The 104,180-nt window shown below is 34.0% G+C and overlaps 1 protein-coding gene and 1 long non-coding RNA gene across 6 annotated transcripts; one reads left to right on the top strand and one right to left on the bottom strand.

The window, feature by feature from the left end:
• Positions 1–14,942: 14,942 nt before the first annotated feature.
• LOC147841176 (uncharacterized) lies at positions 14,943–99,707 on the top strand. Of its 3 annotated transcripts, XR_015506345.1 has the most exons (4): positions 14,943–15,006; positions 27,315–27,528; positions 55,997–56,149; positions 99,522–99,707. It is a non-coding gene; the product is annotated as an uncharacterized LOC147841176 (long non-coding RNA). The 3 variants fall into 3 exon arrangements; XR_015506344.1 differs by lacking the exons at positions 55,997–56,149; positions 99,522–99,707 and adding an exon at positions 51,767–51,847; XR_015506346.1 differs by lacking the exons at positions 55,997–56,149; positions 99,522–99,707 and adding an exon at positions 35,411–37,682.
• cdc42ep3 (CDC42 effector protein (Rho GTPase binding) 3) lies at positions 57,655–77,079 on the bottom strand. Of its 3 annotated transcripts, NM_001004568.2 has the most exon segments (3): positions 57,676–59,236; positions 65,156–65,234; positions 76,997–77,076. In NM_001004568.2, a coding segment is annotated over 1 exon segment (903 nt). In that variant the 5' UTR covers positions 59,038–59,236; positions 65,156–65,234; positions 76,997–77,076; the 3' UTR covers positions 57,676–58,134.
• Positions 99,708–104,180: the final 4,473 nt, after the last annotated feature.

The raw sequence follows: 104,180 nt of genomic DNA, 5'->3' as shown, positions 1-104,180 counted from the left end.
CAGGGTTAGTTCACTAGCTCATCATTTACTGACTACTTGAGAAATGGGTTAATTTTAGGAATGGATGAAAATATATTTGAATCAGGTATTGCTGCAGACTTTTATTAAAGTATGATGACATATTTCAAATATAAAAGGAATATTAAGTTAGGGACGCGGCTTTATTTTTAGCCCCTGTTTTCATATTTTACTCCTAGCAAACTAAGGGACCTACCATGCACCCGGTGCAATAAGGCACAAAAAATTGTTTGGCATAATTTGTTGGCATTTTCAGCCCTAATTTTCTTGTTTTGCAACACGATATTTTAATAGCAAATCCATTTGTGCCACTTTGTGTACGCATGGGTGTGCCGGTCTATAAAGGAGGTGTGTTAAGGCACATTGTTGGCGCGTTGCTATTCTGAGAAACTAAAATAGACTGCACTGTTGACAAACTAAAAGCTGGTCTAAAGTCCAGCGCAGAGTGCATTAGTTACACCTAATACACACAGGATGTACAACAATACACAAACATCTTTACATATAAAAAAAATAAAGCATTAAAATGTTACAAAAAGTGTTATTTATTACTTAGATATAAAAAACACTGCCTCCATGCCTTCTTTATGTCCGGGAGGCTTTTTTCAGATTATTCATTACAATTTGCATATTTATTATTATGTTATTAGCAGTATTTTTTTATCATATGCATATTTATATTGGTTTTAATAAAAACAAGTTTACATTTGTTCACCAGTTGGTTTTTGGAGATGTATGCATCACTTTATGGGGCATAAGAATAGGACATGTGTTTAGATATAACTCTCTTTTGAACACACTTCCGTAATATTTTTCATTTATTCCTTTGCTGGAAATTAGAACTAAATTTAGAAATTGTTTTGAAACAAATCTTTGTGCTTAAAAAACTAAATTAAATATGTAGGCTAATAGATGTTTCAGTGGAGTGCGTACAACACCGTTTCCTCATCCACAAAAGTAGTAAAGCAAGAGAGTAAAAAGTAAAGAGGCCGAATGGAGGAAGCTCATTATTTATCCTTGAGCAGATGGTCTGTTTAACTTCCTGTTTAGCGCTCAATAGTAGTGATGTGACGTTGTGCGCCGAGGCTTCGAAGCATGTATCAAAAAAACGATACATCTTGCAGTGAAGCAGTGTACCGGAGCTTGATTTGTTTTGCCATCATCACGTGATCAGTGACGTCCGAAGCTTCATTTTCGCCTTTACCCACGTGACTGCTTCGAATTTTGATTCAAAGGTTTAAACACCCTCATAGTGAAGTGTATAGCGAGAGAATTGGCGTCTATTACATACATTTGTTTCAAAGCACTGCACCAGTCCCACACACCAGTAATTAAACTAAACTACAATAGTATTTTTTAGTAAAAAGGTTTTGAAAAATACTAAAGTGTATTAGCGTATTTTTTTATGACTATCTTTAAAGAAAATCAACGCATATCGTAGTATTGTGTTTAACAGAGACCATCTGGTGAATGCGATGCTGAAACATCGTTCACATAGCGTCCTCCTATAGCACTCGCCTCCCAATCAGGAATCGCTGGATCGATCCCTGCTTGGAACGGGATTAATTGTATTATGATAAACTTTTGAATACCTTGGATTTTACTACAATCATCAGTTGTGTAATGTAATATATCTTGTGTAAAAACTACAGTAATTGAGTAATTTGTTTATATTGCTGTTGTTGTATTACTACATGAATAAGTTGGTCAGTTGTGAACATTTGACATTATGGCAACACAGTGCTTTCCCACACTTTCACCAGAAGAGGTCCTCATCGAGCTCTGATTTAGAAAGCTTCGAGTAACGAACCTTTTTCCGATACAATTGAGTCGAGCGCTTCACTGGTTCAGAAAGCTTAATTTCACCATCACTACTCAATAGCGTTCAGTTTTTCCATTCAGTTTTTCCAATTACTGTACAAAGTCCACCATGTAAATAGCAATTGCACCATGGTGTGATGCAGCTGACTGTTAAAGGGAATGGGAGATGAGACTCTAATTGGTTAAATGCATATTATGCTCAATACACACCCATAACTCATTAATAGAACAAGCACAACCTTGTTAGACCATACACCAGGGCGCAAACAGTATTTTTCTGTCCTTAAAATAGCAAAAGTGGATTTGTACATGGCCCTGCTTTTGCACCATGCGCTTTAGACTTTGCGCCTAGATCGTTAAAATTGAGCCCTTACTGTTTCAGAGGCGTGGCTAAGCATCTTTTGCTCAATGCATCACACTAACATTATTATAGAAGGACTGTCATTACAGATCATAAGAAAATTATTTAAATTTGATTGTAATAAAAATATCAAACACTTTTTACTTTATTCGATGATTTATTCACTTTAAAACTAACAATGTGTGCTAGAAAAAAAAATAGCTGTACGTTTTATACTTTCAATAAAATGCAAATGTTAATCCAAAAGTCTGACGCTTCAAACCGTTTGCAAAGAGATAAAAATAAATAAACTAAATGTTTCTGAACAAATACGGTTGCATTATAAAACAAATCCATGCTTACATGATGGGTGAAAACTAATGAGATTTTTATTTTTGCATGTCACATGGCATGTTTGAGTTTCCACAAGAACCAATCAGGATTGATCTTGTGTGTAAAGCGAGTGTGACTGATTATCAGTTTTGATTTGCTGACGTTTATATGTAAATAAAATTCAATAACTCATTTTCTTTTTGGCTTAGTCTCTTTATTAATCAGGGGTCGCCACAGTGAAATGAACCGCCAACTTATCCAGCATATGCTTTACACCAGGGGTGACCAACCCTGTCCCTGGAGCTTCCTGCAGATTTCAGTTGCAACCCATATTAAACACACCTGCCTGTAATTATCAAGTGCTGTTCAGGTCCTAATTAATTGATTCAGGTGTGTTTGATCAGGGTTTAAGCTGAACTCTTTAGGAAGGTCGATCTCCAGAAACAGGGTTGAGCACCCCTGCTTTACACAATGGATGCCCTTCCAGCTGCAACCCATCGTTGGGAAACATTCATACACTCTTATTCACACACATACACTACAGACAATTTAGCTTACCCAATTCACCAACACCACATGTCTTTGGACTTGTGGGGGAAACACAGTCATATCGGTTTGGAGAATTAAAAATTAAAGTTTGATATAAACTTTTCTTTATCGTGAGAAAGAAAAGTCTGAATTATGACATAAAAGTTGCCATCACCTTTTTTGTTTCATGGTGGAAATAGACTTCAATAGTAATAAGCTTTTGTATCAATAGGATATTTCAATAAATGTGCACATTTATTTCCACCTTTAAGGCTTAAAACAGCTTGTTTATTGTCTTTACAAGGACAGCTTTCTAACTTTAAAATATGCATATTAGTACCATAGAGTTAAATGCACTCTTACATTTGATGATACCATGTAAAGTAAAATAATTACATGGGTTAAGGCAAGGTTTAAGTGCAGGTCAATGTCAGTAACTATAGTCATTACCTTGTTAATGTAATTATTAGCAAGTGCATACAGAACTGAGGTATAAGCTAAAGTGCTATTATTTTTTCTCTGACGCTGCATTCTCAAGCAGGCTTGATTTTAATTTTCACCCCAGTTAAAGTGCTTCAGCATAAACAAAATCTGTTGTCCCCCTGAAGGTACAGATTTTTCACATTTGTTTTTTGCGTGTGTACTGAGGCAAAGATTAAATTTAAATGCTCAAGCTGAGGATGGGAACATAATATGTGAGTTTTTGTGAAACACTGATACAGTATGTGCCCTAATAAAACTATCAAAGCCATCCTGTGTTCCTTATTGCAATAATGCAACAAAATAGCTACGGTTTGTATAGTGTTATTATATTGGTTTGTGAGTACTGATATTGGTGACACTTTATGTTGATGATCCGTTTGTTGAATTTAAGTTACAGTGCATCTAAATGACAACTAATTCTCATTAGATCAGAAATAGACAGTAAGGTTGGGGTTAGGGTTAGTGTTAGTGTAAGTTGACATGTACTTGCAAAGTTTCTTATAGTCAGTTAAATGTCTGTTGATAGAGCAGTATTAATAGATATTAAACAGACAGTCTACTAATACTAAACTGGACCATCAAAATAAAGTGTAACCTTGATATTTTTATGCTAGTAATATTGAGATTGAGAGCATATTAATACAAGTATTCTGAGAGCTTCCGATCCCATGAGTTTCATTTGTCCATCGAGTAAACACCCATCAGTGCCTCCTGAAATCTGCATAAACATCGTTGCAACATTTTTGCAATAAATTTAGCAATTTGTATATAGTTTAGGGCATTCAGCATCAACACTAAAATACTATATACACATACACTGTTAACAATTTTTGCAAAATACACAGTATTGAACTGTGATATGAATGGTATTTTACTGTAGGACAGTTATGCAGTATGTTACTGTATTTTAAAGTTGCAATGTGAAAATGACTATATTTTACAATAAAGATGTTCTAAATACATATACAGCAAGATAAATCGTGCTGTACATGTAAATACAGTATTTTTGTTGCAAGTGATTTACAGTAAGTTACCAGTGAACTGAACTGTAACATGAACTGAATTTTACTGTAGGAGAGTTTTGCGGTATGCTATTGTATTCTAAAGTTGCATTGTGAAAATTACTGTATATTTTACAGTAAAGGTGCTCTAAATACATATACAGCAAGATAAATGATGCTGTAAATGTAAATACAGTATTTTTATTGCAAGTGATTTACAGTAAGTTACCAGTAAACTGAACTGTAATATAAACTGAATTTTACTTTAGGACAGTTATTCGGTATGTTACCGTATTTTAAAGTTGCATTGTGAAAATTACTGTATATTTTACAGTAAAGGTGCTCTAAATACATATACAGCAAGATAAATGATGCTGTAAATGTAAATACAGTATTTTTATTGCAAGTGATTTACAGTAAGTTACCAGTAAACTGAACTGTAATATAAACTGAATTTTATTTTAGGACAGTTATTCGGTATGTTACCGTATTTTAAAGTTGCATTGTGAAAATTACAGTATATTTTACAGTAAAGATGCTCTAAATACATATACAGCAAGATAAATGGTGCTGTACGTGTTAATACAGTATTTTTGTTGCAAGTGATTTACAGTAAGTTACCAGTGAACTGAACTGTAATATAAACTGTATTTTAAACTGTTATGCGATATGCTACTGTATTCTGAAGATGTATTGTGTAAATGGCTGTATATTTTACAGTGAATATATACAGTACTGTAAATACATATAGCAAGACGTATGATGCTGTAAATGTAAACTACAGTATTCTTCCTGTAATTGATTTACAGTAAGTTACTGGCAAACTGCTACCAGTAAGTTACTGTAGATTTTATAGGAAATTGTTAACAGTGTATAGACCCCTAAAAAGTACACTGAGTAAAGTATTATGGCATGGCCTTTTTTATTTGGTAATGTAGTGAATTTCAATAGAAAAAAACAATAGTATTACATTAAATTATATCCACCTTATTCTCCGCAGACGAGCGGGCGCTACCATTTGAATCTTTTTGGCACGAGGCTTCCGGTCTCATTCACTTCCATTTATTTTTAGACATTAAAAACTGCTCGTTTCGCTGATTGATGTTGCAAACTGATATTTCCTTGTTAAATTATTCTACTTGGTCTGTATAGTCATGCAAACATTTGTTTGTAGAGCAAGTAGTTTGACCGTTTTTTGCTGTTTATTATTCCTTGTCATTTCTCCCATATGCGACTGAAACGGAAGTTCTAAGACAATCGCGAAAACAGGCGCACTTCCGCATTTTAGAATAAGGTCAATACAACACGCCCTGTAAGCTCATAATAGTGTGTAATGAAGTGTTTTTGCCTGTTTGTGAATGTGATACGCTGACATGTGCACACACAAACACTTCAAACATAACGCAACTCTATTTTTAGTATAAAAGTACATTTAAAAAGTGTATGACTGCGCATGTGTGTTTCAGTAGCCATTCTGTGTGTCTGAACACACCTTTCATAATCATATTGAAATGAAACCTCTGACCCTTCACAACTAGCTGTCATATAAGCTTCCATGACAAATCGATTTATACATGGCTTCCAAACGTGTGACAGAGATTTGCGGTTCAGGTCAGAGAATCCACTTCATGACATGCCGCTTAATAAAAAGTATTGCTTTTAATGCCCTTTGGATGCTTCAATTTCTCACGGTTTGCCAGCAGAGTGCATGAACAGCATAATAACATTGCGCCTTGCTAATTTCAAAGGTGTAGTGTTTTTATTTGGATGAAATTAAAGTGTGTAAAATTCAGCATTCGCTGCAAGGATCCAAACATGCCTGTGGAGTTTACAGGTACATTTAAAACCTCCCCACTGGTATACAGAAGCCAACAGTTAATGTGGAAGTCGGCAGGCAGAATACTGAACACAGACTTACTGTATAGTGAAGCATAAGTCATTGATAAACAAACTGAGCATTCAGGAGAAACATCTGCTTTATCATGCAGAAACATTAAGTTCCTAAAGCCAGTTTTCTCTCCAGACAGCAGCGCAGCAGAGGATTTAGCACTCACAGGAATTAAAGACGGATTTCTGAAAAAGCGCTCAAAACTGCTTAGCAGATTTGCGCCAAGACTCTTATTGTCTTTTTCTCTCCGTGTGAAGTCTGTTTGAGTCCTTCAGGGAAATCTTACTTTTTCTATATATGAGCTGGAAATATTTATAGATCTTCTAAGAAGTATTAAAGTTTACGTTTGATTTTAATTTAGAGATCTTATACAAAATATATACAGTTGAAGTCATTTTATTATTAGTCGTTTTATCATATTGATTATTAGCCCTCCTGAGTTATAGCCCCCTTGTATATTTCCCCCAGTTTCTGTTTAACCTAAACATTTTTTCGGCACATTTCTAAACATATTAGTTTTAATAACTAATTTCCAATAACTGATGATATTGACCTTAAAATGTTTAAAAAAATATAAACACTGCTTTTGTTCTAGCTGAACAAAAAAACAAAAAATAATTTTTCCAGAAGAAAAAATATTACAGGAAATACTGTGAAAATTAGTTTTGCTCCGTTAAACATCAATTTGGGAAATATTTGAAAATGTTAAACAAATTCACAGGAGGATAATTTGTGACTTCAACTTTTATCAGATTTGCAGTTAAAATTTTTAATAGTACAATTAAAATGTAAGGTAATTGTGACGTATATTGATTATTAAAAGTGATTCATTATTGAAAATTCTATGTATTTTTGTTTTATCTATAAACACTGTCAGACAAATAGATAAATAGATTTATGTTTCAGTTTGTCTAATAAATGAATTATTAAACATGTTTGCATGAATAATAAATTAAGAGGGAGGAGAAAAAAAAAAGAGAATTAATAAAATTAAACTGGGAAATGATGCTTCAACGCTCTCAAGGTGGTTCCTGGTCATTCTTAAAAAGAGGGTTCCTCCAGGAACCGATGTGCCAATGTGAAAAAACCCTAAAGGTGCCTCCGGAAACCTTTCATTTTTACAGTGTAGTAATCAGCTTAAAGTGACATTTAAAGGCATTGAATAATGATAGTTTGTTCTGTAGAAATCTAGAACAATATTGCTTAAGGGGGCTAATAATATTGACACCAGAATGTTTTTTTTTAATTGCTTTTATTCTAGCCAAAACGAAACAAATAAGACTTTCTCCAGAAGATGAAATATTTTAGATATTACTGTGAACAATTCCTTGCTCTGTTAAACATCATTTGGGAAATATTTAAAAAAGAAAGAAATAATTTTTTTTTCAAATAAACTTTTTTTTTCATACTTCAACTGTATGAAAGCATGAAATCTTAATCTGTCAATTGTTTCTCCTAAAAGGCAGTAAAAGTAGATTGAGTCGAAGGAGATTATATCTTCAGCTCTCCAGCTTTTCTTCTAAGCTAACGCTTCCTTAGAAGTTTCTCCTCTGTAGTTTTATAAGAGTTCGATATCCTTATCTGTGCCTAGATTAGCAAAGATCCCCAAATCTGCATTTAAAAGTCCAAGATTTTTGTATGAACTCACTGAACTTTTAACATTTCCCATCACCTTCTTTCACAACCTTTGCTCTTATGTCAACTGTCGCATTGTATGTGCTTAAGGGAAGAGATTCCAAACTGAGTTGGATCATGAATAAAACATATATGAAAACTTCATTAAGTCTCCTGAGCTATGAAAAAGCAACCTTTAAGCAATAAAATCCTACTCGCCGTAATGGAGAGAAAGTGGTGACTCAGCACGATGAGGATTTTCACAAGGACAAGCGCTTAAAGGAACAGTTCACCCCAAAATAAACATTCTGCCAGCTTTTATTCACTTAAACAGGGTCACAGTGCAGTGTCTTTACACTTTAAACACATTGCTTTATGAGCTACTAACAAGGCATAATTTTACATTGTATTTGTTACAAAAGTGTTAAAGGTTCAAGAAACCCTTGAGTACTTTTTTGAGATTCTAACAGATGTGTGTGTGTTGAGCATAGGTTAAGACAACGTTAGCACCTGTCAGCTTTAATTGTGGGTAAAATTGCATCATTTTGAGCTTTTGTCAGCTAATTTCAACTTCCTGGTTTAAAATGATTTATGGGCCGGGATCAAAGTCCTTGACGTATCGCATAACTGCAAGTGGAGTGATGACGCGCTGATTCTCATTTTTAAATTTCTCTTAAAATTGAGAACTAATTATACTGCAAACAATTTCATTCATACTGTCTTTTTAAATGGCATGTCGCTTTTCATTTGTCATGTTTACTGTAGTGCTTGATCACAAAGAGAACAAAACCTGTCTAACATTTGTTCGTTCTTAAAACAGATACAGACGCACACACACACACACACACACACACACACACGCACGCACGCACAAACACATACACACAATAAATTTAAATATATATATATATACAGTTGAAGTCAGAATTATTAGCCCCCCTTTGAATTTATCTTTCTTTTTTTAATGTTTCCCAAATTATGTTTAACAGAGCAAGCACATTTTCACAATATGTCTGAAAATGTTTTTTCTTCTGGAGTTTTGTGGTTACACAAAATTGTAGTCAAAGAACCTGTTGAATGTTCATTAGCATCAGTGTTTGAGCATTGAACAGTTTGCTTCAAATTGTTATTCATTCATTCATTCATTCATTCATTCATTCATTTATTTTCCTTCGGCTTCTTTATTCATCAGGGGTTGCCACAGCGGAATGAACCGCCAACTTATCCAGCATATGCTTTACACAGCGGATAGCCTTCCAGCTGCAACCCAGTACTGGGAAACATTCATTCAAACATGAAACACTCATCATTAACACTCTTTCACAGTGCTAACCACTGATCCACCATGCCGCCCTTTAGATTGTTAATTAAAACAAAAATTAAAAAATGGCACAAACAAAGGTTGTCGGCCCCTAGGCGAAAAATCTGGTTTTGCATCTTTTTTGTGCAGTCCGCTGTAAGCACTCCTGCCATTTAAAAACACAAAGAAATCTCAGAACAGGGTCAGATGAGAGAAAAACAAAAAAACAAAAAACAGATGAAATAGACAGTGACAGATGCTGCAATCCAGGGCTTACTTAAAGTTATTTGGATACATGGGATTATAGGGTGATCACCTGCCTGTCTGAATGCTGTTCATCTCAAATACTGCAAATAGCAAAAAAAAGTCCTTGTTTAAATGTCGCATGCATGTCAAACAAGGAGTGTTTGCATAGGGATCAGAAAGATCCTTGTTTACTTCTGCAGCAGAATTCTGCATGTAGAGCAGGAGGAAATGTGTTATTTACAGACACAGCCCGATCTGGAATGAAATAAACATGAGTGACATTTGATTGCTGTGTTGCCTCTGAGGGGAAATATATTTTTGCTCTGGTAAATGATTTGTTTTCATAGGTACTAGGGGTACTGTTTCTGTGTTGATGAAGAAAGGATTGTTCTGTATAAGCTGTTTTCTATTTCTGATTTGCAATTATATTTTGTTTGTTTTAAACTTTTGTTTGTTTTGTACTCACTTTGTGAGTACATAATATGCACTTTTAGACAAAAGTGTGAAAACTGGTAGCCCTAAATGTATCATCAGAAGCAGGCCCGGATTAACTAATCAGGAGAACCGGGAGAACTCCCAGTAGGCCGGTCCGTTTTTTGGCCGCGAAGGCCAGTGTCCCTAGCTGCTTGCACTCTCAGCAGTCGCAGTAGCCTCACTCTTTTTATTCATTATTTTGCCCCAGCTCCGCTCTTTTTATTTATTTTCTTGCAGCCCCGTGAGCAAAATGCAGCCTGCAGGTTAATGATGATCATTCGAACCTGTAGTGGCTATTTTCTCTAAGGAGGCTCTCTCAGTGGTCAAGAAACAAAGTCTTTCCCGGGATGTCTTTTACAAATTTTATTCTTTATAAAGAAGATCACAGTCATACAGCAACAACAGTTTCTGCAGAGTGAGATACTGAAGTCAAGTGTGTTCTACCTTTTTATCTGGTTTGTACTGCTTACGAGGTCAACTCCCAATAAGGCCTCATCTACAATTACGTCAGGCGTCTTCTGCTGTTCGTGCGATATGCTCATAACAACCACACATCCTTCTTAGGATAATGAAAAAGCTTACACCTAAAGAAATATAGTTATCTATAAAAATGTACACATAGGTTTTATGATGAACATATGGAGAACACAGATACACACACATGTAATAATGAGTCTTAGACAAGTTTCTAACATATAAAGCTCATCTAAAAATGAATTTCCATTACAACCCCAAACAGTGGCACCTTATTAATTATAAGAATTTGAATAATAAATATTAATGAATATTACACCTGCTTAATGAAAATCAGATGATTCACTACATTAATAAATCTGACATAACTTGATCAGAAATCTAAAAAAGGTGAGAAAAAGGTTAAGCCATCAATAGAAAGTAATACTGTGGTTAAAAGTCTTGCAGATAACAGTGCAATACTTATTTTTTATTCGCACCAGTGTAACAGTGCCATTGTGATCCAGTGGTCAGCATGTTGCATTACGATGCTGCAGACCCGAGTTTGAACCTCACCTGAGTAATTATGTTTTTTCATTTTTAGTGTTAAGACATACAATACTGTTTGGGTTACTTATGTAGGTGTAAATATTTTATTTTTATTTTTTGTGTGACCACCACACAGAATATATATTCAGATATTGCAGGAAAGGACATTGTGATGTTTTAAAGAATAGTGTTGGATATTTAGCTACTCTTTAATGTTCTCATATTTATATATATAAAAAAACAGTTCTAAAGAAATTATTTCCTTGAAAAGACGTGATAGTGTCATTAGAAACTGAATTGGAAATAACCTTATTTAACATAGTCAGTCGTGAACTTAGGGTGGGCCGGTCTAAGGCTTGAAACTCCAAGGCTGAAAGCGTCCCACTCCGGGCCTGATCAGAAGTCATGAGTATAAATATTGAGTAGTACATGTCCAGTGAATTATTCAATAGCCCCTTTCACACAGTGATACCGGTAAATATCCGGAAAATTTACGGAACGACTTTACCGGTATATTCAAAAAAGCGCTGTTCACACAGGCGAGGACGTTACGGAAATTTTCCGGAAAAGAGCATTCACACATCCATTCCAAAATACCGGTAAATTCTGACATCATTCACCACAAATGAGCTTTAAACGGCTGCGCTTGTATTTGTAAACATTTGACTAAATTACAAACTCTTTTGATAATCAATATTGTAAACAACTTTCACTGGATCATATTCGCATGTCGAGATGTTCATAATATGTGCGTGTGCTGACGCTCACAGGCTGTTTCATGGGCACACGCAAAGCTTGAAGGTAAACAAACAACGGCTTATCATAAGCATCTTATCGATGATTATTTGCACAGTTGGCATTAAGAAGAACATATAGACGTTATCTGACTAACTTCTAGCAGCTAAATGTGTCTGGAAAAATATTCAAAGGCTTTTATTCTCACAAACCGCGCGGACGTAAATGCGTCTGACTGTTGTGATTGGCTAAAGCAGAAGTCTTACGTCAGCACGTTCTAGACGTGCACGAGCTTATTCCGGAAATCTTCCTTCTGCGTTCACACAGCGCAGCATTCCGGCAAATTGCCGGTAATGTTACAACTTCTCTTTCCGGAAAATAGCCAGAACGAATTTACCGGTATTTTCAAAAAGGACCTGTTCACACATACAACCTTTCCGGAAAATTGCCGGTAATTTTCCGGAAAGGTCTGTATGTGTGAAAGGGGCTATTGACTCACATTTGATACCTGAACGAATTCTTGTTTTTGACCTGTTGTTAGCTGAGGAAATGATTCCTTGACTACGTTTGCATGGACATCAGAAATAGAATTATCGGCCTTAATCTGATTAAGACAATAACATGATTAAGGTGTTTACATGAGTTACTCTTTGAATGTTCCTTTCATGATCCCGTTTTACATGTTAAAGCACATAATTTAATTAACGTCAGTGTGTCATGCGCTACATTTCCACTGGAGTTTCATGTAATTTCGGGTGTTTCATTCATAATTTGTCGACTTTAACTGCAGTTTGGCACTTTCACTTTCATTCAAGAACATTTCATGATGCCACCGTGACAAATGAGATATTGGATGCGAGTATGAACTGCTGGAAGAGTGTTGTTTTTTTAACAAGTGTTTTTATTAGTTTTACATTTTTCAATAATTTCCAAACAACACAACAATAATAAAAAATACAAGGAATAAGCATAAAAATACAAAGAGAATAATGGTAATAATAATTAAAATTAGGGTGATGCAGTGGGGCAGTGGGTAGTGCTGTCACCTCACAGCAAGAAGGTCGCTGGTTTGAGCCTTGGATGGGTCAGTTGGTGTTTTTGTGTGGAGTTTGCATGTTCTCCCTGCGTTCGCGTTGGTTTCCTCCGGGTGCTCCGTTTTCCCCCACAAGTCCAAAGACATGTGGTATACGTGAATTGGGTAAGCTAAATTGTCTGTAGTGTGAATGTGTGTATGGATGTTTCCCAGAGATAGGTTGCAGCTGGAAGGGCATCCGCTGCGTGAAACATGATGGATAAGTTGGCAGTTAATTCCCATCTGCCAACCCCGGATTAATAAAGGGACTAAGCCGAAAAGAAAATGAATGAATAATTAAAATTAAGAAAAACAGATAATTATTTTTTGAAAATTACGTTATTATTAAAAAAAAAAACAATTGGGGCATATAAACGGTTTCAATAAAAATAAAAAGAGGCAGTCAATAGGGTTATTGAGCATACTAAGCATTACACTGCTACTTAGAATCTGCATTATATTCGCCCAAGTGATTTAGAAATGGTTGCCATATATTGTAAAACTAAGCAAGATTATTAATAACTCCATAATGCACTCTTCCCATGTGAATATTTGAGTGAGATAAGTTAACCATGTCTTAAATTGAGGAATAGAATCTGATTTCCACAGGTCGAGTATTGTTTTAATGGAATTTGATACCGCACGTCGTATGGGGAAAAATACATTTTGCGATGCAAGTTTCTGTGGTCCTTTACTGACTCGATATGTGCGGAGAATAACAGCCATGTGCTTATTGACTATCCTGTGGCAAAATGTGTTGAAAATCCTACACAACAGTAATAGTTTGATTGTCGTTTCATCACGTCTGTCCTGCACTTCAATAATGCGACTAAAACACTCCACATGTCATAATTTTTGTTTTCTGTTTAGTTTGATTATGACCTTAATCGCAGTAAGTTAATCAGAAATCGCTGTTTACATGGAAGACTCTTAATCAGAGTATTGTCTTAATCATATTTAAATCGGATTATCAGTGTCCATGTAAACATTCTTAATGACTTATTCATATCATATCATCAAAGAGGTTGAAGGAAAGTTAGTGCAACTTCTGCATTTACAAATTGACTTTTTATAATAACCGCAAAAACACATACGATGATGCTTTTGCACTTCGAAGAATGGTTTAACTGTGAATATTCAGTAAAACACGAAGCATAAAACAATGCATTGTATCCATAAAAAACTAATAATAACAATAATATTAGGGTGATTTAATGATAACAATAACAATAATATTAGGGTGATAAATAATATTAGCAAAGTGGCTCAGTGGTTAGCACTGTCGCCTCACAGCAAGAAGGTTGCTGGTTTGATTCCCGGCTGGTCAGTTGGCATTTCTGTGTGTAGTTTGCATGTTCTCCTGGTGTTGGTGTGGGTTTCCTCCGGATTCTCTGGTTTCCCCCACAGTCCAAAGACACGCAGTATAGGTGAATTGGGTAAACAAAATTGGCTGTAGTGTATGAGTATGTTTAACTGTGAATATGTATGGGTATTTTCCAGTACTGTGTTGGGGCTGGAAGGGCATCGGCTGTGTAAAACATATGCTATGTGGTTCATTTTACTGTGGTGACCCCTGGAAAATAAGGGACTAAGCTGAAATAATATTGCTAATAATAAAATAAAATGGCTAATACTATTGACCTTTAGATTCTTTTTGAACATGAGAAGCTGCTTTCCCCCCGGCCAAACTAAAAGAAATAAGAATTTCCAGAGAAGAATAAAATATAATGGGAAATACTGTGAAAACTGACTTGCTCTTTTAAACATCACTTATATGTTGACATATTAGGCCTGTTATATTGACCTATTCTACATTTCTGCACATAAATGCTCTGTACAGTAATGCTCAGTTGATTTTTCAAAGACACATTAGTAGTGAGGTAGTTTATAAAATAAAACAAAACAGAAGTTGTCACAACCTGTCTTCTTTGTGTGTTTGTTTTCGTCATGTGACCTCCACCATGTGTTCCTTTGTTTCCGTTCCTGCCATGTCATTATGTTCATCAGTGTCACCTGTGTTCATCCACTGTATGTAATCAGTCTCATCATCTCCTGTGTATTTATAGTCCCTGTGTTTAGTTAATCGTGGTCTGGTGTTCTCTCTCTTTGTGAAGTTTGTCTTCACCCCATGGTCTTCCTGTGTCAGTCCATGTGAGTGTATTGATAATAAATATATGTGTTTTGATAACCCTGAGATCCTGTGCCTTTTGAGGCGTCACATAAGTGTGCAGTTTATCGAAACACAATTAATTGCACTTTTGAAGTGGTCTGGTCTAACCTTTTTTTTTACTTGCAGAAAATAATCACAGAAAAATATTGATGTAGGCATTTTTAAAATATTGACCTGACAAAAACTGGCTAAAATCATTGCACCACAATAATAAACCACTTATGTGGTTTGCATAAAGGACAGTATTACTAATATAAACAATTACATTTTTTTTCTTTTTTAAGTACTGTTAAGGAAAGATATTGAGCCTACAAGGTTGCTGTAAGCATAAACCTTTTTCATTTTTGTGTACAATGCTATTTCGCTGTAAACCCCAGAAATGTCAGAAAAGCAATCGTGAATATTTTAAAGTGAGAATGTAGCAGCATAAAGAGGTTGAAAGAAGTGTGCAACTTTCGCATTTCCAAATTGACTTTTTATAATAACCCAAAAAGCACGTATAATAACGATTTCAAGACCGCTTTTTAAATCAAGATGCATGAAAAAGTGCCAGTGGAATACAGTGCGTTCTGATTTTCTTTTTTTCAAAAGGGATTTCACCCTGAAATGGACATTTTGTCATTTACTCACCCTTGTTTTAGTTCCTTATGTTAAAAACGAAAAAAGGTATTTTGAAGAAAGCTGGAAACCTGTAACCATTGACTTCCATAGTGTTTATTTTTCTACTTTGAAAGTCAATGGTACAGCTTTCAGCTTTCTTCAAAATAACCCCAGCAGGCACAGGATATTAACATGTTGTCAGTTTACATGTTGTACTTTACATTGTGCGGACATTGCATTTTGTTTGGAAATGACCAAAAATCCAAATTATGTTATCCTCATGATGTTACAGCTTGACGTTGTGTGGATGTTACCACTATGATGTCTATCAGGCATTGGACTTTGGTTGCCATTCCTGATGAATAAATGTCAGTTTTTGACATCAATAAGATGTTGGTTTAAGATGTTGGCTCGACGTTTGGATTTTGGTCACTTTCCAACAACCTAAAATCAACCAAATATCAACATAATTTGACGTTGTTATTGGGCATCAAAATATTGTTGTCCTTAGATGCTGACTAGACATTGAATTTTGGTCACCTGACATTACAACCTAAATTTAACCTAATATTAATATCTTATGATGTTATGTGCATGCTGGGACTCCTTTTGTTTTCGACAGAAGAAACTCAAAGGTTTGAAACAAGTAAAGGTCTACCCCTTTTAAAACTCGGCTTAAAATATCATAGTCTGACTGACAACAATTGACGTAAAACTCACCTGCGGCCTTCGGCTAATGAATTAAATAAAACCTTTTCAGAAAAGGCTCAGAAAAGTGACATGACAGAATGAATTTATATGTGCCCTACAGTGAGCGTGCGTGCAAACGTCTATCAGGGTCGAGCAGGCATTGAAAATTTCAAGATGCATATTTAATTGTGCTGTTTTACCTCTGCATTTTTAAAATTCTGTTTGGCACAGGTCCTACATACAGCCACGACATCTACCTTGAATAACCCTCGGTATTTACTGAGTCACTTAGAAAGACAAAACAAGAAACTTCATTATTATTATTTTTTTTTATGATTTTTTTCTTATTTTGCTTTAGTTAGGGAATAAGTTAAGTTAAAACAAGACAAAAAAAAAAGTGTCTCAAGGGATCTTGTTCTTTGAATGCTTTGTTTTTCCTGTCCTCAGTTCTCTGTAAACCAATCAGACTTGAATTGTATGGATCATTAAGTCAAGGGTAATTGAAACTGAATCGTTTATTAAACATTTATACCGAATCACATGCACAGGGCATTAGCATGCTCGTTTTAGGTCATTAATTCCTGTGCAACCTCATGAAATTAAAGATTCATTCACCCTAACTTTTCACGCAAAGTTTTCTGACTGGTTTAAAGGGATAGTTCACTCAAAAATGAGCAACTCGGTCACCATTCACTCATCTTCCTTTTGCCACAACCTTGTTTCCACTCTTTTTCTTTTGTTGAACATACAGTAAAAGAAGACACTTTGAAAAATGTTGTAGAAAAAGGGAACTGTTGACGTCCATATTTGATTTTCCTACTATGGAAGTCAATGGTTACAGGTTTCTAACATTCTTCAAATTAAGTTAAATTCAAAAGATATTTTGAAGAACTTTAGCAAACGAATTAAAAAGTGTTCGGTATCACTTGAGTGTGATTGAAATAGTTAGTACATTTTTCTATCCCTTTAAGAAAGTTCAGTTGTCGGTAAATTTTACAGATCATTACAAAGACACAGTAAACGACAACCTGAATTACTACAATACAATTAATGCCCCCATTGTTTGGCCAATTTCACTCGCGCCCTATATTACAGATGTCCATGTAAGTGTAGTCAGTATGTCGTCAAAGTTAGTAAAAGATCCAGAAGGGCATCTTGCTGATTTGATCCAAAAGGGCACCTTTTGTTTTTTTTTAATTGACTTTCATTCACTTTCATTAATTTAAAAAAGCACCCGCTTCATTTTATTTGCTTATATTTTACTGGAGCACATTAATTCTACAGGTGCCTGATAGTTAGATGTGGAGCTAACATTGATCTGATTCTCCTGTGAACACAAAGTCGTCATCATAACATCATATTCTTCATTGCATTTGCATGTCAGTGCTGTTAATGTGCCAGAAAGTTGTAAAAAAATCAATCTGGTGCATCTGACGGTAGTGTTTTTAATATAATGGAATTACACCAGTGGTCGCAATCCAATAGACCCCCACTTTGAGAACCACTGCTATTCAGTCGGTGATTAGATAAACAATTGTGGCCATATTGAATGTGTGTGTGTGTGTGTGTGTAAATGTTAAGAGTGTAGTCAGTACTGGGTTTGCGGCTGGAAGGGCATTTGCTAGGTAAAAGATATGTTGGAGTAGTTGGTGGTTCATTCCACTGTGGTGACGGACGAAGCTGTAAGAAAATGAATGAATAAATGCTCGATTTTGACTGTGGGATCTCTGTATGAAATCAGAATTTAGCTGTCTCACACACTCAAATTACGTTTTTTGCATTTAAAATGAGCTGAAATAACACAATTCTTCAGTTTTTGGGGGGACAACTTAATTGTTTTATGTTCAATCTACTTAAATTTGTAAAAATCTAATTCGATATCTTAATTCTTTCATGTTGTCCCAACACAAATTGATTGTCTCACCCTGCATCTTTTACATACAGACTCAAAAATTGACTGAGTGTGTTCTAAAAATGACTGTTTGTTCAAACAACTTATTAAAGTTGGAACAAAACAATTCTTGAGGTTTTGTTTTTTGCAACAACTTAATTGTTTTATGTTCAGTCCACTTAATTTTGTAAAAATGATTTAAGTTAAATGAATCAATTTGTGTTGGCACAACATGAAACAACTGTGTCGAACTTAATTAGCATTTTTCACAGTTCATCACAAATCTGCTTTCAGTTGTGAGTTATATTTTGTTGATTGCCAGTTAACAGTATAAAAGTCTCATAATTGAGTATTATTTAGATAATTGAGGCAAAAAAAACAAACTGCGACAACTAAATTGTGCAGGTGTAGATCTGTACACAAAGCTCAGATTCTCTTCCGCTTCATTTCTACACCTAGAGGATTTTTGTGTCCTACATTTGTGATGGTAATCTTGTGACGGGATGCTCACGGGCTCTGAATGCTCACAGATGATCCTGATGAAAATCTAAGCTCAATTAGAAAAAAAACAAAAGCACAGAAAATCTAAGCTGCTTCACAGTTGTGCTGATATTCAAAGATATGCTCTGAATAATGAACGAATGAAAAGATTAAGGGCTGTAGAGCTGGCTGACATGCATGTGCGAGTCCTGTAGGAAAACATCTCGAATGTATTTTTGGCTTTGTGTAGAACATGGAGGAATAACATTTGTGTCAGCTATGCCATATTTCCCAGCGTATACACGAGTTTTTTCTCAGTTGCTATGGGGACGTGCATTTCTATTATGCCATAAAGGTATATAAAGCCTGACAGGTTTTTGTGGAGTTTCTGTATTTCATCTCGAGCAAGTCTGAACATGGCATTCACCACATCTCCAACCTGGTTCTTTTGAAACAAGAGCTTTGTTGCTTATAGGAAATGTGATTTTATTGACATTTAATTTTATTGGTAAAATGTTGTAAAAATATTTACCGTTAATATTTAATATTTTTATTACAGCATTTTTACTGTGAATCCATAAATTGAATTTGCTTATTCTCTATAACACTTCACTTTTCTGTCGTTTTTTTGCTATTACTATATTTCTTCTAGTTAAATAAAATAATGTTACATCCTTATGTTGATGAGAGTTTTTTGTATTACTTTAGAGTCATGTGTGTTATCTGGATGGAGTTTAATGGTTGTGTGAATGATACTGAGCACCTTGTTATAGCAACCAGGGCTGACTTTATTATTATTATTATTATTATTATTTTAACCATAAATTTGTTTGTTTGTTTTTTTCTTTACAGTGTGTCCATTTTTTTTACACTGTTGTAAATGAAACCGCTGCTCCCTCAACCAGAGGGAGTTATCGCCAGAGTTTTAGGGCCCTACCATACACCCTATCAGACACGACGCAATTGTTGTTTGCTATTCAGCTCGACGCAAGAATCGTTTTGACGTTTTGCTCCACTCTGTTTAAATAGCAAATGCCCATAGGCGTTCTCATCTAATAAAGTTTATTTAGGCTTTTTCAGTTTTATTCATGACAATTTGCTTTTGTATAATGTTATTAATAGCAGTAATATTATTTATGATATGCATATTTATATTTGTTTTATTAATATGAACAAATAATATAAACAAGCTTAGATTTGTACACCTGTCAGGTTTTAGACCATATGGGGCACAGCATGTGTATATAACTCAGTTTTTTGAACACACTTTGTTATTTCCATTTATTTATGGCTGTGAATTGCATTATGGCATGTTGATCTCTGTTCTATCCACATTTGATATTGAAAATCCAACTCTACAGTTTAACAAAGTGACTTTCATTGACATTTTACAGTAGTTTAAAATTAAATAATGTGTAATAAATAGGCATGGGACAATAAACAGTTTCAAGGTTTACCGTGGTTTGGTTCTGGAAAAGTGTTTTTAATGTGTTGTAAAGAAATCTGTTTCTGAAATTAATGAAGATAACAGAAGTCAACGATTTATTATAATTATTTGGATGAATATGTTGACTGTTCCAAAATATTATGAATGTTTCCTAAAATAACATATATGGTGATCAGTGGGGGAAAAAGTTTTTTTTTTTTTTGAAAAGAACTCGTTTTAGAGCAGTAATCAAAATACAGTGATATCGTGAAACCGTGATATTTTTATCCAGACTCATAAACTTTTACCGGCCCATGCCTAGTAAGAAATAATATATAGAGAAATAAGTCTGTAAAATAACAGAAAATGCACTGGCAGTTAGGGTAACTAGGGTTTTGTACCATGATTTAAAACACCAACCCAGACAATATATTACTTTAAATTATTAAAAATTATTTTGCCATCCTCACTTGTGTCCTGCACCTACTATAAAAAAAAAATCCAAATTGTCTGGTGTCTTTTTTTTTTTTTTTTTTTTTTTTTAACTGTAATGTGATATAATGTGTAGCGTGAATAAAAAAATAAAAAATAAATAAATAAAAATAAAAAAAGACGTACACATCTGCCATTGTCATGGAAATGGAGTGTGTTATATTTGAGTAATTATTTGTTGTGGTCACTATATTTAGAATATGTTCCTTTTCAGGCTTCAGTAATGGTTCAGCAACTTTTATCTGCTGAGAAAATAAGAAATGAACAAATTCAAAGGGGATTTGTTTTTCTCCAGGGGGATGTTTGAGAAAACTATGCTTTAGAGGTAAAATATGCACATTCAAATCTAGGCCAAAACTCTAGAAAAAGAAACGTGTTTTGTATTCACTTTCTCTTTCTCAAATGAAATGAGTATTTTGGTTTGTTTTGACACACTTTCACTGAGAGTTTCTTTCAGCCATTATATTCTCCATCTTTTGTCTGATTCCCCAGGCTTTGTGTTAGATGTGCCGCGTTTCACCCACGAGTTGCTTTTCAAAAGCAGATTGCAATTTTTTTATGTATTTTATTTTTTGTTGTATTACTACTACTGGCAGCATGGTGGCTCAGTCGTTAGCACTGTCGCCTCACAGCAAGAAGGTTGCTGGTTCGTTGCAGCTGAAAGTGCATGCGCTGCGTAAAAAATATGCTTGATAAGTTTGCGGTTCATTCAGCTGTGGCGACCCCAAATTAATAAAGGGACAAAGCCCAAAAGAAATTGAGCGTATAATATAATGTAATATACTTTAATATAATAATATAATTTAATATACTGTAATATAATAATATGTTATACTGTAATATGCTGTAATATAATAATATAATGTAATAAACTGTAATATAATAATATATTAGACTAATACGCTGTAATATAATAATATAATGTAATATACTGTACTATAATAATATATTAGACTGTAATATAATAATATATTAGACTAATACGCTGTAATATAATAATATAATGTAATATACTGTACTATAATAATATATTAGACTGTAATATAATAATATATTAGACTAATACGCTGTAATATAATAATATAATGTAATATACTGTACTATAATAATATATTAGACTGTAATATAATAATATATTAGACTAATACGCTGTAATATAATAATATAATGTAATATACTGTACTATAATAATATATTAGACAGTAATATAATAATATATTAGACTAATACGCTGTAATATAATAATATAATGTAATATACTGTACTATAATAATATATTAGACTGTAATATACTGTAATATAATAATATACTGTACTATAATAATATATTAGACTAATACGCTGTAATATAATGTAATATAATAATATATTAGACTAATACGCTGTAATATAATAATATAATGTAATATACTGTACTATAATAATATATTAGACTGTAATATACTGTAATATAATAATATAATGTAATATACTGTAATATAATAATATATTAGACTGTAATATACTGTTATATCATACTGTAATATACTGTAATATAATATATTAGACTAATACGCTGTAATATAATAATATAATGTAATATACTGTACTATAATAATATATTAGACTGTAATATACTGTAATATAATAATATAATGTAATATACTGTAATATAATAATATATTAGACTGTAATATACTGTAATATATTATACTGTAATATACTCTAATATAATATAATATACTGTAATACAATAACATAATATACTGTAATATAATAATATAATATAATATACTATAATATATTGTATTGTAATATACTGTAATACAATAATATTATATACTGTAATGTAAGAATATAATATACTGCAATGTAATATATTATAATATAATATACTGTAATGTTACATACTGTAATATAATATAATATTCTGTAATATAATATAATATACTGTAATAAAATATAATATCATAAACAGCAGATGTCAGAGAACAGCACAAAAAATAAAAAAATAATGTTTTATAAACACAAAAATATGAAAAATTGTTTGTCGTAACAAAATCATGCAAAAGTAAGTTTTGGGAAGCAAAAATCACCTTTTTGCATGCTCATTTACTATATAAATATAAATGTAATGGCTCAAACATGACTGAAAATAGGAATTTGCCATGATAACCTGAGTTCAGGATGTATTTGTCAAAACCTTGTTCGTATAAGCTCTCGTCATAATGCTTCCATTTCTTTGCTTCTTTCTTTCATTGCATTTCTTTTTATGCATGCACTGATCAATACGGTGGTTGAAAATTGAATAAAAGAAGTCTGCAGGTGGAGAAAGGTTTCAATTATTTAAATCTTGACATTTAGCTTATTGGGTCAATATTTTGCCTCTTTCATTTGACTTGTGCTGGTGACTCATCAGCAGGAGCTATAAATAGATGCTTAAATCTCACGGCCGTTTGTTTTGGATTCATGAATGAAATCTGCTGCTGCTGTTTTTGTTGTTGTTGTTATTAAGGCTCAACATTTTTAACTTCCCATTTCATTTCCTTTGCTTTCATAGATTATTCGTTCTGATCAAGGCTTTATGGATCTAGATGGGGGAAAATATTCTAATATTTTTGTTCTCTTTATTCTGTGAGCTTAGAAACAGGCATTTCCTATTTTTATTTGGTAAAAAATGTGTATTGTGTATTTCTTGGATTTGCATTCCTGCTCATTGACTATACTTATGTGCTCTTTATTCTCAGCACTTTGATGTTTCGAGTTATAGGAAACAGAAAAGACTTCATCTAATTCTCAAAAGCACTGTGCACAGAAAAATCAAAGAAAGGAACTGCATAATTTACCAAAAAAATAAATTATTGAAAAAATGCAACAAACCCATTCAGCGCAGCTCTGTTTGAAATGCCACAAGAAGAGGTGTTTGAAATATGCAGAAAGGCTATTTGAGATACTTTTTCATAATATTGCAGAGCATTTAATATATGCATAGAATACCTTAAAGTAATTTTCAGACTGTGCAATATAAAGCACTAGTTGCAAAATACCAATATGCTAAACCTTACCCTTTGTTTTCAGTGTGATAGATGCATTGTCATTGCAATCTCTTCTGTTAAAAAAAAAAAAAATTTAATCTGATAACAAAATCTCAAGCCATTTTTATATAGTGTTACGCGTTTAAGATGTTTTAGTGGGATGCTGTAACATTTAGCTGAGACAGGTGGAATGTGTGCAACAGATCAAGGATGTGGCATGAATCAATTCTCCATATAAGCTTTTTACTAAATAGTTGAAACATTTATGTAACAGTTTGTAACATTATTTTTAACAAAAACAATAAGTGCAGGCTAAATCAAAGAAATCAACAAAATCCTTAACTTGGCGACAAAAAGAATAAAAGAAAAAAAAAAACGCGATCTTCAGTCTACACGACACCCGAATTAAACTACGAAACTCAAAATACACAGGTGGCAAAAAACTCAAACTAATCTAACAAAACATCAATCTAAACTAAAACAAACTGGATAAGAAGGCCAAAGCTTAGTTTAGAATCACACAACAACCATCACATTATGTTACTTAAAGTCAACGAAGTTCAACAAGCAAACAACACGAAATACCACAGTAAACTGAGAAAATAAATCCATAAACAGATGAAGCAGCACAAACTAATTGTGTGGAGCACAAATGGTACACCGTGGCAGAGCGCACACCACACACTGGTCGATCGAGGCTGTAAATATTTGCAGCTCGTCCGGGGATTGGTGGAACCGACACAGTCATAATGATGATGGACAGAATGGTAAACCAATAAGAAACCTAGGGGCTGAGCAAAGAGGAGGGTAAAAAAAAAAGACAGAAAGAAAACATCAAACATAACAATAGGCTTATGTTTTTTTTTTCTTTTTTTTTTTTAACAATGTTGAGGTCACATGACAGATTTATTATTTTTTTTTACTGAAGCTTTGCACTACTTGATGGATTCTGCTTTCTGTCCTTTGCCCCAAAGAATATACAGTAGGACAACTTTAGCTTAATTATGATACACAAAACAGAACTTTATGGTTTGGGGAGGTATATTTTTGGCTTGAGGCTTTGATTTGTTTTAAATATAACTGACCAAGTGGCTTTATGTGAATATATTATTAAATGAGTTATTAACTCGCACTATTAGTATAAGTGGTTTAAATATAAAATAGTTTAAAGTTATGGGACAATTAAGAGAAACTTTTGTTTTGAAACTAAAACAGGCTCTCCGTGCGGCATCGAAAGTGATTCGTTCAAAATAGTTTTATTCACAAAAACAAAAAAAGTGACTTATTAATAGTTCTAATGTGTGATTAATTGAATATTCCATTCAATTGATTTATATAAAACTGGCTATTTGTTTAAAATCAAGCGTGTGACTTAGTTTGTATGAATAATTCTGATTCGTTTGAACCGACAGATTCATTCTGAGACGAATCAATATACTGGTCGCATTCATCATGAACTGTCATTTATTTCGTACTATTTCTGAAATGGACCCGCATCTGCGGAAAATATATGATGTCCCAACAAAGATGGTGTAAACATTGAAATGACATGGTCAACGATTCATTAACAACGCAGATTCTGTTCCGCATTTTGTTTTTTTTTCTGTGGAAAAACAAATAACACTGACTATATTGTGTCTAAACGTTATTTACTTATTGTGTATTGTATTACATCAGGGGTGTCCAAACTCAGTCCTGGAGGGCCGGTGTCCTGGACAGTTTAGCTCCAACCCTAATCAAACATACCTGAACCAGCTAGTCAAGCTTTTACTAGATATACTGGAAACTTTCTGGCAGGTGTGTGTTGAAGCAAGTTGGAGCTGAACTCTCCAGGTCACCGGCCCTCCAGTACAGAGTTTGGACACCCCTGTATTACATGAACCATTTTGCAATCATCATGTGAACATTAGGCTAATGTTTAACATTTTTTGTCGTTAAACCTTGATAGTCACAAATTAACCATAGTTTTGCTACAAGTCAGCCACATAATCATGTTATTTGTATTGAAACTATGTACAATTGTTAATCAATCTGCCAAAAAACTTGGTTACTACACCTTTTGCAATAAAATCATGTTTTGTTTTTGTATCATGAATGGTTGACAGAAAATACAATATTACACACGAATGAGTAACGTTATTTAGTTTTTGTCATATTTTCTATTTCAGTGTATTTGTATTTATTTAGAAGCATTTTTGCTTTTTTACTTTGCAGTTTCTTCCCACATAAAATAATATAGTAAATCATAGTAAAATACTTTTGCTTTTGAACCGTACAATAGTAAATGTATTATTTATAGTATTTACAACACATTGTAAAAGAATACTAAATCATTGTGTAGTATTAACTATAGTGATAGTAAATCCTGTAGTACACTTTATTTTTTTAGTACATTAATCTGTGGTGTTTGTTTTGTAGTACTAGTATTTGTATCAGTATTAAATTACTATAGTTGTATTACCATATTAACTATTGAAACAGATTCATTCAATCACTATATATATATATATCTATATATATATATATATATATATATATATATATATATATATATATATATATATATATATATATATATATATATATATATATATATATATATATATATATATATATATCTATATGTATATATATATATATATATATATATCTATATGTATATATATATATATGTATATATATATATATATATATATATATATATATATATATATATATATATATATATATATATATATATATTAAACCTTAATTGGATAGAATAGTGCAGAGAATTGACAGGAAATAGTTTAAGCAGAGAGAGGGGAAGGGTCGGCAAAGGACCACGAGCCGGGAATCGAACTCTGGTCACCGTGAGCTCCATGGTGCTATATGTCGGCACACTTAATCACTAGGCTATTGGCACCGGCAATATAATATTTTTTTCATCTGGTTATATACTCATACAATGACTTGATAATAACATATACATCTGATTAAAAGCTCAATATGTATTTTGTGTTCATATCCAGTTAAAATCATCACAGTGTAGCTTCTGAACTACTTTTAATGTCTCTTTTAGGGCTGCACGATATTGGAAAAACCTAACATTTTTATACTTTTTAATAACATTAACATTATAGATTTTTTTCTACAGTATTTCGATATCACAATTTCACCATATGACCTAAATATCTCTATTTGGAAAAATTTTTGATGGTTTTCAGAGTCTAACAGTATTCAGGTACAGTAATGGAATAATAAAAATAAAAACAATTCAATAAAATGATTGGTTTTAAAGTTACAAATGATACAATTCCCATTACTTGGTTGTGACTGTAAGGGCATCCGATGCGTAAAACATGCCAGAGTAGTTAGGCAGGCGGTTTATTACGATGTGGCAATCAGGGATTAATCTTGAGCCTGAATGCCTGAATCATGAAACAGTCACAGGCCTCAAAAAACACATGAAAATGATAGATTAAAATACAACGTCAACATTGCATATCCTGCAATGTGACTATTGTGTATTATCCCTTTGCAATATCGATGCTGAAACTGTATATATTGTGCAGCCCTACTCCCTTGGTACACAGTTTTGGTTTGAAGGGTAAAAAAACGCCCCAGGAGAGCGAACAGAGCTTCTCCATTAATAGCTCTTTCCTTGCTCATTATTAAATGACTGCTCTCTCTCTCTCTCTCTCTCTCTTTCTCCAGAGGTGCCCTTTCTGTCTCTCATCCCGCTGACACCACAGGCCAAATTAAAGAGAAAGAAACCAAGGCCAGCACCCCAGAGTCCCCGCTGCCTTTTATCTTCCAAAGAGAGTGAGGGAGTCATCAGCAGTTTAATCTGTGCCCGAGTCCAAACCAATCAGCATGTGTGTTGTTGTGTCTCAGAGGACAGGCTGCCATGGACGGCTTCTGATTTGAGGTCAGTTTTTGAAGCGAAGTTCGTAAATCAGAACATATAAATGAATTTAACTTTTGCTCAAAGCTCTCATTGAGAATTGAGAGAAATAACTGCAAACAGAACATGGTTTTGTTAAAAGCAACATGTATGAATTCATTACCAGTAGTATTGTAACTGTTAGCACCAAAAATGTATTTAAAACAGTATTATAGGAAAAAGCCCATAGAGACTTTGTATTTACATTCATATTTTTAAATATAACTAATAATTTCAATAAGATGCTTTATAATATTGTATTTGTGCGTATATACATTAGATTAGTCAGTACTGAAGCCAAATATGGAGTTATTCTAACAAAATAACTCATGATAAAAGTCCAAAATTAGTACTCCTATATCTATATTCTAGAGAGAAATATTAAATAAAAAAAATAAAACAGAAAAATTCAAGAGAAACAAGAACTGTATAAAATTGTGTTGAAATTTTGCAGCTTGTAATATTTTGGTTGAATTTAAATGTATTATATTTTTATTTCTAAAGTTCAAATACACCAAAACATATGACCTATATTCACTGAGTAATGGATGAAAATATTCATTTTCAAAATGGGGTTTACTCAATTATGTTTGAGCACTGTATTTGTGACCCAAACTGTCTGAAAATCCAGCTCAATTCTCCTTGCCTTAAATCTTTAAGAAGTCATTTTTTGTACATAAAATCATTCTACACAGTGTAAAGAATATTCTGTGAAAATTAACCATGATATCTTTAATATCGACAGAGTCGAGGGGCAAACTGTCTCGTTTTTAATCCTGTTTATTGTGGTCAACTGTGGTAGGATCTTTTAACTAGGCGGAATTATTTAAATAGTCAATTACTTTCTTGTTTTAGGCATTGAAACCAAATCTATTATAATCTATGTGACATCTTTTATGCCCTCTTTTACATTCTATTGCTGTTTTATGCCCATACTGCTTGTTTGTATTTTCTCTGTAAAGCACTTTGTGCGACCTTGTGCTATTTAAATAAACTGAACTTAAACTTGATATATTCGTGATTCACAGACCTGAAACGTAGATTCCCTGTTATTGACAAAGTCATTCTACACAATGGAAAGAATGTTTTATGAAAACATAACCTTGATATCTTTTAATAGTAACTGAGTTTCTTAATTTCAGACTCAGAAAACGCTTATATTAAAAATATTATCCTGACTATGTGCCATACCTGTATATCAAATTAAAGCTATGATTCTCCTATTTTCAGTGATAAACATCACGTTTATGGGAAAGCTTTTAAAGTTTTGTAAAACAGGTCTAATTGTTAGGATGTGAAGTTCCAAAAACCATAACAAACTATTGAGGATGGTACAGCAGCTTTATTTGTGAAATCAAATATCAGTAAAAAAAACAGTAATAAATATAATAAAATATTACATTAAATATATATATAAAATATAAAAATAAAGTCTTTCTGGATTATGAGGTAATTATGCCATGATTCCTGATAGTATGCTGTAACATTTGTTATTTATTAATTTATTAGTTTATAATTTATTTATTAATAATTGTAGACTGCAGTAAATACATAGAGTATACTTATAATAGTTACACTTTAATATTGTTTAAAAACACAATAGTATTTTTTTTTTACCACATTAGTATTTTTCATGTGTTAGCATTACTGGACATTGGCTGTATCCTGACAACCTTGTTAACTACACATTTAACAAAAAATAAATAAAAGATGAACAACAGCTTCCTCAACAGCTTCATAATTTGTCAAGTTTACCTGATTAGATTGATCTTATCTTATTTCTATTCATTCTAACAGCTTCGGAAGCTGCCAAGAGTTAAATATGCAGTATTTTAATGACACATTACTGTAATTAGACACAAATATCTCTGGATCTGAACCGTTTAGGGGTTTACAAATGAGGACTTCAAAACACTTTTTAGGAACCAGAATCATTCATTCATTCATTCATTTTGCCTTTGGCTTAGCCCCTTATTTGTCAGGGGTCACCACAGTGGAATGAGCTGCCAACTTATCCAGCACATGTTTTATGCAGCAGATGCCCTTCCAGCTGCAACCTAGTACTCATACACACTCATACACTACGGCCATTTTAGTTAAATTTTTTTTTTTACCTATAGCACATGTCTTTGGACTGTGGGGGGAAAACAAAGCACCCGGAGAAAACCCACGCCAACAATGGGAGAACATGCAAACTTCACACAGTAATGCCACCTGACCCAGCCGGGACTCGAACCAGCAACTTTCTTGAGGTGACAGTGCTAAACACTGAGCCACCTGGAACCAGAATCTTAAATGATATTACATTAGAAAAATGGGTTGTTGCAAAACATAGACAAAACCAAACCCACTTTTTATGGGTTACAAAGTGTCAATCAAATTTCATTTTAAAAATCAACCCTACTTTTACTAACATTGAACTAACATTGGGTTACAACAGCCCAGCATTTTGTATATCCTTAATGTTTCATGAGTTGCATAATTGATTTAGATTTAGATTTATTAAGAAACCAAGAATAGTTCTTGTAATTTAATTTGTTATTTAACAACCCTTTATTAAATAGAGTTTTGATCATAGTGCATAGAACATGTTTTCCAGTCTCTACCACCACTAAGACTATATATCATACATAAAGTTGTATTTCTTTTCACCTTAAAAAAGCACTAAAATTACCTTTTTAAGGGTTTTTGAAATTTGACCTCTGGTTAGATGCGTATAAAAGTCTCTCTTGCTCTAGCTGTGACTTTTCACCTTGAGTTTATTTGAAAGTGGCGATTCAGACGTTGTCATGGATGCATGAAGTTGGAAGAAGGATCTTTTAAGGTTGCAATACATATTTTTTTTAAAGCCTGTTTTCTTCATTTTTTGTACTTGCATTGAAGTGACTTCAGAAATAAAGATGACTTGACTTGAATTACCCATATAAGGCTTGAAATATGAAATAACAGTGAAATTGAATTGATGATTTAAACAAAATACAGTGCTCATATAAACAAAATATGAGCAAAGAATGCTGTGAAAAATATTCTCTTGATAGCAGAATCTAAGCATGAACAAAAACACAATCTCAATTGAGAACAAACAACACAGTTTTTTATCAAAAACAAATAAATACTTTATTAAATATTAGTGGAGAGGACAATATCTGCAATAGAAAAAAAAAAGAAGTATTTTGTGCACCAGACTTTTAAAGCATTATAGTATTATGTTATGAGCCTGGGTGAGTATATAGTATTTAACTCTACAATAAATGTGAAAATTATTTTTTTTTTCTGAATGTTTGCAGTATGTTGACAACTGACATTGTTAAAAGCACTGTGTAGACATAAAGATGACTTGAATTGAACGTTATAAAGCCGGACATAAAATTATAGTGACATTTTATTGATGCTTTAAACGAAATACTGCGCACTAATATTTGCACTCTTATTAAATATGAGCAAAGAAGCATGTAAACAGTCTTTATTGTGTAACATTTTGCTCAAACAGAAAACCCCACACTGCTCTCATTGAGAACAAATAATTGCAAACCTGAGTTTTATTTGATCAAAAACAAATAAATACTTCATTTAATATTAGTAGAGTGGACGATATGTGTTAAACAAAAAAGGGAAAACCTTGAGTATATTTTATGCAGGTTTTTAAAGCCAGTAAATTAAAATAAAATATATTTTATGAGCTTTGTGAGTGTACATATAATAAAAAAAACTGCTCATTTTAATTTAGTGAGTTAAGCTGAGTAAAACTGCTGCAGATTATAAAATGTATGACTAAAACATGACATTTTTATGCTTGTAAATCAGAGAGATCTGGATAACAGTGTAACAGATTACTTGTATAAAATTACATAAATAAGGGTGTCAAGGTGGCACAGTGGGTAGCGCAATTGCCTCACAGCAAGAAGGTCGCTGGTTCGAGCCTCAGCTGGGTCAGTTGGCATTTCTGTGTGGAGTTTGCATGTTCTCCCCGTGTTGGCATGGGTTATCTCCAGGTGCTCCGGTTTCCGCCACAGCCCAAAGACATGCGGTATAGATGAATTGGGTCATCTAAATCGTCCTAAAATTGTGTATGTGTGTGAATGGGAGTGTATGGGTGTTTCCCAGCTGGAAAGGAATTCGCTGTGTAAAACTACTGGATAAGTTGGCGGTTCATTCCACTGTGGCATCCCCAGATTAATAAAATGACTAAGTCAAAAAGAAAATGAATGAATGAAATTACATAAATATCATTATATTCACAGAAATTAAATTAAAGAGCTTGTCTTATGGGTTTTTTAAATGTGTGTAGCGTAAGACCTTAGATAGCACTTAAATACACCAAACTTCACTGCTGTAATCATATATTCTGAAGTTTGTTTTTTTAAAGGAACATGGTTGTATATAATATGCCTGATTATATACAGTACAATATTTTTTAATTGTGAAGTGAAAAGAATATCTACTAAATAATTTTTGACACAAAAAAAGAAACAATATTCTAATTATTGTGCTGAAAGTTTATAAAATTAGTGCATGCTTTAATTAAATGATGCTTAATGTAAACACGACATTTTAGAAAACTTGCAAAACATACATTTTTGCATTTTTGCAATCAATTTACTGGGAGAAAATGTTGGGTATATAGGCCCGTAGCTGGGGGGTGGGGGGGAGACCCACTCCTCACTGACAAAGGTCTAGAATTTTTCCCATACATGAGCTTTTATGTCTCAATTTGATTGCTATGTCATCTTAAATTATAAACATAACCAATCAAATAAGGCTTTAAGACAAAGCGGAATCTTGTGTCCCTTCTGGTGACTACAGCAAATCAGTTTTGACCCATGCAAACAATTATTTTTCATGGGTCCAACATTCCAGATGTGCAAGACGTGAAGTTTTTTCACTACTGACTTACTGTACTATTTTTAAATACAGGAAACATTTTACAAGTATTTTTTATTCTAAAGCTTGGGCCTTATATTCTTGAACCAAAAATTAACCAATAAAATGGTGTGATGCACTAAAAAAGGCCCATATTAAAATTAATTTTAATCCTAACTTGGCTAATGTTGTTATCCAATTTTTAAATGTACTTTTTTTTTTTTTTTTTTTTTTACAAGAGAAGCTATTGTAAAGCTCTACATTATTATTATATTTTAATTATTTTAGTTTTAATTTTAATTTTAATTATTTTAGTTGAATGTGCTGGCCAGTTTGTTATTTGCCTAGTAAATGACAATTGGATAGTTTTAATTAAAAAAATGACAAATTACAATTTTTTTCTAATGATGTAATATGATGTAATAAATTAAGTATTTATTCTTATTTCTTTATGGTAAATCTTTAAGAAATATTTTAGCAAATAAAAAGGTATGGTTGTGTTGACCACCCGACAAGCTAATCCAGCTAAAAATAGTGCTTAAAATTGTCACTGAAATGTAGAAAATGAGGCAAATAGTTGCAAAAATGTTTTTTTTTTAGAAAAAAGAAACACCCCTTTCAGCAGGCTGGCTACGGGCCTGAATTATACCCTGCTCACCCGTAGTGTCCTTCTTCAACAGTCTCTACTAATCCACACTGCAGTATCTGTATTGATCTTGCTTTATTTGTATTCAGTGTTCAGATCAGACATAATTACAGAGATATGCTTAATAGGACATAAACCAGGACAAACTGACCCACTTGTTCGCCCAGAGACAGTTCAAAGAGAGGTAAACATTTTTCATCATCACTTAAAAGAACCCTTGGTAGTGTGTTTCAGCATGTCTTTTTAATTGTAAATTGCATTTGATCTACTGTATGTTAGATTTCAGCTCATTAAAGTGATACTTGAGGTTTGATGTTGTAGGAACAGACCTACTATCCATTAGAAATTTTGGAGAAACCTTGCAGTATAAAACTGAATGGTGTGGTTCATTGACGTATTTATACCACAAGGTGGCGCTGTAGTCAAAACTATTAATCAGCCACATCATTCCTGTCCACTGACTGGAATTACGTAGCTTGATTGATATTATGTGTACGTGGAGCAATGTGTCCTGTTTTATTATGTTATAATGTATTAAATTTACATAAAAATAGGAGAGGCAGCACTGTCGCTCAGTGGTTAGCAGCACTGTTGCCTCACAGCAGGAATGTTTCTGATTCGAGTCCCAGCTATCCCAGTTGGCATTTCTGTGTGGAGTTTGCATGTTCTCCATGTGTTGGCGTGAGCTTCCTCTGGGTGCTCTGGTTTCCTCCACAATCCAAAGACATGCGCTATAGGTGAATTGAATAAACTAAATTGGCCGAAGTGTGTGAGCATGTGTGAATATGAGAGTGCATGAGTGTTTTCCAGTACTGGGTTGCGGCTGGAAGGACATCCGTTGCTTAAAACATATGCAGGAATAGTTGTTGGTTCATCCCAATGAATAAATATGTATGAACAAATAACTTTTAGTACCAAGTACACTTTTAATAAGCAAACAAACAAACAAAACAAACAAAGAAACATGTAAATAGATAGAAATAAAAATTATATTTTACAGCATAGAAAAATTGATTTCTGTGTAATAATGTAAATGATGTAAGTCATAATGTAATTTTTTTTACAAAAATTACTAATACAATTTATCAAAAATGAGCAGTATTTAAATAAAAAAATGCATTATTGTGTTGTGTATAAATTGTTTCCAAAAAAAAAATTAAAAACAATTCTTAAATAATGTGTGAATCATTTAAAATATAAACCTAAACAAAAATTACTATTGTAAAAACAATTGCAAACTTTTTTGAAAATTGAAATTTATTTTTAGTCAATTTCCAGTAGCATATTTTGAATGTATGACACACATTAAAAAATGAACAAAGATACAATCTTTTGTTTTTAATAACTAGAAAGGAGAAAAAATGGATACAAAGAAAAAATAAAGTAACAAACTGAATAATATGTGAATCGGAAAAACTGAAATTGTGGTTTTCGTCTTGCAAAATATACTCCAGAAATTGTTTATGTTAAATAACAAAACAAACAAACAAATAAACAAACAAACAAAATATGCTGTGTATTTGTCACAATCACCAGCGATCCAGGCTTGGTAAACATTTGCCATATGAACCACAAATCCTGTCATGCACCTCACTCACACCTGTTTCGCTTTACTTTTGATTGCAAACACATACACACACACACACATCTGGGAGCTACTCAAGGACTGATTAGTACATAGACTGCTCACTTTGTCACACAGAAGGCTTGTGTTGATAGCCTGTCTAATTGGTTGATAGCCTGTAACATCACGAAGCATTAGGTCTAGTTTTTCTGTGTTTGATTATTGCCTTGTTTTCTCATTATTGATTCGCCTGTTTTTGCCTGTTACCTGAATTTGCCTTTTGGATTACCTGTACTATGTAACCATTTGCTCCTTTGTTTGGCCATTGCCTGCCCAACAAATCTTATAATAAACTGTCCGTGGATTCACACCTCCATTGTCCAGCATCCTACAGTTACACTATTGAAGGCCAAATTTTTTGTAAAAACAGGTCTGCTTTCTCTTAAATCACCTTAATACAGTATGTAGAACATCTAAGTAAATAATTTGTAGACTGTTTTCTTTTGAAGTCAAATGTCAGATGCGGAAGTTATTCGAGAAGTTTAAAAAATATTTATTAGAGCACAGAAAGTACATCCGTCATGTTCCTTTTCTCAATTAAAGAGCTTTGAAAAGCTCAAACTGGCTTTATGAAGGATTTGTTATATTGTGTTCTTTCTTGCAGCAGGTTAAACTCCTTTAATAGGCTTTATGTAATTAGCAAAAACGTCTTAAACGTGATCATTCTGGAGCTTAAAAGGATCATTTAGCATGCAAGGTGTAATCTCTTTTTTGTTTCTTTTATTTGTTTATTACAGTATGTGTTAGACTTCTTCAGGGACTCGCACGAAAGAATGCAACAGAAAAGCAGACCCAACAATAACTTTCATGGTGAAATATACATGTTTTTATTTAGTTTTGTATTTAGTTTATTTATTATGCAAAGCTTGAAATATATACTTGTTTTGTATATTAGAATGCATTTTTTTTTAATTTTGTTATTAGAACCTAATTATCATACAGCAGACACTCATTAAAATGTCATTTATCAGAACAGTTTATAGAAATATTTTATATTTAAAGTAAAAATCATTTGATGGTAAAGACTCCATTTAGGCAAGCCACAAAATATTTATTAATTGTTATTTTAAATGTACTTTTAACTTTTAATTTCAAATGTAATAAAATTCTTTGCCACTATTCTTTAAAGCTTCTAGATTTCATCATTGAGAACATAATAAAATTAGTATATCTTACCTGCTTTCTTGAATAACAAAATAACACACGTTTTTAACATTAGTCACTTTTCTTGAATTTAATATGGTTTTAGTATGCTCTTTAGGCTCCTAAAATCACTATTGTTTATTTTATTTTACTCATACACCAAAATTCCATGTCTTATCTTTGACCCATGTAAGTTTTGTTAACACTAAGACTAACTCTAACACTTTTGGTAACACTAATAGCGGCCAAAAAGGATGTAGAGCCGTGGTTCTCAAACTTTTTTCACCAAGTACCACCTCAATAAAAATTGTCTCTCCAAGTACCACCAAAACGAGCAGTGTTGAAATAGCGTAGTTGGCCAAACTAAGCAGCTACAGAACTGCACAGTTCGAGGCAGAGACATATTCATATTTATACAATTTTTGATAAATTTTAAAATTGCATGTACTCATGACATATTTGTAAAACTTTTTTAAAATCTAAACAATAACTTGTATGTAGATTGGTAGGGAACCCGTTTTTCTCAGAGGATGTCAAGCTGACAAAACATTCATGCACTCTGATACAAGTTTTATTTATGGAGAATTTAAAAAGCACTGCAGTGTTTGGGTGTTTGTCTGAGATAATCAGTCCAACGAAATTATATTGCATACAAATTATGAAGCTGATCAGTCAGTTCTTGTCACGTGAGTCGCTGTGCGGCATTCTGAAAAGCTAAGATGTTTTCACTGGGTACGCCTGGAATACGCAAGCGCGTCGTGCTGCAGTTCTTACTCATTTTGCTAGCCTGTGGGTTAAATTTTGATGCTCAAGTGACCGAGATGTAATATAGAATATGGTCATTTTTCAAAATAAAAGATTTCAGATCATAAATAAAATGGAAATAATGATTTTTTTGTGTGGTTTGGTACCAACTGATCTGTAGACCGGTGCCGGTCTGTGGTCAGAGGGTTGGGGACCACTGCTCATTTACTCTGCAAGCACCACACACCTCTTTCTCTAGTTCATTTGGATTGATTGATGCACTAAAGTAAACATTCTAAGCACATCGCTTAGATTGCAGGCTTTAAAGAACAGCCAATGCTAATCACATCGGTGTTATCGTATGCATCAAATGATTAAAATTGTATTCATTTTACCTTTCACTCCTCCGCATGTACTACTAGATGTAAGCCAGTGTACCACTAGTGGTACACGTACCACAGTTTGAGAACCACTGATGTAGAGCAAAGTAAAATGCATACACGCACCTCACTCTTTATTCAAACACACTAATGCTATGCAGATTTCATAATGTAATGTTTTTATGCAAGTGCAGTAGTTGTGTTTAATGAGTGCAAAACTTTGATGTGCTCTGCCTATATAGTTTCATGTCAAAACTGAAAAAAACGTTTATTCAGAAATACAAGAAAGAAAAAATAAACACATCACAGTGGCAGAGTACGTGTTAGTGTTGTTATTGCTAAAGCTTTATTAGCAAAATTTGGATTTTCTTCCCATCACAATCATGTATCATACACAAACAACAAATTCTACATACACACCAATGCCAAGCCACTGATAGCAGTCAGTTCCCTAAAGATACTGTTCAATAACAAGGGCGCAGCACCAAATAGTGGCCTGGCATACATAAAACAGTGTTTTTGATCATTTTTACAGATGTGTAAAAATTGTTTTACAGTTGTTTTAAAAAACGCTGCCATGTAAATGAGAAACTTTTCTAAATCACAAGGGAGAAACTTTTCCTTTATGCTGGCTACATTGTTGTTGTGTAAATGTCACCTTGTAGACATTGCATTGATTAAGTATTCTAGAAATCACAAATCTGGAACATTCAGCTACCCTTGTTATGGCTGAAAAGCTTGTCACTGTTTTGTCTTTATCCTGGCTCAACTTCTTGCAAAGTCAGTGAAAACTGTAAATTAGGCTCTTTTTAATACCAGAATTGTAAGATAAGTGATCAAAGCTGAGCTGATTAATGTAATATATTCTCTTTCCCTCTGCCTGTCATGTTGTTCTTCAAACTGCACTTTCATTAATTCACTTTGCTTAGCAATTCCAGGGTTATGGATGTGTTATGGATGTGACATTTGCAGTAAAAACGTCAAACATAAATTCACAGAGAAAGTTTATGTTATCATTATATTGAAACATCTGTTTATATTTTCCAAAACAGTTAACCACAGAGTTACAGTATGGGATCAGAGAAATTGCTGTAAACATTTTTTATATTTTTAAATGAGGAAAATGAACAACAACAATGTAGAAATTCTGTGAATTAAACTGTACAACCTAGAAGAAACAATACTAGTCAAAAGGAGATAAGGTTTGTCTCCCTATAGAACAAAAATGATTGATTTTATTGTATATTTTTGCATTTATGAGAAAAAAGTTTCATCATGAATGTAACACCTCCGTTATGGATGTGACAGATGTGACATTGGCACATGTGAGACTTTGGTAAATTAAATGTAACTGTTTGAAAAACATTGACAGAGACATTTTTGAGAAATTTTCATCAGTAATTAATATTTTTCATGGCATGGTTGACATTTCATGGCAGGAATCAATTGTCTATTTAAGCTTTACATAAAAATACGTTAACAATGTGTAATGATAATAAACATTTACAATTATTATATTTAAACAAAAACAATGTGTGTATGCCAAATCAAAGAAATTAACAAAACAAAACAATCCTTAAATCTAAACTCTAAACTAGGCGACAAAAAAGAAATAATGAAAATAAAAACCGAAATCTTCAGTGTACACGACACCTAAACTAAACTACAAAACTTAAAATTACACGCGTGACAAAACACTCAACTAATCTAACAAAAATCCATCTAAACTAAAACAAACCTAACAAGACGGTCAAGGGCTCAGTTTCACACAACAACCATCACATTATTTTCTTAAAGCCAACGAAGTTCAACAAACAAACTTGAATTACCACAGTAAACTGAGATAATAATTCACCAAACAGCCTAAGCATGTCAAAAAAAATAATAATTTGTGGGGAGCACTAATGGTATGCTGGTCTCTGTCAGGGCTTTAAATGCTTGCAGCTTGTCCGGGGATTGATGGAACCGACACAGTCATAATGATGATAGACTGATGCTGAACCGATAAGAAACCTAGGGGTTGAGTAAGCAGAGAGGAGGGTAAAAATAAATACACAAAGACAGAAAACAAACATCAAACATAAACAGTTTTACCATTTTTGAATCCATTCAGACAATTTCCGGGTTTCTTTTAGCTTAGCTTAGCATAAATCATTGAATCGTATTAGACCATTAGCATCTCATTTTTAAAAACAATTAAGTTACATTGTGTACTAAGACTGATAGAAACTGATAAGTTGCTCTTTTCTAGACTTATGTAGCTAGGAACTATATTCCACTCCGGCGATATTATACGCCTGAAAATAGTCCCTAACTAGATAGGTAACATGCTTCTTCTGCTGCCACCATTGTACAGAAGTGAGAGTATAGCTCCTAGCCATATTGTCCTAGAAAATAGCAACATCTCATTTTCTTTCACTCTTATTAAAAATTGTTTTTTTTTTTTAATCGAGATGCTAATGATCTAATGCTTGTTTATTTTACAGGGACAATACACTTGACATTGTTATACAAAGATAACCGATGTTGTGTACATAGGGCATATAGCATGAAGCTAATTTGCAGCCCTTGTCCCTGGTTAGGCTTTACATTAAAAAAAAATAAATAAAAATTAAATAAAAAAAAACAGTCAAGAATAAAACACAATACAGCAAACATGTACAATATTTACAGAGCCATAAACATAAGATGCAAGTCCATATGGATAAAGAGAAATGTAAATGGGACCAACCTGAAAGAATAATGCTTAATGTTCACATTGCTGTAAAGATTTCAACCATTCTTTCAGCTTTACAGAAAAAACTGGAAGTTCTGATTGTAACTTTAAATGAACAGGCATGGCATTCCATAGATGTGAACCTTTTACTGAAAAGGATGACTGACCCACAGCGGTTCTGCATCTGCGTATTCTACAATTCCCACTTACTGCCCCTCTAGTCTTCGCCCCATCACTACTGAATTTATTTATTAATTCACAAACTACTTTAGGAGCAAGACCATGTATACACTTAAACATGTTTTTTTTTAAAAACGAAAACTTTTAAAAAACTATCAAAACTTAACAAATTATATTTTTTAAGAATTTGACTGGTGCCATCTTATTGGTTTCTGATCCATTACTTTTAAAGTTTGTTTGTAAAGAGACATTACAGGCTTAACAACTGACTGGGTTGCTTGACCCCAGATTATTGCACTATAAGACATACGTGAAAATATCATAGCATGCACAAACATTTGCGCTGCTTTAAGAGATATATATGGTCTTATCATACGAAAACAGTTTAAATTAGTCTTAATAGCCTTTAGACATTTTCTTGATGTGGGCATCAAACTTAAGCTTCGAGTCTATGATGACACCTAGATATTTAAATTCACTCACTTCCTTAATTTCCTTTTGGTCAATTTGGATTTTAAATGCATCTAGTGCTCTGTTTTTTGAGGAGAAACACATGGAAACTGTTTTGTTGTAATTTAGAGTTAGACAGTTGTCCTTCAGCCAGTGGGAAATACAGACCAGTTGATTAGTTAACATTTCTGCAGCCTTCTGTGAATTTTCTGCTGTTACATAAATAATTGTACCATCAGCATACATTTGACAACCAACCTCCTTGCAACTTTCAGGTAGATCATTTATATACAAACAGAAAAGCTATGCTAAGCTAAGCTAAAAGTGCTCTAGCCAGACACAGAGAAGAGTTTCATAAATGGTAAAACTAAACAGTTTAACACTAGAAGAGTTATAAAATGAGCCTATTTTCAACAGTGAAATGTTTCTTTAACAGTTTCTGTGGGTTGATTTGTAAGTGCCTCCTGGGGGAAACACAAAGTGTTTGCAGACTGTCCATGTCTGTTTGATTTGTTTAATTTTCCCTTCAGACTTTTTTTGTTTCCATACAGCCATCATGTTCTCCAACACAAGCGATAGTTTTTCTTTCTGCTTCAGGATTAATTTAACCGTGTTTTGTTTACTCACCTCTAATTAAAATTCTTCTTGGCTTCTGTGGGCCTGATCTAGCTTACATTACGCTGTGGGGTAGCAGACAGGTCTGAACAGGGCAACCTGGACATGTGACAGATACAGGACAGCCACTGCCGTCTAATGATCCGCTGGCACGCAATGTGGTCACTAACTAGGCTAAATTAGCAGGTTGCATGCAGAAAGTGTTGAGTTGGAGCCAAATCGAGGATCTTGCTTTTCAAACACTTTCTTTCCCCAGGGAGGCACAGAATCAGATAATCTCATTAGTCTAAACAAAACATTTTAGAGAATGTCAAAATCGTTGGCCACAGATTTTCATACAGGCTTAAAGCTACATTATGAGCAGTGCAGTGTTTCAAATGTATAAACCAAGTGAACTTATTATGACCATTCGAAAGTTCAGATCTGGCGTGCAGCTTTAGTTTATACACTACACAATGCTGTTTTTTATTGAAGTGCGTGTTGGTTTGACACAAACTAGACTAAATTTAGTGCAAGGAAGAACATGTATGATTGAAGGCAAACTTATTAGCCATTCATTCATTCAATCATTCATTCATTTTCCTTCGGCTTAGTCCCTTATTTATTAGAGGGAGCCACTGTGGAATGAACTGCCAACTATTCCAGCATATGCTTTACAAATAGGATGCTCTTCCAGTCGCAACCCAGTAATGGAAGACACCATACACTCTTACTCTCACACTCACTCAAACACTAAAGCCAATTTTAATTACCCAATTCACTTATAACGCACGTGCTTGGACTGTTGGGGTAACCCGAGCACCTAGAGGAAACTGAAGGTGGCAAAAGAATGTCCTCATTGTGCATCATCAACATTTATTTATTTATGAACAACATCAGAACTAATAATTTTCATACTGTATATTAATTTTACCAAGTTTTTAACAGTTCATTATAGCTAAATGATTTGATTGTCTCATATAAAAGCAAAATTTTAATTACTAAACAGTTAAAATGTTTGAGATTTTTTTCTAAACTATCTAGCTTTGTTCATTTATGTTAAAAATAATTTAATTGTGGATAATTGTTTTGAAAAACTAATTTCGTTTGTCATTACGTTTAATGATTTGGGTCATGTGATGCATATGTTGTATTTCTTAAACTTCCGCATAGTGCGTATCAATTTTCACAGGCTGCGGATTTTTCAGTGCACTTTAGAGTTTTGCGATTGAGTTGAGACATATATGAATATATATGAGACATATATTTGAGTTGAGAAATATATATATGATTGTGTATATTGAGACACACACACACACACATATATATATATATATATATATATATATATATATATATATATATATATATATATATATATATATATATATATATATATATATATACATACATACATACATACATACATACATACATACATACATACATACATACATACATACATACATACATACATACATACATACATACATACATACATATATATATATATATATATATATATATATATATATATATATATATATATATATATATATATATATGATTGTGTATATATATATATATTTATTTGTTTTATTTTATTATGGCTAGAATAAAAGCAGTCTTCAAAATGTTAAAAACCATTTTAAGGTAAAAATTATTATTATTATTATTATTATTATTATTAGTATTAGTATTATTAGTATTATTATTATCATTATATAGCCCTTTAAGCTATATATTTTTAGATGGTCTACAGAACAAACCATCATTATACAATAACTTGCCTAATTATCCTAACCTGCCTAGCTAACCTAATTAATCTAGTTAAGCCTTTAAATGTCTTGAAAAATATTAGAAATGAGTTATTAAAACTATTATGTTTAGAAATGTGTTAAAAAAATCTGCTCTCTATTAAACAGAAATTGGGGAAAAATAAACAGGGGGGCTAATATTTCATTGGGGCTAATAATTTTATTTATATATAAAATGATTAAAATGATTTTATTTCAGCCAAACCTAAAGAAATAAGACTTTTTCTGTAAGAAAAGGTATAATAGCAAATACTGTGAAAATTTTCATGCTCTGTCAATCATCACTTGGGGAAAAAATAAGAAAATTAATCATTAATAATTTTGCATTCAATTGTACAGCATATAGAGCATTTAAAATTACAAGACAAGTAATCAAAATTGACTTCTAGATATTTGACTTATAGAGATAACTTGTTCTTTTTATTTAAAGTTTTTGTTTTTTGGCAGTCAGGTGTATGTAGTCCTGACATCTGGTGTAGTTTTCTGTCTTAAAGTTGCATGCCTACCTGATAGTGACCTCTAAAGGTTGCATTTAATGTCAAAGGGGGTTATTCCCAAGGTCATAGATCAGCTGACCGCACTTCCACAGACATTCCACTGGGTGGGATCAGGTTGAAGGTCATGGTCTTTCACTTTATTAGGGACACCTGGCCAGCATGGACAATGTTTTGCCTTCAGAACTGCTATAATCCTTTGTGGCATAAATTTAATGCAGGTTGGACCCATAATGTTTTTATACCAAATGTTGACCCTTCCAAGCAGATGTCATAGAATTAATTAGAACAGGCAATCTATTAATAACCTAGCGTCCTCCAGTTTTGGTGAGCCTGTGTGTACTGTATATAATTACCCTTTATAATACAAAGCCATTTCCACTTCTCATAATCTCAAAAATAAAAAGTTGTATAATGTGATTGTATGTATGTTAATGTAGACTTTACCTGGATGTCAAAATTTTAATTTCAATTAACTTTTTTTTTTTTTGTAATAGGTTTAATATAGTTTTTATATAAATTTAAAAGAGAATTTGAAATCTAAGGATTAGTAATAGTACACTAAAATAATTACTGTGAAACTATTTACACTCAGTAATTGCTAGTAAAAAGAAAAATCAACACATTAAGTTACATTTTTGAGGTAGAAAGAGATAAGCGGTAGTATTTATGAATATTAATAATATTTTTACAGTTGGCATCAATAAATTAGTATAATTTGGGCTATCGTTTAAACCTTTTATTACAAAAGTACAAATACATTATTTAATTATAGATGCATTGATTACAGAAGTTTTTTTATTTTAGATTCTTAATATGAAAATCTTTTATATAAATCAACAATTTTGAATCATTATGAAGGTGCAATACTATTTTAAACCAACAGGGGGCTCATGAGTCCTTTTATTACAGTATTTGAATACATTGATACTGAAGCCATTAATAAATATTCATTAATTTCACTGGAAATTCATTCATACAAATGACATGAAAATACAAACAATTGAAAAGGAAATGTAAGTTATATAAGCAAATGCCTGAACCTCCAAACAAGAACTTTATCTGAGCATAGAATGCAAGTACAACACATATAGATTACATTATGGTCTTTTATGAATGACTATTGCATATTTCTAGTGTTATTAAATGAATGACGTGCACTGAATGTGTGCTCATGGAAGAAGTTTTGCCTTACAAGGTTCTATTTAGTCGTGTAGTTCAGAGCCTCTGCCACAGGTTTGTTAAAGTGGCTGAAACTTTTCTAAACAAAGCATAAAGTGACATGCTGGCAGACCATCCAGAAACGTGACTGTATAACAAACCATTTACAGCTTATTAAACCAGAGAGGGAGACTTTAGTTATGATGGAGACAAGAAATCATTCCTGTATAGAAGAGTCTCAGTGGATAAATGAATAAATGTGAATGTAAAATGTACCTGTCCTATTGTTACGGAACCGTTTCTCATGCAGTATACTGTACATTTACCATGTTTGGAAAACTACACACTTGTCAAAATCTAAAAATAAAACATTGTATAATGAGAGAAACTAAATCTGCATGAAAAATTGTAACATGCTTAATAGAATTGCAAATATAAGTGTTAGTAATAGTACGCTGAAAATAATAACTTTTAAAAAAGAAATTCCCTCAGAAACTGCTAGTACGACACATTTTATACCACATTAAATCACATTGGTGGCACTGTGGGTCAATGGTTACCACTATCGTTTCACAGCAAGGTCGCTGGTTCAAGTCCCGGCTGGGCCAGTTGGAGTGTGGAGTTTGCATGTTCTCCACGTGTTGATGTGGCTTTCCTCTGGGTTTTCCGGTTTTCCTCACAGTCCAAAGACATGCGTAACAGCTGTATTGAATAAGCTAAATTATTTGTATTGTATATGTGTGAATGGGAGTGTATGGGCGTTTTCCAGTGATGGGTTACAGCCGGAAGGGCATCCGCTGCGTAAAATAAATGCTGGATAAGTTGGTGGTTCATTCCACTGTGGCGACTCCAGCTTAATAAAGGGACTAAGCCGAAAAGAAAATGAATGAATGAATAATGGTAATTTTACTTGAGTATGATTTTCAGTGCTCTTTCCACCACTGTCTAAATGTTTTGACGTTTCAGTGGCTACCGTAAAAAGTATTAAGTCAGAATTTGCCAGATGTAAGAATAATTCCGGGTTTGACTGTTTAAATACTAAAGAAAGTTTTTTACTAAAGAAAGATTTCACCTACATCTTAGATGTCTTGATGGTGAGAAATTTACAGGACAATTTCCTTTTGTGGCTGAGCTGTCCCTTTAACCATCTCAGTCCTGCAAAAGAAGAAATAAATCAGGGGAGTGGCCTTCATAAATGGTAACCAATTAAAAACTCTCTCCATATGCTTAACTGATATGCTAAACATTCATAGACATAGTGAGTGTGTATGTGAATGCGAGAGTTTATGGGTGTTTCCCTGGAAGGGCATCCGCTGCGTTAAACATATGCTGGAATAGTTGATGGTCGGTTCAATTCAATTCAGCTTTATTTGTATAGCGCTTTTACAATGTAGATTGTGTCAAAGCAGCTTCACATAAATGGTCATAGTAACTGGATCAGGGTGGTTCAGTTTTTTAGTGTTTAAGTTCAGTTCAGTTTAGCTCAGTTAAGTGTGGTATGAAATCATTACTGAGAGTCCAAACACTGAAGAGCAAATTCATCTATGCGTAGCTTTTCAGATCCTGAACCATGCAAGCCAGTGGCGACAACCAGATCCTGAACCATGCATTCCGCTGTGACTTAGCTAAAGGAAAATGAATTAATTAATTAAATCACATTGTGAAGTAGGTAAAATGTAGGATTTTCATGTAAAATGTAAAATGGTAGTCTTAAAGTTTATTTATGACTTTAATTTTTTATTATTACAGACCAATTCCTGACGATAAATATTAACAATTTGAGCAAAAAATGTTGAATTATTTATTTTTTGTAAAACATTTGTTTTATTTTAATACATTTAATACATTTTGTTTTATACAGTATATATATATTATTTCTTTTTTATTTTTTGGTTAGCACTGCTGCCTCACGACAAGAAGGTTGCTAGTTCGAGTCTCAGCTAGGTCAGTTGGCATTTCTTCTTCTTCTAGCTGTAGCTATCAGGCAAAGCAGAAACGTGACTGTCTCAAGGAAAGTAATTATTGAAAGTTTGCTAATTCTTATGAATTTATACAAGTGTATTCATACAGAAATGTACGATTTTTAAAAAGAGGCGTGGCACCAAACCCCTAAACCCAACCGCCATTAGGAGATGAGCAATATGTACTGAAGTAAATGAATGAGATCATACAAATTTATAAGAATTAGCTTCTAAATCAAAGAGATACGAATTGTCATGAGATAGTGTTGGTTATAAAAAACATTTAAAGCTTTTTTAAACTAGAGAAGGGAACACTGATAGAGAGAGAGAGAGAGAGAGAGAGAGAGAAAGACAGAGAGAGAGGCTTTAGTTATGATGGAGACATGAAAACATTCCTGCATGCAAGTCTCGGTGGGGGGGCTCCTGGATCCAGTGTCATCTGCTCGGTTTCATGCTGTCTCATGTGCTTCTTCTTCAGCTTTTTCCTCAAAACTGCTGCCATGTGCCAGAGATACTGACCTCATTTCCAAGGCAACAGCCAGCAAACAGTAGTAAATGTTTTAAATGACACTCCACTTCTATGTTTCTTGGCATTTTTGAAGAATCTGTTGAGTAGTCGTTACATTCCAGTTTTAACTTTGAAGTTAAACTCTGTAATTTACCGGGATTATGTCAGACCATGACTCACCTGGATTATTGTGAAACAAGATGGAGATTTCATTCCAGGGTACGTTATTTATATTCTCCTGGATTTTGTATAAGTGTGGGGGTGTTTGTATCTAATTATTATACAACACATTACCATATTTATACACATAGCTAGGCCTGTATATAATCTTTATCAGTGCTGTCAAACGAATTCTCGCGTTCAAAAATGTTTGTATGGATGTATTTAAAATTTTTTTATTAAATGCCACTTTTTCTTTCTTTTTTCAGCCAGTTTTTTGAGTCTTTCCCCATTAATGTGCAAAACTTTTTGGAGTTCAACAAAAGCTGTTGGGCATTTCTTATTTTGGCCAATTTAAACAATTATAAACAACATAAAACAGAAACATTTTGATGTTCTGAACGCGATTCCAGTGTTGAAGAATCGCTTCCTGCCCTCCACCTGAATTTCGCGCGTCATCAATGACGTCATGTGTAAACAACCTATACAATGACATGCCTACCTACCCTAATTAACCTATAGTTAAGTCTTTAAATGACACTTTAGAATACTAGTATCTTAGAAAATTTCTAATAACTGATTTATTTAATGTTTGCATAATATTTTGATATTTTTCTTGTTAAAACTATTATGTTTAGAAATGTGTTGAAACAAATCTTCTTTTCCGTTAAACAGAAGTAAACACTCTAAAAAAACAGGGTTACAAACTACGCAAATTATGTTGTTTTTAACCCTACTGCTGGGTAAATATGGGACAGAACACATCAGAGGTTAAATTAACCCAAGTAACTGGGTTATTGTTGTTATAATAATAATAATAATAATAATAATAATAAATAATATTATTAATAATAAAAATTATTATTATTATTATTATTATTATTATTATTATTATTATTTATTTATTTATTTAATTTTTTTTAATTAGGGTAATCTTAGGTCAGACATTAAAATATACATAATATTGATACATATAGATATACTCACTGATACAATTCACCAAACAAGAAATACATAATTTCTACACTAAATAAATATATAAACATAATTGTACACTATAAATAAATATATAAATAAAGATAAAATACCACATTTATACACAAAGATATACAAACACAAGATAACAAAAATAAAAGAATAAACAAATAAATAAAAATAAATAATACAAAGAAAAAAAAGGTAATAAGGCAATTAAGATATAGATGTCTCCTTTCAAAAATTTAGAAAAGGGCTTCAGACTTTCTGGAACTGTTCTGGCTTTTGTTTTATTGCAAACCGAATCTTTTCCATCTGAAGGGCATACAGGAAATCAAAAACCCATTGCCGGGTTATTATTTTAATCCCACAATTGGGTTGTTTTTTCTACCCAATAATTGGTTATTTTTACTTAAATATTAGGTTATTTTGATTTAATAAATAGGTTATATTTTCAAATGTAAATTTTAGCTTTTTTTTTTTATCATTAACAGGTCATTATTGTATTAGCTTAATTTTTTGTTCCATTAAAATTGTTCAGCACATTACACTTTGTAAATACACTTTACCTCAACTAAAAATTTTATTAAAAAAAAATTAAGAGATCGTACAAAAATACAAACCATAAACTACATTCAAAACAATTTGTTTCATGTATATGGCTTGCCTGAGGTTTTACATTTTTTTTTTCTTCTCCAAATTAACTCAAGGTAAAACATTTTAAACAATTTACATGAATTCACACGCACATGAATTTAAAAAGCCAAATGTTTTAACAAAAAATAAAAAATCATTTTAATGTTGCCTAAGATGTAGTAATGTAGCTGAAGTAGGACTGAAGGATATTTGATTCCAGCTCTCTCTCTCTCCATCATAACACAGAGTCAAGCGTGCCCTTCCTGTTACCGGAACATTATCCAGACATCCACTAACACCATTCCAAACCTTTCCATGTTTTAAAATGCATCTCATTTGTTGCTATGGAAAGGAAATCGCATTCATTCTTTCAGCTATGGCCCATGTTTCAGAACACTTCCTGTCGGTAAGAAAGAGCCAAGAGTACTTTCCGTCTTTCTGTTTGCTTCCACACCAGGAGTAGAGAAATGTTGTATGAGAGTTTTCCCCTGTGTGACACCCTCATGTCGGAGACACTGGCGGCTTTATAGCCAACGCTTGCTCCAGACCAGGTGGAAAATCCTTCAGTTTGAGTTATGCTTTCTTTGGCACCTCTGTATCAAGTACCAAAAGTATGTTTATCATAAGTCTGACAGTCTCACCTTCTTCCAGGAAATCGAAGTTTGCTGCTTTTGTGCTTCACACAGCGTAGTGTTTGGCAAGTGTGTGAGTTGAAACACACTACGATAATTTACAAAATGTAATTAAAATACACCATATAGTTATACGATATGAAAGAAAAAATATATAAATCAATCAGCACAAATACGCAGTCAAAAAATGTCCATTAATCTAATATCCGTTTCTCTTTTTGTGAATCATAAGTGCTTTTTATTAATTTATGTATATTAAACGGTAAAAAAAATCCATAAGTTAGCAGTTTTTTTATATTTTGTGATTTGTTTTACACTTATTTAAGTTTTTGAATTGCATTATTGGACCATTATTGAACTTTTGATGTTGAAAAGTTTAAAAAAGTAACTTTTATTGATGTTTTGAATAGTTTCAAAAGGTCTGAGCAGTGATCATGGGCCCTATACACTCAGCTCAATAAGGTGCAGGACGTGTTTGGCGCGATTTTCAGACCAGCTCAACAGTAATTTTCATCTTTTGCGTCACGTTGTTTAAATAGCAAATCCATTTGTGCTTCTTTGTGGACTCATGTGTGTTCTGGTCTGAAAAGGAGGTGTGTTAAGGCGCATTGTTGGCACATTGCTATTTTGAGGAACTGAAATAGACCGCGCCATTGACCATCTAAGCTGATTTAAAGCCATTAGTTATGCGCCTATGCAGGTCCAAATGCTTAGACCAGGGGTCTCAAACTCGCGGCCCTCAGTGCAATATTTTGTGGCCCGCGCCGACCGCTGTACTCTGACAGAATCAGCGGAGCGGGGAGAGAGAGCGCTTCCCGCTCCGCTGATTCTATCCGTACACAGCTCGCTTGTCACTCAATGCGCGTTGTCGCGCGCGTTCTAATCAGCTGTGTTGTCGCGCGCGTACTCGAGCGGTGTTATCGCACGCCTACTGAAGGGCGGGACCGAGGGTGTGTCGGGTCGCGGGGGCACTTTTGATCATTTTGGAAGGGCACTTTCTATGCAAGACTAAAAAGGGCATGTGCTCTGCACAGGTTGAGCCCTATGTGTGCACGTGCCTGCCCTGCATCTTATATATATTGATATTATAGGTAGACACAGACTGATGTGACTGGAGTGGGGTGGGGGTGTTTTATTTATACATATATACGCCTTTTTTTTAGGTGAGGGAATGGAAGTTTTGAGTGAGTTCCCCCACTTTTTTCCCTAGGACTTCAATAAGTCAAAGTACAGGTCTAGACTTAATGATGATCATCTTCAAGCCATACTGAGGGTCTCAACTGCTTCCGCTCTAAAGCCAAATGTGGTTCAGATTTGTGAGAAGAAGCGCTGTCAAGTCTCTGGCAGCAAGAAGTAGGCAAAAGATGCCATGTTCAGAAGAACTGTTCATAATCTTCACTCAATGTTCTATTAATGTTCAGGACATCAGGTTCATGTTCAGAAGAAATAATTAAAACTGTTAATAATGACATTTGAGGACTTTTTTTTTGTGAAATCCCTTTATGCGGCCCAGCTTACCCAGACTTTGCCTCCTGCGGCCCCCAGGTAAATTGAGTTTGACACCCCTGGCTTAGACATTGCCTAATACACACATGATGCATAAATATCTTTACATATAATAAAAATGAAAGGATTAAAATGTTACCAAAATTATTATTTTCTACATAAGCCAGCACTTTATTTTGATGGTCCATTTGAGTATTAGTAGACTGTCTGAAACTTTGCAAGTATGTGTCAACTTACTGTACCCTGGGGAGTGACATCGGATCCACATGCAGGTTTATTAGAATGGTCAGGCAAGCAGTGGTCAATACAGCGGCAAACAGATGTATACGGGTAATCCAGAGTCGTAGTCAAAAGGCAGGCAGATGGTCAAAAGGCAGGCAGCAGACAGGAATAAACAAATAAACGATGCAAGGATCAAAAACACTGCAAAGTAAGACGAAGGAAACACGCTGTAATGTCACTTAAACAGAAGACAACACTCAGCAACAGTGAGTGTTTCTGTGCTGTTTATGTAGTGCAGTAATCAGTCCAGAAGCAGTGTGGAGTCTAATCAGTGGAGACTTGTATGGGATGATTTTTGTGCCAATAAGAATGAACGTAACTTTATAAAGCTGAACGTAACTTTCCAAGAAACGATCAAAAATATGCAACTGCAAAAGAAGAAAATCACAATGAAAACGAAAAAATGAACTCAGTCGCACAAATTTAACATGCTCTTCAAATATGCTTCATTCTTTATGATTTTCAAAGAATCGTTTTCGCGAATCATGGATTTTGAATGCGTTGCCACAGCTTTTGCTTGCGCTTCGCAAATTTTCGTTTGCTGTTTTGGCACAAACTTCTCGTGGGGGCGGGCTTAACAGCAATCTACTCTGATTGGCTTATGAGCTTTTGATGGACAGTTGCTCTCTGACCTGGAAGCACAGACGGTGACGTCAGTGGAGCGCATATCGAAAAGTTGTTGCGGTGTGCAATACGTCGTGCTTTATGTTAAGTAATAATGTTAGTATTTTACCTACGGTTGGCTCTTTCTAAAGATGTCTTCCCGGGAGAGACTCGGAGCGGCATCATCTTCCACCTCATCTTGTCCCCCAGGGCAGCTTGAAGTAAGTTTGTGTTGCTAAAGTAACGTTTATCAATAACATGAATAAAAGTTTTATTCATGTACAGTGTGCACTTTTATTTGTTAATTTAATTTTTACTTTTAATATATATTTTTATTTTATTTTATTTTATTATTACTACTACTACTACTATTATTATTATTAAAATTACCTTTAAATATGCTACTTATCTTTGTCTCATCAAAAGCTTACTACTGACTTTTTTTTTTTGATTCAGCAGAGCTCCTACACCATATAAAAGCTGAATAAAAAATTGCTTTCAGGGATATTTTTCATTATCTCCAGCAGTGTTGAACTCTCTGAGGTGTGTGTGAGACATGCTTAAGAAAATAAACCTATCTCTCTCTGCCATTTTCCTTTATTATTTCAGACTGTGTGAGACTGAAACAACAGACCTGAGTGACGCAGACACTTTACAAAGATGTGAGGAAGAAGCAAATGTTTTGTAACTCGTATTAAAGGTTTGGAGGTACAGCACATTTTGTACAGAATTACAAAAATGAGGATCTGACGGCTCAGCTGTGGTCTGGCTAAGTGGAAGCGTATGGGATGTTTTTGCTTTCTCACATTAATGTTGAAAACTACTGGGCGAAACTGCAGATTTTTATGAACTTGTTTTTACCAATTAAATGATTTATCTTACAGTCTTGTTTATTTCCTCCTATTCAAAGCAGAGCATGAAGGTAAAAGGAAGAATTTAGAGGCTCAATTTTAGAAACAGTGATGAAAATTGTTTAATTTAAACAGACTTTAAATGAAAGTTATGCAACAGGACACGATATATCTCTTACTAAGAATGTGCCGGTTTATAATTATTCCAGTTATGTAAGTTCATGCACTAAAACAATTTTTAGCCAAGTGTTGTTTTCGGTGGGGCATTGAGCAATGCACACTCGCTGTTTTTTTTTTTTTTTTTTGGTTGCTGAGAGTTTAAAATGTTTCACTTTTTAGCCACACAATCCAGTCATACATCGAAGAAATGATTGTGTAAGGGACAAAAACAGGAGAAATCGATATTGCTCTACATCGTCTATACACTTACATGCACCCGAATAATCCATTTGTAATCTGATTGACGGTTTAATCACATTCAGAAATGTACCTGTAAACACCTTATTCAATCATATATATTTATATATATATATATATATATATATATATATATATATATATATATATATATATATATACACATACATACAGTTGAAGTATAATTATTAGCCTTAAATTTTTTGTCCGCTGTTAATTTTTTTCTCCAATTTCTGTTTAATGGAGAGCAGATTTCTTCGACACGTTTCTAAACATAATAGTTTTAATAACTCATCTCTAATAACTAATTTATTTTATCTATGTCATGATGACAGTGTATAATATTTGACTAGATAGTTTTAAGACACTTCTATACAGCTGTGAGTGACATTTAAAGGCTTAACTGGGTTAATTAGGTTAACTAGGCAGGTTAGGGCAATTAGGCAAGTTTTTGTATAACGATGGTTTGTTCTGTAGCAGTTGAAAAAAAATAGTTTAAAGGGGCTAATAATTTTGACCTTTAAAATGGTTCATAAAAAATAAAAAACTGCTTTTGAAATATATTGTTGAAATAAAACAAGTAAGACTTTCTCCAGAAGAAAAAATATTATCAGACACTGAAAATTTCCTTGCTCTTTTAAACATCACTTGGAACATGTTTAAAAAAAAAAAAATCTCAGAGAGGCTAATAATTCTGACTTCCAGTGTGTGTGGTGTGTTTCTTCTTTTTTATTAGAATATGCAAGAGGTACACAAATTGGGATCACATGCAAAGAAAACAAAACAACAACAAAAACAGATGAAAAACCACAAAAAACAAAAAACACACACACAAAAAACAAATACAACAACAATAGAGTCAGGTACTGGCAGATACGCGTGTTTGTGTGTGTGTGTGTGTGTGTGTGTGCATGTGGGTGCGCGGGTGTGTGGGTGTGTGTGTGTGTGTGTGTGTGTGTGTGTGTGTTTGTGTGCATGTAAAGGTAACTAAGTGGACAGGTCAGAGTATGTAGTCAGAGTATTGAATTATTTTGGATTGACAAAATTCAGTGCATGTGAACATTGTCAGTGCCTGTGTATCATGATCTCTAATTAAAGTATCCTTAAAATAAATAGCTTTTTTTACTGTGAATTTACGTGTCATTACAGGCGTGCTACTATTTGCCAAAAGTATGATCACATATACAGTACATGTATAGGAAAGTGGTTGAAACTTGATGGAAGCACACTGTTTGAATGTGTTCTTGTAAATACAGCAATCCCAGACTCCAGCCCTGTGCTTACCTTAGGTAGAAATGTTTCCAGTGAAAGTGGTGGATGACTTTTAGACTGTAAGGTTTTTGTGTAATGCATGACCTTTACTGGTCTTCTTGGAAATTTCTTGTGGTTTCTAGTCCAGTCGGTAAACAGGTTTCTCTTTTATAAAAGCGAACTGTATTTTTCCCAGTGGAGGTTGTGTTGCATATAGATTTTTATGCTCAATGCATATATATGAAAAGTTCAGATGGAAAAACCTCTGTGCTGTCTGATATGTTCTTCTACAATTTACTTTTTTTCTTTGTAACTCTGTAATTTCATTTTGTAATTACATCTGGCGAAGAACGGTTCCAAATAGTTGGTAAGACAAAAAATAAAAAAAATAATATAAACCAGTTATTAACAGGGTGAGAATGTGGTAAAATCTGAAAACGTGATTAAAAATCAGGCAGCCGCGAGAGCTTTTTTTTTTACTGGATTGCTTTTGAAAACACTATCGTTTGGGTCAAGTGAAATGGGCGGGGTGGGTTGGTGCTTTTTTTAAATGTAAAAAAAAAAAAAAAGTAAACACTTATTGTTTCAGAAAAATGTGATACATATTGTATTAGTAACCAAATACCAATTTGGTAAATTAAAATAAATTAAAATAAGATAAAATAAAAAGGGCAATTTTGTAAAAAATAACTAAATAAAAAAATACCATTAAAACATTTCAACACATACATTCCAGTGATAGTAAAAAATATATTGAAGTTAGTCGCAGTGCACATTAACACAGTCACATTGTTGGGGATTACTTAACGGTCAGTCCATTCTGATTTAAAAAATGAAGGAAGCAGTCCCAAATCTTGTAAAATATGTGCATTTTTTTTTGTTTGATTAAGACAACCTTTCCATTGCTATACATGAAGACATTTCCTTAATCCAGAGTGACAAAGATGGACCATTGAAACTTTCAGTGAATGGCAATCAGGCGCTTCGCATGCAATAGACACAGATTTATAAACTTCTGTTCATATGAATTCAGCGATAAGGCAGGTGGGAAAAGATCAAGAATACAGATTTTAGGGCAAACAGGGATTTCTTTACGGGTTGGTGGTTTTAAAACACTATCGGTTGGGTTTGGGGAAAGAGGAAGGTGGGTCAGTTGGTCAGTCAGTCAGTTGATCAGTTGACAGTGGTCTCTGGTGCACTGTCAAAAAATCCATAATTTTACAGTTTATTTCCAACAGCTGGGGTGTCAGAGAAAACACTTAAAATAACGGCTGTTAAATTACTGAAATTTACTGTAAAATAACAGAGGTTGAATTACAGAAATTTACCAAAAATTTCAATTTAAAAAGCGAACACAGCGGCCTCAATGGATTAGCGAAAACAAAAACTTCAAAAAACGTACCTGCTGGGATGTACCTGTTGATCTCCAGAAATGTATATAGGGGTGCATATTCAGAATGAGCCTGGGTTGTTTCTTTACAGTTGATATTAAACTTTCTAAATTCAAAACAAGTGGTGACAACCTGGCTAACATATGTTCATAAATGATTTAAGCAGTCAGTCAAAGTGAATGCAATGAGTACAACCTTTAAGGGCACATGTCCTATTTCTGTGGACTTTCCATGGACCATTTGAGATCTAAATGAAAAAGCTAAATTTTTGAGGACAAAGCTGAGGTATGCTGCAGCTGTCTGGCACTCTGCTTCACCCAAATCTCTGCATCTCCAAGACACTGCAGCAGTCAAATCTCCTTACAGGACAAAGTTTGTCTTCAGGCCGTTAGTTTTTACGAGCATGTAGAGCATGACCTTCTGGCTCAATCCAGTGGCTTTATTTATGGCCGTGCTCTTTGTTTTCTCATAGGAATGCTGAGAATGCTGCAGGCCGCTCTCTCTCTCTCTGTCCCAACAAGACAGCAAACGAATAGTACTGGCATCTCCTTTTAGACACGAGCTCACCCACGTCCACTCCCACTTTAGGACACAATTTGAGGAATGCAGGATACTAACAAGACAAGTCAGTTTCTCTTTGTTTTCTTCCATCTTCCTTTTTTTCAGTCTACACCTACAGCTGCAAACTTGTTTGTGGCAGTATCCGAATGAGCTAATAATTTAACACATTATAAGAGTCATTTAGTACAGGAGGGAAAAACTGGGAAGGTTGTTTTTTATTTTACAAAATTATTAGCCTCCTTGTATATTTTTTGACCCAATTTATGTTTAATAAAAAGAAGAAATTTTCAACGCATTTCTAAACATAATAGTTTTAATAATTAATTTCTAATAACTGGTTTATTTTATCTTTGTCATGATGACAGTAGATGATATTTTACTAGATGTTTTTCAGGACACTTCTATACAGCTTAAAGTGGCATTTAAAGGCTTAACTAGGTTAATTAGGCAAGTCGATAGTTTATTCTGTAGACAATCAGAAAAAAATGCTTAAGGGGGCTAATAATATTGAGCCTATTGTTTTTTTAAAAATTAAAAACTGCTGAAGCGATTAGGGTGCATGGCCATAAGTGCTCTATATTACTACACATTACATTACATAATAAAACAATACATGTAGAATTTTTAAATATTACATAAATTTGTATCTTACAATACCTGTTTAAGCCATAAGTTCACAGAAAATGAAAGTTAAATATTTAAACAAATTATATTCCAATTTTAAAGTTGATAACTCACAATTTTTTCTTTGAGTAAGATTTAGCTTGCGCGCAGTACCAAATATCACTACTAGATGACATGCAGTTTCCTTTGGTGCCCATATAAGGGCAGGCCTTTTATTTTTGTGTACATTATGAGGAATATGACACATATTTTGTCATACTGTTGACAATATTTGTAAAGTAGACATTTAATTCCAAAATTGTATGGGCAGTTTGCTGGTATTTGATATGAATTTCTCATTACTCTGTTCCAATGATTACTCTGTTTCTATGACCATTTATGTGAAGCTGCTTTGACACAATCTACATTGTAAAAGCACTATACAAATAAAGCTGAATTGAATTGAATGAATTTAGCCTAATTTTTATTTTACATGGGGATTGCTGTAGCAAAGCAATGCTTTATGACTCTGTTGAGTATCCTTGTCGAAATCTGATAACTATTGCTCAGTAATAGCTATAAAAAAGTCACCAGATTTGCAAAATGAAGCTTTCAAAATATATTTACAGTGCAATTTTATGGCTTAAACATGTATACGCAAAAATGGTTCCACAGGTTGAAGATTGACAGTAATAGGGGGATGATCTGTTACTCTTCATGTATAGCACAAAATAGTTTAAAAAAAATGTATTTAGCACTTTTAGACATTTCCAGTGGTATATAGTTCATCATTATTAGATTAGAATTTAATTGCAAAAATAGTAAACTTCCCGCTAAGGAGAAGGTGACATTTAAGGGGATTTGAAACAAATATTTAACACAAAATTAACACACGTTTTTTTAAACCTTTGACCTTCTAGTAGCTTAAATATATGACTTGATGAAACAAAATAATAACTTAGACAGTTGTTTATTGATTTATTTATTTCATATTTAGCTTCACAACGTAAAAACATATATGCGTCAGGTATTTATGCCTTAAAGATCTGGTAGTGTGGTTAATGAAACTGTCAGTATAAATATATCTGTGCGTGTATGAGGTTGTGATGAGAACACCATATATGTTTGGAGAAAGGTACACATTATCACACTTAGTTTTGTATATTGTTGTAGATGTCGTGCCCGAACAACAGTACACAGTAAAAGCCTAATTTTCATCTCCATGTATAACATCAGTGTCTATGCATGCTAAAACTTAACTTAAAAGGCACAACGGCTGTGTGTCAATCGCATTATTTGTTTGCAAAAGAAGGTCTGCAAGACTTTCTGAAGCAAAAACTTACTCTGCAAAACAAAGTTCAGGTTTTTCAGTTCAGTATTGCCATATGTTTAATGGCTCAAGTTGAATAAATTCCCTTATTTCAGTCTCTTTGTGAAAGTCATAGCTTAAGATACTGGTTTATTCATGATATTCAGTACATCATCCAAAATGGACGGGCCCAAGTCAAGTTCGAGGGAGAAAAGTGATCCTGTGATTTGTGGCAGCGATTCCTGTGACTGGCTTTTGCTTTTGGAGATTTCAAAGTCCGAATCGCAGAGACGACCCTCTTCCACACCGCTATCTCTGTCCGCCCAGTCGCCCTTAATGCTGAACATATCCTGTTCATACTGGAAGACAGAGTCGCCGTTGTTACCATTGTTAAAGTTTCCATTGGCATCACCGTTCCCATTAACGAAGACGGACAAAAACGTTTCAAGCTCTTTTTCACTGCTGTGCATCTTTTTCATACAAGACTTCTCGTTCATCTCCATGCGGTCGATCATTGGTTCGTCCTCCTCTGGGACAGGGCTGGGGTCGCTCCTGAAAATGCTGATGGACTGAAGCAGAGTCTCCATCTGCAGGATTTCCAGATCTTCAGAACCGGCTGGAGGAGTGGATGGCTCAGACATGTTATCATGGGTCATGGGAAACACGGTGGTGGAGATCATTGGTAGTGTCAGTGCTTGGCTTCCACCAATAGTTGGGAGCGAGATTGCATTCTTCAAAACTGGCGATGGAGTTTCGACATAAGATGCGTCAGATGCGCTGTTAGCTCTTGTGAATTCACCATGAAGGCCATATTGAGGTCTAACACGACCTCCTTTTCCTGGTAGGAGCTCAAAATTTCCTTGCAGGAACGACATGTCACCGAAGGCATCGCATTCACCACCTTTTCCAATGTGAATCGTGTGACGAAAGTCCCCAAGAGGTGGGCTGATCATATCCGGGGACAAAATGTCCCTCAGACGACATTTCTTTCCCTTCTTACTGTAGTTAGATTTCAGGTAGATGGGTGTTTTGGCTGGCATGCCTGCTGTAGAGTCCAGTGGGTATGGAGAGGAACAGGAAACACTCTGGAAGTTCAGATGTCCTCAGTTTTGTGATGACCTTCTGGAGTCTTGCAGTTAAAGAGCAGGGGTTACATTCTCAGAGAGCAGCTGTTTTAAATGTATCTCAAATCCTCGCTGAAGGTAATCCAGACCCAGTAATTCAATTATTGCCCTTTACCTGAAAAGATGAAAAAAATATTTAGTTTTCTTTGTGCTCAACATCAAAAACGTTTATTACATCCAATTGACGCATTTGATTCATTTAAATGTTCAAGTCAGTTTCACATGTATCTGAATGTAGTCTGTGGAATCTACGAAGGAGATCCATTCATCTGGGCAGTTGATAAAGGTTTGCTAAGTTACTGATTAATTGACAGGCGGTTGATTAAAACGTTAAAGCAAAAAAATAAAAACAGTATACTATATCCTGTGTACAAGCCACAGTTGATAGATTGATTTTGCTTAGATGTGGATACAGGATCATGTAATTCAATTGAGACATGTCAACTTGTCTACCATTATGGAGCAGTCTAGGTTTTATCACTCACACTACAAAAAAAAAAACTATGATTTTTATTTAAATAACTACAATATTGAACACCCTCTGGTTGTAAAAATCATAGAATTTTACTTCTCAAAAGAAATGGGATGACCTCTTACAGATGAAAAAGTGTTCATTTATTTGTGTGTGTTTTTTAAATGAACCCTTGTGTGCTGTTGGTGATGTTTTCATCCACTCTGGGGTGATTTTGAGTCTTAAATTGGCCACAACCTTCACTGTGTTTAACAAAATGGAATGATTTTTGCATGCAAAGATGGAATTAGACATCTGGTGGTGCAAATCGAGTGAACAACATGGTGCAAATTGGGGGTTTTGTGTTTGACGCACTTCAGACTGCAAAAGAAAGTGGGAGCAAACATCTAACAAATGGAGCAATGAAACAGAAAGAAAAGCTAGCTGTTTACAATGATGGAGATTGGTTCAAGGTTGACGGATGCTGGATGTGAACGAATTGAAGGACATCATTTTTTACATGTGTGGCTTGTATTATGATGTGTGTCAAATTGATAAATGGTTTAGCTCCCTGCAGTTAGAAAACGCTTCTCTGCCATTGACGAGTTCTATGGCAATGTGTGTTTTTAGGTGTATTACACTAGGGGAAGCCCTAACGCATGTTTTGAATGAGGTACAGTGGAAGTCAGAATTATTTTCCCCCCTGTTTATTTTTCCCCCAATTTCTGTTTAACGGAGAGCAGAGTTTTTTTTTTCAACACTTTTCTAATCATAATAGTTTTAATAACTCAATTCTAATGACTGATTTATTTTATCTTTGTCATGATGACAGTAAATAATATTTTACTAGACATTTTTCAAGACATTTCCATACAGCTTAAAGTAAAAGTTTAACTAGGTTAATTAGGTTAACTAGGCAGGTTAGGGTAATTAGGCAAGTTATTGTATAATGATGGTTTGTTCTGGAACGTCTTAAAAAGTTAGTCCAGAGGGGATAATAATTTTGACCTTAAAATGGTATATAAAAAATTTAAAACTGCTTTTTAATCTAGGCGAAATAAAATAAATAAGACTTTTTCTAGAAGAAAAAATATTATAAGATATACTGTGAAATTGTTCTTGCTCTGTTAAACATAATTTGGGAAATATTTAAAAAAAGAAAAGGAAAAAAATCCAAAGTGGGGCTAATAATTCTGACTTAAACTGTATATGATGACAGATGCTCCAGGTAGTAGGGCTGAGTGATTAATCGAAATGTAATCGAAATCGACATTCAGAACCAATTAGTAGATTTATTTTTTCCAGGTCAATTTTTTTCAATTACTTAACCATACAGTGTGTGGAGTCACGTGACCCTGCTCTGTTTTTTTTTACTTTTGTGTTATTTTGCACTGCATTGACGATGACTGACAGCTGTGCCAGAGATGCCTCAAGATGGCATATTTTTTATTCCAATAAATTGTAATGACTGTTTACATTAAATCATTTGTTTACAGAAGATGCAAGAAATGCACTGTTAGAAATATTATTTACAGGATATGCAAGAGTTATTTTATTTAGAAGAGATACGGCTTATTTTCTACTTTAAATATGACAAACACAGAAAATATTTTATTTTGTTTCCAAGAGTGCAAGTTACTTATTTTCACTTTTTTTAAAGAAAAAAGTGACTTCATTTTAGGCAATGTATGTTTTAATTTAATTTGCTCAACATTGATGATCAATAAATAATCCTTGATAGTAAATATGTGAGCGTATTTGCTGTACAAAACCTGTCAGTGAGCTATGAGGCCAAATAAATAAAAGAATTGTTCATTAATCCCAATCGAGTAAAATATTCAGTTAATCGAGATATCTGAGAAAGAGAAAGTAAGATTGTGGATAAAAAGAAGAGTTATACAACCTTCCTTTGGCTTAATCACTACAAGTTTAGGTCTGTTAAAGAAGCTTTATGTCAATGTATCAGATTGCACACCTAAGGCTACCTAATATTGTAAATAAGATATCATATATATAATTTTTTTATATTTATATATTTTTGTTAATCACAAAATTGTCCGCAAATTTCTGGGAATTACCACTACAAAATCAGTAATTTTTATCGGAAAGAATCACAAAAAAATCATGAAAAACTATGGGGTCTGATTTGTAAGTGATTGGTAAGGTGTTCTGCTGAGAAAACACTTCATAGAAATGTACATATATATATATATATATATATACACACACAGACTGACTGTCATACAGACAGACAGAGAGGTGATCTACATCTAAAAATGTTGATTTTACAAAACAAGAATAATCATAAAATCTATTATTGTTTGTTTTAAAATGTGTGTTTACATGTTATAATTAACCCCACGTGAGTCAAGAAGCTTTACAGATAAAGAAGGGATTTCTAGAGATAAAGTAGAAACAGCAGAGTGTTTGGAGAGGCTTAGAGAGAGGAGGACTGGGACTGACTGATAGGAGAAAGAGAGAGAGAAGGGGGTAACCACATCATAAGAGAGAAACTTCTTGACCATTTATGGACATATTTCCTTTTGAGAGGCCTTAAACACTGACCCTCACCGACAGACTGCAAACAATCACTAAAGCAGCGACCGGGCCACGGCTAGCCAAATATGTACGACTGAAAAAACATGCACATTCCCTTGGCAGCAGAACTCAACATCCTCTCGCTCCTTTAAGACCTGCTTCAATAAACCGTTCAAGACCCGGGGCTTTTCTCATTCCTACTGAGAAGCTGTATCTATGGTGATTAAACAACACAAAGGTGATACAAGCAAACTTCTGTCATAACACTCCTAAAATATGTGACAGATTTATTTCAAACGATGTATTAACCTTTAAAAGAACAGTAAAAAAAAAAAAAATGAAAATACTGTTAATTTACCCATTTTTCAGGTAAGCTGAAAAATCTACTTTTCAAGCTGTTTGAACAGACGTGTGTGTAGGCATAGTGTATAGACCATCATATTGGGGTGATAGAAACACACCAAGTGCTTTACAATTGGTGGACCGATTGGAGCCGTTTTGAGATTGACCGCAACTTGACGTAGGAGTGCGGTCCCCCCGCCCACCAATATTGATTGACCCGTGTGCATTACCATATCCTCAGTTTGTTGTTTCATGTTCGCTGTTTTCAGCATGTGAGTCAAAGCGATACCACCAAAGGAATACCCTTTCTCTATTTTAGGATGTAAGGCTCCTTGGGCTCAACACAAGAGCCTTCATCGTCTAATTATATTTTACATTTAGTGGCCATTTGCGCTGAACATGCAGTGAATGCAACATATTGGGACTCAGGCCATTAAAAACAGCTGATCCACCGAGTCTTTCAGCACTCTCTCTGAAAACACTCGATTGATCTCGGCTGGCGATCAACATTCACCAAGTGATAGCTCTCATTGGCACCATTGTTTGTAACTTTTGGTGGGTTTGCAAACCTGTGTACTTCCTTAAACTTCAGCCGTTTGCATTTCCCACGGACACAGAAGCTCCCTGTCATCTCAACTAGGTGCGGCTGTGAAGTGTGAGCGCGTTGCCTCACGTGCACGTCTCTCCATTGGAAATAAAGAACTTGCTTTAGTTATAGCCTCAGTCAAAGTTAATCCACTGTGTGAGGTTATTAATCTCGGTGTACAAGCTCAGAGCTTTAAATTAGCACACAGTTGGCATAACTTTGTTTAGTTGTCAAAGTTTTGATCCGAGCAGAAACACGGTGTTGAGAAGCCGTTAATATTAGCCGTGACCAATTAAAGCGAGGTTAATAGTAAAACCGGTTAATCATTACATCCCTATACGGATGGCGCATGCATCGTTACATAGCGGCTGTAAAACTATACAAAGACACAAATGATTACTACTTAGTCTTCCACTCTGAAACCACTCTGACACATTCTGACACTCTAGGAATATTGATTCCTAAACAGTACTCTCTGCATAGTCTGTGTCTGGGTCGAACATGTATGGCTGAATGCTGGTCCTCTCACTCATGTTGCTTCTCTCTGTCTGCCTGTCTGTTGCCATACACAAAGCGAGGGAGCTCTTGGCTCCGCCCCCTTAAGTTTAGCGGGAAGTACAAGCTAATATTCATGTGAAGCAACACACCCTTAAAACAACAACCTGTGTACACATCCCCAAAATGACACTTTTTAACACATTATAATAAAAAAAAACTCTGAACTGTGTTTTGAACTGAACCTAAACTGGCACACTTAGAATTAAATCTTTAAAAAGGGGTAAACTAGGTGCCCTTTGAAATTGTAGTCATTCATAACATGAATTAGTGGCTACCAGCACTTTTATATGAATTACATAAACATGCGGCGAGGCAGTAGTTAGTGCTGTCGCTTAACAGCAAGAAGGTCGCTGGGTTGCTGGTTCGAACCTTGGCTCAGTTGGCTTCAGCCCCACCCTGTTATTTACTTGTTTGTTTAATTTTTTGGCTTCTGTTTTTGTCTACCTTCTGGAACCGTTTTTCATTGGACTCGAACCTTGTTGTTGTGGTCAACAGAAAAGGAAGAAGGAAAGGTGTCATACCGCACAGCGGTCATTTTAAAAATGAAATGCAGCCATACATATTACTGGCTACATAATTCACACATCTCTAGAAATGCATATAGGGTTACATTTCAGAATGAGCCTGTGTTGTTTACTCCTCTCTTTTGCTTAAACCTGCAGTCTCTACTTTCATTGTACTTCATTAGCCAATCAACACAGACAAAAAATTGTCCTGAAAAAATGTCAGCTTATAGAACAACCCCAAGACACAAATCATTACACGCAATGACCCAGAGACTATTTACTGTAGATGCAGGTCACTAATGAAAAGATGAAATTGTCAAAACAATCTTTAAATAGTGTAGTGCATTAAATGCACTACAGAATTTAACATTTTCACACACAGGCACAAATTGCATGTAAAAGCATCAGCCTTTTACAGAGTAATACTTACTAATCTTGAGTAATTTAAGACTACTTTTACTCACACTTTAAGCAATATTTACAGCAGATACTTTTACCTCACTTGCAATACATTTTTGGTTAAGTAATGGTAGTTTTGGGCATCACGGTGGCGCAGTGGGTCGCACGATCGCCTTACAGTAAGATTGTCGCTGGTTTAAGCCTCGGATGGGTCAGTTGGCATTTCTGTGTGGAGTTTGCATGTTCTCCCTGTGTTGACGTCACATTCCAAAGACATGTGCTATAGAGGAATTGAATAAAATAAATTGGCCATAGTTTATGTGTGTGAATGGGATTCTATGGGTTCCTAGGGATAGGTTGCAGCTGGAAGGGCATCTGTTGCGTAAAACATGCTGGAAAAGTTGGCGGGTTATTCCACTGTGGCAACCCCAGATTAATAAAGGGACTTAGCCAAAAAGAAAACGAATGAATGAATGAATAAATGAATGAATTAATGAATTAATGAATGAATGAATGAATGAATGAATGTTTTTATTTCCAGTGCTCTCCACCACTGTCTAAATGTTTTGAAGTTTCAGTGGCTACAGTAAAAGTCAGAATTTGCCAGATGTATGAATAATTTCGGGTTTGACTGTAAAGAAAGATGTCACCTACATCTTAGAAGTCTTGATGGTGAGAAATTTACAGCACATTTTCTTTTTGTGAGTGAACCGTCCCTTTAACCATCTCAGTCCTGCAAAAGAAGAAATAAATCAGGGGAGTGGCCTTCACAAACGTATAGCCAATCAGAAACTCTCTCTTCATATGCTTAACTGATATGCTAAACAATCATGCCTATATACAAACTAAATACAAACAGGTGTATTTAGTCACATTAATTCATTTTTAGAAGTCTTTATATTAAATGTCTGATTCTAAAAATAATGCACAAAAATATCTGTGTGACATATCAGCCTATTAAAGGATTAGCTCACCCAAAAATGAAAATTCTGTCATCAATTTCTCACACTGATGTCATTATAGTCCCCTGAAACGTTTGTTCAACTTCAGAACACAAATTAAGATATTCTGAAACATTCAATGTCCAGAAAGGTACCAACAACATTGTCAAAACATTAATTATGTGTTTTCAGCAGTTCAGCTATAAAAAAAAAAAAAAAAAAGTATTTTCTCGACAGTGTTAGTTACTGTGTACTGAACACGGTTATTAGAGAAGAAACTGTTCTGAAACTAAACCGTTTGTGTGTGTGTGTGTGTGTGGATGCAAAAGTATTCTCATAAGTCATAATAAACAAGTTATTTTTTATTTTCACGTGACAATTGAAAATGTCATTTTTCTTTCAAGAGATACTAGTTGTTTTTCACTTTGATGTGGAAAATGCTTTCTATTGTATAAGGAAATTAGCTTTTTACATAACTGAAATGTGACCTTTTTAATCACAAGATGTCTTCATTTTGAGCAATGTGTGCTTTGATTTCAGTTTGAAGTATTCATCAAATTACAATAAATTGTTTGTTTCCTTCAACTATTGTATTATTACAAAGAGTAGTAGTAGTAGTTTAGCACATTTGTACAACACAGCATTCCCTAACAGTGCTGAACATAATCAACACTAATAAAATGACAAATTGCAAAAGTTAAAGCAAGAAGATGCAATTTCAGAAGTTTTCAAATGTCTAATGTGAGGTGGAAGCTTATCCCAGCACTTTGCAGCAATAAATAAATACTAATAAAAAAAGATATAGTTTAGTAATCAAAATCGAAGTAAAGTTTTCAATAAATCAAGGATTTGATTTCAGATACACCGAAGGCACATGGATCATTTTGAACAGGGGTGCCCAAACTTTTTCTTATGAAGGGCCAAAAACCAAACTTGATCGAGGCTATAGTAAGCCAAAGGTAAATTCCATGGGTAATTTCCTAATTTATTTAATAGTATTTAAAAATAACTAGAAAACATTGCTTAATATTAACCAATATGGCGTAATTCTTTAACATTTAATAATCTAACTTATTACAGTAAATACAAAAACAAAATCTTTATTTATATCAGAATGGAATTACATTCGTTTTTGCCTTGATTTGCTCTCTGATGTCTTCTGCATAGTCCTCTGTCTGTCGAGTGATATTTTTTCAATTAAAAAAACCATCACACTTTACAATAAGGTTCATTAGTTAATGTTAGTTAATGAATTTACTAACATGAACAAACAATGAAAAATACATTTGCTACTATATTTGTTCATGTTAGTAAACGTTACTTAATGAAAATACAGTAGTTCATTGTTAGTTCATGTTAACTCATGGTGCCTTAACTAATGGTAACGAGCATTGACTTGGATGTTAATAATGCATGTTCAATTATGATTAATAAATGCTGTACATGTGTTGTTCATTATTAGTTCATGTTAGTAAATGCATTAACTAATGAACCTTATTGTAAAGTGTTACCAAAAAACCTGATTCAACATTTCATTACAGTTAGTTTTTTTTTTTTTTTTGTAGCTTAGCAATGAAACAAACAAAAAATGTCAAATTAGAAATGATGATCTCTCTTAAAGGCATTCGCCCCAACCTTCTCCATCCTTCTCACTGTCTTCTCAGATTGATTGGTGGGCCAAATCAAATGTTACAATGGAACAACTTTGGTCGCAAACCCTACTTTGGGCATCCCTGTTTTTTGACTGTGTTTTTGTCTCCTTTCTGAACGAGAGCTTTAAAATGTCTTTATTTGTGTTTTGTAGATCAACAAAGGTTTCACGGGATTAAAATAACACAATGGACAGTAATTAATGACAGACTTTTTATTTTTGGGTGAACTGCCCCTCTAAAAAACCCTGACGTTATCATTTCATAACATGGAGCCAGCGCAATATTTAAGATTATAAGACAGTCTGAGCGATGTCACAGCTCGGTGATCTACATCTCCTAAAGCTCCTGATAGAGACAGCAAAGGGAGGACACTGTTTACAAAACACTAGAAATTCCATTTTCTCAGAATACACAGCTCTCCTTAGGTAACGTCCTAACAAATCACAGAGCTGATAAACTGCAGGAGTAAGATGAAAGTTAAGCTGGAGTACAGTATATGACAATGATGTGGTCTGTTTGAGTCTGTATCAATGACATTATTCTGCTCATCTCTTATCCCCCCCGGCTCAGAGGTCGCTGTGTGAGTTCATAGGCCTTTAAAAGCATTTTTGGACACTGATGCAGTGAAACACAAATAAACCTCACTGGCGCTCTAAACGGAAGACTATTTTTAAACGTGACAAGCATCATCGGGATGGCTGAAGAATGCGTGGCTGCATGAGTGTGTCTGTGATAGAGGAAAATATCTCTGTGTGTGTTTGTGTGTGTGTGTGTGTGTGTGTGTGTGAGTGAGAGACATTTGGTCCCCACAAGTATAGCAATGGCAGTAAATTTTGACCTTGTGGAAATATACATATTACTTTGTACCATACTATATTGGTATTTTAGTACATGCATAAAAAAAGAAATATTTCTACAAGTTTAAAATTTACAGACATTGTTATACTTGTGAGGACATTTGGAAAATTGACATGTACCCACAAGTATAGACGTAGGCAAAATATATATATATTTTTTTACCCCATGAAGCAAAAGGCTCATAAATCACACAGAATAAAGTTTTTTAAAATGCTGATGATTTGCTGTGTTTTCAATGATGCTTTAGGGGGTATGGGGATATAATAAGCAGTATGCATAGTATAAAAATCCTAACCTCAATTGGTAGTCCCCATACAGATAGCTGTACTAGTGTGTGTGTGTGCTTGTGTGTATCATATAATCTATATTATATATATTATAATATATATATATATATATATATATATATATATATATATATATATATATATATATATATATATATATATATATATAATTTTTTTTAATATTCTGTGAAATTTATTTAAATTTGTGAATTAAAAATGGGTTTTACTCCAAATGTTTTTTAATGAATGAAATTTAACCAAAAATATTAATATGCATTTAAATATTAGTATTGTTAGTTTTTATAATAATATTAATACTATATTTTTTATTTACTGATTTTAAAGATTTTCAATTAAATATTGTCTGCTGTCTTATACATATATATATATATATATATATATATATATATATATATATATATATATATATATATATATATATATATATATATATATATATATATATATATATAACATTTATTATTATTTATTTTGTATTATTTTTCATTTATTATCATTTATTTTGTATTATTTTTCATATATTATTTTAGAGATCAAATATAGTGTGCTGTTATGGCATGATCATAGCAGCAGGTGTGTGAACCCATCGACCAGCTAAAATAAATCTCAAAGCGAAGCCCAAATAATGCTAATGTTAGGTCAAGGGGTTATAAGGTTAAGGTTAATGCTATGGTTAGTCAACTAAAACCCTAGCAGGTGTGAGGTATCCCAATAATTCGGCCAATGTCATGACACATTAAACAACAACAAACAACGCCATTCAATTCAGCAATCAACAATCATGCTGAGATTTCGAAGTAGGGCAGCTGCCTCTTACACCCTCTTAATAGGGGTTTATCTCAGGGCCATATCCTGCCTTCGTTTACAGTCTGGAATGAGTCCAGGGGGCAAATGTTGCACATCCAAGTGGCCTGACGCCCCTTTAGATGCTGAGATGAATCTGTCTACTTCCCCCCTTTTCCCAGGGGGACCCGAGTCATCAGCACACACCCCTCAGAAGTGCATGTCAGCGGGTCTGCAGTGTGTTGGATGTCTGACAGATCCAATAACCTGAATACTGGGCTATAGCTAATAATAATGGAAGAACATAGGAGTGAATTGGTAGAAAATTATGATGTTATTTTCTCTCCCTAGTGTTGTTTTTAACCCAGAATAGATTTCTTTTTTAAAAGGAGGGGGAAAAAAGCATTACATTTCAAAGAATGTTTAGGGAGCAAGAAAATGACTTTAGCTGCTTGTTCAAGCTACCTATAAAAAATAAGTTGAACACAATTCTTAAGATTTTTTGGCACAACCTAATTGCATTATGTTAAATCCACTCAGATTTGTAAAACAAACTATTTAGTTAACTTAATTGATTTGTGTTGGGATAACATAAAGGAATTGTGTGGAACCCAGCATTTATATGTTGACTGATTGGACCATATTCTTGAAATAAACTATATTTTGTTCAAGAGCTGTGCAATATGAATATATATTTATATTGTATAGAAAAAATAAGAAGTCTATTATTTAATATTATGCTCCATTGTTTTATCATCGTGTCACAAAATACATTGTTAATGCATAATAATCATAATACTTTTTCATAGTTTTATATGAAAGCAATATTACACATTACATACACAGAACAAACGTGAAAAACAGGAATGTGAAAAAGTTGCAACCTTAAAAGTACAATATTTAGATTTTGCATTTATTTAGTGATTTATTTTTATTTTTATGTTGGACCTGTAATCATTAGTTTAGGAAAAGAGTGAAATATTTTATTCATATTTATATCATATTTCAAATTTTTTTTTATCCAATTTCCAAGTTCTAAACAATACTTAACTATAACGTATCTTTTACTCATAAAGTGAGTAAAAACTTATAACTTATATATATATATATATATCCTTATCAGGATACGAGATGACTTATATTGTGATTTGAGAAAAAGGAAAGTCATATAATTATAGATTGACACTAAGGGCCCTATCATACACCCAGTACAATATTGCGCAAGACATGTATGGCGTGATTTGTTGCTATTTTCAGACCAGTGCAGCAGTAATTTTCATGTTTTTGCGCAAAGTTGTTTAAATAGCAAATCCATTTGCACCACTTTGTAGACTCATGGGTGTGCTGGTCTGAAAAGGAGGTGTGTTAAGGTGCATTGCTGGCACATTTCTATTTTGAGGAACTGAAATAGACCGCGCCATAGACCTACTAAAAGCTGGTCTAAAGTCCAGTGCAGAGCGCATTTTTAATGCGCCTATGCAGGTCCAAACACTTACACATTGCTTAATACACACACAAAAATCTTTACATATAAAAAAGATTAATGTTACAAAACATTGGGGCTGATTTCAGATTTCATGATTTTCAAAGTAGTCGAGTCATGGATGATTTCAATCTGCATGACTATCTGGGTCAGCTTTCTGTCAGTGCTGTGCTTACACTGTAGGATGGATCGGCGACGGGGTTTCACACTGCATCACTTCAAAATAGAAAGAATCGCAGAAGACTGTGTCCAAACTTGTTCAACTTTTTTTATTGCTCAGATGCTCACATCAGACAGACACGAGTGCTCCAGCCAAATTTCCACTAGTTTTTCTCCATTTCTTGAATCTAAATAAACTGATATTGAGCAATTTTAACTTCTCCCCCAACCTCCCGCTGGCCTGCAGGTACTCATACTAGTGGATGCTGCTCTCTCATTAGCAAATGTTATTTTCAATTAGAACACATTTCACATGGCATGATTTGAATCATGACAGCTCCAGATATTAGCATGCCAAAAATCTCACAGGCGTCGGTGACTCATTGCCGATTCTCTCAAATCTCATCCTTAATAGTTTACATCCTTAATAGTTGTGATTGTTACTCAGATAAATGAGCATCGATTTGCCTGTGATATCAGGCATTTGTCTGCGATTTCTCAAAACCTGTCGGCGAGTCCAAATCAGGACTCAGCAGTCAAAACTCGGCATAAGTCAAAATTCCATTTGATATTAATAATATTAATTATAATTAATAATTTATAATTAATTATAAAATAATTATAATAAACACATTATAATTAATTAATAATTACAATTAATAATACAGAATGAGTTTGGGGGAAAAAATGGAAAAGCAAGGATAAACTGCTACTAAAAGTGCACCAAATGTGCCACAATTAAGAGAAACATTGCACCAGAAACTAAAATAGCAGATTGAGTTTAGGGTTAGGGCTTAAAACATTGAGATTTGAACTGCCATCCTAGAATCAAATAAAACAGTTTGCTACCATACTGTAAACAGAAGCTTGTCATGCTTGCCCTGTCTCCTAGTTCTTCAGATTACTCCACTGGAACTGTGGACTTAAAAATATGGCACTCCTGTGCGAGGCTCTTTAAAAGTGTTGAAATGGGAGTATAATGGTCATGCACATCTATCCAATGTATATTTACATTAAAAAAGTATGGAAAATTTGCTCATTGGAATGCACTGAATGGCCCAAAAGAATAGCCATAGACACTAAGTTTGGAATGACGTGAGAAAAATCTAACTAATGAGACCAAATAAGCAAATTAAGACAAGAAAATTGAAGAAAATAGCCATACAAGCCAGACTGGGACTGAACTAGACAGACTGAATATGACTGAGTGTGTTAAACGAAGATGAAAGGTGTCAAAGTGTCTAAATGTGGCATCTGGAATGAGACAAAATAAGACTAAGGGCCTGTTCACACGTGAGGTTTGGTTCTCTCATTTCATTTCATCTGAACAAAAAAAAGTAATTGAGATAGGAAGCAGGTTTCCGGTGTCTATATTGCAACTATATATGAAGAGGAAACTATATACTATGAACAAATGGAAAAAGAAATGTTTGCTGGAGCATTAAGTCATTTTTGTGATTACATCCTTTTGACTGTTTTTGGTTTGTTCCATTCATATTTAAGCAGGTCGAAATGAATCTTTTCAGGGGTTTTTTTTAAGCAGGGTTTACAATTAATAAAAAAGGTGCACTATCAGAACAATCTCACTAGTTTTAAATCAATCAAACCTGTGGAGTGTAACACACTTCAAATTAGATTTTACATTTGAAAAATAAAAAAGACCAAGTGGGGGGAGAGGTGAGATCAGAGGCTGCGTTGCAGTGTCCGAATGCGGATATCATTACATGGTGTTGGCACTCAGGAAATAACTCACGTGTGAGTATGTGGGTCACATTATTATTATTAGAGCCAGTGATCTAAACAAGTGCAATGATGGCATTCCCACTGCACACAGAGATGTGTTAAGACTCTCTTCAGCATCGCAACTGCACTTCTTTTAATTCTCCCCCTGACCTATTTTAGCCATAGCCTTTTTTGGCTGAAAAAGAACAGATCAGCCGGTCCTATCCTAAAAGATGCTGTTGCCAGTATGCCATGTTTTCATCCACCTATTTTTATGCGTATGTTGAACTAGCACATGACAAAATGCTATATGTAAACACAAGATGCACATAATAGGATGCTGTTTTTATCTCTTAAAGGGATAGTTCACACACAAAAAAAGAAAATTCTGTCATTTACTTTTTTAATGCAAAATGAGATATTCTGAAGAGTGCTGGAAGCCGGTAGCAACTAGCTATATTTCCATTCAACTATTTTTATTCACATTTTGTACTATCGCATAAAAAATGCTTGATGGAGAGACCAAGATGCAGATCAATTTTGAAAATGCACATATAAGACATATAACATTTTTTATCAGATTACAAAAATTGTGCATAAACTACGATGGAAACGCATTTGCTCAATAGATCCAATATGCGCATCAAAAACGTCATCAAGTTTTTTAACAGCTCAAAAATAGCCAAAAATAGGCATGGTGGGAGAGCATTAACAGACAAACCAGCAGACCGACCACAATGTAAAGTATTTGCAATGCAGTTTTGCTCATTGTAAAAAAAAAAAAAAGTCCATCATCTAAGTGGTTCAATATTTCTATCTCTCAGAACTGTCATGAGCATCTGCACTTCCACAAAAAGCATCTCGAGCCTTATTGCATTTAATTTTCTGAAGCGCAAGCAATTAATCACCCTGTTAGACATTTTATTGCGTTTTTGTGTTAACTTACTGGCAGCACTGTTGCCCCTTTACAGTAACTTACCAGTAAATGTGTTTTACAGTTGTAGGGCCCTTCTGAAATTTCATTTCACAGTAAAATAACCTTGCCGCAACTCCTTTTTAATGGTAAAATACCCGTTACTACATTTTAATTTTACAGTTTGCACAAATGTACTCTTGTTTTACAGTTAATTTTACATTTTGATTTTACAGACAATTTTTACTGTCATGTATTTAAATTTTACACTAGCAGTACAAAAACTTTTATCATTTACAACTGATTTTTGTATATTCCAAACAAGTGACTGTTTTTTTATTAACTGTCTCATTTTTTTCTTCATCTACATGAGCAGTTCTTCATTACTTTGATTAAAGTAGAGTACTACAAGTATGTAGTAAGTTACTGTAAAGGTTTTAAAATGCATATTACAGTAGTGAACTGCAAATAATCTGGTATTTTAAATGGCAGTAAATAACTTTAAAGATTTTAATAACTGTAATAAGTAAATAACTGTATACTGTAGTTTGGTAACACTTTATTTTGATGGTCCATTTGAGGATTGGTAGACTGTCTGCTTAATATCTGTTGATTCTGCTCCTTCAACAGACATTTAACTGACTATAAGAAACTTTGTGAGAACATGTCAACTTACACTAACCCCTAACCCACACCTAACAGTCTACTTATGATCTAGTGAGGATTAGTTGGCATGTAGATGCACTGTATCTTGAATTCAACAAACAGACCATCAAAATAAAGGATGACCTGTAGTTTTTGCAGTAAATAACTGTAAAATTGTGTCTAACAGTGTATATAAGAAATATATTTGTTTGTAATATGTAATGTACAGTCTATATTACAACTGTAAAAGTCTAACAGTGTATATAAGAAATATATTTGTTTGTAATATGTAATGTACAATGTATATTACAACTGTAAAAGTCTAACAGTGTATATAAGAAATATATTTGTTTGTAATATGTAATGTACAATGTATATTACAACTGTAAAAGTCTAACAGTGTATATAAGAAAATGGCCCACAGTGGCATCTCTTACCACACCAAATGTATACGTATATGGCTATGCTTTATGATTCATGCGGTATTTCAGCTTTGCGCATTAGCTTTAGCTCCCGTCTTTGTATGGAAACAGCCAATGATGACGCTGCATTTAAAGTACATCTGCATCCTTTGGCTGCTCTTTTTTACAGGTGCAATCTCCCACAGCTATATGTCTAGCTAATCCCAGCCGGTCAAGCTCTCCTCTCTTGGGTGGTTCGGGGGTTTTTCCTTCTCTTTTGGGTGTTTCAGGCCTAAGCTTTCAATCTTTCAAATTCCTCCGACCACAAACGACCCTGTTGGACAATGTTCTAAATGATTAAAGGCAAAAACCGCACTCGGCCCAATTTGAGGTTTCCAGTGTGTTACATAAAGCAACCCCTAATTACACTCTGGGTTTTGTTGCCGCTTTTGGAGGAACCAGGGTGGAGCGAGGTCTCTTTCGCCTCAGCTTCGTGCTTTTTACACCCTGTCATCCACCTTCAAGGCTTCTGTTTTCAAGCTGCTGTTGTCTTTGGCGTGCTGCATGCTATCCAAGTCTGTTGGACGCAGGAATGTATCCGAGGAATTTCAGAAGCTCTGGTCAAGCAGTCGAAGAAGAAGAACCAGGTGTCGGATTGCCTTGCGCTTCTCGGCCCATGTTTTGTGGTGCGAGGGAATTTGCTCAACATTTTCTGCAGCGCCAGATCTCGCATATTGTAATGACAGCCATGTGCAAGCGGTTTCACAAGACTAACTAGCAAATAACAGCCACATGGTAGATGAGTTTGACAATTTCTCAATCTCATGTTATCTGTTGGAGGATTGCACTCGAGAATCACACCGTATGAGTGTATGCATGTCTACACTGTTAACAGTTTACTGTAGGATCTACAGTAACTTACTGGCAGCAATTACAGCTAAAATACTGTATTTACTTGCTGTAGATGCTTTTACAGTATATCTTTACTGTAAAATATACACTCATTTTCATAATGCAAGTTTAAAATACAGTAACACACTGCATAACTGTCCTACAGTAAAATACAGTTCATATTACAGTTAAATACTATTTAATTTACAAAAAATATTAACAGTAAACACATATGCTGATATTCATTATGATAATTTTAATGCACAATATTGATATCATGATCACTTCAAAATATCATACATGGTTATTTATTATTATTTAATCTTTTAGAGTGTTTTTAATTAATATTCATAGCAGTGCCAAATAACTAGAGACTTAATTGGTTAATCAGCTTAACAGTTCAAACATGAACATTGTCACATGTAAATCTGGCCTATACATGCTGAAATATTAATTGGAAGTTCTATTCATTGTACATTAACACGGCGCAATAAGGCTCCAATAATTAACATTAGTTAATTTAACTGTCACTGACAAGTATAAGTGATGTTAACCTCTTAGTTAATGCCTAATAACACATTAAATTCAAAGTCGTAATCTCATTACAGGTCATCTGTGTTAAATAGTAAAATTCTGTTGTATTTTGTAAATAATATTAACATAGTAACTAACAGGTCTGTCTTTTTCTCTATTGATTTGAATGAGATAGCTAACGTTTACTTTGAGACTTTACTGTAAAGTGTTGCCAATTGTACTGTAGTAATAATGCAATACATTAATTTTATATATTGTTTTCTTAATATCCTATTTAAAATAATGAGTAATAAGACTTCATTGTGAAGTGTTACCAATTGTACTTTACCTTTAGTTTTGCAATTTAATTTGCATTGGTTTACTCTGCACAAGTACAGTACTCAGCATATACTGTATGAGTACACCCCATTTTGAAAATGAATTTATTTCACAGTAAATATGGGTAATATATATTGGTTCATTGGAACAAAACTGATTTTTAAACATATATTTAATAAAATAATATTTTATTCACAGAACACTTTTAGAAATGAAAGAAAATACATTAATTTTGCAAAAAAAAAAAAAAAAACCTACAACATTTCAAGAAAATTGTATATTTTATTGTTTCTCTTGATTTTTGCTAATTTTGAAAATTTTATTTTCGTATTTTATCTTAACATAAGCTCCAGATTTGGCTTTAGTACTGACTTATCTAATGTATAGGCACAAAAATAATACTGTAGAGCTTATTTTCTATAAACCTATAGAAAATATTGATTTACCTGAGAGATTTGTGGGGGGTGTACTCAGATATGCTGAGCACTGTAAATACAATAATGCAATACATTAAGTTTATATTATTTTGTTATTATTCTATTTATAGTAATGAGTTTTCATTGTAAAGTGTTACCAATTGTACTTTACAATCCTATGCAAATGAATCTAGTTGAAACATATGTTTACTCTAAACATGTAAATGCAATAATGCAATACAAGGTTAAAGTTTTTTGTGCAGCTTAGTTTAATATCATGAGAATATCCAGCCTGGTCTCACGAGGAAACGTAAGTATTTAACGTTTTGTCAGTTTAGTGGCTAATTGTAATGTCATATACAAGCTTAATTGCAACCAGAAAATCTGATGCACACACGTAAGCCTATGCATGTCATTTTTAAGCCATTTGTTTCATGCATACAGTATGCCATGCTAGAAATCCATTTTTACCTGCAAATGAATGGTTCCTTGTTATCCTCACTTTGCAGTTGCCGTCCTGAAGGTGTCTTGACCTAAACTGTTAGTCAGCTTCTGGGTGGTGCAGTGTGTTGCCGTTTTGGTCTCCTCTCTCTCACTCTCTCCCTCTCCTCTCTGTCTCGCTCTTTCTGCCCTTGAGGGTTTGCTTCTCGCAGGCAGGACGTCTGCTGGACAGCTGTTTCAGAATTCTTCCTCTGAAGCGGTGCAGCGTGTCTCTGCTTTGCTTTGCTCCTCCTTTCTCCGCCTGCAGCACCTGTCCCTGCCTGTCTGCGGCGTTGAAATCCAATTCTCTGGTCTTCTGAAACCCCGACCCGCCGGAGCTTCGGCAGTATTTCCTGGAGAGACAGACAGCGCTCAGTCACGGGAGGACGACAAAAACCAAGAGTGTGTGGAATCTCTCCTACTGTGGAAGAAATACACCATCCCTCCTCTCCCTTTTTTTATCTTCTCGCTCTCCACCTTCTTCCTCACACTCCTCTCTCTCTCTCTCACACACATTTTTTTTCATTCTATCTCAGTTTTCACACTCTTTTACCACCTCTGATTTGCTTTTGGTCTCACTTTCTGCATTCTGTTTCTGCCGACCTCAGCATCTCTACTTCATTTGTATGCACAGCATTTACCATTGCTGAATCTGAGAGGTGAAATGCAACCATGCTAGATAGATGTTCACTGTTTGTTGTAAATAAAATAGTATTTAACTGTAATATGAGCTGAATTTTACTGTAGGACAGTTATGCAACATATTACTGTATTTTCAAGTTGCATTGTGAAAATGACTGTATTTTAAAGTAAAGGCATACAGTATTGTAAATACAAATGCAGCAAGATAAATGTTGCTGTAAATGTAAATAAATATAGTATTTTTGCTGTAATTTCTTTACAGTAAGTTACTGTAGATTCTACAGGACACTGTTAACAGTGTGTATATATAGATAAATAGATACTTACCGTACAAGCTGATTCTCTTTTCAGTTGCAGTGTAAACCTCTTTGGAGCTTAATAGAGTGTCGTTGTGCTTTTTTCATTTGTACAGCAAAGACATTTTTTTTACCATTAAAAAAATGCCATTACCATTTCTGAGAGGTGAAATGCAACCATCCTGCTAGATACACAAATGTACTGTTTTTTTGTAAATTAAACAGTATTTAACTGTAATATGAACTAAATTTTAGGGTAGGAAAGTTATGCAATATGTTACTGTATTTAAAAGGAGCATTGTTAAAATGCCTGTATAATTTACAGGAAATAAATACAAGACTGTAAATGCATACATTATACAGCAAGGTAAATGATGCTGTAAATGTAAATGCAGTAGTTTTGCTGCAATTGATTTACAGTAGGCTACTGGTGAACTGAACTGTAATATAAACTGAAGTTTACTGTTGGACAGTTATGCAGCATATTACTGTATTTTAAAGTTGTGTTGTGAAAATTACTGTTTTACAGTAAAGATTTACAGTACTGTAAATGCATATAGAGCAAGGTAAATGGTGGTGTAAATGTAAATACAGTATTTTGCTGTAATTCATTTACAACTGGGTTGGGCTGTCTGGCACGGTCCTCAAATGGTTTAGATCTTACCTTGAAGGTAGAGGTGTCAGTATAGGTGACCATAGGTCGAGGTGGACACCCATGACGTGTGGAGTCCCACAAGGGTCGATTCTGGCACCTCTCCTGTTCAACCTTTACATGCTCCCTCTGAGCCAAATAATGAGAAAGAACCAAATCTCCTACCACAGCTATGCTGATGACACTCAGATCTACCTAGCCTTACTGCCTAATGACTACAGCCCCATTGACACCCTCTGCCAATGCATTGATGAAATGAGCAATTGCATGTGCCAAAACTTTCTTCAGTTAAACAAAGAGAAAACTGAAATGATTGTGTTTGGAAACAAAGATGAGGTTCTCAAGGTAAATGCGTACCTTGGCACTAAAGGTCAAACGACAAAAAATAAGGTCAAGAATCTTGGTGTGACTCTGGAGTTAGATCTGAGTTTCAACAGTCATGTCAAAGCAGTCAGTAAATCAGCATACTATCATCCCAAAAACATAGCAAGAATCAGATGCTTTGTTTCTAGTGAAGATTTAGAAAAACTTGTTCATGCTTTTATCAGCAGCAGGGTGGATTACTGTAATGGACTCCTCACTGGTCTTCCTAAAAAGACAGTCAGACAGTTGCAGCTCATCCAGAACGCTGCAGCCAGAATTCTAACCAGAACCAGAAAATCAGAGCACATCACACCTGTCCTCAGGTCTTTACACTGGCTGCCAGTTACATTCAGAATAGATTTTAAAGTATTATTACTGGTCTATAAATCACTAAATGGCCTAGGACCTAAATACATCACAGATATGCTCACTGAATACAAACCTAACAGATCACTCAGATCATTAGGATCATATAAACTAGAAGTTCCAAGAGTTCAGTCAAAGCAGGGTGAATCGGCTTTTAGCCACTATGCCCCTCGCTGCTGGAATCAGCTTCCAGAAATGATCAGATGTGCTCCAACATTAGGCACATTCAAATCAAGACTGAACACACATCTGTTTAGCTGTGCCTTTACTGAATGAGCACTGTGCTGCGTCCGACAGATTGCACTATCATGTTTTTCTCTTCTTCTTCATTCTTTCATATCACATTTTACCTGTTTTTATGTTTTGTTTTGTTTTTACGCATTTTTATTATTTGTTTTTATTTTTATTTTACTTGTTTCTTTTATTCTTGTTTATGTAAAGCACTTTGAATTGCCATTGTGTATGAAATGTGCTATATAAATAAACTTGCCTTGCCTTACAGTAAGTGACTTGCGAACTGAACTGTAATATGAGCTGAATTTTACTGTAGAATGGTTATGCAGCACATACTGTATTTTGAAGTTGCCTTCTGAAAATTACTTTATTTTAAAGTAAAGATATACTGTAAATACATATACAGCAACATAAATGGTGCTGTAAATGTAAATACAGCATTTTTGCTGTAATTGATTTACAGTAGGTTACTGGCGACCTGAACTGTAATATGAACTGAAATTTAATGTAGGACAGTTATGCAGCATATTACTGTATTGTAAAGTTGAATGGTAAAAATTACTGTATATTTTACTGTAAAATTATACAACGTTGTAAATGCATACATTTTACAGCAAGGTAAATGGTGATGTATGTGTAAATACTGTATTTTTGCTGAAATTGATTTACAGTAAGTTACTGGCGAACTGAACTGTAATATGAACTGAATTTTACTGTAGGTCAGCTATGCAGCATATTACTATATTTTGAAGTTGCACTTTGAAAATTACTGTATTTTACTGTAAAGACATACAGTATCGTAAATACATAAACAGCCAGATAAATGGTCTCGTAAATGTAAATACAGTATTTGGCTGTAATTGATTTACAATAATTACTGCTATATGAACTGAATTGTACTGTTTTACAGTATTTTACAAATTTACAGCTGTAGTGTAAACCTCGGTTGAGCACAATAGAGTCTTGCTTTAGTAATATGGTCTTATTATTGTGCTGTTTACATTTGTTTAGCTAGGATGTTGTTTACCAGAGGCCATTATCAAATCTGAGAGGTGAAATTCAACCATGTTGGAGATAGATAGATAGATAGATAGATGGATGGATGGATGGATGGATGGATGGATGGATGGATAGATGGATTGATGGATGGATGGATGGACAGACGGATGGATAGATAGATAGATAGATAGATAGATAGATAGATAGATGATAGATAGATAGATAGATAGATAGATAGATAGATAGATAGATAGATAGATAGATAGATAGATAGATAGATAGATAGATAGATAGATGATAGATAGATAGATAGATAGATAGATGGATAGATGGATAGATGGATGGATGGATGGACGGACAGATAGATAGATAGATAGATAGATAGATAGATAGATAGATAGATAGATAGATAGATAGATAGATAGATAGATAGATAGATAGATAGATAGATATGGATGGATGGATGGATGGATGGATGGATGAATGGATAGATACTTACAAGCTGATTCTCTTTTCAGCTGCAGTGTAAACATCTGTGGAGATTAATAGGGTCTTACTATAATAATAAGGTCTTATTATTGTGTGGTTTTTATTTGTACAGTACCTGCATTGTTTACCAAAGGCCATTAGCGAATCTGAGAGGTAAAATGCAAACATGCTTTATAGATATAGACAAATAGATACTTACATGTTGATTCTCTTTAAAGCAGCACTGTAAAACTCTATTTTCATTTGTATGCACATCACTTACTAGGCAGAGACCATTACAGAATTTGAGAGGTGATATAGAATCATTCTGGATATAAAATAACAGAGACTTACAAGCTGATTCTCTTTGCGGCTGCAGTGTAGACCTCTGTGGAGCTTACAGTACTGTCACTTCGCCCTCAGCCTAAAATAGGTTTCCTTGGCAACATATAGTGCTCTGCAGTGAACGCACGTTTGACAGGGATTAGGAGGGGGTGCAGAGAGTCTGTCGTACCCCTGTGAATGTGGGTGTGTGGAAGAGTGTGAGAGAGAAAATGGCATAAGCACTATATATAATGAGCTTCCTGCATAGACTGCATTTTCATACTGCATACTCGAGGTGCAAAGTCAGTTCCTAAGATATTCAATATGGAGAGCTTAGTAGTGAACAACACAGGCTTCCATTAAAACAACAAACACATGCTTACTGAAGGAATAAAGGGAGATATTTTAGTTTGGGTACCAATTCTCACTAACTAGTGGCTTATTAGCTGCTTATTAATACGGTGTTGGCTGTTTATTAGTACTTACTGTATATAGTACATATTCTGCATGGTCGTATTTTACATCCTTAATCCTGCCTAATATCTGAACTTAAGTACTACCTTAATAACTATTAAGCAGAAAATGAGTAGTTTGAAGCAAAAGTAAAAAAAAAAAAAAAAGAGGAAAAATTGTACATTTTAGTTGAAGTAAAAACATGTTAAGATGAAGGAGATGCACTACAAGCAAAATATGATGTACCTTAAACTTAGACAGTATTTTAATACATCATATGTGTATTTAATATGAATAACTTATACTCTATATAAAAACGTCATACATTTTTTGAAGCAGTAAACACTCAAAAAAATCAATGATGAAGAAAATGATACACTGAGCATAAAAGATGATTAAACTAAACCTTAAAATAAACGTGTAATCTAAATGAAGTAGTATATTTGTTAGTTTGTATATTAGCAAATTGTTAACAAATGGAAATGAATTTACGGCTGAGCGAGCTTTGCGTCTGGTGCTATTTTTGCGGTTCACAGAATTGCTGGTTATATAGAGCGTTCCAAATCAGTATCTTATGAGCTTCCAGATGAGTTTAGATGCTGCCTTAGAAGGCAACTGCCTATGTAGGTAACAGTCTGCAGTGCAGATCCGGACAAAAAAAATCTTAAAGGGGTTTCTCTTACTATTTATTTGTTGCAGATGCAGATCTATATGACTTTTAGCATCTCTAAAACTCAAGCTGAGATTTTTAGAAAAATAATCAATATTATTTTCAGTTTATTTATGACAAATTGCATTTGTATAATGTTATTATTATCTGGATTATTTATTAAATTATTTATATTTGTCTTAATAAAAACTATTTTAGATTTGTCAGCATGTCAGGTTTTAGAGACAGTTGCATCACCATATGGGGCACAGTAATTGGATATGTGTTTGGATATAGCTCAGTTTTTGACCACACTTTGTTATTATTATTCATTTATTCGTTTGTTGGAAATTCGAACAACAAGTCTTTGCACTTAAACTAAATTAATGAATGAATAAATATGTAGGCTAATGGATGTCTTTAGTGGAGTGCATATAACATTGTTGTCTTATCCACAAAAGTAAAGGAGTTAACATTAAAAGTAAAGAGAAAGTAAAGATTTGGCATCCAGGCCAAATCTGCCCACTGGCCTTTGTCCATCATGGCCATCACCAATCAGCTGGTGTGTGGTGTGCGGTCTGGCGCAAAATGGCTGCCGTCGCGTCATCCAGGTGGATGCTGCACACTGGTGGTGGATGAGGAGATTCCCCCCATTGTGTGTAAAGCGCTTTGAGTGCCCAGAAAAGCGCTATATAAATGTAAGGAATTATTATTATTATTATTATTAATTATTATTATTATTATTATTATTATTATTTAAGAGGCCGAATGGAGAAGGCTCATTCTTTATCCTCGTGCTGCAGATTGTCTGTTTAAATGTTATCTCGTTAGTGAAGCATTAATTTTTTCCATTTACAAAGTCTGCCCTGTAAATAGCAAATGCGCCATGGCGCAATGCAACTGACTCTCAAGGGGAATGGGAGATGAGACTGATTGCTTTAATGCACTTTATGCTCAAAACACACCCATAACTCATTAAGAGAATAAGCACAACCCTGTTAAACCATATGCCGGGGCGCGGACTGTATTTTTCTGCAAGAAGGTCGCTGGTTCGAGCCTCGGCTGGGTCAGTTGATGTTTCTGTGTGGAGTTTGCATGTTCTCCCCGTGTTGGCATGGGTTTCTTCCGGGTGCTCCGGTTTCCCCCACAGTCCAAAAACATGTGGTACAGGTGAATTGGGTAGGCTAAATTGTCCGTAGTGTATGTGTGTGAATGAGTGTGTGTGTGTGAATGTTTCCCAGTGATGGGTTGTGGCTGGAAGGGCATCCGCTCCTTAAAACATATGCTAGTTAAGTTGGCGGTTCATTCCGCTGTGGCGACTCCATATTAATAAAGAGACTAAGCCGACAAGAAAATGAACGAATGAATATAACAAAGGTGTATTGTAATATATATATGTGTGTGTATTATATATGTTTATTATGTATATGTAATACTTTTATTTAGAAACAAAACTATACAAAGATTTTTTTACATAGATATTTACATTTTTATATCATTTGTATCCTACACGTATATATATTATATCTCAGATTTTCTCAAATATATGCATGGAATAATAAATGTACACAGTACACACACACATATATTATATGTACATTAATTAATATGTAAAACATTTTTACCCAGTGCTAATATGTATATAAACAGATATACAATCACATATACATCCCCATACAAAAAAAAACATACTATCAAAATTACTTTTTTTAAGCCGACCACTCTAGAAACCAAAAAATATTCCAGTGCTTTTAAGATTAAACAAACTACACCTAATTTATCTGAAAATATTTGTATCTTTTCAAAGTCTGAAATTAAAAATAGGCTTAAATTACTGTTGTAGTTTTTTTGTTGTTAATATTTTTTTATTGTAAAAAACAATCTTTATTTGCAGTGGTTTGAGAAATACAAATATGCGTGATGCCAAGTTACTTTTGCCCATTGCATTGAAGGTATACAGCTGTATGTGAACATCTGCTTCCTGATCCAGTGCCACGTTCCTCTCTAGCACATCTGACCCTTTATTGACCGACTGCACAGAGGCTAACCGTGTTTCCGCAGGCCTAGATCTTACACTTGTGGATGGTTTGTTAAATTTGAACAATCATTCAGTTAAGTGAAACGACCACTATTAGACAACAAGCTTTCTGAATGAAGCCTTTTTTGTGTTTTGTGGACATGATGTCACATGTGGAGAGCACATGGTCTCAGGAAGAAATGGAGTATTGTCCTCGTGTTTGCCGAGCTGTGGTGACCATATAATCACTGTGAAAGCACTTGTGGACACAGGAGTTTGAAGGAATCTCTCCAGTTCTTCCCACCAGAAGGGATTATTTGAGTTCAGAGTTGGTGATGGAAATGCTGTGCTGTTTGTGAAAGAATTACTTGGTTTTCCCAGTTTCAAATTGGCTTGTTTTGGACCTCTGAACAGTCCGAGTCTGTGAATGGCTGTTTGTTAGATGAAAACTCAAGAGAGCTGACTAACTGCTGCCGCTGAAGTCACTTCCTCTAATGTCAATGGTTTTACACAGTGATGAGAGACTTGAAAATAAATTACAACTATTTGAAAGCCATTTCAGTGAACCAGACACATCATATTGCTTATGGTGCTTTTTATGCAGCAACAGAAAAATTGCGAGACCACTTGAAAAGTTTCTCTGATTTATTATGCTGGATTCACACTGATTGCAGAATTAATTGTATGAGTAAAGTCAATGCAAACACATGAATCAAGGTGAATTATTGCAGCACAAATATGCAGAAATCTCCTTAAAAAATAGAATTCTTGAGCATAAATTTCAAATGCAATCTAATGGCAAATTGAAACTTTTGTATTAATTAATTTGTGTTAATTTGCATGATTTCATTTGTAGATTTTAGTACAAATTTGCTCATCTCCCTATAAGGGGTAGGGTTATGGGTGGGATTTTGAGGGACACCTTCTTTTAAAACTCTTGATTTCACTCACTCCTCCAAAATACCCCAAAGTGGCTCAATAATATTTACCTCTGGGTACTGTGCAGGCCATGGGAGATGTTCAACTTCACTTTCATGTTCATCAAACCACTCTGTTGCCAATCTTGATTTGTGCATTGGTGCATTATTATTCTGATACACAGCACCGCCTACAGGACACCGTGTTTGAGCTGTTGGGTGCGTATCCAGAATGGTTCGATAGTTCTTGGCAGTGACGCACCTATCTAGCACAAGTATTAGGCCTTGGGAATGCCATGATATTGCATCCCAAACATCACTGATCCTCTGCCATGCTTCACTTGGGGCATGCAACAGACTAGCTGGTACGCTTCTTTGGGGCTTCTCCACACCATAACTTTCACAGATATGGGAAAGACAATGAATGTGGACCCATCAGAGAACAATATATGTTTTACGTTTGCAGCCCAAAATTTTCGCTGCTGGCACAATTGAAACTAACGTTTCTCAATTTGTTTTTCCCCCAATTAGAGGTAGGGTTTATTGGTGGGGTTTTGGGGCACACCTTCTTTTAAAAATCATATGCTTTTACTCGCTCCTCCAAAACATCCTAAGATGGCTCAATAATATTTAGACCTGGGCACTGTGCAGGCCATGCCATGGGAAATGTTCAACTTCACATTCATGTTCAAACCACTCTGTCACTATTGATGTGTGCATTGGTACTTTATCATCCTGATACATAACACTGCTTTCAGGATACAACGTTTGAACCACTGGGTGCACATAGTTCCCCAGAATGGTTTGATTGTCCTTGGCAATGATGCACAGATCTAGCATAAGTATTGGGCCTAGGGAATGGCATGACACTGCAGCCCAAACATCACTAATCCACTTCCATGCATCACTTTGGGCATGCAACAGACTGGCTGCTACGCTTCTTTGGGGCTTCTCCACACCATAGCTCTCTCGGATGTGGGCAAAGTTATACATGTATTGTTCTCTGAGTCCACATTCACTGTCTTTTCCATATCCGGGAGAGTTATTTCCAACACAATCCCATGACAATTTGTAACTTTTTGATTTAGTGGCTTATTCTTATGAATTCGTATGATCTCATTCGTACAATTTAGTATGCTTTGGTTTTCCCCCAATGACGGTTGGGTTTAGGGGTGGAGTTGGGTGCCACACCTCCTTTTAAAATCGTACATTTTCGTAGGACTGAACTCGTATGAATTAGCCACTAAGCTGTCAAAATGTAAAATACTTACTGAATATTTCCTCATCAGATCAGGCTGATGTTTTCATATGAATGAAATCACAAATTCGTATGCAGTAGCCACTTTTCTGACAATACATAAAATAGTTGTTTCCTTGTGAGATCAGGATAGAAAATGTTTGTTATGGAAAAAACACCCCTTTGGTAAAATTAGAGCGAGTGATGCAGTGCTCCGTGTTAGCTGTAAACCCAGCTTTAGCTATGGATTTGACCCAATGTTAATATTTGTTTTATTCTATAACACTTGACTTTTTCTCAAAAGTTCAAATAAAACAGTTTTCATTTAGAGCATTTTATTTATTTACTTTGGTCAGAATATTTTTTTCATGTGTTGTGATTGGGAAACCTGGGTCATTCCACCTAATATTGATTTCTTATATTTTGTAAGAAATCGTTAAAACGTTGGTGTTGTGTAAAAATGGATATAAATCTCTACAAACATGGCATGTTTTTATTTATATTTATTTAAAATTCAGAAGAAATTAATTCTCCAGAGTTATTTATAGTGTGGAATTATAATCTGGGGTTCTTTGTGGAACCAAAAATGGCTCTTCTATATGCATTGCTGTGAAAACTTTTGAGTTTTTTTAGGAGTAGAACTGCATAAAAACTTAAACACTTACTTTGTTGAAGAACTTTTGAAAATGTAAAATACATTCATGTCAGAAACAAATGTGTAAATAAATGTTGCTAGAGAAACTTGGCTTTTTAAATAAACTGTGTGAAGATTGTCTTGTGCGTTGAATCCTGTGATTCTGAAGCACTAAACACTGATCCCTCTCTTTCTCATTCCTCTAACTAATCAAAAGCAAATATTTATAAAACTGTCCATCTCATTTACTTTTAATGAATTTTGAATTTCTGCATTTCCATCCAGTTACATCACACATTCTGTTTAATTTCCTGACCTTTTGAAAACCTCGTGAAGAACTGAAATGCGAGTAAGGGACTGTTTGAGGTTTGAGGATCTGTTTGGGTCTCAAGTTTAAAATTTTTCTCTCTAAGAGAAAAAAAGAGCAGCAGACCACGAATATTAGGTTTACAATGTTTTCTGTGCTGTCTATATTTGTAGTGCTGATTTTAGATGTATCTTGATAAACCCCAGCCAAGTTTAAACCTACTATGAAGGGCAATCAAACACCATTTCCAGCTATAAACTAAAACCATCCAGAACAAATCCATAAACATTATACATAATCAGTTTTGGGAAAAGTTACTTTTAATGCATTACAATATTCCAACTCTTTATGGAAAGTAATACATTACAATACTTTTTGAGTTACTTTTGAGTTACGATATGTGCCTTTCAGAGCTTGCAACCTTTTTTAAAGAAAAGCTCTGCATTTAACAACCACCTCTATAACCTACACCTTCATTTTCCTTTAAAAAATCTAGGATATATAAATATGTATATATTTTGGGAACTTTCTGAGCCCAGAGCTTTACTTGCTGCATAAACAGATTAATGACAGCATGTTAAGTCATGCTTGCTACTTTGAATGTTTTGTGTTATTATTTAAGTAAATTCACTGTACATTAAGATAAAGATTGCAATAAAGCTTAAGAGTATTAACATGAAATAATTTACATCAAGGCAAAAACAGATTTTAAACCTTTAAAATGATTAATGACAAAATGAACAGCAAGACGATAAAAAAACATACCTAATTAAAAAATAAATCTTTGAGCTTTATACACTGAATAAACTGCTTCTCGTGGCCTTAACAAATGTGTAAATCGTTTGCCAAAAGAGAAAACATCTTACTATATTACAAAACAGTAGTCGCTTGTACAGTAGACAGTGGCTGCATCTCCCCAACAATAATTTTTTTTTTTTTTTTTTTGAGTTGAGTCGAATTAATTATTTTACCTGGAGAACGTGAATTAATGTCAATCATAGCTGAAGGTGAAGTGCAGGTTTAGTGCTTTGCATCCAGTTTTTATTTTTATTTTTTCGATGTCATGTTTCTTGCAGTTGTCAAGAGTTTTACATACAGAAAATCTACACTTAATGACAATCCACTTCTTTTCTTCGATGAGTTCAAAATAACAAGAATCCATGGCAAAAATGTAAGTCTCCAGCCTGTCATTGTTTCTGTTTCTGACTGTCTGTAGTGATGACGAGCGTTTCTCGAATTAATCGATTGGATCTTCTAAGTGAACTGGAACTAATAGAACGGAGTGTCATGAAATGGTTTGTGTTTTCAGTAAGTACTTAATTACTTACTTTTTAACATACGGGATACCCCTCTGACTCTAAAAAAACCAACATTCTGAGTTATTCAGTTACTAGAACAGTACGCTGACTCATCTGCTGTGAAAAAGGAGACCTGATGATAATGATGAGTGTGAGCTGACTGTCTATTCCCTCACAGCACCCTCTCTCAATGAGTGTGTGATTCCACCTGACCAAGGACATTTTGATTCCGCAATGTATTTTTTTTTAAAATATTAAGCAAGGTAAAAAGTAACTCGCATTACATTTTTTTAAAGTAACTCAAATAATATAACTTATTTTTTAAATGCCTCACTGGTTAATTTAGAAAAGTAATATTATCACATAATGTGCTTTACTTATAATGTGTTACCTATAACGCGTCACCGCCAACACTGTTCATTACAATACTAAATCTCATTTCTGTTGTAATGAAAGAATTCTACTGTATGTGTGCAGTTGCATAATGTTTCTTACCAAGTGGCTCGGCAAGTGATTTTTATAAATTTGTGTGAATATTTTATGTCAGTGTCTTATCATCACATCTCCCACTGACATTTGGCATCTTTACATTTGAGGGAACAACAGGGAAAAAGCAAATAAGAAATATGTGATTATTAGCTTTAAGACCTTTGTTGAAAGAACTTATTGAAGACAAGATTTATTGTAGGCTTGCACAATCGTGAAACATTTCTTTCATTCGGCTCATGTACAAAATGTTCTCAGCCTCCCACTTTCACTGTTTACACATTCATCCCTGAAGGCTGATCACCTCCAAACTCATGAGGTTCTGCTTGCCTTAAAGGCAGAGTTCATCCTTAAATGAACATTTCATAATCTTTTATTCGTCATCCTGTTGTTTTAGACCGGTTTTTCTTTGGTGGAACATAAGCTGCTTCATGCTAAAATTAAATATAGATTAATAAATCAAGAAATAAAAATCACCAAGAGACTTGAATTAAAAATTTTGGCAGTGCTGTCATAAAACTTTAATCAGATGCTAAATCATATTTTCACTATATTTTCACTAAGAAGTTTTCTAATTAAATTCAAACATGAACAAATTCAATTGAATAGCACTATAAATATATAGATGTTCATTCATTCATATTCAATATTTTAGCATTAAAAATAATTTATTCAAATAATTTATTCATCATATCTAGTAGAAAATACAAACTGTTACTGTGAGTGAAGTAATCATCATAAAGGGGCAATACATCTTAAGAAGTGCTAGTAATACAAAATTTCAGCCGTTTTCTAAACGGTTTATAGAATTTAGTGGAAAAGTTTAAACAGTTTTAAAATTGTATCTTGCAAGTTTGACAGAATCAAATTCTTTAGAATTGCACTGTATAAACATTTTTTTTTTTACAGAATGCATCAGAAACAAGCTGACAAAAAAAAAACAATTATTTTTTTTTATTTAATTTGATTTAATTTTTAAATAAAGCTTATAAAACATATAATAAAATCTTGTAATAGTTGAAATTAAAACATTCTCACACTAAGTTAATTCATTTTATCGGGAAGAATACATCAGAGATAAACAATTTTACAAAAAAAAAAACCAAAACTACTGAATTTGAATTACTGAAACAAAATGTTAAAAATTTAATTAAATTAAATTTGATTTGATCAAATTTGATTGGATTGGATTTTGATTGGTTTAAATTAAATTTAATTACATTTTTGGCTTAGTCCCTTTATTAATCCGGGGTCGCCACAGCGGAATGGACCGCCAACTTATCCAGCACATGTTTTACGCAGCAGATGCACTTCCAGCTGCAACCCATTTCTAGGAAACATCCATACACACTCATTCACACACATAACTATGGATAATTTAGCTTACTCAATTCTCCTATACCGCATGTCTTTGGACTGTAGGGGAAACTGGAGCACCTGGAGGGAACCCACATGAACGCATGGAGAACATGCAAACTCCACACAGAAATGCCAACTGACCCAGCCGAGGTTCGAACCAGCAACCTTCTTGCTGTTAGGCGACAGCACTACCTACTGCGTCACCTAATTTAATCAAATTGAATTGTATTTTTTGGGGAAAAAAAAATTAAATATACATTAAAATTTTATGAAAAGTGAGAGTTGAAATTAAAGCTTTCTCACAGCAATTCAATTATACATTTTTAAATTTCTGTTGTGAAGAATACATCAGAAACAAACTGACAACAATTGACAACAAAACTTGAACAAAAAAATCTAAATTTAACTAAATTAAAAAAAAAATTTATTTAACTTTATTTAATTGGATTTTGCTATTTTTTTGGATTGGCAATTAAATTTAAAATGTATAATTAAAAAAAATGTAAGTTTTATTCAAAAAAAATTATTTATTTTAACTTATTTCCACAGTAATTAAATTCTTAATTAAAAAAATTATATGATTACAAATTATCCTGTATACATCTCAAACAAACTGATAGTTTTGTTTTATAAATTTGTACTATTTTAATATATTTTATTTTTTATTATTTTATTTTTTAAAAACAAGCTCATGAAAATATACATTACATCTCATAAAAAGTGATAATGTTGGAAAAAAAAACACTCACAGCAATTCGATTCTTCATTTAGTAACTGTTAGTTTCTCAAAATATCTTTAAACCCCTGAAAAAACCTAAAACCCTCAATTAAATGCTTTTAAAATAAAAATAACAATGCAGACACTTCCTCTTCCAATAATGGAGGTTAATGAAGGACTCCCAAAAGAACTCCAGTAGCCAATCAGATTGTGGTGTGGTGAACAAAAAAACAACCATCCAGAAAGAACAAGCCCAGAGCGCATCTATTTATTCCTTGAGAATAGCAGCGCAGTCAGAGTTTATTACAGGGCGCGTGTGGTCACAGTGTGGGAGTCAAGCTGATTAAAGGCTACAGTCAACTCCCAGAATGCACTTCTGCCAGAGGAGGACTCAGCATTGTACTTCAGAATAAAGAGTTGGGATATATATGTTAAATGTAAATAAATACAGATGGTATCTACACAGGTCACATTCTTGACTGGGTGAATAATAAATATGGTGGGTGTATTGTATAGTGGAGGTTTCTGAAGTATGTAAAAGCATTTGGTCGGAGTTTTAGTGGCCACACGTGTCTTTCATTTATTTTTTGCTTTGTCTTGTATTATGAGGTCATTCCTGTGATGTGGTGCCTCTTGAACCTGTAACACAAATATATTTTTATTTTAAACAGACTTTCAGAATTATGACCTTTGAAACCTTTGTTTAAACCCTTTGACCACCCCTAACCACACCCCTAAACCTAGCCCTGATTAAATGTATGAATAAAATTGTACAAATTAATATGGATTACTAAATCTCTAAATCAAAAAGTTACAAATTGCTGTGAGGTTGCGTTGAAAATACTAGTTTATTTATTTCATTTAGGATCATGTGTATGTGTCACGATCACCAGCAATCTAGCTCTCATAGATCGCTGGAGAACATTCACTTTAACTCTGACTACAATTCTGCCACCATATGAACTACAACTCCCTGGAAGTACCGCACACACACATCTGTCCCAATTTTTCATTGATTACAAACACACACAGCTGGGAGCTACTCAAGACTGATTACATAGACTATATAAACGGCATACACACACTCACAGACATGGCTGATGTAGTGGAGGCCAGCCAGTGAGTGCTGTGCAGGTAAACCTCAATCTACTTTCCTCTAAAGGTGCTCTACCGACAGATGTTAGAGGCTATGGTCTTTGACCACCTTGGTAGAGCAACCGACTCCCATGCGGAAGGTTGCTGGTTCGATACCAGTTCAGAACGGGTTGGATGGTTTAGGACCGGCGGGGTTACACTGAGCCTTGTTATACTGTTCGGTTTTATTTTGTAACATTACGAAGTGTTATCCGGTCTAGTTTTTTGAGTTTGATCTTTGCCTGGTTTTCCGTTATTGATACTTTACCACCTGTACCGGCAACTCCCCTATTTTTTGACTACCATCTTGGATTACCTTTATGCTTCTGTTTTGCCCCTGTTTGAACAGTTGCCTGTCTGACTAATCTTGCAAATAAAGAAATGCACATGGATCCTCAACTCTTTTGTCCAGCGTCCTGCAGTTACAGCATACAATGTTTCGACACTCTGTTGAGTTGCTTTTATTTACTATTATGTGAATTTCTATGAATGTGTTGTCCATCGGTCAGTTTTATAGTTTTAGGCAGCTGCAGAACACACAAACACAAAAATTGCTTTGCTATTTACTTTTATTTAAATTTCTTTTATATTTGTATATTTTTCTGATGCTTCTACTCAAAAAAAAAAAAAAAAAAGTTCACATTCATTGGCATAAAGTCGTCTCAGTTTTTCTCAATCATATTTTAGTTTTACAAAATTGAAAGTCTTGTCATTGCTAGCACTACTATTGATATTAAAGTGGACCTATTATGCAAAACTCACTTTTATAAGTGGTTTAAACACAGTTGTGTGGCATTAGTGTGTGAATTTAGCCAGCCTCTAATGGTAATAAGTAATTAATTGTGTTTTTTATAATCACACTTGATAAAAACAGTCTGCAGAAACAATTTGATTGACATTCTCTCTTTGTACATGTCATCAGAGGGGGAAAGCCCCGCCCATTTGTGACTATCTCTCCCTCATTAGTATAAACAGCCCTGAGCGAGAAGCAGCTACTATGCAGACACATAGGCGTTTGTAGCTTCGCCCTCTTTTCAGAAGAGCACAATCTCATTTGAATTTAAAGCCACAGTCCCCAATATGACACAATTTGCATCACAGCCTAAAAGGGTAAATTTCACATACACACTCTAGGAATGTCAGAGACTTCTGTAAAATTTTGAAGAAAGGGGGTATAATAGGTCCTCTTTAAGGTTGATTCAATGCTGGTCAATTGAAAATCATACATTTTAAACATAGTGCTCAAACTGTACATGCAAACCTGATTATATTTCAATAATTTACATGATATACAATAAGTAATTCACATAATAATTAAACTAAATCAAACTACTGCTAAAGTAAACGTTTAAAAAAAAATCACTTTAACTCTGACTACAATTTTGCCACCATAACTACAACTCCCTTCAGGCACCACACAAACACACCTGTCCCGGTTTTTCATTGATTACAAACACACACAGCTGGGAGCTACTTAAGACTGATTATATGGACTATGTTAAAAGCATACAAATTCACAAACTCACAGACACAATAGATGCTGGTCAATTTGTAAATCATACATTTTAAACATAGTGCTCAAACTGTACATGCAAACCTGATTATATTTGAATAATTTATATGATATACAGTAAGTAATTCACATGATAATTAAACTAAATAAAACTACTGCTAAAGTAAAAGTTTAAAAAATGTTTTCATAGGTGGCTCAGTGGTTAGCACTGTCACCTCACAGCAAAAAGGTCCCTGGTTCAAATCCCGGCTGGGTCAGTTGGCATTTCTGTGTGGAGTTTACATGTTCTCCCCGTGTTGGTGTGGGTTTTCTCCGGGTGCTACGGTTTACCCCACAGTCCAAAGACATATGGTGTAGGTGAAACAAGATTTGCCGTAGTGTATGAGTGTTTATGTGAATGTGAGAATGTGTGAGGCGGTTCATTGCACTGTGGCTACCCCTGATTAAAAAAGGGACCAAGCCAACAGAAAATGAATGAATGAATTAAATGTTTTCATAGTATTCACATTTCTTTTAGAAAATAGTTTAAAAAAACAATGTTTTAGTGACACAAGCCAACTAATATTTTTAGAAAAACATTTAAATAGACTAAATGGAAGATAAAATTGAGTAGAGATAAATTCAGTGTAAACGGTATACATGAGAATATTAAAACAATATAATTAAAAGAATATTAAACTGTAAAACGTAGCTAACTTAGCAGTTTTCCATATTATTTAATTTATATTTTCTAGTTTATATATATATATATATATATATATATATATATATATATATATATATATATATATATATATATATATATATATATATATATATATATATATATATATATATTACTTTTGAACTGCATTGTGGGACCTTGATCTCTCTTCCAACAACTTTTTACCTTGAAAAGTTTGAAAAAGTGACTTTTTATTAATATTTTTAATAGATTTAACTGATACATTGTCTAGATTAGGGTTGTATATTACAGTACAAAAGCCTTGTAATTACATTTTGTAATTGTATATTTTACAGACATATTTTTCTTTATATTATTTCTTATACATTATATTATTTTAAACTATTAAATTGTCAGTAAAAGTCCCTTTGTTAAACTGTAGAGAGGACTTTTCAACATTAAAAGTTGATAAAGCAGAGATGAAGCTCCAAAAATGCCATTCACAACCGTGAATATATGGAAAACGCTTGTGAATCACAAAACACATTACATATTTTTACATATATTTTGTTTGGACATAGTTTGTAATAGAGAATAGGAAAAAAAAGAAACTCTTCTGTTTTTCCAACAATCATCTCATACAAAAATAATGAAAATATTTAAAATCTGTCTAATATATTATCCTAAATATGTGTGACGTATATGAAAGACACATGTGAAACGTATTGCATATTAATGACCCACAGGTGCGTCTGGTTTTCATTAGATCTGGTCTGGGATCAGGTTATGGTCAGAGGGCATGGGATTGCACATATGTTTGGGTAAAACATTTACTCTGACTACTTATCCTTCATTTTTTTAAATGTATCACATGAACTTTAGTCTATGTTCTATCACAAATGTAAGACCGATTTTAGGGTGCTTTAGGATTGTGTTTGTATGCTGAGATGGATAATTAGTTTCCCATAATTATTTTGCCATCCTTATCTGTAAATTCCACAAGTCTTTTTTTTTCTCAGTCCCATAGGGAAACAGCATGTCACTCCCTTCAGAATATCCGGAAAGTCACTCTTTATCAGTTTAGTCAGTAAATAAAATTCCAGAGGAACAGATGACCATCAGAAAACTCCCATCCAACTGATTTTGAAACGTACATTAAAGCTCTTAGAATTTCCAGAGTGATTATTCAAATCCCTGTCAACACTCCTTAAAGGTTTCCTACAAGTCAAATGATTTTTTTCTGCTATAAATAAACATGCATAAATCATTAGTAACTTTAAAATAAAGTATTATTTGTTTACATTAATGTTTTATTGTACTGGTTCGACTCCCGGCTGGGTCCGTTGGCATTTCTTGTGTGGAGTTTGCATGTTCTCCCCTAGTTGGTGAGGGTTTTCTCCGAGTGCTCCGGTTTCCCCCACAGTCCAAAGACATGTGCCGTAGGTGAATTAAATAAATTGGCGTAGTGTAGTGTATGTGTGATTGGGTGTGTATGGATGTTTCCAAGTACTGGGTTGCAGCTGGGAGGGCATCCGCTGTGTAAAACTTATGCTGGATAAGTTAGTGGTTCATTCCACTTTGGCAACCCCTGATGAATAAAGGGACTAAGACGAAGGAGAACGAATGAATAAATAAATAATAATAATAATACTTACTATTATTATAATATTTTTTATTATTATTTGCTTTTCATTTTTAAATGTGTACTTCACCCAAAAACACACATTTTCTCAATACAAATCGTTCTGGTGCTTCTGTACTTTCCTCTTATGACTAGTCCATTGGTCAATGTGTGGGGTGACGGCTGTATGATAATCTTTTAAAACACTTGATAACTTTTACAAACAGTCAAGGAATGTTAATGAAGTCCTGGCCAGGCATATTTATTTACTTTCCTCACGATTTTGGGGCAATATGCCAAACTATGTGCTATTTCAGTTGAAGAACTGTAGAAACTCTCTCCCATCATTTTTCATTCAGGCTTTTGGTGAATAAGGTAATAAATCTGTTTTGCTGGCAGTGCTTTAATGGTCTCACCATACCGGTATGAAAAACTAATAAATTTAGTCATCAGACATGCACAGTAAAGAGCGATTTGTTACTTTTGTTTTTAAAAAGTCAATAAACTCCTTGGTTTTTGTCCTGAAACAGCTCCTGTGTGTAGAACTATTTTCATATCAGTCTCATCCAAAGACTTTTGTTTTGTTTTGGTTTTTGTTTCGTTTTGTGACTGTCATATTAGTATAAAGAACAACTGAAAAGTTAAAAGCGATTAGTAACTTTTTTTTTTAAAAAAGTGAGTAAACTCATTGGTTAGTAGTTTTTGCTTCTGTTACTCTCAGTTTTGTTTTGTTTCTGTACTGTGAAGTAGCTGAAATCATTCAGCGTAGTGATATGAAACTGTAATGCGGTCAAAACCTGGCTGGATCTCTTTTTGTTTGCTTTATCCACTTTAGTTGTGAATCTTTTTGTTTGTTTTGTAGACTGTGAAGTAATTGAAATCATTCAGCATAGTGATATTTAACTGTAATTCGATCAACAACTTTCGTGTTTTTTTTTTCTGTTTCATTTCTGTTTCATGTTTTGTTTCGTGAATTTTTGACTGCGGTAAACTGTGAAGTAATTGCAATCATATAGTGTAGTAAAAACTTGCCTGTATCTACTTTAGTTGCGCATTTTTTTGTTTTTGTTTAGTTGTGCATTAAGTTTAGTGTCATGTTTTGTTTTGTGTTGTGTTGTTTTGTGTGGTGTTTCGTAGACTGTGAAGTAACTGAAATCATTCAGTGTAACGTTCATTCAGTATAATGCGGTCAAAACCTAGCTAGAATTGCTTTAGTTGTGCTTTTATCTACAACCCCAAATCAGAAAAAGTTGAGACAGTATGAAAAATGCAATTAAAAAAAGTAGCGATTTCTAAATTTACCTGTATTTCACTGCAGACAATACAACAACCATTTTTTAATGTGTCATCATGATTTTTATTGCTTTTTTTTTAATCCAATTTTGGTTCTTGCAACACCTTCCAAAATAAGTTATCTTATTCCATCAACCCTATCCCATATGATGAGACCCCATCTCATCTTTGTTCTGTTTTGTTTTGTTTGGTTTATTTTTGTTTTGTTTTGTTTTGTTTTGTTTGGTTTGTTTTTGATTTGTTTTGTTTTGTTTTTGGACTGTCGTAGACATTTAAGTTACAGAAATCATTCAGCGTAGTTAAATGGAAATGTAATGCGGTCAAACCTGCATGGATCTACTTTAGTTGTGCTTTTCTCGACTTTAGTTGTTTTGTTTTGAGTGATATAGAACTGTAATGTGGTCCAAACCTGGCTGGAACTCCTTTAGTTTTGCTTTTACCTACTTTAGTTGTGCGTTTTGTTTCGCTTTACATTGATTGAGAAGTAACTGAAATCAGCATAACGTTCATTCAGTCAAAACCTGGCTTACAACCCCAAATCAGAAAAAGCTAAGGCTGTATGGAAAACGCAAATTTAAAAAGTACATTTTTTGGTTCTTGCAACACATTCCAAAATAAGTTGGGATTTCATCTTATCCTATCATCCTGTCCCATCCCATTGGACCCCATCTCATCTCATCTTTTTGTTTTGTTTTGTTTCTGTTTTGTGGTTTTTTGACTGTTGTAGACGGTGAAGTGAATCATTTAGCGTAGTAATATGGAAGTGTAATGCGGTCAAAACCTGCCTGCATCTACATTAGTTGTGCTTTTATCTACTTTAGTTGTTTTGTTTTGTTTTGTTTTGTCATATACTGTGAAGTAACTAAAATCATTCAGCGTAGTAATATGGAAGTGTAATGTGGTCAAAACCTGCAGGCATCTACTTTAGTTGTTCTTTTATCTTTTTATTTATTTATTTATTTATTTTATTTATTTATTTTTTTGTCGTAGACTGTGAAGTAACTGAAATCATTCTGCGTTGTGATATGGAAATGTAATGTGGTCAAAACCTGCCTGGATCTGCTTGTTTTGTTTTGTTTTGTTTTGTTTTGTTTTGTTATTATCATAGACTGTGAAGTAACTTAAATCATTCTGAATATCCGCTTTTAAGTGGTGACGTGTTGGTGACGTATGTGATACTGTTTCCGGGTCCAAGCTGCCATTCATTTGAGTTGAAAAATCATTCGTTTATGATCACTTTTTATTCCTATTCCACATTAAAGTTAATTTTACATAAAGTCATAGTGTACACAACAATCTCTGGGTTTGCTGCATAACAAATACCAACATTTTTACGATTTATAAAAAAATTAATAACTTTCTAGCCATTGGATATAGGCATGGACAAACATATTGCGATCATGATTTTCTAAATTATTAAATCACTTTGTAAACGTTTATTATTACCTTTTTATGAGTCTCCCTATTCAATTGAATAAAGCGCTTGGACCCAGAAGTCGCTTCGCGTGACGTCACACTTAACAAGCGGATATGGAACTGGAATGCGGTCAACCTGCCCTTGATCTACTTTAGCTGTGCGTTTATCTGAAAATAATTGCACACCACCTTAGAATGTTCATCAATCAATCGGAATCAAGCATTCAACAGTCTTGTAGTACAAATACATATAATGTGTTTGGATATACGTATAATATGTATAACAAATGTGTAAGGGATAATCTATTTGACCAGTCGGGTCAAAGATGACTGGAACCACCTGTTCATTAAACAATTTTATTACAGACCTTTCAGCCAATCAGAATCAAGAATTTCAACAGACCGATGAATAAATATATTTAATGAGCTGCATTTGTGTGTGACTCTTTGGTTCAGATGGTGTGATGTTTTGATTTTGCTGACGCAGAAGTTGCATCAATATCCAGTGGTTGCGTGCGGTCGCATGTTCAGCTCGACTCCACATGCTCCAGAGCAGCTGTCCCGCACGCGCTCAATGGCTTTGCGTGTGCTCCTAACAAACACTCAGTGACCGAGGATACAGTCAGGACACAAGTATCTGCGGTATGTAGCTGGCCCGCGGCCCCTCAGGCATTCACACACACACATTTTAAGGGTAAAAGGTCTTCATCAAACACACTGAATTCGTGGCTCAAGGGATTTGTGTCATGAGACTGTAGAAACACTTGTTGTTTTTAATGGTGTTGGCTTGTTTAAATGTACAGTATGAAGAATTTTATTGGCAGTGTGTGACAAATGAAAGCTTTTCTTGACTTCCAAGGTTATATAAGAAAGCCCTTGGGCTGGTTTTTATGGGAAGGATGTTTTGCTGGGAAAAAATGAAAAGATTGTTACGTTTATGTTCACTGCCAAAAGCCTCAGTTCTGTTCTGTGGCATGAAACAAATGCTTATCATTTTCAAAATTATATATATATTTTTTGTCTGTTTTTTGTTTCGTAGACTGTGAAGTTACTGAAATCATTCAGTGTTGTGATATGGGACTGTAATGTGGTCAAAACCTGCTTGGATCTACTTTAGTTGTGCTTTTTTTACTTTAGTTTTTGTTTCGTTTCGTTTCATTTCATTTTGATTAATTTTGTTTTTAATTGTTGTTTTGTTTCGACTTCCTACAGTAGGTTATTTAAGGAAGCCTGTAGGCAGATTTTTTTTTATGGGAAGGATGTTTTTTGCTGGGAAAAATGAAAAGAATGTTACATTTTCACTCACTGCCAAAAACCTTCGGTTCTGTGACATGAAACATGCTTATCATTTTCAAAATAATATAGGTTTTCTTTAGTTTTTTGTTTTTTATTTTGTTTCGTAGACTAACTGAATCATTTAGTGTAGTGATATGAAACTGTAATGCGGTCAACCTGGCTGGATCTTCTTTAGTTGTGCTTTTATCTATTAGTTTAGTTTAGTTTAGTTTTGAGACTATCGTAGACGGTGAAGTAACTGAAATCATTCAGCGTAGTAATATGAAACTGTAATGCATTCAAAACTTGGCTGGATCTACTTTAGTTGTGCTTTTATACTTTACTTTGTTTTGTTTCGTTTTGGTGTTTTGTTTTGCTTTGGTTTTTGTTTTGTTACATTTTTGGACTGTCATAGACTGAAGTAACCAAAATCATTCAGAGTAGTGATATGGAACTGTAATACAGCTGGCTGGATCTACTTTAGTTGTACTTTTATCTACTTTAGGTTTTGTTTTGTTTTGTTTTGAGTTCCTATTAGGTTATGTAAGGAAGCCTGTAGACAGATTTTTTTTTTTATGGGAAGGATGTTTTTGCTGGCAAAAATGAAAAGAATGTTACGTTTACCGCCAAAGGCCTCAGTTCTGTTCTGTGACATGAAACAAATGCTTAGTGTTTTTAAAATAATACAGGTTTTGTTTAGTTTTTTGTTTTTCGTAGACTAACTGAATCATTCAGCATAGTTATATGGAACTGTAATGCGGTCAAAACCTGGCTGGATCTACTTTAGTTGTGCTTTTTTCTACTTTAGAACTTTCTAGTTGTTTTGTTTCATTTCATTGTGTTTTGTTTCATTTAATTTTGTTACTGCCATAGACTGTTTAGTTTTGTTACTGCCATAAACTTTGAAGAAACTAAAACCGTTCAGCAAAGTGATATGAAAAAAAATATTCAAAATAACCCAGGCAGAGACATTAAGTGCTGTTTTCAAATAGTCTTATATAGCCGGATCTAATTGTTATAATCAAACTGTCCTAACATTTAATTTTGTTGGGGATCAGATGCTTTCTGAGCTGCTGTTTTTTCACTGCTTTCATTTTTTTCGTGTTTATTTTGTTATTGATAGGAAAGTGCTCAGCACATATTTAAATACTCATCTAAATAACAATCTCAGCAATGTGGAGTTGTATAGTCAATTGCTACAATTTCAAACTCTTTCAAATGTACTTCTAAATAAAGAAACTGGAAATGATTTTTTTCTAGGCATTAAAGGGACGGTTAACCCAAAAATGAAGGTTCGGTCATCATTTATTCACCCTCAGGTTGTTCCAAATCTGTACAATTTTCTTTCTTCTGTTGACTTCAACAGAAAAATGTTGGAAACTGGTAGTCATTGACATTCATTGTGTTTGCGTTAATTACTGTGAAAGTCAATGCCTACCAATTATCAACATTCTTCGAAATATTTTCTTTTCTGTTCAACAGAAAATAAAACTCATGGTTTGGAACCACTTGAGGGTGAGAAAATTGTCATGTTTGGGTGAACTATCCATTTAAATGAATCTATTTTGTTTAATGCATGTGCATGAGTAATGCATTGCTGTCTGCAATTCATTTAACAACCAGCAGTAGGGTCCCTGAGTTCGATATAAAACCCTTTTAACGATTTGTTTTCCTGATCTGTAAGCCAAACAGCTATTAGGATTTGGAAACTGTATTCACATGGTGGAAAGCAAGATGGTGTTTATTTGCCGGACAATATAAAATGAACCAAAGAAGATCCAGACAAGTAGACGAGCAGATGTTTATGGTCTAACACGAACTGCATTCCTGTAATCTGACATACTGTTTATCTGTGTCCACCCGCAGCCAAACCATACGAGCAGATCTTTTTCACCGCATCTTGCTGTTTCACTTAATCAGGAATCTTAAAGAGATAGTTCACCCGAAAATGGAAAAATTCCGTCATTTACTTACTCTCCACTTGCTTCAAACCTATAAGTGCTTCTTTCTATCAAACAAAACGCTATTTTGAAAAATGATAATACCCAAATAGTTGATGGTTATTTATTTCTCCTTACTATTAGGGATAGGTACAGTCAATTGTTCCGTAAATGGTGACAGAATTTAGATTTTTAGGTGAACTATCCCTTTAAACGCAATCTTGAAATCATTACTTTACTCTCACACATCTGCCCATTGCTAACATTCATCTTGTAAAAATAAATACATTCACACGAGGACAGAAGTGCTCAGTAAGGTGCACTCATATGCAATTTTTTTTTCCCCCCTGCAAAATGCAAACATTTCAATAGGAATCTGCATGACTGGGAATTTCACGTGAGGGTGAAATATGTTCAAGTTAGTCATGTGAACATGCCACATTGGCCAACAGAAAGTTGCTATTTTTGCACTCTTAAAAAAAGAAATGATCTTTTGTGAAATAATTGCAGCTGCACTATTAATACTCTTGTGCTTCTAATCCACAATCCACAGTCCTTCTTTCATTATCTGTACACAAATGAAGATATATTAGATTAAATCAGAGAGCTTCCTCATCCTTCAAAGACAGTAATGGTCTTGAGGTGTCCGGAAAAGAAACAAAAAAAATAATAAAAAAATAAAATAATCAGTTTTCTGGACACCAGTGGTTAAACTGTAATCATGCAAAGCTCCAAAAACCAGTAGTGGTTCTACCGTGTCAACAAGCTTGGGCCCCCCTCTGGCCCGGAGCTGAAGATCTTTGCTCGAACATGAAAGACTCCGATGTGACCCGAAGGGTTGGTGTGGGTTTGGGCTTAATTTCTATCATTTTCGACAGGGTCGGCCCAGCTCGGGCTTGCGTAGCAAATGAACAGTCATGTGATGCATTTCTATTAGCATGAAAAAGTAATCAAATCATTTGTTACATCATTAAAATCTATTCCTGCAATGTTGAAACCAATGATGACGGAAAGGTCAAAAAGAGTTAATTTTAACTGCAGTCAGGCCAGCCGACAGTTCTAAAAGAACGGTCATTCTAGCCGCCAAGGTATTTCGACAGTCGCTCACACTGTTAATTTCGGTAGAGCGCTAAACAGCAATGTACAGCAAGCTAAGAGGGAAAATGACGAGGTCACTCGCTATATTGAAACCGCTGGCATAAATGAAATGGATGTTCTTGGCTGGTGGAAGATGAACAAACAATCCTACCCAAATCTTGCTAAATTAGCCAGATTAGTGCATCACGGTCTGTAGCAGCAAAGCGTGTTCAGTGTTTCTCAGTGAGCGCAGGACTGCACTAAAGCCATTTACAATGGATTCAATAATGTTCCTCCACAAAAACATAACCCAATCTTGGTGAGTCAAAGATTTTCAAATTATAACTAAATATTACTTAAATAGAAAATGCATAATGTAGAGTATATTGACCTTATTCTCCGCAGACGAGCGGGCGCTGCCATTTGAATCTTTTTGGCACGAGACTTCCGGTCTCATTCACTTCCATTCATTTTTAAACATTAAAAACTGCTCGTTTTGCTGATTGATGTTGTAAACTGATATTTCCTTGTTATATTATTCAACTTGGTCCGTATAGTCATGCAAACATTTGTTTGTAGAGCAAGTAGTTTATTCGTTTATTATTCTTTGTCATTTCTCCCATAGGCGACTGAAACGAAAGTTCTAAGACAATCGCGAAAACAGGCGCACTTCCGCATTTTAGAATAAGGTCAATAGGCTAATGCTGGCATTATTCCTTTAATATTCAGCTTTACCTTCGCTTTAAGGCCAGATTGTGAAGAGAAGTGGCTAAACAAATCCCGCAGAGCCTTTATCTTAATTTTGTTTTTGCCAAATACCCAT

The sequence above is a fragment of the Danio rerio genome, chromosome 13 (genome assembly GCF_052040795.2).
Source record: "Danio rerio strain M-AB ecotype USA chromosome 13, GRCz13ab, whole genome shotgun sequence".
Lineage (NCBI taxonomy): Eukaryota > Metazoa > Chordata > Actinopteri > Cypriniformes > Danionidae > Danio > Danio rerio.
Note: the sequence above shows the minus strand (reverse complement) of the source record. Positions and strands in the feature narration are given on the sequence as shown.

What these genes read in the sequence shown, in the direction of transcription:
- cdc42ep3 (XM_087277811.1), bottom strand. Translation starts at nt 59,037, where the DNA reads ATGCCAGCCAAAACACCCATCTACCTGAAATCTAACTACAGTAAGAAG.